This window comes from Haliotis asinina, chromosome 14, assembly GCF_037392515.1.
Source record: "Haliotis asinina isolate JCU_RB_2024 chromosome 14, JCU_Hal_asi_v2, whole genome shotgun sequence".
Classification (NCBI taxonomy): Eukaryota; Metazoa; Mollusca; class Gastropoda; order Lepetellida; family Haliotidae; genus Haliotis; species Haliotis asinina.
Window position 1 is genome coordinate 11,680,790 of NC_090293.1, and position 144,179 is coordinate 11,824,968.

General features: G+C 40.1%; 1 protein-coding gene across 1 annotated transcript; it reads right to left on the reverse strand.

Moving 5' to 3' along the window:
• Nucleotides 1-14,029: 14,029 nt before the first annotated feature.
• LOC137261897 (phospholipase A and acyltransferase 4-like) lies at nucleotides 14,030-74,092 on the reverse strand. Its single transcript, XM_067799704.1, has 5 exons — nucleotides 73,913-74,092; nucleotides 54,710-54,803; nucleotides 15,813-15,927; nucleotides 15,003-15,132; nucleotides 14,030-14,618 (listed from the first exon to the last, which is right to left on the reverse strand). Exons 1-5 carry the CDS (start codon nucleotides 73,922-73,924, stop codon nucleotides 14,478-14,480), a joined length of 492 nt encoding a protein of 163 aa, XP_067655805.1. The 5' UTR covers nucleotides 73,925-74,092; the 3' UTR covers nucleotides 14,030-14,477.
• Between the last annotated feature and the right edge of the window lie 70,087 nt (nucleotides 74,093-144,179).

Here is a 144,179-nt window from a genome sequence, read left to right on the forward strand (position 1 = left end):
ACACACCTACCCGTAATGACCATCATGCACGGCTTGAACAGCTGGAACACGGCTTATTAGTGAACTTTAGGGAACCTGATAGTTTGCCAAGAGATCCTCGTTGGAGCAGGGTGCTGATCACAGCTGAATTCTAAATGTCTCTTGAACAATACCAGTTCCCACATGGCATTTTAAAATAATAAACATTACCATATCATATACTATTACACTATCATATACAGTGAGTATACTAGTATAATATCTATCTGCAAAACATGACATAACAAGTTATACATAACGTATAATATAAAAAACAACATTCATACATGATTTTGCATAAGTGAGAAATACATTATGTATACATTATAATGATATGACATTTGCTGAAAAACTCATACTATTTGCTATGAAACAGGTCTCGTCTTTATGAATATCATATGTTCTTTACTATTAGAACATGTTGGGAAGATTTAATGTAAAGGTGTCACAACTATTGATATTTTATATCTTAAATGGGGCTTCTTTGAAGGGCATTTTGTAGTTGAGTTGACGAAGAATGGTGACAATGGTTATGGATAACTTCTTCTATGTAACTATGTAAGGCGGCATTTTGACGTAGGTTCTAATGTCGTTGTCCCATAAATAAACTGTTGGAAATTGATGGAAGTGTCAGTTGATGACTGCTTCAATGCCAACGAACAATCATCGAAAGAAAATTGGTTAACGACCTTTTTCAGATTTTCCTATTCAGGTTCCTTTTGCAGATAAGTCTAACATATGATGTATATCCATTGAAATTGTCACCATTCTTCCTTAAATGAGTCCCATAGTTAAACACCGTAACATGGATATCTGACATGGCCTGCTGTGTAACTGTGTAACTTACTGTTGGTTTGATTACTTATTTATTCCTACTTCGCTGTGCCATTTCGTTCGTAGGTGAATCTAAGGTCACGTTAATATTCATCGCGAGGTATGAGAGGTGAAGTCTGGAAGATTGGTTGGTTGGTGTTTAACGACGCATTCAGCAATATTCCATTCAGCTGTAAAGCGGTGGTATGTAAATAGTCGCGTCTGGACCACACACTCCAGTGATCAACATCACGAGTATCGAAGTCTACTACACTACATACGATGACATGCGTCAACCAAGTCAGCCGGCCTGACTACCCGATGTCGTAAGTCGCCTTTTACGACAAGCATGGATTACTGAAGATTAATTCTAATCCGGATGTTCACAGATCGGTGTCTGGATCAACTCACACAGTTTGCTTTAGCTTCAGTGGTAGACTTGCACTCTGAGGCAATAATGATTAGTTTGAATATCAATATTCAGGAGCCAGAAGTACCTTTATCCGAACTCGGCAATTATAGAATTAATTAGTGGAATTCATTGTTCACACAACTATTGTTGAATGCATACAAGCGGATATAAAATCATTCTAAATTGGGAGGCCCGTCAGTCCGTACCGTTGCTCTGTATCCATACAAATGCACTTCGACGGCGAAGAATACTGCGTCATTACTTTTATGATATATATTGACATTTCTACTATATATATTTACTAAGCGTTGACGCAGTCACTGTGTCTGAAAGACTCTTCTAACAAATGATATCTTCTCTGGCAAAACTTGTACCTTGACAGGACAGATGCTTCTTGCTGGGGACATCGCAGGCTTTAAGTATCTTGTCAGGCTCAGTCTGACATAGAAGTAACCACGGTGGCTGCATGGATTTAAAAGTGAGTGAGTGAGTTAATGTTTATCGTCACATCGGCAATCTTGCAGCCATATCGTGACGAGAACAAGTAATACTGACATTGTAGAATGAATGAATATAAGAAAATAAAACCCTGTTGACAACGAACAGTAAAAACACTAGTAAATATCACAGATATACATTTAAGACTAGTGATTAGATCTAAAACAGTTTAACTATAGTGAACAAGACAATATAAAAATGGGCTATGGATTGCTAACAACTGAAGGTAGATCACCATACAAGGGACCATGGGGACTTACATTGCTTTTGCTACCTGCATGGACCCCAGCTGGATTTACACCATCCCCTCAGTCGCTAGCAATTTAGGCACATATAGCCATAGATTTAAAAGAACACATATACTACGATTAAAAGAGCGGAGTGTTTGAATTTACTTTGAACGTTTGTGGACTTACGTACCCTCTCAGGAGGACAATGATTTTACGGTACTTTAACCCCCCTCAAGGATACAGCCACGAACAATCTTAGTTACTAATTCAAAATTCCAATAATAAAATATTTATATATTTACAATTCATTTAACAAATCTAATTCTTTTAAAAAAGCAATAATTAAATGACCACTGTTATTGTTAAAAAGATCCTTCATAGTTCGGGATTTAAAATAGTTATCCCTTGTGATGGAATATTCAACACAGTCAAGCAAAACATGCTTGACCGTGATTATTTCATCACAAGGGATGCAGAACGGAGGATCCTCACCTTTCAATAAGTATTCATGAGTATACCTCGTATGGCCAATACGACATCGCCGCATGATGACCTCTTCAAATCTGGACTGACAACCCAAGTAGGTATAACCAACAGAAGGTTTTATTGCATGTAATTTATTTATGCCCACCTGGGTGTCCCACTTCTTCTGCATCAGATCACGGATATACGATCTAATGGTAGCTTTATAATCAGTGTATGGAATAAGAAGTGGTGTCACAGATTTGTTGAGTGCTGCCTTGGCAGCAAGATCGCCCATTGTGTTACCAGAAATGCCAACGTGGCTGGGTAACCAACAAAAGACGATGTCGTATTGGCCAGTAGCAAGTTCATTATGCAATTCAATAATTTCAATTAAAAGTGGATGTTTGCAAGAAGTGTTTTTAATTGCCTGAAGGCAAGAAAGAGAGTCGGAATAGATTATATACTGGTTATGTTTTGGATGTCCTTGAATATATTTGAGAGCCGTTAATATGGCGTTAGCTTCAGCTGTAAAAATAGAACTGTTGTCGGGCAATCTAGAAGATATTGTTCTGGATCCAATGACAGTGGCACAAGCCACTGCGCCACCGTCCTTGGACCCATCTGTAAATAAGGATTTATAACTGCTATATTTATGTTTTAATTGATTATATTCTTGTTTGTATTGTAATTCATTAGTGTCTGATTTTTTAAATGTAGTTAATGTTAGGTCAACTTGTGGCCTAACCAACTGCCAAGGAGGAGAAGAAAGAAGACAGGAAGGAGCTATGTTTTCCAGCTCAATGCCAGCAGCAAAAATAAGTGGTTTTATTCTTAAACCAAGAGGCGGAACAAGAGAAGATTTTTTATTGTATAAATCCTCATACAGAGGATTGAAGACACAGTTATATGCAGGATTTGACTTATTCGAATGCAGTTTTGTTATATACTGTAAAGCTAATTTTATACGTCGCTGTTCAAGAGATGGTTCATCAGCCTCGACATACAGGCTGTCAACAGGTGAAGTTCGAAAGGAGCCAAGACAGAGTCTTAGACCTTGATGATGGACTGAATCTAATATTTTTAGGTTGCTTTTGCAGGCTCCACCATACACAATGGAGCCGTAATCAAGTTTCGAGCGAACCAGTGATCGATACAGGTGTAGGAGGGTAGATTGATCCCCTCCCCACTTGGAACTGGAAACAACTTTTAATAGATCTAGTGCCTTCAAGCATTTATTTTTTAGGTATTTAATGTGTGGAAGAAAAGTTAAATGGGAGTCAAAAAGTATACCCAAGAACTTTGCCTCCTTTACAACTTTGATGGGAGTGTCATTTAAAAATATTTCAGGGTCTTTATGTGGTTTGTATTTGCGGCAAAAATGTATACAATTAGTTTTGGATTTAGAAAATTTAAAGCCGTTTTCGAGACACCATTTATCTATTTTATTTAAACATAATTGCAGTTGTCGTTCAATAGTATGCATATTTTTTCCACGACAAGAAATATTAAAATCATCCACAAAGAGTGATCCATCAATTGAAGCACTTAAAACCTTTGACAGACTGTTAATTTTAATACTAAAGAGTGTGACAGACAAAATACTGCCTTGTGGGACGCCCTGGTCCTGAGTATAATGATCAGACAGGGTAGAACCCACGCGTACTTGAAATTGTCTGTCAGTTAAAAACTCGGATATAAATTGAGGCAAACGACCCCGTAAACCAAAATCATGTAAATCTTTTAAAATGCCATGCTTCCATGTCGTATCATAAGCTTTTTCTAAATCGAAAAAGATTGACACTGCATGCTGTTTGTTAATGATGGCGTTCTTAACGAATGATTCCAGTCGAATTAAATGATCTATGGTACTGCGGTTTTTACGAAAACCACATTGTATATTTGTGATTAAATTATTTGACTCTAAGTACCAAGTTAGTCGGTTATTGACCATACGTTCCATGGTTTTGCAAACGCAGCTAGTCAAGGAAATAGGCCTATAATTAGAGGGATCTGTATGGTCACGGCCAGGTTTAGGTATGGGTACAATAATGGCATTACGCCAGGATGGAGGAAATTTACGAGATGTCCAAATATCATCAAAAATATTCAACAGTGTCTCTAAACAGGATTCAGGTAAGTGTTTCAGGAGTTGATAATGAATGTTATCAGCTCCTGTAGCAGTATCGTGAGATTGTTCAAGAGCAGTATGAAGCTCATGAATAGAAAATATTTCATTATAATCTTCCCCATTATCTGAATGAAAATTGATTTTGTTCTTTTCCTGCTGTTTTTGATATTTTTGAAATTTTGGAACATAATTAGACGAGGAAGAGTGTTGGGCAAGAGTTTCTCCCAGTTTGTTTGCAATATCAGATTTATCTGTTAACAACTGATCCCCAGTTTTGAGATGATGTATGGTTGATTTGGTACCTTTACCTTTTATTCTCTGGATCATGTTCCATACCTTGGACATCGGCGTTCGCGAATTTATTTTCGAAACATATTGTTGCCAAGACTGGCGTTTGTTTTGCTTAAATGTGCGCCTTGCTTTAGCATTTAACACTTTATATTTATTTAAATTATGCACCATTGGGTGGCGGCGGAAATAATGTTCAGCTTTTTTCCGTGCTTTCCTAGCTTGTTTACATTCAGTAGTAAACCATGGTCTACGTATGTGTGGATTTATAGAGGACTTAGGAATACATTCATCGGCTATTTTGTTGAGCTCATCAGAGAATAATTGGACTGAATCAGGAACATCAATAAAACGATCAGGAATTAATTTGTCCTTGCAAAGTAGTTTGAACAAAGGCCAGTTAGCTTTACTGAAGTTCCATCTTGACGATGGAGGGATATCGCCTGGAGCTATTGCCTGAAGAATGGTCGGAAAATGATCACTGCCACACAGATCATTGTGAACTGACCATTCGAATTCATTTAAGAGATCTGCATCAGTGAGTGACAAATCAAGAGAAGAATATGTACCTGTACCAGGATGTAAGTACGTTTTCGAATTATTGTTGAATAGACATAGTTCATTGTTTGAAAGAAAATCTTCTAATATCCTCCCATTTCTGTTTGTATCAGAACTACCCCAAAGTGGATTATGGCCGTTAAAGTCACCCATAATGATACATGGCTTAGGGAGCTGGTCATAAAGAGCCTGAATATCTGTTTGTTGTAGAGTAAAAGACGGTGATACATAAATTGAGCACAAAGTGAAAACAATATTCAAAGTCAGCCTGACAGCAACAGCTTGAAGTGGTGTATTCAGGGGGACAGGGCTATGTATAACACCCTGCCTCACCAAAATTGAAGAACCCCCTGTAGCTCTAGGTCCTGGAGGAGAAAAATAATTATAAGAATCATATTGCCTTATATCCATAAGGTCAGTGTCTCTATAATAGGTTTCTTGCAAGCAAAATGCCGATGGTTTGAAGTCCTGTATCAGTAACTGTAAATCATTTAAATTGTTCCTTAGTCCTCTACAATTCCACTGGATGATGTTAGTTGAGCGGCTCATGGAGGTTCAATTGGAGTTCGTGATTTTGAGTGGGGTCTAACTCCACTAACTGGGAGTGACGGATTGACCTCCATCTCTAAAGGTTCAAATTGGTTGTGAACCGTGATAGGGGAAGACTCTGAGGAAGGCACCTCCAAATACTGGATGGTTCTGGTCCTTTTGGATTGTTTCTTTTCCTTTTTGCCATTTTTTGAAGATTTATTCTGACTCTGTGATCTCTCCTCTGCGATACATTGCGCTGCTGAAGATAAATCTACCGACGGCAGTGATGCTACATCCTCTGTCTGAGAAGTTGATGTAGATACGTCAATCAGAACCTGAGAAGTCTGAGTAGTGTCACTGATTATGACTTGTTGATTGACCCAAGATAAGGATGTTTGACATGATTTTGATGTCATAGAAGGTCTGGAAACAAGAGCTCGAGAAGAGACTGCATTTGAGTATAAAGTTGATGAAGTGGTAGAAAGGGGTACCAACTTTCTTGCAGAAGAATACGAGATATTGTTAGTGTGTTTGATATGTTGAATTTTTGTCTCGCGTTCATAAAAAGGACAGGATTTAGATGAGGCTAAGTGGTCTCCATCACAGTTAGCACACTTAATGCCATTCGCACACTCAGAAAGTTCGTGTGCACTACCACAACGGGAACATACCGAGCTGTTGCGGCAGAACTTTGCCCCATGACCAAATTTTTGACATTTGAAACATCGGAGAGGAGACGGTACATACACCTCCACCCCAATGTTGAAATATCCAGCTTTTACAGATTTTGGAAGGACGGAATGTGAAAACGTGAACAAATACGTATTGAGCTTGATTGTTGTGCCATCGTCTTTCTTTTTGGAAAATCGCTTTACAGCGATGACACCTTGATTGTGAAGCTCAGTAACAATGTCCTCCTCAGTCATGTCAGAAAGACAATGAGCCCTATCTCTGACAATGCCTCTACATGAATTCAAAGTTCTGTGTACAGAGGCAACAACGGGTGTATTCACAAACTGTTTTACTTTCAACAGATTGTCCGATTGTTGCTTACGCGCACATTCCACCAACAGAGAGCCATTTCGAAGTCGCGTTACATCCTTAACTTCTCCACAGACACCGTGAATGCCCTTGGAAATAGCAAAGGGGTTCAATTTGAGAGGGTTTTCATCAGCAGATGAGATGACAATAAATCTCGGCCATGAGTCAACTAAGTCAGATGAGCCTTCATCAGATGACGAAGATTCAACATACCGGCGTTTATTCTTCGATGAACCAGAAGGAATGGAGGTAGCCATTATGTAGGAAAAGTGTTCGACAACCCTGCTCCCCACCCACCATGGAGTGTCAACAAGGACGGTGTTACAGCGGAAACCAGTCTGTTACACCAGGGCTACAGGGATGTTATACTCCAGCCAATAAAAACTTGAAAAGCTGTTGAATCAAACAGAACAAATGCCAGGCTGGTTCGCCCTCGACACATTTCTGAAGAAACACAGAATTCAGAGGTTAATATTGCCAGATTGGCCCATGAGCCACCGCCTTCTGGCATGGGACTCTAGGCACATTAGTACACATAAAATTGTACATTGAAAGCCAAAAAAGCCAAGATCATATAATCAAAGTACTACGTGCAAAAGTATTCACCACGCACAGGGCTTGGCGTGACCAGCCGATTGATTGAATTGGGCCTATTCAACCTCCCGTCTAGGTGAAGTTAGGGCCAAAGTGGCGTGTTGAGCAACAGGAACACGGTTGCAGGCCCCTGTTACCCTCAACCACCAGGATCCCCTCCTCCACCGACACAGGGCCGCAACCCACGGCTAACGGATTGGTGGACCAAATATGCCCCCGGGTCCACAACGGGGGGTTGGCGAGCACTTAGCGTTACCCAGCACCCACCACGAGGAGGTGGCTCGCCACGGGTGCCTGGATTTAAAAGAATGTGCCATGGGGAAGGTGCGCCGGTCACACCGGCCACGAGATCAGACCCGTCCTTAGCCTCGTGTCCATTCAGCAGATCAAAGTAGCTTGGAAGTAAGCAAGAGATACACACGCACAGGTGCTCTCCGATTGTCAGCCAGCATGTTATAAAAGTGTCCCATTTAAAATTGTCATGACGGAAATTACTACGTTCTTCAAAGTACTGTTCAAGTAAACATGAAGTTTTTGTTCAACAGAATCATAGGCAAATCTGGAAAAAAATATTTGCTGAATGTTCATGTTTGAAAAGCACTGGATCGTGCGTCTCATTCTACAATTGTTGACAAACCCTGAAAATGTAGATGACGAGGCGGTGTGGTAGGGTAGTGGTTAAAGCGTTGGCTTGCCACGCCGAAAACCCGGGTTCCATCACCCACACTGTGTGAAGCCTTATGCCCACCATCATGATATTGATGGAATGTTATTAAAAGCAGCTTAAACCATACTCACTCACTCAAATTTTATAAATTCTGGTTTGAATGCATTTCAGTATTAATCACGGTAACAGATAAAATCAGTTGAGAGTAAGTGCTAGTGACTATTTCATTTTTCTGATGATTCAAGTGACCATGAGGGGAATCAAGAACGGGGAATGAAGTCCCAGCGGTTAGAGTTAAATGCAATATACGCATAGCGTATATATATAGCGTCTGAAAGTAAATCCAATTACCTAATTCCAAATCATAGCTTCATAAAAAATACCCGAGAGTAACTTGGCGCAGAGTTGTAGTCATCGTGTTCATGGAGTCAAACTAAAACTGACCTATAAAAAACTTTCGAAAACTTTACAACGTAAATACCGACTGATGTCGGTATATTTATAACTTAATTTCCAAGTAACTTACGTTTAGTTTCCTAGTATGCAAAATAGCATGAAAATGCCGAACCCAAGGCGATGACAACCAGAAAAACCAGAGATGTGTTCAAAGACAGAATAGAACCAAATCAGCTCAACAACAAATTATACATTTGTACAGAGCTACATATCAAAAGTCCTGCTTATGGAGGTAGATAGATATTCTTTATTTCTTCAGTCGAAGATCCAGCCGGTTGAAACAAAGGTCATATTTACAGGTTACAGAGTGTCACAATAGAAGTAAGAACAGACATTTCGGTTGATGCAACCAGGGTTGTGAGAGCTTGCTATTAGTTTTATACATTTAAACCACATTTCTTGTTCAAAATCTTGAGCATATACATTCGGTAGACCACTGAGCATAAATGAGACAAAGAGGTCTTCATGATTCCTTAAGCTGGCAAATGCGATAAAAATTAATAGTCTCCAGTCATTACAGAAAGTGGAGATCTAGATTCCCAACTTAACAAGGAAATTTGTCTTTATATTCGGACAATGGCTTATTTGAAAATGTTAATTTTTGTATACTTTACAACTCTACCTACCAAAATGTAAAATGTGAACTGGCAATATGTACCCATGGGAACAATAAAAATATATTAAACAAATGATGTCCTTTAAGTTCATACTTCACCCAGTGTGGTCTTAATTGTGTTTGAAATTTGGAAGTAGGAATTGCACGTATACTTGCAGAATGTAGACATTCCGTGAGATAACTGTTGTGATAGTCTACGTATTCATCAGTTGATGAAAAAAGGAAGGATTACACTACATTTCTAAAGTACGTTCATGGCGATATAGCATAAAATCAGTACAGTTTGCTTTCCGCGAGTAACCATAACAACGTACATTATCAGCGTCCATATTGAGCTACGGCTGTGATCACACACCGAATTTGGGACTCTTGTCTATACGTAACAGCCCACGACACTACTGCAAAGTTCAAGATCTATGACCACACAGTCAATCATACTTCTAACAGTGCCACAAATACTCCTATATGCGTATGTACAGCTGTTATCGTATGGTACTACAGAAATAAGGTTAGTGTTGTAAAAGCGCGTGCAGAGTCTTTGCCCAACCTTTCAAGGATTCATGTACACATATATTGGCATTAAAATCACCGAGTAAAACAAGTTGCGAGCATTCATCATACACGTCTAGCATATCATTCATGATATTTAAGTACACACTGAGTAGGACGTTTGATGACGGCAGATGGACACCAATAATGTAGAGGAGTGTACCGTTGATGAGTAATTTAGCACTAATGATATGATTGCTTACGGCTGTATCTTCATTACCGGTACTCTGAAACATACCCCATCTCACATATAGAGCAACACCGACTGCATCTCGTTTTGAGATGTGTTCTACATGGAATTTATAATTAATAAACACCTTTAAGTCATTGTGCAGAGTCTCAAGGTCATGACACTGAGATGGGTCTAACCAGTGTTCACTCGCAGCTATGATGTCACTACTATACGAATACTCCAAGTGGCAATGCGAAGCACAGTTGCAATAAGGCATCAGTAAAGAATATGCATGGTTAAAGTCATGAACGGGTACGTTCGTTGTACCAAGCTATTTGAGGAATCCACTCGCGACACATAGGCCGGCAGTCATCATGAAGATTATGAGCAGTGTGTCTCGATTCCTATCGTATATGTGGTGTTACGTCCAGTGTCTTCAACTTTAAACGGTTTATCAGCAGGCGCGACTGAGTCCTTGATACTCCACTGAATAACCTTGACCAATCGTTATCTAAGGTTACCTTCCTATTTTGACATAAGATCGGAAAATGTTGATATTTCCGATCTTTTGACATTTTCAAGTAATCTGTTCTAGAGTTTAGCATGTTCTGTCCCCGTATACTGTGGTTTGGACATGTGGAACTGATTAGCTGACCTGAGTGACTTTCCAGGATTGTGATGACAAGTTCCAGGAGATGGAATGGACCAAGTCCATTAATGAACTTGAATAGTTTGAATACCGCCCTGTCATGCAGGAACCACTGTAAGTAGTTCAGGACTAATGTTATGTGCATATGCATATGTGTGCACGTGATGAGCCAGGAATCTGTGTTTTGAGCACGCATGAATTGTATTTCACAGAACAGACTGTTGTAGTAGTCTAGACGTGATGTCACAAATGCATTTGACTAATAGTGTGTCCATGTGCCTGCTAATCTCGACTCAGGCAATTCTGCTCTGTTGTTCTCCTGGATTTCAGTGCAGCTTTTGACACCATCGATTACCAGAGATTGCTGCATAGACTCAAGGATGATTTTGGTGTCAAAGATTCTGCCCTAAATTGGTTCAGCTCTTATCTGTCTCAGAGATCTCAATGTGTGTACATTGATGAACAGTTCTCAGAGTCAGCAAACCTAAACCGTGGTGTCCCTTAAGGTATTAGGTATTAGGTCCTATATTATTCACCATATACAAAAAGGAATTGTGTCAAGTCATTGACCAGCACAAGTTACCAAGACACCTCTAATAGCATCCATAGCAGAAGCAGCTTCCGCTGATGTTACCACCTGCTGTACACAGACAAAAACCTGGATGAACATTAATAAACTCAAACTTAACGACGACAAGACTGAGTGTATGCTAATAGGCCCACCGGCAAGATGTATCCTGTCAGCTCTCACCGCAGTTCAGATTGGAAACTGAAGCATTGATGTTACTCGATCTGTGAAGAACTTGGAAGATCTTTTGGACTCAGAACTGTCCATGAAGCAACATGTCAGCCATACCTCTAGAGTCAGCTCTTTCCAGCTGAGGAATATCGTATAAGAAAGTACCTCACCAAGGAATCTGTCATCATCCTGGTTCTCTCTCTGGTAGCATCTAGGAATGATTTTTGTAACAGCACCCAAGTCTATTACCAATAAGCTACAGCACATTCAGAATACAGGTGCTCAGATAGTCTCCAGCTGCAGGAAGTACGACCACATCATCCCCAGCTTTCATGGCCTACACTGGATGCCCATCCGACAGAGAATCAGCTATAAGATCTTGTGTCATGTGTATCGATTGGCTCGTTGCTTTTACTATTATCTCCGCCATGCCTGTGGCTTTGACCCAGAGGTCCATCCATGGTACGACCCTTAAAATGTCCAGGGTGTCCTGGAAAATGATGCCTTTAAACGTCTCTTGAAAAGGCCAATATATTCCAACCAACAAACCTGATCTTGTCCTTTTTGATAAAACCAATGACATTATTCATCTCATTGAATTTTCTGTCCCTTTTGGGACCAATGGGATTGGCGGGATTCAGGAAATGCATGATAAATATCCGTACCTTGCCTTTGAAATGTTTCGCTTGCATGGCAATTACACTGTTGCCAGGCTCCCCCATTGTTCTCTGTGCCCTTGCTTTGGTACCTCCTGAACTTTTGGTGCAGACTAGGAGTGTGCCCGGGTTCTCCACCAGCAGCACAGCCCTTCTAACAATCTGGGTAATGCAGAAGGCTGCAGTGTTCGGGAGGTTTCATATTTTCCGGAAAGTTCTTGGTGTGTTCGACTGGGCAGTATTTCTTGGGAAAAATCGCATTCACTGTCTGGGCTGCATGTAGAGGGGGCGAGGGTCCTGAGCTGATAATGAGCTTTACCAGCCTGACTGTGCCAGGATCACCCGAACCCTCTCTGCTGCATTTTCATCTTTAATCTTTAAAATATAATAGTCCACTTATAACGCGCCTTTCCCTGCACAATGCATGCTCAAGGCGCACACAAGAAGGAAAACAGAATAGTATAAATCCCGCAGCCAGTGTCCTGAAGCGGGCTTACGTCAGTGCTGGATGTAAAATGAACACTCGGAGAAATGGGTTTCCCTAATCTGTCTTGGTCAGGACTGGAACCGAATCGGTCTAGATTCTAGATCTGATATGAAAGTATCACTCTTATCTGACATGATCAGGACTGAAAATGAATCTATCGATCCAGCTCAGATTCTAGGACTACTTGACATACAGATTCATCTAACAGACTTGGTTTCTACCAAACAATCTGGTTGGGGAATTTCTTAGTCATATGTACAATTTGAAGTAATCATAAGATACGCGAACTGTCTCGGCTGAGAGCACAACACTGCTGCCAAACCCTGCAGAGATTTTCTCATGTCCTGGTGAGGTCAGCTGTTGGATCCTCCCTAAGCCATACTCACCGGATTCCTAGCAGGGGTGCTACCACATTCTACCACTCTCATTTGCCGATGATTTGTTACTTTTGGGAATCTTTAGTTCGAGTCACTCACTCTTTCGAATAACGCATGGAACTCAACCCAACAGAAGTATTAGAACATGTACTTAACTAAGAAAGTGTATCCCGATTCTATAATGGTTCGGTGTAAGATCAAAGGCCGACAGTACTTTATCTATAATGTGCACGTTTGCACTACGTTACAACGGGTTGGCGTGACTGCACCATTCCAGTCTTCCCCCTTGTAATCGAACATTGTTTATTACGTCACAATGTAACCGACGTCCCGATGCATGTCAGTTGTCATCGCCTCACACAGCTTCCTGCAGTAACATACTCCGTTGCATCCCGTTTCTGGGTTTGCAGTTGCGTCACGCGGCTAACATCACTGGTGGAAACATTATATTCACTGGTGGATAAAATGTCTCATAGTTCGACTCGCAATTTACCAGCAGCATGGTAACGTTAGCGATGTTTACATTCCCACAATGCAATCGTGGAATGCCGCTTGACTAGTCAGCTCATCTGGATGTACACAACTTAGTTTGGTAGTAGAAGGGCGACGTTCATATTGCCCCACGTGGTTTAAGTTAATCACAGATGTAATTAATATGGTTTTGAGAAGATATTAACCCGAACATAAACCGTCACCAAACTGTTAATCACTTTTTTTCTGGAAACGTTCGTCTAACGTAGGGGGCTGACACGTCAAAGAAACAGCGCGTCACTTAGCCCTGTGCGAAGATTCATTATTTAGGTCACCGTCGATTGTTTGCTGGCTTAGATAAATCGAAATTTTCCTTAGAAACTATTCAATTTGGCATCTTAGAAAGAAATGCAGTTCGCTCTACCACATGTATAGTGTAATAAGCACACTGGTAACAGAACTGTAGAGTGTATTGAACAGACAAATGAAAAAAATCGGTGCTGACACAGGTAATTACGAAAAGGGAAGACGTTCACACACTTTGTCCAAAACTGACGTACCCTGCACCCCGATGCTCCAGATATGTGACGGCAATGAATAGAAAAAGGAAATTCCCATCGTAAAATTTGAATTTATATAAAACACTGCTTACAAATGAAGCAAGAAAAACTGTAATAAAGATTACTTTTGTAGTTGACACAGAGCAGTCAAATTCTGCTGAGCCGCCGATGATAAAGCTCGGGACATTCAGTCACCGGAGAAGAGTGGACCCATATGTGCGTGCATTTGTATATACTTGAAATACAGTTCCCAGTGTTGAATTTCATACATTGAACATCTACAAATTTATGTAAGGATTTATTTTGACATTACAAAGTTGCCTGCTTAACTTTGGTATTGAATGTTTTCCCAAAATATTGCACAAACAGGTGTGTATCTGTTTATTTCTAGACACAGGACAAGACACCACATACAGTGACATAAAATAACTATCTTTGTAATACTGATAGTTCTGATGGATTTAACTAAATCAGAAAGTATTATTTTAGTCATATGTACATTTCACTGCTCTTTGGCTTTTGAGAGAGATGTACAGCCCTTGCAAACTATGTTCGCAGCGCTATCCCCGCTTCCTGTGGATGATGAAGAGGAAGAACTGGCGTTGCTGACACTCATTAAACCGCCCTTTATTTTTTCGCCAACCTGTAACAACAAAACATAGAAAAAGAACACTTTGAGACATGGTCTTTGTAACAGTATGTTTAAATACCTGACCACTGAGAATTGAATTATTATGTTTAGATGGTATATGGATGGGAACCATTTAGACATTTGGGCTAGGTGAATGGTTAGGGGAACCTGGGTTGATTGCGACTCATCTGTCGTATTGTTGTATATTCGTCGCTGATAACTTACAGGAAGTGCTGAGAGAGTGAAGGATAATACTCTGAACACGAGCACTAGTTGAACAAAAGAAGCAACTGGAGGTTAATCTATCATACCGACAAATGTTTAAAGCTTGTTAAGTATAAAACTTAAAGACATTGTTGTATATGAAACTGATGTCAACTCATCAACACAACATACCTGTTTGCAGGACGCCGTCCCATTTCTACACCAGGTTGCAAAATGTTCGCAGTTAGAAGAGAAGAGATTATACCCTTGTCTCCCCACTTTGCTGAGTGCATCCTTCACAATCTGAGGAATACTTTTGGGCCTGGAAATAAAGGAATATCAGTATCCGTTTTGCTTTTATTGATTTGATATTTTGTTTATACTGTATAACTGGATTAGGAACCGATGACGTGTCAAAAACGTCAGCGAGCACCCGATTCAGTTAGTCGCCTTTAACGACAAGCAGAGTCACCTTTTATCGCAAGCATGGGTTCCTGAAGGCCTATTCAGCCCTGGACCTTCACGGGCCTAAGAAGTCATAATACCACAATGCAAGGGTAACTGCAGACACAACTACATGTTGGGAATAACAAAAATAATCATAATATCAACCGTTAACTGATTTTGTCAAGGTAAAATAGTTCATGCGATTTATGTATCTGCCTCGAAAGTTTGAGGACCTCTCGGAATATGTGAATTGTTTCGGATCTACTCTATCTTGTGTGTACTGATAGGTGTAGACATGGAAAAGGGAATGGGTTTCCTTCACTGCTGCCAAGTTCCCATGGCATTTCGGGCAATAATTTATACTCTCTCAAACTAGAGGTCTATTTCTTCTTAAGGAGTGCGTTATTGTTGCTGAGGACATTTAGACATTTTAGAAATAGATTCGGCACCAGATTTATGCAATGAACCTGCATTATGACAACACCAGAATCGTTTGAAAAATCACTTAATGCTTTGATTCATTATTAACACGAGGGAAAACTATCAAGTACAAACCTGATGTCTATATCCAGACTGTTATCAATGTAGAAACTGCACTGCTGAATCACATCCCTGAGTCTTTGTTTCAGAACTCCTTCATCCTTTGTCTGGTGTACCACCATTCCATCGCCTGAAATCATCCACAGACTAAAGTAAACAGATGATCTTGGAAAGAGCACTTTTTTACCAATATGTGATAGAACCGTTCCTTTGGGTGTCCCGAAAGTGGAACTATATCTTCCAAATTGTGTTAGGTCATCTATCTCGTCTCGTGTTACGCATCCCCTAGCAACACAGTCATGACGGCTAGAGGGGTCTAGGTTGCTGAAGGTATAAATTGTTTTCAGATTAATTGATTACGATATGCTATCTCGAAAGAAACGTTCATTCAAAACGTTATTGCTTCTTGTTAGGATGGAGAATACATACAAAGAGGAAGGCATTGTCATGCAACAAAATCTGAATATTACTGATGAAAAAGATCAGGAACAGCTTGAGACACTCCGTCTGCCAGCTAAGTGGAGTAAGTGGTTCCTTTCACTTCTGAAAATCAAAATCTTGACACAACTGTATTCGCAGGAAGCCATGTCCTCGTCCCTGTTGTACGTGTCAGTTATTTCTCTCGACGATATAAACATGAATTGATTAAAATAAACCTTCTCCCTAAACACAATTCTTTTTCTTGTTATCATCGCCCTTTTACATACTCCCCCTTATAACTTGACCGATCCATATTTTTATTGTCTTACCATGTTTCAAATGAAGGGTATCCAAATGTCATGCCAAGTTCGAATTATCATAAAGTTTTACAGAATAAAGATAGCATGCAGAGAGTGTTCGAGTGATCTTGGCACAGTCAAGCTGGTAAGGCTCATTATCAGCTCAGGGCGCACTTGCACCTTGAACACGCAGCCAAGACAGTGAATGGGATTTCTCCCAGCAAGCATTGACTAGTTGAAACCACCAAGAACTTTCCAGAGAGTATGGAGGCTCGCAAACATTGCAGACCTCTGCATTACCCAGATTGTCAGAAGGGCTCTCCTGATCTGCGCCAAGAGATGAGGAGGTACCAAACCAAGGGCACAGAGACAAAATGTGTACTTGGGATAAAAAACAGTGTACTTGGGATACAACAAGATATTTCAAATGTGAGGTACGCATATCTTGACAATCACGTTGCTGTCAAAAGGGGCAGAAAATTCAATGATATAAATAATTTCAAAGGTTTTATCAAAAAGGGCAAGATCAGGTTTGTTGGCTGGAATTCGTCTCAGGCTGTATATTGGCCTATTCCAGAGAAATTCAAAAGCGTCATTTTCCAGGACGCCCTGGACATGTTAAGGATGGATGGACCTCGGGATCAAAGCCAATGGCATGGCGGAGAAGATAGTAAAAGCAGCGAGCAATGTCATCAGGTCTTTTAAGATTCCTTGTGCCTAGGAAGGGCATCCACTGAGAAGGTGTTGGGCAATCTCTGTAACCTCGAATCTACCAAGGACGTTTCTAAGAAAATGACTCCCCAACATTAATTACCTTGGCATCTTTCATATAAAGAGTATTACATTTGTCGGGTCATGCAAATATCATTGAAAAGTACTTGACAAGGAGAACCTGTTCTTTCAGATTAGTGTCTCCTTTGGCAAGGAGCTCGATGTCGTCCATGTACAGGAGCTAAATAAGTGGTGTTGGGGACCTGTGCTGAAGAGTTTCATGGATGGTCACCCTTCTCTTTTTTTATAAGTAGGAGGCTCAAAGGATTTAGAGATAAACAAACAAGCAAACGAGTATTATAATCTCAAGTCCGTATTAAATTTTTTAATTTACTCCGGTGACTGAAACGTTGCTTTGTAAGGTTTTTTCTTGGTTGAGAACAGGCAAAACAGGTTGGAGACAGTTGTCAGTTGTTTCACTTGTGTATATCGCGGATTCGGAATATACGATTCTTGAAGAGCTAAATAAAGAGTGCTTATTCCTAATTCAGGATGTATATCATACTACACAGGCACAAGCGTGATAACCTCTTTATCATATCCTTGTCTTTATTCCATTGTATGTACTACACAACCATTAAGGAAACACAATATCGTCTCCTGCAATGTGCTCATTCATTAATGCATGCTCTAAGAGACATTAATACATGCTCTGAAAGACGAAGACGAAGGAAAAGAACTTGTCATGTTGTTTACTGAGTTTGTTTACTGAGTGCATGTACCATTGCTCAATTACAACAAAATCATCACTTAGCATATTTCCAAAACATAATTATTCAGAAAGTATTTAGCTAAACCACAGATGACTATTAAAGTCATATGGTCTGAGTGAAATGTCAGCAGCTGGTGTGAACACCATGAGTATGAACAACAGCTTGGCAACGGGGACCCATAGAAGAAAGGAGATGCAGAATACTGTCTTCAAGAGTGTTTCTATACACTTAACGTGGCAGAGGATTATGCTGGATCACTAAGCCACTGATCGAGAAGGCCATGGAAACACCTGAACATTGTTTTGCTAGAGGACGTCTTGGAAGCGCAGTGCAACGTGAGCATAGTGATGCTGGAAAGAGTGTGTGAGTTATAATTTAACGTCACATCGGCAATATTTCAGCCATATCGTGACGAGAACAAACATAATTATAAAGAATATGTCTTTATTATAGAATATGTCTTCAAAATACGGTAAAACAACTAATTTAGAGTATCACAATTTGAATTTAAAACTAGCATATAAAGTTAAAACTAGCAGTACAATTTGGACAAGACATAATATAAAAATAGGCTAAAGATCACCAACAGCTGAGGGTAGATCACCACACAAGGGACCAAGGGGACTTACATTTCTTTTGCTACCTGCATGGACCCTAGTTGGATTTACACCATCCCCTCAGCCGCTGGCGATGATTGTAGGGAAATGTAGCCAAATTAAAATGACAAAAATACTGCGTTCAAAAAATTGGTAAGCTTAAATTTGACTTTGAAGGTTTGGGGCTTATGTACCCACTCAGGGGGACAATAATTTTACGCTACTTTAACCCCCTTTGAGGGTACAGCCACTGAGCAGTTGCTAATTCACACTACCATGTTCAAAATACGAATTTTCTATTTACAAAACATACTATTCAAAATTTATGGAATAATTCTATTTCCTTTAAAAATTCAATGATTAAATGATAATTAACATTAAAAAGATCCTTCATTGTTTTGACATTAAAATATTTATCCCTTGTGATGGCAAAATCAATACATTCCTTCATCACAAGGGATACAAAATGGAGGATCCTCACCTTTAAGTATTGCATTCGTGAGTGTATCTAGTATGGCCAATGCGACATCGTCGTATAACGACCTCCTCAAATCTGGACTGACAACCCAAGAAGGTGTAACCAATATAGGGTTTTATGGCATGTAATTTATTGATACCTACTTGAGTGTCCCACTTCTTCTGCGTCAGATCCCTGATATAAGATCTTATTGTAGCTTTATAATCTGAGTATGGGATAAGAAGTGGTGTCACAGATTTGTTGAGCGCTGCCTTAGCAGCGAAATTGGCCATTGTGTTACCGACATGGCTTGGTAACCAACAAAAGACAAAAAACAAATGTCGCACTGGCCAGTACCAAGATCATTGTATAATTCGATGATTTCAATTACAAGTGGATGTTGAGAAGGCAAATTTTTAATAGCCTGAAGACAAGAAAGAGAATCCGAAAATATTGTGTAATGGTTATATATGTAGGTTGCTTATTAATATATTTAACAGCCGTGAGTATGGCATTAGCTTCTGCCGTGAAAATAGAGCTATTGTAGGGTAATCGGGAAGATATTATTCTAGATATCAATAACAGTGGCAGAAGCCACTGCATAACCATCCTTGGATCCATCTGTATATAAGAATTTATTGTATGCGTCATATTTACTTTCAACTGATTAAATTCTTGTTTATATTGAAGGTCATTAGTTTCAGATTTTTTAAATGTTGTCAGTGTTAGGTCAACGTGTGGTCTCACCAATTGCCAAGGAGGAGAAGAAAGAAGTCGAGAAGGAGATATACCATCCAGATCAATGCCGGCAGCGGCAATCAATGATTTAGTTCGTACTCCAAGAGGCGGAACTAGAGAAGACGTTTTATTGTACAAATGCTCATAAAGAGGATTAAATACACAGTTATATGCAGGGTTAGACTTGTTAGAATATAGTTTTGTGATATATTGTAAGCATAGTTTTGTACGGCGAGGTCTTAGAGATGGCTCATCAGCTTCTACATAAAGACTTTCAACAGGAGAAGTCCATAAATGATGGAACCATAATCGAGTTTAGAACGGACGAGTGATCTGTATAAGTGGAGAAGGGTCGTTTGGTCCCCTACCCACTTGGAGTTTGAAACAACGTTTAATAAATCAAGTGCCTTCAGACATTTAGCCCTTGGAGATTTAATATGAGGTAAGAAAGTAGGATGTTGATCAAATATCAATCCCAGAAATCTAGCTTCCTTTACAATTTTAATTGTAGTACCTGCAAGATGCAATTCTGGGTCTCTGTGTGGCTTATATTTCAGACAGAAATGGATGCAATTGGTTTTAGTTTTTGAAAATTTAAAACCATTTTGTTCTGACCAATCATTAATTTTATCTAGACACATCTGTAATTGTCTCTCAATCGTGTGCATATTTCTACCTAGACATGATACATTAATAATGATCCATCAATGGATTCATTTAAAACTTTAGATAAGCTATTTATTTTTATGCTGAATAACGTTACCGATAATATACTACCTTGTGGTACACCTTGGTCTTGATGGAACATGTCAGACAAGGTGGAGCCCACACGTACCTGAAATTGCTTATCTGCTAAAAACTCAGATATAAATTGACACAAACGGCCTCTCAAAACCATTCCATGAAGATCTTTTAAAATTCCATACTTCCAGGTCGTATCATAAGCTTTTTCTAAATCGAAAAATATGGATACGGCATGTTGTTTTTTTGATGATAGCATTCTTTACCAATGTTTCCAATCTAACCAAATGGTCTATAGTACTTCTATTTTTTCTGAAACCACACTGAATATTCGTTATAAGATTATTTGTTTCAAGGTACCATATCAGTCGGTTATTGACCATTCTCTCCATGGTCTTACATAAACAGCTGGTAAGAGATATTGGCCTATAACTAGAAGGGTCTGTATGATCCCGGCCAGGTTTAGGTACAGGAATGACGACAGCATTCCGCCACGAAGAAGGAAAAGTCCCTGTAGTCCATATATGGTCAAAGATATATAATAACGCTTCAAGACAAGTGTCAGGTAAATGTTTCAATAACTGACAATGAATATTATCACCCCCTGTTGCTGTATCATGTGCTTGCCCTAAAGCAGTGCGCAATTCATGTAAGGAGAAAAGTTCATTATAGTCCTCACCGTTATCAGAAGTGATATTAATTTTCTTCCTGGTCTTTAAATTTCTGAAATTTTGGTGTGTAGTTTGATGAGGAAGAGTGTTTAGCTAACGATTCTCCAAGTTTGTTTGCGATATCTGCAGTATCTGTTAGTAATGTGTTACCCTTCTTCAGATGGTGAACACGGGATCCGGAACCTTTTCCTTTAAGTTTTTGTATCATATTCCAAACTTTAGACACTGGAGTTCTAAAACTGAGTTTAGATACATACGTCTGCCAAGACTGACGTTTCGATTGTTTGCAGATGCGTCGGGCTTTAGCATTTGATATCTTAAATTTGTTTAAATTGTGGACTGTAGGGTGATTACAGAAATATTTTTCTGCCTTCCTCCTAGCTTTTCTAGTTAGTTTACAGTCGTCAGTATACCATGGTTTACGTATATGTGGATTTGTAAAGGATTTAGGAATAGTTTCATTTGCAATTGCCAGTAGTGCTTCTGAAAAGATTTCAGTAGGATCAGAAGTATTCAAAATTAATTCTTGTGTAATTTTACGTAGGCATAATGTCTCAAATGAAGACCAATTTGCCTTTGTAAAATTATATCTTGTCGAAGGTGGAATATAGGCTGAATGAATGAATGAATGAAAGTATAGTTGGAAAGTAGTCACTTCCACAAAGGTCATGATGAACTGACCATTCGAATTCGGTGAGTAGTCTTGAATCTGTCAGTGACAAATCAAGTGAGGAATATGTGCCTATAGCAGGGTGTAGATATGTATTTGAATCATCATTAAAAATACATGTCATTATTGATAATAAAATCTTCTAGGACCTTAGTGTTTGTGTGTAGACCACCCCAGAGCGGATTGTGGCCATTCAGATCACCCATGATGACACACGGATTAGGTAATTGATCATATAATGACTGAAGATCAGATTGATTAAGACCAGAAGAAGGAGGAGTGTACAACGAACACAGTGTAAACACCACATTTAATGTAATTCGAATGGCAACAGCCTGGAGATTACTGTTCAGTTTGACAGGGCTGTGGATCACTCCCTCTCTCACCAAGATAGAAGATCCTCCAATGGCCCTTTCGCCAGGGGGAGAAAAACAATGATATGAGTTGTACTGACGTAATTTTATTGTATCTGTCTGCTTTAAATATGTTTCCTGCAGACAGAAAGCTGATGGTCTGTAGTCTTGGACCAGCAATTGTAAATCATTAAAATTTGTTTTAAATCCTCTACAATTCCACTGAATTAAAGGTTGTGAACTATTCACCTCTTTGGCGGATTGACTGGAGATCTGGCACGCCCATTTCTTTTAGGCGATAGACTAGTTGTCCTGCGATGGACATCCATCCGTTCCAGTGATCCAAACTTGTAAAGTTTAAGAGGATCATTTGGATATCCTCTCGGTCTGTTTGTTGCGAGAGGAAGAGTCAATTTTATGTCTTGCTAAACCATTCCTTTCTTTCCTAGATTGGGAGTTAGGTGATGAATCATTTTGTGATCCTGATCTCTGCGGAGGTGTCACGGAAGTAGGTTCTGAAGGATCAGAAATCTGTTCAGCTGGGAATGGATCTGCTGTTTGCGTAAAAGACTCAGATGAAGAGTAGGACTCAGGATTTACAGAACTGATCCATGTAAAATCTGTTTGACACTGAACTGTTGCTGAGGAAACTGTTGGATTTTTTAGAACGGAAGCATATGTTCCAGTCTGGTCTGCAGTGGATACCGGTTTCTTTGCTTCAGTGTAAGAAATATTTTTTGTACATTTTATTTTACTTTTTTCCCATTTCTTTTTTATATACTGGGCAGGCTTTGCTCGATGATGAGTGTGCTCCAGAACAATTCTGGCACTTTTTAACATCACTGGTACAATCGTCTCTAACATGGAAAGTTTGGCTACATTGTACGCACGTGATTTTGTTCGTACACGAATTATACCCATGACCAATTTTTTGGCATTTAAAGCATCTGAATGGGTGTGGTAGGTACATTTCAACATGCAAGTTGCAGTACCCTGCTTTAACTGATCTTGGTGCCGTTGGAGATGAAAAAGAAAATAAGTAAGTGTTTGTTTTGAACATTTCAGTGCCTTGTCGCCTGGTAAATCGTTTCACAAACGTAACCCCTTGATCATGCATTTCTGAAACTATATCAAACTCTGACATGTCATCAAAGAGTCGATCACGATCTCTTATGATGCCTTTGCTGGTGTTCAGTGATCTGTGAGGAGAGGCTGACACTGATATACCGACAAGTTCCTCGATTGACATTAGGTTCGTGGCTAGCTGTCGCCTGGCACATTCAACGAGAATAGATCCATTCCTCAGACGTTTGATAGTTTTTACATCACCTGCAATTCCATAAATTCCCTTCGCAACCGCAGGTGTCTTATCAGGTGTTTCCATCACCAAGAATCGGGGCCAATATTCCACTGATTTTGCTCTAGGAATCATATCATCATTCTCTGAAACAACTTCCAGTGTACGTTTTGATTTTTTGATGGGGGTTGGAAAAGCCATGGTTGTATGATTAAGTTTCATCATCTCTACTCCCCACCCGCCACCGAGTGCTAATAAAGGCGATATCCTATTGCCGGTGGATGTCCATCAGACAGATACCAGGGATATAGAGATGATATACACCAGTAGTAAGGCCTACCAGTTTGGCCCATGAGCCATCGCCTTCGGGCACTGGCGTCTAGGCAAACTTTCACAAAATTGAAAATTCATTTATTATCTTATACACAGAATAGAACCAAGCCAAAATATGATAGAGCAATGAAATCTGTCAACGGACAGTAAAGCAACTAGACTATCACAGGAAAATATTTAAAACTAGAAAGAACCAGCAAAACAGAGCAAAGACAAGTTGTTTACGTTAAAATTCTATATTGTTATACGACGAGAGCAAGATATACAGAGTCACAAGTCAAAATAACAATGCAGATTTCAGGTACAATTCAAGAGAGACAAAATCTAAGTCATCGGGTCACAAAATACAATATAGCAAACTCACCAAAGTCTTGGTGTGAGAGGGAACAGCTATGGCAAAATGTAAACACAGCGATCGTGTGACAGCAGATGATGTAGATTCAGGATTTCAAGTGTTGGGTGTAATCCAGCAAATATGAATGAATGTCAGTGAGTGTCGCCCTCCGCACGGCAATCAGCCTTTATATATATTTACAAAGCCATTTCCCGAAAGTTTGGGCACAAACGAATATCGTCAACACTGTAGAATGGTCTCGAAACAGTCGCCCCGAAGTGAACATCGAAAACTAGGAACAGATAAATTCCGGAATGCCAGAATGCTAAAAGTGTTGACCAGATATTAAAACGAAATGTGACCCTTAATATTTACTATTCAAAACACTAAACATTGAGACCCACTACTAATTAATACTGAATTAATAACAAAATATACAGGAAATACATACTCGTAACACTCTTCCCCTTGAGGAAAAAGAAGTTTCGCAGAAACTTTCTGTTACAATCATAACAGTAATAACATAATGACATGTAATAATATGAGTAATATGACAACTTCTTGCAAAATTACAATGACAAGATGCAGATACATACATACAGCATCATCAGGTCATTATACATTCATACCCTGGAAAGTGCATCAGCACAAACATTATCTTTGCCTTTAATGTGTTTGATCACAAGATTGAACCCTTGCAAGGTCACCTCATAAGTCTCTGACTCTTGTTCTTCATTTTGTGAAGAAAAGTCAAGGGATTGTGATCAGTAAATACTTTAATTGGCAAAGTGGTGGTACCAAGGTACTCTTCAAAATGCTGTAAAGCTAACAAAAGACCTAATGTCTCTTTCTCAATGGTAGAATAATTTCTTTGGTGCTTGTCAAATTTCTTTTAAAAATAACAAACTGGATGTTCAATTCCTGAATCATCCTCTTGCATAAGGACAGCACCTGCACCAACATCACTTGCATCTATTTGCAACTTAAAAGTTTTCTCAAAATTTGGTGCCTGCAATACTGGAGAATTCATGAGTATGGCTTTGACTTTTTCAAATGCAGTCTGACAACTGCTATCCCACTGAAATTTTACCTTTTTCCTCAAAAGGGTTGTAAGTGGAAATACAACATCTGAGACGTTTTGACAAAACTTTCTGTAATAGCCAGCCACACCCAAGAATCTCATGAGTTCTCTCTTAGATTGAGGTACTGGAAAATGTACATTGCCTCAACTTAAGCGTGAACTAGTTGTACCTGGCCGTGCCCTACAACTTGCGCTAAAATTCCACTTCTGCCTTTCCGAATTCACACTTGACAAGATTCACAGTTAACGTCGCCTTAGACAGTCTTTCGACGAGTCAGTTCGTGAGAGTGCATTGACAGCTTTCATGTCAGCACAGCAGCGCCAACCACCTCCACTCTTCGGCACAAGAACACATGGTGAACTCCACGGACTGTCACTGAGTTCAATAATGTCATTGTCCAGCATGTATTTCACCTCCTTCTGTAGAATTTCACCCGTCACTGGATTCATCCGATATGGGTGTTGTTTTACAGGCACAACATCACCTACATCTATATCATGGCTAACAACATCAGTTCGACCAGGCACATCAGGAAATAAGTGAGAGAACTCATAAATCAAATCTGACATCTGAACTTCAAATGTGATAGTTTCTCATCAAGGTGAGCTAACACATCAGAATTTCTCAACTTTGGTGAAACATTATCACTAAGATCATCAAACTTCACATTACTAACACAGTCATCAAAGTTGTCAACATTCTCACAATTGTCTTTAGTACAATCAGAAACTGGGGAGAGTGTGACAATACAATTGACATGTTTGGTTTCTAACCTGTCATGATATTTCTCAATCATGTTCACATGACACAATCTCTTTTGTTTACAGTGACCAGGTGTCAAGACGACACAGTCTGTGTCGCTAACCTTTTTGTCAACAACATATGGACCTTGATATCTTGCTCTCAGTGGCTGACCAGCAATGGGAAGCAAAAGTAACACTTTCTCACCACAAGTGAAATTTCTCTCCTTTGACTTTTTGTCATAGTTCAGCTTCATTTTTTCTAGTAAAACTTTCAAGTTTTTTCTAGCCAACTCACTTGCTTTTGATAATCTGTCCCTAAATGTAGACACATAGTCTAAGAGACTGATCTCAGGTCTGTCATTGAGCCATTGTTCTTTCAAGTGTTTTTAGTGGCCCACGCACACTGTGACCAAATACAAGTTCAAAAGGGCTAGACCCTAAACTTTCCTAACCTGACACTCTGACAGCAAACAGCAACAAATGCACTCCCTCATCCCAATCTTTCTCTGTCTCAAAACAATGTCTTGATCATATTTTTCAAAGTTTGATGAAACCTCTCTAACGCTCCCTTTGATTGGAGGATAGGCACTACACTTAACTCGCTTAATATCTAACTTGTACATGGCTTGTTGAAACATCTTAGACATAGAATGTGAGCCCTGATCAGACTGAACAACATCTGGCAAACCAACTAAGGTGAAAAACTTGATCAAAGCTTTGACAATCTCAGGAGCAACAATCCTATGAAGCGGAATTGCTCAGGAAATCTGGTAGAAGCACACATAATTGTGAGTAAATATTGATTACCAGACTTAGTCTTAGGTAGTGGACCAACACAATCAACAATAACTCTACGGAAAGGTTCCTCAAAAGCCGGTATAGGTTTCAAGGAAGCGGAAGGAATTTTTTTGATTTGGTTTCCCAACAATTTGGCATGCATGACAGGTCTTACAAAATTTAGCCACATCATGTCTCAAACTGGGCCAAAAGAAATGTGCCAAAAGTTTCGCACAAGTTTTGTTTACACCCAAATGACCTGCCATGGGACTTTCATGTGCCAATGAAAGTACATGTTTTCGAAATAATTTCGGTACCACAATTTGATGGTACAATTTCCATTCATCCTCTGCAGGAACATCCAGCGACCTATATTTCCTCATCAAAACACCATCCTGGTAGTAATAACAAACTGGAACCTTGCTAACCTCCTCAAAAGAAACAGCCTTACTAGCCAACTTCTGCACTTCAACATCCTCACCCTGTGCACTAATAAGCTGTTCACCACCTGACAAGTCCTGAAGATAAGTCCTCTGTCTCCACCTCACACAAAGAATGATCCACCTCACACAAAGAATGATCCATAAAAGTACCTGAGAAATCATAAATGGTATCATTCTGCAAACAAGTCTTGGAAGAAATGCCTTTCGACATTGAACGAGTCACTGCACAAGAGGGAAAAATACCCGAAAATTCATCCTCCAACGTTTCAGTACTAACTGAACTCTCCGGCAAAACAGTGACAATAGGATCAGCGCCAACTTTGGCCCCCATAAGATCATTACCGATCAACAAATCGACACCCGGAACTGGGAGAGAGTCAGGAACAACAACTTTCACCTCGCCTGAAATCAGATCTGAGGTCAAATTCACAAAATGGAGAGGAGCAGAGGAATTGCCACCTATCAGAAAAAGGCAAAATATCCTTCAAAATCAGAGATTGAAGAGCTCCAGTATCCCTCAAGACAATAACGGGCCGTGGGGTAGGATTATCTCCCATAAGTGACACAGAACCCTTATACACAAAGGGCAAAAACTCCTTCCGAACTACAGAATCTGGAGACTTACTCACACAGACAAAACTCTCTTCAGAACCACCTGGAAATAAAGGCTTAGGTGCGATGGACACAAAAGCATTTGGGGAACCTGTAGCCTGATTTTTAAACTTGAGTTTGTAACATGCAGACACCAAATGAGCTGGCTTCTTACAACAACAACAATACGCACAAACAGGATCAGAACCACTGGTAGTCTTAGGCTTAGACTGAAAAGTATGTGACTGCTTGCCACTACAATTTGAACCTCTTCTTACACCACTGTAACCTGCATGTCCTGAAGTCTTAACCGGGGAAAAGCCCTTTTGTCCAGAAAACTTTGTATTACCCGGAGACTTAAAAGAACTCTTGTGAGTCAAACAATAATCACCTGCCAACATTGCTGCCTTATGTAAGTCATCAACCTTTTGCTTATCCAAATAAGTCTTAAGGTCAGCATGAACACTGCTTGAAATCTTCCATCAACACTAACTGTCTCAAACCATCAAAATCTGTGACCTCCTTAGACCCACACCACCTAACAAACAATGTTTCCTTTTCTCTAGCAAACTCTACAAAAGTCTCATTGTCCCTTTTGTGAGCATTTCTCAATTTCTGACGATAAGCATCAGGCACTAACTCATAAACTTTCAAAATTGTTTTCTTCACAAGATCATAACCTGAGTTTTGCTGCACTGACAAGGCTGAATAAGCATCCTGAACTTTACCCTTCAAAACAGTTTGCAACAGCATAGTCCATGACTCCCTAGGCCATTTGAGATTTTCAGCAACTTTCTCAAAATGTAGAAAATATTTGTCTACTTCTTTTTCATTAAATGGAGGTACAAGCCTGGCATGCCTTGCAATGTCAAAAGTGGAAGAATCGGAGTACTGAGATGGGTTTTCATGTTTTTCCAGCTTAATTTCTCTGTCAATTGCCAATTTTTTCAGTTCTATTTCTCTCGCTATTTCTGTCTCCATCTCAATGAATTAATAACAAAATATACAGGAAATACATACTCGTAACACATGTCAAATGCTTTCCTAAATTTTGAATTCTTACAATGTCAATGGCTTCAAGCACTTCTGAATATTACTTCAAGTCACCCAATTAGTCTAAACATTTTAGACTTAACAACGATCTTTCTACTGGCCAATGTGACATCGTCCTCTGTTGGTTACCAGATCACGCCGGCATAGTAGGTAACACAAAGACCGATGCTGCAGCTAAAGCAGATCTTGACAAGCCCATATCTGCACTGCTCATCCCGTAGAGTGACTTCAAACCCACTATCAAAAGTTACACGCGGGACCTTATGCGAAAAGGTGGGACACCCAGGTAGGAAGAAGTAGACTTCATGAACTGAATCAAGAAGTGGTGAAGTAGCTTTACGACGATGTCGTATTGGCCACAGCTGTTTTACTTATGACTATCTGTTGAACACGGATGGGGGTAGACCTCCCATATGTGTCTCCCATAAGGGCTTATTTTGCTTGTCTGTGCGGACTTGTCGACTGCAAAGATCTCCCATTATGTCGCGAGAAATATTAAAGATCTGTTTTCTCATGTGAGCGGTCATCTGATCTTAATTTCCTGAGGGACGTTGATCTGTATCATAAATTGTAGGTTTGTAAAGTGAGTGAGTTAATTTTTAACGTCACATTGGCAATATTTCAGCCATATCGTGACGAGACCATTTTGGATACTGAATGAAATGTGTATACATTATAAAGACCTGTCGTCAAAGGACAGTAAAACAACTAGAATATCACATTTACAATCAAAACTAGTGTGGAGAGTTAAAACAAATACCACTATTTGGACAATACAACATAAAATACGGACTGTAGATCGCCAACAACTGAAGGTAGATCACCATACTAGGGACCATGAGGACTTACAGTACCTTTGCAACCTGCATGGACCCCAAATGGATTTACACCATCCCCCCAGCCATTGGCGATTATACTGAGAGTTAGCCATTATTAAGAACAACAAATATACTACGATTAAAAGTTTGGTCGTACTAAATTTACATAGAATGCTTTGGACTTACGTACCCTCTCAGGAGAAAAATAATTTTACAATCTCAGTTATTAATCTAGACTACCAATAATAAAATATTTAACTATTTACAATTCTGATAACAAATGTAATTCTTTTAAAAATGCAATCATTAAATGAGAGCTTGTGTTAGTAAAAAGATCCTTTAGAGTTCGTGAATTAAAATACTGATCCCTTCTGATGGAATACTCAACACAGTCAAGCAGGATATGCTTGACTGTGATTCTTTTATCACAAGGGATGCAGAACGGAGGATCCTCACCTTTCAAAAGGTATTCATGAGTATATCGTGTATGATTAATACGACATCGCCGCAAAATGACCTCTTCAAATCTGGACTGACAACCCAACTGGGTATACCCAATATATGTTTTCATAGGATGTAATTTATTTACATGCAATTTGGGTGTCCCATTTCTTCTGCATCAGATCACGGACATAAGATCTAATGGTAGCTTTATAATCAGTGTAGGGAATAAGAAGTGGTGTCACAGATTTGTTGAGTGCTGCCTTAACAACAAGATCGGCCTTTGCGTTACCAGAAATGCCTACATGGCTGGGTAACCAAAAAAAGACGATGTCGTATTGGCCAGTAGCAAGATTATTATACAATTCAATAATTTCAATTGAAAGTGGATGTTTACAAGTAATATTTTTAATAGCCTGAAGGCAAGAAAGATAGTCCGAATAGATGATATACTGTTTATATTTAGGGTGTCTTTGAATATATTTAAGAGTCGTTAATATGGCGTTAGCTTCAGCTGTAAAAAATAGAGCTGTTGTCTGGTAATCTAGAAGATATTGTTCTGGATCCAGTGACAGTGGCACAAGCTACTGCGCCACCGTCCTTGGACCCATCAGTAAATAAGGATTTATAATTGATATATTTATGCTTTAGTTGATTATATTCTTGTTTATATTGTAATTCATTAGTTTCTGATTTTTTTAAATGTGGTCAATGTTAGGTCCATTTGGGGCCTGACCAACTGCCAAGAAGGAGAAGAAAGAAGGCGGGAAGGAGCTATGTTTTCCAGCTCAATACCAACCGAAGAAAGAAATGGTTTAATTCTGTGCCCAAGAGGTGGAGCAAGAGAAGACTTCTTGTCGTACAAATCCTCATAGTCTGGATTGAACACACAGTTATATGCAGGGTTAGATTTATTAGAGTATAATTTAGTGATATATTGTAAAGACAATTTCATACGGCGTTGTGGCACCCGTGGCGAGCCACCTCCTCGTGGTGGGTGCTGGGTAATGCTAAGAGCTCGCCGACACCCCCGTAGTGGACCCGGGGGGATATTTGGTCCACCAACCCGTTTGCCGTGGGTTGCGGCCCTGTGTCGGCGGAGGAAGGGATCCTGGTGGTTGAGGGCAATAGGAGCTTGCAACCCTGTTCCTGTTGCTCAATACACCACTTTGGCCCTGACTTCGCCTAGACGGGTGGTCGAATGGGCCCGGTTCGACCAATCGGCTGGTCATGCCAAGCCCTGTGCATGGATTATACTTGTATTTATCATTGCACAAATATCATTTGGAATTGGTGTACTTTGGTCTTGGCTTTATTGTGTAAAATATTTGTAATTTGAAATATGTTGTTCTGAACTTTGCCTAGAGTCCTATGCCAGAAGGCGGTGGCTCATGGGCCAATCTGGTGGAATTATTAATCTTTTGATTCTTCTGCTGGAGTATATCATTCGAGTATCCTTGGTGCTGCAAGCTGGAGGCCCGCTTGCTTTAGCATTGTCCTTGTGATACTCCGTGGTGGGTGGGGAGCTCGGATGACGAACCAATATACCAGTAATCATGGATTACCAAACCCCTAACAAAAAAACCAAACGTCAATTGGAAAATGACGATCAGCATCGACCCTCTGTACAAATTGATCACTGGCCGCGTTTTTTGATTATTGAAACACTTGACAAGACTCCTTTGAAATTAAATCCCTTTGCAATTTCAAAAGGCATCTCTGGCATTGCAGGTGAGGTGAAAGATATCAAACGTTTGCGATCAGGTTCACTGCTGATTGAATGTAGCAGAAAACAACAAGCTACCAACCTGTTATCAACTGATATGTTTGTCGGAGTCCCTGTATTAGTATCTGCCCACAGAACACTGAATACAAGCAAAGGTATAGTTCGAGACCGTGAGCGTCTTCTAGCAGACATGACTGAGCTCGATATAATGTCCGAGATGAAAGATCAAGGAGTATCTTTCGTCAAACGTTTCACAACACGGAGAAATAATGAGACTGTCCAAACCAATACATATTTGTTTTCATTTTCAGCTCCAACACCTCCAAAGTCAATCAAAGCAGGTTACTGCAATCTCAATGTTGACATATATATTCCAAATCCCCTGCGCTGCTTTAAGTGTCAAAAGTACGGACATGGTGTTAATACTTGCACATTGTCTGTTACATGTGCTCACTGTGCTGAGAATACACATGTAACCGAAGATTGTAACAGTATTCAGAAAAAATGTGCAAACTGTTCAGGAAATCATTCATCCTTTTCGAAAGAATGTCCCATCTGGAAAAAGCAAATGGAAATTAATAAAGTCAAATTCTCCAGGAACGTCAGTTTTGCTGAAGCAAGAAAGATTGTACAATCTACTGAGCACACTGAAACGTACGCCTCTATCACAAAAACATCTGAAACCTTATCAAAAGGAACAACTACGCCAGTACTAACTTCGTCAAGCTCATGTCAGACTGACCTCACATGGGTACATTCAGATATTCCTGAGTCTATCTCACCTGATCTTCCACAGTCTATCTCAGAACAGTCTACTCAGACAGATACAGCTCACTCTACGCAAAAGACTATCATTCCTTCGACTACAACTCCTTCACAGTCTGATAGACATGATAAACAAACTGTAAAATCGAAATTCAAGACAAGGCCAGAAACTTCGAAATCAAATCGAGCACCAAAGGGGTCAGATAATAAAATCAAATTGTTTAACAAGTTTGGATCACTTGAAGAAATGGATGTATCGGATCACATCCATCCCAGGGCACATAGCTTGTCGCCCTCCAAAAGAGTGCGGGGTAGATCCCCAATAAATCCCCCCAAAAGATAGTTTATTCCAATAATATTGTACAGTGGAACTGTAGAGGACTGAGGACTAATTTACATGAATTACAGCTATTAGTCCAGGATTTTACACCTTCAGCGATATGTCTCCAAGAGACATATTTAAAACAAACAGATACATTTGACCTTCGTCATTTTAATGCATATCATTGTTTTTCACCTCCGGGTGATAGAGCCACTGGTGGGTCATCCGTTCTAGTCAGACAAAACGTTATTCAAAGCCCTGTTTCACTAAATACTAATATGCAGGCTGTTGCAGTGAGAATTACTTTACATGTAGCGTTTACACTATGCTCGCTCTATATTTCGCCGTCTTCGACGTTTGCCAAAACTGATCTGCAAGCTCTCTATGACCAACTCCCTGTATTATAATGGGAGATTTAAATGGGCACAACCCACTCTGGGGTAGTGTAAATATAAACACTAAAGGGAAATTCTTGGAGGACTTTTGTTCTGACAATGATTTATGTATTTATAATGATGGTTCCAACACATATTTACACCCTGGTACAGGGACCTATTCTGCTCTTGACTTGTCATTGACAAATTCAGTACTACTTAATGAATTCGAATGGTCAGTCCACGATGACCTCTGTGGAAGTGACCATTTTCCTACTATATTAAAAGCTGTAACTCCATCCGATGTTCCTCCATCATCAAGGCGGAATTTTAAAAAGGCTAACTGGGCTTTATATGAAACACTGTGTGCTGAAAAACTTAAACCCGAACGTTTTATTGACGTTCCTGATGCTATCAAATCTTTTTCTGATGAACTGAATTTCATAGCTGATGAGTGTATACCAAAGTCCTCTACAGTTCCACACATAAGAAAACCATGGTTCAACGATGAGTGCAAACAAGCTAGGAAGGCAAGGAAAAAAGCAGAACATTATTTCCGTCGCCATCCTATGGTACATAATTTAAATAAATTTAAATTTTAAATGCTAAAGCACGGCGTACTTTTAAACAGAACAAACGCCAAACTTGGCAAAATTATGTGTCCAAAATAATTTCTCGGACACCCATGTCCAAGGTATGGAACATGGTCCAGAAAATTAAAGGTAAAGGTACTAAATCTACTGTCCATCATCTTAAACATGGAGATCAATTGCTTACTGATAAATCAGATATTGCTAATAAACTGGGTGAAACCCTTGCTAAACACTCTTCCTCTTCTAATTATGTACCAAAATTCCAGCAATATCAAAAACAAGAAGAAAAGAAAACTATTAATTTTAATTCCGATAATGGGGAAGATTATAATGAAACGTTTTCTATTCATGAACTCCATACTGCTCTTGATCAGGCTCATGACACTGCTACTGGAGCTGATAACATACATTATCAACTCCTGAAGCACTTACCAGAATCCTGCCTAGAAACTCTCCTAAATATTTGTGATGATATTTGGACATCGGGTAACTTTCCTCCGTCATGGCGTGACGCCATAGTAGTACCAATACCTAAACCTGGACGTGATCATACGGATCCATCCAATTATCGTCCGATTTCATTAACAAGCTGTGTTTGCAAGACCATGGAACGCATGATAAATAATCGACTTGTTTGGTACTTGGAAACTAATAACCTTATCACAGATATACAATGTGGTTTCCGCAAAAACAGAAGTACTGTCGATCACTTAGTGCGTTTAGAATCATTTGTAAAAAACGCACTGATTAACAAACAACATGCTGTGTCTATCTTTTTTGATCTTGAAAAAGCATATGACACTACTTGGAAATATGGCATTTTACGAGATTTACATGACTTCGGGTTGCGAGGTCGTTTGCCTGAATTTATTGCCAAGTTTTTAAATAACAGACAATTCCAGGTCCGCGTGGGCTCTACCCTGTCTGATCATTACAATCAGGATCAGGGTGTTCCACAAGGCAGTATTTTGTCAGTCACTCTTTTTAGCATCAAGATCAACAGTTTATCAAAAGTTTTAAACGATTCAATTGATGGATCGTTATTTGTGGATGATTTTAATATTTCTTGTCGTGGTAAAAATATGCATACCATTGAACGGCAATTGCAGTTGTGTTTAAACAGGATTAATAAATGGTGTCTTGAAAACGGCTTTAAATTTTCTAAATCGAAAACTAACTGCATACATTTTTGTCGAAAATACAAACCACATAAAGACCCTGAACTGTCTCTAGATGGGACGCCGATTAAAGTTGTGAAGGAAGCCAAATTCTTGGGTCTAATCTTTGATTCACATTTAACTTTTTTACCACATATTAAATCACTTAAAACTAAATGCCTGAAAGCACTTGACTTGTTGAAAGTTGTTTCAAATTCAAAATGGGGAGGGGATCAAGCTACCCTTCTCCATCTCTATCGATCACTAGTTCGCTCTAAACTTGATTATGGCTCAATCGTTTACGGGGGAGCCTGCAAAAGCAATCTTAAACTTCTTGATCCTGTCCATCATCAAGGTCTGAGGCTTTGTCTTGGATCTTTTAGAACTTCACCTATTGACAGTCTCTATGTTGAGGCTGATGAACCTTCTCTTGAGCAGCGACGTATAAAGTTAGCTTTACAATACATTACTAAATTATACTCTAACCATTCTAACCCTGCATATAACTGTGTTTTCAATCCCCTTTATGAGGATTTATACAACAAAAAGTCTTCTCTTGTCCCGCCTCTGGGACATAGAATTAAACCCTTTCTTTCTGCTGCTGGGATTCAGCTGGAAAAGATAGCTCCCTCCCGTCTTCTTTCTTCTCCTCCCTGGCAGTTGGTCAGGCCTCAAGTAGACCTAACATTGACCACATTTAAAAAATCAGAGACTAATGAATTACAATATAAGCAAGAATATAATCAATTAAAACATAAATATAGCAATTATAAATCCTTATTTACTGATGGATCCAAGGATGGTGGCGCTGTGGCTTGTGCCACTGTCATTGGATCCAGAACAATATCTTCTAGATTACCAGATAGTAGTTCTATTTTTACAGCTGAAGCTAACGCCATATTAACAGCCCTTAAATATATTCAAAGACACCCTAAACGTAAACAATATATAATCTATTCAGACTCTCTTTCTTGTCTCCAGGCGATTAAAAATTTATCATGTAAACATCCACTTTTAATTGACATTATTGAATTGTATAATAATCTTGCTACTGGCCAATACGACATCGTCTTCTGTTGGTTACCCAGCCACGTGGGTATTTCCGGTAACGCAATGGCCGATCTTGCTGCCAAGGCGGCACTCAACAAATCTGTGACGCCACTTCTTATTCCATACACTGATTATAAAGCTAACATTAGATCTTATATCCGTGATCTGATGCAGAAGAAGTGGGACACCCAATTGGGTATAAATAAATTACATGAGATAAAACCTTACATTGGTTATACCCACTTGGGTTGTCAGTCCAGATTTGAAGAGGTTATTTTAAGACGATGTCGTATTGGCCACACTAGATATACCCATTCATACCTGTTGAAAGGTGAGGATCCTCCGTTTTGCATCCCTTGTGATGAGAGAACCACGGTCAAGCATATCCTGCTTGACTGTGTTGAATTCTCCACCACAAGGGATAAGTATTTTACAGTTAAAACAATGAAGGATCTTTTTACTAGCGTTAATTCATATTTAATTATTGGTTTTTTAAAAGAGATTGATTTTTTGGTGGAATTTTGAATGTTATGTTGTGTAAATAGATGTATTTTAATTACTGGAAGTTTGGATTAGTAACTTGAATTGTTGGTGGCTGTACCCTCGAAGGGGGTTGAAGTATTGTAAAATTATTGTCCTCCTGAGAGGGTACGTAAGTCCAAAAGCATTCACAGTAAATTTAAACTTTCCACTGTTCTTAATCGTAGTATATGTGTATTTTTAATTTTTGGCTAGATGTGACTCAATTGCTGACAGCTGAGGGGATGATGTAAATCCAACTAGGGTCCATGCAGGCAGTAAAGGTACTGTAAGTCCCCATGGCCCCTAGTATGGTGATCTACCTTCAGTTGTTGGCAATCTATAGCCTGATTTTATGTTGTATTGTCCGAATAGTGATATTAGTTTTAACATTCCACACTAGTTTTAATCCCAGCTGTGATATTCTAGTTGTTTTACTGTCCGTCGTTGACAGGTTTTTATAGTATCCATATATTTCATTTCAGTATTTAACGTTCTCGTCACGATATGGCTGAGATATTGCCGATGTGACGTTAAATATTAACTCACTCACTCATACGGCGTTGTGTAAGAGAAGGTTCATCAGCCTCAACATAGAGACTGTCAACAGGTGAGGTTCTGAAGGATGCAAGACAAAGTCTTAGACCTTGGTGGTGGATAGAATCAAGAAGTTTCAGGTTGCTTTTACATGCTCCACCATATACGATGGAGCCATAATCAAGTTTAGATCGTACTAATGATCTGTATAAGTGAACGAGGGTAGTTTGATCCCCTCCCCACTTTGAATTTGAAACAACTTTCAGCAAATCTAGTGCCTTCAGGCATTTAGCATTAAGGGATTTAATATGTGGTAAGAATGTTAAATGAGAGTCGAAAATTAAACCCAAGAACTTGACCTCCTTTACAACTTTGATAGGGGTGCCATTTAAAGATAATTCTGGGTCCTTATGAGGCTTATATTGTCTACAAAAATGTATACAATTCGTTTTGGATTTAGAAAATTTAAAGCCGTTTTCAAGACACCATTTATTTATTTTGTTTAAACATAGCTGCAGTTGCCGTTCAATGGTATGCATATTTTTACCACGACAGGAAATATTAAAATCATCCACAAATAATGATCCATCAATGGAATCATTTAAAACATTGGATAAACTATGATCTTGATCCTAAAAAGTGTGACAGACAAAATACTGCCTTGAGGGACACCTTGATCCTGATTGTAATGATCAGACAGGGTTGAACCCACTCGAACTTGAAATTGTCTGTCTTTGAAAATCTCTGATATAAAAAGAGGCAAACGGCCGCTCAAACCAAAGTCATGCAAATCTTTCAAAATGCCATGCTTCCAGGTTGTATCATAAGCTTTCTCAAGATCAAAGAAAATTGATATAGCATGTTGTTTATTTATATAGCATTTTTAACACGTACCAAATGGTCAATGGTACTACGATTTTTCCTGAAACCACACTGAATATTGGTTATTGGTTTCAAGATACCAAGTTAATCTATTATTCACCATACGTTCCATGGTTTACGTTTACAGACACAGCTAGTGAGAGATATTGGTCTGTAGTTTGACGGATCTGTATGATCCCTGCCAGGCTTTGGTATTGGGATTACAATGGCATTACGCCATGAAGGAGGAAATTCCCCAGACGTCCATATTTTATCAAATATATCTAAAAGTGTCATCAAGCATGGTTCAGGTAAGTGTTTCAGAAGCTGGTAATGGATATTATCATCACCAGTTGCAGTGTCATGAGCTTGCTCAAGAGCAGTTTGTAGCTCATGTAATGAAACACTTCATTGTAATCTTCACCGTTATTTGATTCGAAATTAAGTTTTTCTTTTCCTGTTGTTTCTGATATCTCTGAAACACAGGAACATAATTCGTCGATGATGAATTTTTGGCAAGAGTTTCGCCGATTTTATTTGCAATTTTAGACTTATCAGTAATTAAATTATCACCATCTTTGAGATGGTGTACGGCAGATTTGGAACCTTTCCTTTTAATTCTTTGAACCATGTTCCAGACCGTGGACATTAGCGTGAGTGAATTAAGTTTGGAGACATAATTTCTCCAAGATTGTCATTTGTTTTGTTTAAACGAACGACGCGCCTTTGCATTCAGTATTTTGAATTTATTTAAGTTATGGACAGTTGGATGACGGCGAAAATAATTTTCTGCCTCTTCCTCGCTTTTCTGGCCTGTCTACAATTTGCATTGAAGCATGGTTTCGTACATGTGGAGTCATAGAGGACTTTGGTATACACTCATCAGCTATTTTATTTAAAATGTCAGAATAAGTTTGAATGGGATCAGTTATATCAGTGAAACACTCAGGTCGCAGCTTTGATTCACACATAGTTTGATATAAAGACCAGTTAGCCTTCGAAAAGTTCCATCTCGTAAACGATGGAGAATCAGATGGAGTAATTTCTGAGAGGATAGTTGGGAAGTGGTCACTTCCACAAAGGTCATTATGAACAGACCAATCATTGAGTAGGTTAGAATCCGCAAGAGATAAATCTAGAGAAGAATAAGTGCCAGTTGCAGGGTGCAGATAGGTGCTTGAATCATCATTAAATATGCACAGATCATTATTTGAAATGAAATCTTCAAGTATTTTGCCCTTAGCATTAGTGTTAGTACAATGGGTCATAATGGGTTGTGACCGTTTAAGTCACCCATAATAACACATGGCTTCGGGAGTTGGTCATAAAGTGATTGAAGATCAGTCCGTTGTAGTGTTGAAGAAGGCGGAATATACAGAGAGCATAGTGTAAATGCTACTCCCACAGTCATTCGCACAGCAACAGCTTGTAGATTAGTTTTAAGTGTAACAGGGCTGTGAATTACATCCCGTCGTATGAGGATAGTGGAACCTCCAGTGTCCCGATCACCTGGAGGGGAAAAGTAATGATACGCTTCAAACTGACGTAAACTAAAGTTACCTGTCTGTTTCAGATATGTCCCTTGCAGACAGAACACTGATGGTGCTAAATCCTGGATTAACGTTAAACTGTATTTCATTGAAATTTGTTCGTAGTCCTCTACAGTTCCACTGCACGATATGCTGAGATGGACCTATCTTTTAGGTGGATTAATAGGGGATCTACCCCGTACCTTTTTCGAGGGCGACAAGCTATGTGCGCTAGAATGGACGTTTTGAGACACGTCCATGTCCTCAAGCGATCCGTATCTGTTAAATAATCTGATCGTATCATCTGACCCCTTTAGGGCCCTGCCACTTTGCTTTGTGAAAGAATCTGGTTTCGGTTTGCTTTTGCTTTTGACAACTGGTAGAACGTTTCTTTTAGACTGAGTCATTTGAGATGCCGGAGAAGATGTATCACAAGCAGATGATGGTTCTGATTGGGTTTGGGGCGTGTCAGGAAGTGGTTCCACAGTTTGTGTAGATATTACAGGCGGTAACATCATAGGAGATTCAGTTTTAAGCCAAGTCACGTTCGTTTGGCAGCTTGCAGATGACGTGGTTAGTGTAGGGGTTTTATCAGACGGTGTTTTTGCAATGGAAGCATACGTTTCCTTAATCTCAGAAACATCAGAGAAACTAATGTTTTGACTAAATTTGATCTTGTTGATCTCCATATGCTGTTTCCAAACTGGACAATTTTTGGAAAAAGATGAGCAGTTGGTAAATTTCTTAAAAGTACTCACGCAATCTTCTGTTGTATGTGTCTTCCCACCACAGTGAGCACATACAACGGACAATGTACAAGTACTAACACCATGACCAAATTTCTGGAATTTGAAACACCTCAAAGGATTTGGTATGTAGGTGTCAACGGTCATGTTACAATACCCTGCTTTTATTGATCTGGGAGCATTGGGAGAAGAAAATGAGAACAGGTAAGTGTTCGTCTGAACGGTTTCGTGGCTTTTGCGTGTTGTAAAACGCTTGACGTAAATTACTCCTTGTTCTTTCATTTCCGAAACAATATCAAGTTCGGACATGTCAGCGAACAATCGATCTCTGTCTCTAACAACTCCTTTGCTGGTGTTAAGTGTTCTGTGAGGAGAGACTGATACCGGAATGCCGACGAACGTTTCAGTTGACATCAAATTAGTTGCTTTTTACCTTTTCCTGCACTCAATGAGCAATGACCCTGAACGCAAAAGTCTAATGTTTTTCACATCACCAGCTATGCCTTGTATGCCTTTTTGCACTGCAAAAGGATTCAACTTCATTCGTGTGTTATCTTTAGTCTCCATTACTAAAAAACGTGGCCAGTAGTCGTGACCAGGATCAGTGTCGAGAGGACGTTTTGTTTTCTTTAGGGGAGTTTCGTAATCCTTGTTTAGTGTTTTAAGATTCATCATCCGAGCTCCCCACCCGCCACGGAGTATCATGAAGACGATGCTAAACACAAGTGGGTCTCCAACTTGCAGCACCAATGATACCCGGATCATATACTCCAGCAGAAAAACTAAAAGATTAATTCTTCCACCAGACTGGCCCATGAGCCACCGCCTTCTGAGCATAAGACTCTAGGCAAAGTTCATGTATACAAAATTCATGTTAAATAATATTCTAAAATCCAAACGCGCCAGACCGAAATACAGACAATTTCAAATACCATTTTGTGCAATTACATAAAATCCATGCACAGGGCTTGGCATGATCAGCCGATTGGTTGAACCGGGCCCATTCAACCACCCGTCTAGGTGAAGTCAGGGCCAAAGTGGTGTGTTGAGCAATAGGAACACTGGTCCTGCTCCCACTGCCCTCAACCACCAGGATCCCCTCTACCGACACAGGGCCGCAACCCACGGCAAACGGGTTGGTGGACCAAATATCCCCCGGGTCCACTACGGGGGTGTCGGCGAGCTCTTGGCGTTACCCAGCACCCACCACGAGGAGGTGGCTCGCCACGGGTGCCAGGTTTGTAAAGAGATAAGGAACTGCTTGCTTTTGTATTTGGTGCTGTGGCATTTTGTTTCTAAATGGGAGTGAAATATAAATATATGCTTTTGAAGCAAACCTTTCTGGACCATGGACTTATAAAAGTAATAAATGCAAACTTGATCTCGTCACTATATGTCTGGAATCTGGAATAATGCCATTGTGACGTAGAGCCCAACTCAACTCAACTACACCATACAGGCAAACTGACAATTGCATATACATACATACGGATTCTAAATGCCATTCGCGACAATCCATCACTTCACCCTCCAGATTAACTGTCCTACATCAAAGGTAAGCTGTGCAGGTATAAATCATGTTTACTTGCATGCGTGTGCCGTTTTGATTCCAGACTAGAATCTATTAGCTTGTCACCAGAACCGATTTACATGAAACGTATTCAGTAAAAGACCTTTCTTCTTCTGAAATCTCAACCTTATTCCGTCTTTTCTTTCGTAATACTTCTACACATTTTACAGAAGCTTATTAGGGCCACAGTGAAAAGTCTTTTTAGGCTCATTACCTCATTGCATGAGGTACCATTCTTGATTTTTACGTTTGTTTCAAGAAGGTCGAGAAATCACTTCGAACATTGATTTTAACACTCATCTTGCATCACATATTTATTAGTGTTTGTTTCTAGTCGTTTGTTTTAAAGTGAAAATCGTATACATGCTAGTTACATGCCATACACCAATCATCTTTCAAAAGCGACTACATTATAAATAGCTGTGGTTGTAGGAGAGTGCAAATGGTGATGTAATCTCAAAACATTCAATAATATCATTGATTGACTCCGATAAATTTCCTACATGTTTTTTTTTTAATCGTAAATAATAATAATACATGCCTGTGGCTTTGACTCCGAGGTCCATCCATGGTACGACCCTGAACATGTCCAGGGCGTCCTGGAAAATGATGCTTTCAAACTTCTCTGGAATAGGCCACTTTACAGCCTGACACGAATTCCAGCCAACAAACCTGATCTTGTCCTTTTTGATAAAACCAATGAAATTATTTATGTCATTCAATTTTCTGTCCCTTTTGACAGCAATGTGATTGGCAAGATTCAGGAAAAGCATGATAAATATGCGGACCTCGCCTTTGAAATGTCTCGCTTGCATCCCAAGTACACTGTCGTCAGGCTTCCCATTGTTCTCGGTGCCCTTGGTTTGGTACCTCCTGATCTCTTGGCGCAGATGAGGAGAGTGCCCGGGTTCTTCACCGGGAGCACAGCCCTTCTGACAATCTGGGTAATGCAGAAGGCTGCAGTGTTGGGGAGCCTCCATATTCTCCGAAAAGTTCTTGGTGGGTTCGACTAGGCAGTGTTTCCTGGGAGAAGTCCCATTCGCTGTCTGGGCTGCGTGTAGAGGGGGCGAGGGCCCTGAGCTGATGATGAGCTTTAGCAGCCTGACTGTGCCAGGATCACCCGAACCCTCTCTGCTGCATATCAATTTTTAATCTGTAAAACATAATAATGGCATGGCTCGCTGCTTTTATTATCGTCTCCGCCATGGCGTGGCTTTGACTCCGAGGTCCATCCATGGTACGACCCTGAACATGTCCAGGGCGTCCTGGAAAATGATGCTTTTAAGCTTCTCTGGAATAGGCCAATATACAGTCTGAGACGAATTCCAGCCAACAAACCTGATCTTGTCCTTTTTGATAAAACCAATGAAATTATTTATATCATAGAATTTTCTGTCCCTTTTGACAGCAATGTGATTGGCAAGATTCAGGAAAAGCATGATAAATATGCGGACCTCGCCTTTGAAATGTCTCGCTTGTATCCAAAGTACACAGTCGTTAGGCTCCCCATTATTCTCGGTGCCCTTGGTTTGGTACCTCCTGATCTCTTGGCGCAGATGAGGAGAGTGCCCGGGTTCTCCACCGGGAGCACAGCCCTTCTGACATTCTCGGTAATGCAGAAGGCTGCAGTGTTGGGGAGCCTCCATATTCTCCGAAAAGTTCTTGGGGGGGTTCGACTAGTCAGTGTTTCCTGGGCGAAGTCCCATTCGCTGTCTGGGCCGCGTGTAGAGGGGGCGAGGGCCCTTAGCTGATGATGAGCCTCACCGCCCTGACTGTGCCAGGATCACCCGAACCCTCTCTGTTGCATGTCAATCTTAATCTGTAATAATAATAATAATAATAATAAAACCAATGAAATTATTTATGTCATTGAATTTTCTGTCCCTTTTGACAGCAATGTGATTGGCAAGATTCAGGAAAAGCATGATAAATATGCGGACCTCGCCTTCGAAATGTCTCGCTTGCATCCCAAGTACACTGTCGTCAGGCTCCCCATTGTTCTCGGTGCCCTTGGTTTGGTACCTCCTGATCTCTTGGCGCAGATGAGGAGAGTGCCCGGGTTCTTCACCGGGAGCACAGCTCTTCTGACAGTCTGGGTAATGCAGAAGGCTGCAGTGTTGGGAAGCCTCCATATTCTCCGAAAAGTTCTTGGGGGGTTCGACTAGGCAGTGTTTCCTGGGAGAAGTCCCATTCGCTGTCTGGGCTGCGTGTAGAGGGGGCGAGGGCCCTGAGTTGATGATGAGCTTGACCAGCCTGACTGTGCCAGGATCACCCGAACCCTCTCTGCTGCATTTCAATTTTTAATCTGTAAAACATAATAAAAACCAACTTTTGTTAAGAGTATATGTTCACTTGCATTAATCTAAATCCTCAGATATGCAAACAATCTCCTTTTTCACTGTTTCAGTCACTTTTTGAGTCTACAGTTATGTGAGTCTACTGTTTCCTGTTTCACCATTAAACCCATGTGTTCAACAATTACACTGTCATGTTGGGCCGACTGTTGCACTTCACTGCCTCGCGTTCAGTTTCCTCTACTGTTACTCCATGCGTTGCAGTTAGTTTTATGCAGCACTTCGTTACACTTTACAATTATGCGTTGGATATTTAGGATATCATGCATGAGTCATAATATGTGGGCACAGACTATGGGTGGCAAACGATGCGTACTTATTTCCTTATTCTCATGCAAACAACTTATATTGACAATATTTTGCCATTTTGAATTTTGTATTGTTTTACGCCGCACTGAACACTTTTCCACCTAAGACAAGTCAGCTAGTAAACAATCACAAAATCCAACCTACTCCCATCTGAAGACAAGCAACACCTTTGCGGAGGACGTGTTACAGCCCGAGTTTAGATGAGCATCTCCTCCTACCTCAACCCCCCCTCTCTCTCTCTGTGTGTGTGTGTGTGTGAATACCTAAAACTCCATAACCGCAATTAGTACAAGGTCCATGTCAACACACAACAACAGTGTATGGAAACTTGAATATTCACTGACTTGCATTTCTACTACAATCTATTGGCCTGCATAGCTAAACAATTCTCAGCTTGATAACCATACTTCATAATCCGAACCTTGAAGATCACTTATACTCAAAGATACATAACTCATTTATTTACATCGTTATAAATGAAACCCCGTCATTAAAACTACTCATTTCGACATTTAATTACCTTAAATCACGTTTTCACAACAGTGCACACTTATTTTCCCGATAAACGAAATTTCAACCAATCAGAGGGTCGCACCACCGTGACGTAATATGAGGTACACCTACGTGGGGTGCTGTTGTATTCATCTACTTTTCCGAGGGTACATTATCTTGTTTATAGGTCTTTCTAAACCTGCAAACCACTGTTTTGTAAAATGAAAGCTCTATGTTTTCACAATCTACTGACATTTAATAATGTACCCTGATTTGCTTATTTGCCGAGATACAACTTGTTTTCATGAACGATTCTGTCGAAATCGCTTGTCGTCATAATATTTATAAATCGTTCTTGTAGTTCCGTTAAAAACGGTGTCATGCAAAATCTTTTTGCAGTTGGTCATGGTTCAAAAACATATTTAACTACGAATAGAAGTGAGTTTTGATTTTTTGACTCAATGAAAACAAATCTAAACAGCATCCTCTGTCTTGGAAGCGAGGTAGGTGTCCAACCACCCGATTTATTACATACACAACGCTCTTCCACAACGCTCGCTTCGCACTCACAAACAACAAATTTAGCACAAACTGATGAGATGTCCGGTGGTCACGCCAAGCCCTACATATGTACTTTATTAATTTGTCTTTACACTGATTTGATTCGAAAATGTTAACCTTCAGTTTTGACAATTGTTCCCATAGGATTTTGAAATATGATGTTTTGCACCTTGCCTTGAGTCTTGTGCCTGAAGGCGGTGGCTCATGGGCCAATCTGTCGGATTTGCTATTTGTACCTCTTCTCCTGAAGTATATCATCCGAGTATCCATGCTGCTGCTTTTGGCATTGTCCTTGTATTCTTCATCTACTGCTCCAAAATCTCTTAAAGCAGGTTATTGTAACATCGATATCAATGTGTAAACGTACATTCCGAATCCTCTCAGGCGGTATAAATGCCCAAAGTTCGGTCATGGCGTCAGTACTTGCACATTGTCTGTTGTATATGCTCACTGTGGTGTAAAGACATACGACAGATGATTGTGACAGAAATGTCAAAAAATGTACAAATTGTGAAGGTGATCACTCCTCCTACTCTAAAAGCTGTCCTCTTTGGAAACAACAAATGGAGATTAATAAAATCAAAATTCACCCAAAACATTAGTTTTGCAGAAGCAAGAAAAAACTAGTTCAAAGCTCAGAAGAGCCATGCTTCTATCACCAGAATACCGTCAGAAGCAGCAACCACTAGAACGACACGGTCATCTGCATGCTCTCAGGCAAGTCTGACTTCGGTTAAAACTGAATCTCCTCTAACATTCCCACCTGCAATATCTACCCAAACAACAGTTCCTAGTACGTCTCGAAGCCATTGTGAAACATCCTCTGATCGTGATGCATCATCTCGTCTACAGCAAATTCTACACAGCTCCTGAAAGGTACGAAGCCAGATTCTTTGAAAAAAAAAACCCTCTCGCTAAACACTGTTCCTCCTCTAATCATGTATCTAAATTCCAGCAGTATCAAAAACAATAACAATAACATAAGAAAACTATTAATTTCAATTCAAAAATGGGGAAGATTATAATGAAACATGTTCTATTCATGAACTCCATACTGCTCTTTATCAAGCTTATTACACTGCTATAGGAGCTGATAACATACATTATCAACTCCTGAAGCACTTTCCAGAATCCTGTCTAGAAACACTCTTAAATATATATGATGATATTTGGACGTCAGGGAAATTTCCTTCTTCATGGCGTGACGCAATAGTAGTGCCAATACCCAAACCTGGACGTGATTATGTGGATCCGTCCGATTTCACTAGCTGTGCAAAATCATGGAACGCAAGCTAAATAATCGACTTGTTTGGTACTTGGAAACAAATAACCTCATCGCAGATATACAGTGTGGTTTCCGTAATAAAAATTGAAGTACTGTCGATCACCTTGTGCGTTTGGAATCATTTGTTAAAAAACACACGAATTAATAAACTACACGCTGTGTCTATCTTTTTTGATCTTGAAAACGCATATGACACAACCTGGAAATATGGCATTTTAAGAGATTTACATGACTTCTGTTTGCGAGGTCGTTTGCCTGTAATTATAGCTAACTTATTAAATGACAGACAATTCCAAGTCCGCGTGGGTTCTACCCTGTCTGATCATTACAATCAGAATCAGGGTGTTCCAAACGGCAGTTTTTTGTCTGTAACACTTTTCAACAGTTTGTCAAATGTTTTAAACGATTCAATTGATGGATCGCTATTTGTGGATCATTTTTAAAATTTCTTGTTGTGGGACAATATGCATAATATTGAACGGCAACTGCAGTTGTGTTTAAACAAAACCGATAAATGGTACCTTGAAGGCGGCATTTAAGTTTCTAAACAAAAAACAATTCTTCTCCCGTAAATACAAACCCCATAAAGACCCAGAACTATTTTTAAGTGGCACCCCAATCGTAGTGGTCAAGGAGGCCAAGTTCTTGGGACTTTCTTTCGATTCACATTTGACCTTTTTATCGCATATTAGATCCCTTCAAGCAAAATGCCTGAAGGCACTCGTTTTATTAAAGGTTTTTATTTAAGGCTGCATCTAATTCAAAATGGGGTGGGGATCAAGCTACCCTCCTTCACTTATATAGATCACTGGTGCGATTTAAAGTTGATTATGGCTCCATCGTATATAACGGAGCTTGTCAAAGGAACCAAAAAGTACTTGACTCTGTCCACTACCAAGGCCTAAGACTTTGTCTTGGTTCTTTTAGAAATTCTCCTATTGACAATATTTACGTCGAAGCCGATGAGGCTCCTCTCTACCAACGTCGTATAAAACAATGTATCATTACAATACATAACAAAATTAGGTTCTAATGAGTCTAATCCTGCACTTAATTGTGTCTTTAATCTCCTTTAAGAGGATCTGTATGACAAAAGGTCCCTTGTTCCGCCTCTTGGACTCAGAATTAAGCCATGTATTGTTGCTTCCGACACTGAGCTACAACATATAGCTCCTTTCCGACTTCTTTCTTCTCCTCCTTGGCAATTAGTTAGGCCACTCGTTGAGCTAAAATTAACATAAAAAATCAGAAACGAATGAATAACAATATAAACAAAAATATAGCAATTATAAATCCAAATTTACAGATGGGTTAAAGAACGGTGGCGCAGTAGCTTGTGCCACTGTCAGTGGATCTAGAACAATATGTTCTAGATTATAAGAAAGCAGCTGAAGCTAAGGCCATATTAACGGCTCTTTAATATATTCAAAGACAACCTAAACATAAACAGTATATAACCTATTAATATTCTGTTTCTTGCTTTCAGGTTATAAAAATATTTCTTGCAAACATCCATTTTTAATAGAAATCATTGAATTGTGTAATGATCTTGCTACTGGCCATTATGACATCGTCTTTTGTTGGTTACCCAGTCGCATGGGCAATCCTGGTAACACCATGGCCAATCTTGCTGCCAAGGTAGCACTCAGTTCTGTGACACCACTTCTTACTGATTACAACGCTAGCATTAGAACGTACATCCGTGATCTGATGCGGAAGTGGGACACTCAGTAGGTATCAATAAATTATATGCCATAAAACAATATATTGGGTACACCTACGATATCGCACTGGCCATACGCGGTATACACACGGATTCTTGTTTAAAGGTGAGGATCCCCCGTTCTGTATCCCTTGTGATGAATGAATCACGGTCAAGCATGTCTTGCTTGATTGTTCAGTATTCCACCACAAGGGATATCTATTTCATATCACGTACTGCTCTTTTTACTAATATCAGTCCTCATTTAATTGAACTGGATTTGTTAAATGAATTGTAAATATATATATTTTTTTATTATTGGTAGTCTAGATTAGTAACTGAGATTGTTAGTGCCTCGAAGGGTGTTGAAGTATTGCAAAATTATTGTCCTCCGGAGAGGGTACGTAAGTCCAAAACATTCGATGTAAATTTAATTCTACCAGGGTTTTTAATCGTAGTATTCTTGTTATTTTAATTTTGGCTAGTATTTCGTACACTCAGTGGCGGCACCCGTGGCGAGTGCTGGGTAACGCTAAGAGCTCGCCACCCCCGTTGTGGACACGGGCGGATATTTGGTCCACCAACCCGTTTGCCGTGGGTTGCGGCCCTGTGTCGGTGGAGGAGGGGATCCTGGTGGTTGAGGGCATGGGAGCAGGACCAGTGTTCCTATTGCTCAAGACACCACTAACCCTAACTTCACCTGGACGGGTGGTTGAATGGGCCCGGTTCAACCAATCAGCTGGTCATGCCAAGCCCTGTGTATGCATATTTTGATACACAATTTCGGACACTTCAGAAAATGTTTCGTGAGATGACTTGGCTTAAAAATATGTATTTGAATTTGACATTATTTCGCTTTTGTATTTTGCCTAGAGTCCTATACCCAGAAGGCGGTGGCTCATGGGCCAATCTGGTAGAATTATTTATTTTTTCCACTGGAGTATACCATTCGGGTATCCCTGGTGCTACAAGTCGGAGACCCACTTGTGATGAGCACTGTCTGTATGACAGTGGGGGAGCTCGGATGGTGAACCATTCAATCTCAACCATGGAATACCAAATCGCTACCAAAAAAAACCCAAAACGTCCACTTGAAAATGATGACCAGGAACGACCCTCTGTATCTGTTGATTATTGGCCACGGTTTATAGTTATTGAGACTCTTGATAAGACTCCTATGAAACTCAATCCCTTTGCCATTTCTAAAGGAATCTCTGGGATAGCAGAAGTAAAAAACATCAGGCGCTTGAGAAATGGTACACTGTTGATTGAATGTAACAGGAAACAACAAGCGACAAACTTGTTATCAATTGATGTGTTCATTGGAGTACAAGTTCTGGTTTCAGCTCACAGAACATTGAACACGAGCAAGGACATTTTCCGAGACCGTGACCACCTCCTTTCAGATATGACTGAGCTTGATATAGTTTCTGAGTTGAAGGACCAAGGAGTAACATATGTCAAGAGGTTTACAACCCGAAGAAATAATGAAACTGTTCAAACAAGCACTTACCTCTTTTCATTTTCGGCTCCAAATCCTCCTAAGTCAATAAAGGCAGGTTACTGCAATATGAATGTTGATATATACATTCCAAATCCTCTGCGCTGCTTTAAGTGCTAGAAATACGGTCATGGCGTTTCTAATGGCACATTGTCTGTTACATGTGCTCACTGAGGTGAGAATACACATGTAACAGAAGATTGTGATAGTAACTATAAAAGATGTGCCAACTGTCAAGGAAGTCATTCGGCTTTTTTCGAAAGAATGTCCAGTTTGGAAAAAGCATATGGAAATAAACAGGATCAAATTTTCTCAAAACATCAGTTTTGCTGAGGCAAAAAGATTGTACTGTCCTCCGAACAGACGGAAACATATGCCTCTATCACCAAAACACCCGAAACGGCTTCATGAAAGGCACTACTACACCCGTAATCACTTCATCACACTCCTGTCAGACAGACTTGACATAGGTGAATACGGAACATCCAGAACCTCTAGATCTCTCTACTCAGATAGCACCACGTACTATCCAGCAGATCGAGTCGACTACTTCTCGTCAGTCTCGAGCTCAGTCGGAAGGAAGTGAAAAACAAAATGTCAAAACCAAATCCAAAGCAAAAACAGAGGCTACTAAACCAAATCGAGCTCCTAAGGGGTCAGAAAATAAGATAAAATTATATAATAGATATGGTTCAATGGAAGAAATGGAAGTGTGTGATAACACCCATCTCAGGGCACATAGCTTGTCGCCCTCAAAGAAAGTACGAGGTAGATCCCCAATCAACCCACCCAAAAGGTAATGTTCTGCAGAAATACAGTACAGTGGAACTGTAGAGGATTAAAGACAAATTTTAATGAATTACATCTTTTGGTTCAAGACCTGGCATCATCAGTATTCTGTCTGCAAGAAATGTATTTGAAACAGACAGATAATTTTAATCTACATCCTTTCGATACATATCATTCTTTCTCACCTCCGGGTGACAGGGCCACTGGAGGATCTTCAATCCTTGTGAAGCAGAATGTTATTCATAGCCCACTAACACTTAAAACTAATCTTCAAGCCGTTGCAGTGAGACTCACTCTTCATATCGCCTTTACAATATGCTCGCTGTATATTCCACCTTCTTTCACACTCCATTTGTCTGATCTTCAAGCTCTCTATGATCAACTTCCCTGCATTATCATGGGTGACCGTAATGGCCATAATCCACTCTGGGGTGGTACAAATACTAACACTAAAGGAAAAACACTAGAAGATTTTATTTCCAATAATGATTTGTGTATATACAATGATGGTTCGAATACTTACCTGCATCCTGCAACCGGCACATACTCTTCTCTTGATGTGTCTCTTGCAGACTGTACTGTGCTTAATGAATTTGAATGGTCAGTCCACAATGACCTTTGTGGAAGTGATCACTTTCCAACGATACTATCAGAAACTTCTCTTACTGATTTTCTATCTCACACACGCTGGAATTTTTCCAAAGCAGATTGGTCCTTATTTCAAACCTTATGCACATCTAGACTAAGACCCGAATGTTTCAGTGACATTACTGATGCTATTCAGGTGTTTTCCGACGCCTTAACTTTAATTGCTGATGAGTGTATACCAAGGTCTTCTACAGCTCCACATGTACGGAAGCCATGGTTTAATGCAGACTGCAAGAATGCTAGGAAAGCAAGGAAAAGGGCAGAGAAATATTTCCGTCATCACCCAACTGTCCATAACTTAAATAAATTTAAAATACTAAATGCGAAGGCACGTCGTACCTTCAAGCAAAACAAACGGCAGTCTTGGAGGCGCTATATTTCCAAAATCAATTCACGCACGCCTATGTCGAAAGTGTGGAACATGATTCAGAGACTAAAAGGCAAATGCTCAGAATCGGCTATTCACCATCTTAAAGATTTAATTACGGACAAATGTAAACTTGCAAATAAACTTGGCGAAACTCTTGCCAAAAATTCATCAGCAAATTATGTCCCTGAGAAACAACAGGAAAAGACAAAACTTAATTTTGAATCAGATAACGGTGAAGATTATAATGAAGTGTGTTCATTACATGAGCTACATACTGCTCTTGAGCAAGCTCATGACACTGCAACGGGTGATGATAATATACATTGCCAGTTACTGAAACACTTACCTGAGCCATGCCTTGTCACACTTTTAGACATGTTTGATAACATATGGACCTGTCTGGAAAATTTCCTCCTTCATGGCGTAATGCCATTGTAATCCCAATCCCAAAACCTGGCCGGGATCATACAGATCCATCGAATTATAGACCAGTATCTCTAACTAGCTGTGTCTGCAACTGTTTCCAACTCAAAGTGGGGAGGGGATCAAACTACCCTCTTACACCTATATCGATCACTGGTCCGTTCGAAACTCGATTATGGCTCAATCTTATATGGTGGAGCCTGCAAAAGCAACTTGATTCTGTCCACCACCAAGGCTTAAGACTTTGTCTTGGGTCTTTCAGAACTTCTCCCATTGAAAGTCTTTACGTAGAGGCTGATGAACCAACCATCTCTTACACAACGTCGTATAAAATTGTCTTTACAATACATTACTAATTATATTCTAATGAATTCAATCCGCTTTATCAGGATTTGTATCACAAAAAGTCTTCTCTTGTTCCGCCTCTAGGACACAGAATTAAACCATTTATTTCTTCTGCCGGCTTTGAGTTGGAAAGTATATCGCCTTCCCGTCTTCTTTATTCTCCTCCTTGGCAATTGGTTAGGCCACAAGTTGACTAAACATTAACATCATTTACAAAATCAGAAACAAATGACTTACAATATAAACAAGAATATCATCAGTTAAAAAACAAATATAACAATTACAAATCCTTATTCACAGACGGGTCCAAAAACAGTGGCGCAGTATCTTGTGCCACTGTCATTGGATCCAGAACAATATCTTCTAGACTACCGGATAGCAGCTCTATTTTTACAGCAGAAGCTAACGCCATATTAACGGCTCTTAAATATATTCAAAGACACCCTAAATATAAACAATGCATCATCTATTCAGACTCTCTGTCTTGCCTTCAGGCTATTAAAAATCTATCATGCGGCTGGCCAGTACGACATCGTCTTTTGTTGGTTACCAAGCCACGTAGGCATTTCTGGTAACATGATGGCCGATCTTGCTGCCAAGGCAGCACTCAACAAATCTGTGACACCACTTCTTATTCCATACTCTGATTACAAAGGTAGCATTAGAACGTATATCCGTGATCTGATGCAGAAGAAGTGGGACACCCATCAATAAACCATCAGTAGGTATCAATAAACTACATGAAATAAAACCCTACATTGGTTGTACCTACTTGGGTTGTCAGTCCAGATTTGAAGAGGTAATCATGCGGCGATGTCGTGTTGGCCATACAAAATATACCCATACGTACCTGTTGAAAGGTGAAGATCCTCCGTTTTGTATCTCTTGTGATGAGAGAGTTACGGTCAAGCATATTCTGCTTGACTGTGTTGAATTCTCTATCACAAGGGATAAGTATTTCAATGTCAAGACTATCAAGGATCTTTTTACAACTGTTAGTTCTCATTTAATCATTGTTTTTTTAAAAGGAAATCGATTTCATGGTAGAATTTTGAGCACTGCGACTCTGTAAATAGATGTATTTTAATGATTGGTAGTTTAGATTAGTAGGTTTTTAGTCGTGGAATAAGTGTCTTTTTATTGTATGGCTAGATTTTCCAAATTGCTGACGGCTGAGGGGATGATGTAAATCCAGCTAGGATCCATGCAGGTAGCAAAAGTACTGTAAGTCCCCATTGTCCCTAGTATGGTGATCTACCTTCAGTTGTTAGCAATCTGTAGCCCATTTTTATATTGTATTGTCCTCTATAGATAAATTATTTTAGGTATATAGTCACAAGTTTTAATATTTTCTGTGATATTCTAGTTGTTTTGCTGTCCTTTGTTGACAGGTTATGATAATACACATATATTCCATTTTAGTGTTTTGTTCCCGTCACGATATGGCTGAAATACTGCCGATGTGACGTTAAATATCAACTCACTCACTCACTCGCCAGTGGCTGAAGGGATGGTGTAAATCCAACTAGGGTCCATGCAGGTAGCAAAGGTACTGTAAGTCCCTATGGTCCCTAGAATCTACCTTCAGTTGTTGGCGATCTATGGCCCGTGTTTTATATTGTGTTGTCTTCTTTAGTTACAATGTTTTAGTTTTTCATAATAATTTTATATCTATATCTGTGATGTTCTAGTATGTTTACTGTCCATCGTCGACAGGTTTTTATAGGGTACATATATTCCATTTTTAGTGTTAAATGTTCTCGTCACGATATGACTGAAATATTGCCGATGTGACGTTCAATATGAACTCACTCACTCACTCAAGTCCTACGAGATATTAAGTACTACATAAGAGATAGTATCTTCTACGTAGGAGATAATGAGACTAAAAGACTTTTTCATCGTTGCCCTACCGTTGCTTCTATACCTCTGTACATTTTACATCGTGAGGGTCGATCCAGGCATTTGTGATACGATGCATCAAGTAAGTCTCTGTGCCTGATTCATTTCAACTGCTGGTAAATTATTGAAAATGCCTCTTACCTATGTATACAGCAAAATGAAAAAAGCCATCTCTTTGGAACTTTAATAAGTCGCCTGGCTGGATGTCATCTTGGTTGGAATCTCGATAAACAACCTACAAGAGAAAGGATCAGTTAAACATCAGATGGTTCAGGAACAAACTAGCAAACTAACGTCATAATCTGTACTTTGATTGGTCAAGAAAACGCCCATTCACCATCCTAAATGATCACGGTGACAAAACCTTTTCACGGCTACAAGAAAGTATGGAATCCGAGAAGGGACATCGTCGTATTGTCGCATTGTCGTCCTCTTAAATACAAGTAAAATGAGGCAAAATTAACCAAAATGGAACAATCCAACAACATGACATTTCGCCTATTTGTCGCATTGTCATGATGTCACATGTCACATTTTCTATTCCAAACGACGACACATGACACAGCAACGATTCTCAAGGTCAAAATATGTCACGTCGTCGCAATGTCGGACTATCTAATATGTGTACAAAAAAGTACAAAAACGGACTACATCGCGATATGCGACAATGCGACATTTTTATGAAATGTTGTGTTGTTGCATTGTCACGTGCCTCCTTTCATTAACATGATGAGTATTGTATACATTATAACATACTGACTATAACGCGACACACGACAATGTGACAAAAGAAAGTCGCGTTGTCGCCATTTTCTATTACCGGTGCGCATGCATAGAAAATATTACACTCTGTTTCACACTTCAGTGGTCTTTTGTTATAGGTTTTATAAAATTACACGGTGCTTGGGCAACGGGGCTGCTTTTCTTGAACTGAATGTAAAACTCTCTTTGTTGCTCTGTTCTTATATCTACTGAAAATGTATTTAGCCGATCAAGTGTGTTTTAGCAGCAAGACAAATAATTAGCGCTACTATTCATTGTAATCACGGCATACGGTGGCACTGTCATTCAAGGCGGGACAATTTGCTGTGCAGAGTTGTGTTTATGGTCACATCCCATATTTATATTCATAGGTTCGAATCCCAGTACCATAGACATTAATCGCTTTGGACATTTCGCCGATATCAAGCTGATATCAAGGTTGTGAAAAACTGAAATACTGTTTCAGATTCAGGTCACATCGGCAGAAACATTAGGTGATTTCCTCGAATGGGTCACTTTGTTCGATAGTGTGGCTCCTGACAGAGTTTCATGGCACGGTGCTGTCTGACGCTGATGTATTTGTCCGAGATCTGCCTCTGTTCAGCCAGCAGTGGATGGATGACATCCCGACGCGTCACCCCGATAATGAGACATGCAGACAATTTCATTTTGTAAGAAGGGGGCAATACCACACCGCAAGGGACGACTTTTAACTCCTCTCGGACGGATCTTCTACCTGGTCTGTCTTGCAAGTAATACAAATTCGGTTCGCCGTCATTGATGTCCACTCAATCGGCGTGGTACGTTTTTTATGGACCATACGGGGTCTGTGGCTGATGTTTCTCCCCTCCAAATTCACCGGGCTGGTACAGATGCCTCATGATGATATGGTGAGGTTGTTTTTCTCTTTGATACCGTAACGCGATGGCGATTCATTCAATGCCACGGGATACTCAAAATTCCCTACTCTTGGTCCACCCATTCTACCATTCGAACACCCCCCCACCCCCAATACTCAGATTGTAAAGTTACAATTGGATCTTACATCCGTGACCTGGTGCAATTACATGCAATACACCCCTATGTTGGTTACACCTACTTGGGTCCAGATTTGAGGAGGTTATCATACGACGATGTCGCATTGGCCACATAAGATATACACATGGATATTTGCTTGTGTATCCCTTGTGACGAAAAGATCATGGTCAAACAAATCTTGCTGGACTAATCTTGCTTGATTGTGTTGAATATTCCATCACAAACTTCAAATCACGAACTATGAAGGATCTTTTAACTAACAGCAGCTCTCGTTTAATTTTTGCACTTGTAAAAGAATTAGATATATTATCTGAATTGTATATAATTAAATATTGGTAGTTTATAGTAATAACTGAGATTGTTTGTGGCTGTACCCTCAAAGGGGGTTGAAGTATTGAAAAATTATAGTCCAAAAACTTTTGAAGTAAATTTAAACTTACCAGGAGTTATAGAGGGAGTATTCTTGTATATTTATTGAGGCTAACATTTCCCATAATCACCAGCGGCTGAGGGGATGGTGTAAATCCATCCATGCAGGTAGATAAAGTAATATAAGTCCCCTTGGATGGTGATCTACCTTCATTTGCTGGTATAGTTGCTCTATAACCTATTTTCATATTATCTATTGTCCAGATAACGTCCCACGCTAGTTTAATGCTGCTTGTGATGTTCTAGTTGTTTCACTGTTCTTGGTTGACATATATACACACACACACAGACACACACAGACACACACACACACACACACACATACATACATAATGTATATATATATATATATATATATATATATATATATATATATATATATATATATATATATTAACAAACTCACTTGTCAGACAACCCCGTGAAACAGATAAATTAAAAATATATACAGTTTCGGTCGTAACAGGTACTGCGTGACGATCAGCACCACTCATGCGCACCTGTTGGCTTTGCACTGAAAACAGCAAAATACATGTGTTTCGTAATAAAGGGTAAATTGCATGTGTATGCATTGCATAAAACTAACTGACTGTGCAGGGTAGATCGTACTTCAGCAGAATACCACTTTACAGGTTAACTTCAACAGAGCTAGAGAGGGCCATTGGGATGCTGAAAATGGGCGCTCCAGTGGATCACATATATTGCAAGAACCTTGGATTGCTCCAGAGGAACCTTCGTCAGGATTACCAACAGACTGTTCAGGTAGGCAGGCCCCGTCGGACACCTGCACAGAAAGACCGCCATTTGAGGACCTTACAGCGTACAAACCCTGGTGGCAATGTCATCAGCGCCAACAGCACTAAGTCACCCAGGGAATCGAAGGTCAGAGACAAGGTATAGTATGGACCTATTGTGCCTACCAACCATACCCAGAAATGCCATTTACAGTACAGCAAATGACTCAAGCTCGTGAAATTGGGCTTTGTCGACACAGTTTCATGGTCTAATTGACTTTCCCGGCCAAAAACCGATGAAAGAGGTTCTTGTTCCAAGTTACTTGAGGCCGCACGGTTAGCCATAACAGAGGTAAACATCAACTGAAACCTTGTAATAAAATATGGTTTGTGGCATATGGATCCCAAATTTGTACATAATTAAGGCGGTGGTGTCGTCTAGTGATTGAAGCATTCGCCTCACACTGAAGACCCGGATTCAATTCCCCAGTTGGGCACAGTGTGTGAAGAATATTACTGCTGTCCCTCGATATGATATCACTGGAATATTGCTAAACTCACCCCAGTACACATTGTACATACTACATGTAGTTAATTTGCTAGATTTCTGTCGTAATTATAAAGTTCAGTATTTTAAAAACTGCTTAAAACTGGCATGTGCCTCAAAATAACTGATACAGCAAACATTATGAGTCATGTTTGTCTCAGTTTAGATATGAATTAGCCATTTCCGAGAAACTGGCAATCACTCAAGCCTACTTCACGTCAGTCAAATGTTATCAATTGTGACCTGGGTCATAGGCGTTTGATTCATTTCGATTGTGTAAACGGGACTTAAGCTACTATTGCAATGTAAACTACATGAAAATGTTTCATTAGTAGAAATACCGAATTCTTTTGTATCCCCAAATGCACCGAGATCTATCTCTTTTTTCTGTTCTCATACTTCCAGCAAACAATATTTGTACTCCATCTTTATCCTTAATCCCTAACGTTTTGTATAAATGTCAATTAACAATTCTTGCCCCCGGTGAATCTTAAGTTAGTCTGTGTACGTGTGACAATATGACCTTACACCACACAGAGTAATACTTGCATCTCTAAAACCTAACAGACATGGTCGATCAGGAAGATGGACCCACATCATTGACAGATGTGGACAGATCATGTGGCTAACCTTGGCCGAATCAACGAGATCGTGGACAATGAAGAATCAGTCTAACTTCCTGCATTGGTGTTAGTAACACAGTTTGGCTCCGTATCGGCTACTCAGTCCTACGTGCGCGCCTTGTCACGTATTTATCATCATGTACCTTATTTCAGCCCAACTATGATAAACATGGGTGCTCTCGCTTAATATTCTCAACTGGCTTTCGTCTTCCGTTCGCCACCTCTAATAGCTGGCCATGGGTACTCGCCGTGTTGGGTGAAATGCACTCATTGTATATCTTGGATTTCACAACACAATTCACATTCATTTGGTAGGCTCTCCCTTCCTCATAATGGATGAACACCGTGTGTCCTAAGCAGGTGCATATCAGTAATCGGATCAGAAATCATACGCACAAATTATGATCAGTTACAGAAGCACAACGAAACGTTGACGTTGCTCATCATACACTAGATACATTCTTTGGCGGAGTATTGGTTTAGAAGTTTACTTACAGTTTTGTGACATTTCATCTTAATATTTCAATTGAAAGTTATATTTTATCAAACGATAAGAACCTGTAAAGGCAATGGGTTCTACGTCATTCATGCATTCTACATAAGTGTGTTCTCTCTCTGAAAAAGGGGGTCCGCCAGTCTCAAAACTTTTAAGTACATGTATATTCACAAGATTTTCAAACGTGGTATTTCTGCTACTTTAAAGCGTGACTAAAGTTTCCTGCAATCGCCTGCACCTACAGGGATTGTGTTAATCCAGCTATGGACCATGAAGGCAGTAAAGGTACTGCTAAGTCCCATTGATTCCTAGTATGGTCATCTACCTTCTGTTGCAGACGATCTATAGCCCATTCTTGTCATAACGTACCAAAATATATATACGTTACATGCTAACTGTGATATACCCGTTGCTTTCTGTTCTTTCGCGATGTATTTTATCGATTAAAATTATAAAGTGTTTACAGTTTTAGTCACGATGTGGCTGAAATATTCCCAGAGTGACTTTAAATTTTAACTCACTCAATCACTGTTTGAATAAAAACCGTATATCACACCATACATTACAACCAATGTTTTTTCTGGATGCCTCGCTTATATTAAAATACTACCTGGTACTCAGTTAAGCATGGTATTCTTCCCATTAACGTTAGGCTGCATAGTTCATAACAGTGGTACAAAATTACACCTTAAATTATACTTCAACTATGACACAGCCATGGCACTGTGTAAATATTTTACTCACAGCCTCGGCCATGATTGAAGTAGAACCGCCCTTCTGTTCAGACACATGTGTACATATGCATCCACATGTAATCACGCGATACGTAATGGCGAGTAATGGCGAACTGTTGAAACAAATCGAGGTATGAGAACGGATACGAATGACAATTTTACTAACCCATTTGAACCCAATAAATAACATTCTACAAGAGTGCCAGAAAATAGGAAACGAAAATAGAAACTTAAAAACATTTCAACATTAACACGTAAGCAACACGGAAAGCCAAGGTAAAATAAACAATAATGTGGAGAAGACTGCTACGGAAACTATTCCGACCGTTGAATACTGGCCACGATTTCTAGTGATCGAGACAAATCATCTTTCAAATTAAACCCATTTGCGGTATCCAAAGGTATACATGGCATCGCAGGTGAGGTAGGAAATATCAGACGACTGCGTTCAGGTTCCCTACTTGTAGAATGTAGCAGGAAACAGCAATCAACCAACCTGTTGTCAACTGAGCTGTTTGTTGGAGTCCAGGTTTCAGTTACTCCACACAGGACTCTGAACATGACCAAAGGGATTAAACCCATTTGTTGAAACTTACATCCCCAACTCGCTAAGGTGTTATAAATGTCAGAAATATGGACACGGTGTACATACTTGCACATTGTCTGTTGTGTATGCTCATTGTGGTGAGAAAACACACACAACAGAAGATTGTGACAGTGATTTAAAAAAATGCACCAACTGCTCAGGCGACCATTCTTCATTTTCTAAACAGTGTTCTATTTGGAAAGAGCAAATGGTAAAGAAAAAAACTGGTAAAGAGATCTGATCTTCCAGAAAGTTATGCTACAGTAGCAAAAACATCATCTGAGTCTAGCTCTAAAAGAACAAAATCATCCACAGCCTGCCAAACTACCTTGACTTCGGTAAATTGCGATTCTCCACAGCTTTTCACCCTGCTATAATCATCACAGACTGAGGAATCACTTCCTAGTACATCAAAGTTTTCTTCTGATCACAAATCATCATCTCAGTTACACTCGAAGTCTCAATCGACAGCTGATAGTCAGCAAACTGTTAAAAGTAAACCTAAGCCTAAGCCTGATGCTTCAAAACAACAAAGTGGCAGAGGTCCTAAAGGGGCACAAAATAGAATTCAATTGTTCAACAAATATGGGTCTCTTGAAGACATGGACGTTTCTGAAAACGTCCATTCTAGGGCACATAGCTTGTCGCCCTCTAAATGAGTGCAGGGTAATAATAAATCCCCCCAAAAGATAGTTTATTCCAATAATAGTGTACAGTGGAACTGCAGAGGACTGAGGACTAATTTACATGAATTATAGCTATTAGTCCAAGATTTTACACCTTCAGCGTTATGTCTCCAAGAGACATATTTAAAACAAACAGATACATTTTACCTTCGTCATTTTAATGCATATCAATGTTTTTCCCCTCCGGGTGATAGGGCTACTAGCCGATTATTCATTCTAGTCAGACAAAACGTTATTCAAAGCCCTGTTCCACTTATTACTAATATGCAGGCTGTTGCAGTGAGAATTACTTTACATGTTGCGTTTACGCTCTTCTCTTTCTATATTTCGCCGTCTTCGGCGTATGCCAAAACTGATCTTCAAGCTCTATATGACCAAATCCCGAAGCCCTGTATTATAATGGGAGATTTAAATGGACACAACCCACTCTGGGGTAGTGTAACTACAAACACTACAGGTAAATTGTTGGAGGACTTTTGTTCTGACAATGATTTATGTATTTATAATGATGGCTCCAGCACATATTTACACCCTGGTACAGGGACTTATTCTGCTCTCGACTTGTCACTGACAAATTCAGAACTACTAAATGAATTCGAATGGTCAGTCCACGATGACCTCTGTGGAAGTGACCATTTTCTTACTATATTAAAAGCTGTAATTCCATCTGATGTTCCTCCATCAACAATTTTAAAAAGGCTAACTGGGCTTTATATGGAACACTGTGTGCTGAAAAACTTAGACCTGAACGTTTTATTGGCGTTCTTGATGCTATTAAATGTTTTGCTGATGAACTGAATTCCATAGCTGATGAGTGTATACCAAATTTCCTTCTTCATGGCGTGATGCTATAGTAGTACCAATACCTAAACCTGGACGTGATCATACGGATCCATCCAATTATCGTCCGATTTCATTAACAAGCTGTGTTTGCAAGACCATGGAACGCATGATAAGTAATCGACTTGTTTCGTACTTGGAAACAAAAAAACCTTATAACAGATATACAATGTGGTTTCCGTAAAAACAGAAGTACTGTCGATCATCTAGTGCGTTTGGAATCTTTTGTTAAGAATGCCATAATTAATAAGCAACATGCAGTGTCGATCTTTTTTGATTTAGAAAAAGCGTATGACACGACATGGAAACATGGGATTTTGAAAGATTTACATAACTTTAGATTACGAGGCCGTTTGCCTCAATTTATATCCAACTTTTTAAATGACAGGCAATTTCAAGTTAGAGTGGGTTCAACCCTGTCTGATCATTACAATCAGGATCAGGGTGTCCCGCAAGGCAGTATTTTGTCTGTCACATTATTTAGTATTAAAATCAACAGTTTATCAAAGATTTTAAATGATTCAATTGATTCAATTCAATAGATAAATGGTGTCTTGAAAACGGCTTTAAATTTTCAAAATCAAAACCTAGTTGCATACATTTGTGTCGTAAATACAAATCACATAAAGACCCAGAACTGTTCTTAAATGGCACTCCCATCAAAGTAGTCAAGGAGGCCAGGTTCTTAGGTCTGATTTTCGACTCACATTTAACTTTTCTTCCGCATATCAAATCCCTAAAAACTAAATGCCTGAAGGCACTTGATTTATTGAAAGTTGTGTCTAATTCATAGTGGGGAGGTGATCAGACTACCCTCCTACACCTATACAGATCACTTGTCCGTTCGAAGCTTGATTATGGCTCCATAGTCTATGGTGGAGCCTGCAAAAGCAACCTAAAACTTTTACATTCTGTCCACCACCAAGATCGAAGACTTTGTCTTGGGTCTTTCAGAACTGATTAATAAACAACACGCTATGTCTATCTTTTTTGATCTTGAGAAAGCATATGACAACCTGGAAATATGGCATTTTGAGAGATTTACATGACCTCGGTTTGCGAGGTCGTTTGCCTGAATTCATAGCCAAATTTTTAAATGACAGACAATTTCAAGTCCGCGTGGGTTCTACCCTGTCTAATCATTACAATCAGGATCAGGGTGTTTCAGAAGGCAGTATTTTGTCAGTCACACTTTTTTGTATAAAGGTAAATAGTTTATCAAAAGATTTAAACGGTTCAATTGATAGATCGTTATTTGTGCATGATTTTAATATTTCTTGTCGTGGGAAAAATATGCGTACTATTGAACGGCAACTGTAGCTATGTTTAAACAAAATAAATAAATGGTGTCTTGAAAATGGCTTCAAATTTTGTAAATCAAGAACTAATTGTATACACTTCTGCCGTAAATATAAACCTCATAAAGACCCAGAACTCTTTCTAAGTGGCACCCCTATCAAAGTTGTCAAGGAGGCTAAGTTCTTGGGACTTATTCTTGATTCACATTTGACCTTTTTGCCGCATATTAGATCCCTTAAAGCCAAATGCTTGAAGGCACTCGATTTATTAAAGGTTGTTTCTAATTCAAAGTGGGGAGGGGATCAGACTACCGTCCTTCACATATATAGATCACTGATCCGCTCAAAACTTGATTATGGCTCCATCGTTTTAGGAGCCTGCAAAAGCAACCTGAAACTATTAGATTCTTTCCATCAGCAAGGTCTAAGACTTTGTCTTGGTTCTTTTAGAACTTCACCTATTGACAGTCTCTACGCTGTGGCAGACGAACCATCTGTTACACAACGCCGTATAAAATTCACTGTGTCTTTAATTCTCCTTATGAAGATTTGTATAACAAGAGGCTGATGAACCATCTCTTGAGTAGCGCCGTATTAAGTTAGCTTTACAGTACATTACTAAATTATACTCTAATGAATCTAACCCTGCATATAACTGTGTTTTCAATCACCTTTCTGATTTATACAACAAAAAAGCTTCTCTTGTCCCGCCTCTAGGACATAGAATTAAACCCTTTCTTTCTGTTGCCGGCATCGAGCTGGAAAACATAGCTCCCTCCCGTATTCTTTCTTCTCCTCCTTGGCAGTTGGTTAGGCCCCAAGTGAACCTAACATTGACCACAATATAAACAAGAATATAATCAACTAAAGCATAAATATACCAATTATAAATCCTTATTTACTGATGGGTCCAAGGACGGTGGCGCAGTAGCTTGTGCCACTGTCATTGGATCCAGAACAATATCTTCTAGATTACCAGACAACAGTTCTATTTTTACAGCTGAAGCTAACGCAATACTAACGGCTGTTAAATATATTCAAAGACACCCTAAACATAAACAGTATATAATCTATTCCGACTCTCTTTCTTGCCTTCAGGCGATTAAAATATTTCTTGTAAAAATCCACTTTTAATAGAAATTATTGAATTGTATAATAATCTTGCTACTGGCCAATACGACATCGTCTTCTGTTGGTTACCAAGCCACGTAGGCATTTCCGGTAACGCAATGTCCGATCTTGCAGCACTCAACAAATCTGTGGCACCACGTGTACTTCTTATTCCATACTCTGATTATAAAGCTAACATTAGATCTTATATCTGTGATCTGATGCAGAAGAAGTGGGACACCCAGGTAGGCATCAATACATTACATGAAATAAAACCCTATATTGGTTATTCCTACTTGGGTTCTCAGTCCAGATTTGAAGAGGTCATTATGAGACGATGCCGTATTGGCCACATCAGACGTACGCTTAAATACCTTTTGAAATGTGAGGATCCTTCATTTTGTATCCCTTGTGATGAAAGAATCACGGTCAAGCATGTCTTGCTTGATTGCGTTGAATATTCCATCAGGGATAGGGATACCTATTTTAAATCACGTAGTATGAAGGACCTTTTTACTAATATCAGTCCTCATTTAATCATTGCATTTTTAAAAGAATTAGATTTATTAAATGAATTGTAAATAGATACCTTTTTATTATTGGAAGTTTAAATTCGTAACTGTGCTTGTTAGTGGCTGTATCCTCAAAGGTGTTTGAAGTACCGTAAAATTATTGTCCTCCTGAGAGGGTACGTAAGTCCACAAACATTCAAAGTAAATTAAAACTTTCCATGTTTTTAATCCTAGAATAAGTGTCCTTTTACTGAATGGCTAGATTTCCCGAATTGCTGACGGCTGAGGGGATGATGTAAATCCAGCTAGGGTCCATGCAGGTAGCAAAAGTACTGTAAGTCCCCATGGTCCCTAGTATGGTGATCTACCTTCAATTGTTAGCAATCTATAGCCCATTTTTATATTGTATTGTCCTCTATAGATAAATTGTTTTAGGTATAGTTACTAGTTTTATATTCTACTCTGTGATTTCCTAGTTGTTTTACTGTTCTTCGTTGACAGGTTTTATAATAGTCATATATTTCATTTCAGTATTAAATGTTCTCGTCACGATATGCCTGCAATGTTGCCGATGTGACGTTAAATATTAACTCACTCACTCTCACTTCCGGTCTGGTTCCGGACTCAAAGTTCGCTGCGACAACTTGCTACATGTAAAAACAGAACCCAGCGAACGCGTTGCCGTGGTCACCTTCATTGAAAACAAAAGATCATTTACGACGAAAAGCCATTAACTGACGCATGTTTCGCTTTGATTTAGGGGTTTAGAAAGGCATCGTTTGTTGAATTTCCAAGTGCAGTACAAACTGACACATATAGATAAAGAGGGAAAACGCAAAGAAAAATCGTTATATTGTCACCGCATTTCCTATGACAGAACACGAGGCAGTGCAAGTCTTGGGTGTCGTAGCATCAATGACAATTCTTTTTATATGTTATCAACCCCTATGTTATTTCCATCGGTAATTCATTAACAACTGCCGCATTAAAATTCTACAAATAGTTCCCATACAACCACCGATCTCAATGTAAACAATCAGAGATACTTGGAGATACACCTCAACCAACGACTATCCATATCCCCTGGAAAGTCTTACCGCCAATTTGTGATTATTACACATCCCTGACAATTGAAGAAATTTGTCATAGAATGTAACAATTATAAATTAGTTAGAAATATATTTATTACGTTTTGAGCAGCTGTTCCTCACTCATATGAATCCATTTTGGTATTAAATTCTGACACTACTGTATAATTCTATAGTGCGATAGGCCTATTATCCACGCAGTTATTCAGTTGCATCAGAACCACCAGCCATTATATATGGCAATAAAATATTTACCCCATGTGAAATAAGTCCATCAGTCAGTTTTGTGAGTCATATTATATTATATGAATTTATTGATTCATTTCTTACAAAAACATTAACACAACGTGAAGTTCTTAATATAAATATTCATTTACAGAAATTTGTCTCAACAAAGACCAAGTAATTCTGAACTCCCAAGAGGATGTGCATGATATAGAATTGCATATGTTTCTTGTTTTGATAACTATATATTGACAAAGATTTCGCATGACAGACCATACATTATCTAACTTTAACTTTGTTTTCTGAATTTCACTCTACAGTTATTAGAAACACTTTAGTTTATGTAGGTTTGTTAGGAATTAACAAAATCAAATATGTTTTTTATGACATAATTCGAATTTAACCCCATATTATTCCATGAAGATATGTTTATGCATTTATTTATATTTTTACAAATTTAACAGATAATATGTACAATGGCTGAATAATAAAGTCGTGCATCATTCTGTAATTTATTATTAAAGCACACATGCGTCATCATACAAAATCAGATCGAAATACAACGTTGTACAGTGCAGCTACAATGTAAACTGGGAAAAGATTCTGACTTTTTTACGTATTTGTATTAGAATTTGAAAAATCATTTTATTTTAACAAAGTATGATGAGCTAGGTCTAATAAATACAATATCAGCTTTTATCAAAAATTAAGAAAAAAGCAAAACATTTTGACTTATACTCAAAATTCAGGATAATTAAAATGAGGTAGAAAGTTGCAGTGTTTTATGCATTATTTATCCATACTGTATCCATTTTATATTTCATGCATCACAAACCCTTACAGACATAAAAAGTAGATTTTAGTTATGTCCAAGTATATCGTATTTTAAATTACATGGTTACATGTAGGTGATGATTGACATAATTCGTCCGTTACTGTTACCTTACAATTACATGACCGTTGTTTCTCACTTCTCTCTCTACCTGTTAAATATTTGTGTTGTCAAAAATCTCAATCCCATCTTGTATGACCTGATGACATTTACGTAAGATGACTTTCTGTGTTTCTCATTTTGCGCACCCCATCAGCTCCTCGCCGCAGTGAGTTACATGAATGCAGCCACATCGACCGTAATACGAAAGCGATTTGAGTACATATAAGTGAAAATACACCGCAGTTTTAAATGTGTGATATTGAGACATTTAGTGCCAAACTTAAATTACCGATTGCGAAACGTCAACAAACCGACAAAACATGGTGATCAGCTGATTCCACCGCTTCCCTTCGAACTGCTATTTCTCGGTATTCTAGCAATATAAGCAGTCATGACTATCCCAGGTGTTTCAGAGAAAGTCGGAATCAATATTTCAGGACACAACACTTGCTAGATCATGGTAAAAGGGAAAAGATACACTGTCCATGCACCGGCGTGAACGTTACCGGTGAAGGTGAAGGCTATATTGGTTAACTGTCTCTAAGTGTTATAGTAACACGTATGGCTCACATCGCGCATACGACATGCGCTATCAGTTTAAGGTTGGACCGTCCGGATCAGCGCACCTAGCTTACTAGTAACGGGAAGATAAATTCAAAAGATCGCCCATTCACTTGTTCATGATATGTATAATGCATTGGTGATTGTAAAAGAACCAAACAAACAAGATTATAAGCGTATAATCTCAAATTAAAAGTGCAATATTTTGTACTTGGGTTTGCCACCATCGTAAGCAGCCGCGATGCCGAACCCAGTCAGGGCTGGTTGGTGTGCACTCGCCTTGTCACTGGCCACTGGTTCATTTGCCGATACGCTTAGCCGACTATTTGTTGATGGCTTATAAGCCCGATAGGTGTTAATTTCAAATTTGGTCAGTAATTGAAGTTGTGCATTGCATGTTGTCATTTGTAGACAGACAGGCAGACATATAGGTGCCAATGACCAGACATTGAGTTTTCTCTGTGACAGAGTCTGCTAATCACAATCAACATGTTTATATATGTAACGAGTTGATAATTTACTTGTTTATGTACACAATCAAGATTAGACAACTGCTCACGACCTCATTCTCCGGGTAGGCATACTGTTTCAAGCTCCGCGAACCTATTCACTGCACATGCGTAATGGCCGCAGCGCAGCATAGGTGCTGAAACCACCTTTTCCTTCAGCACTGGGGAAAAATTAGTGAAACTTTTTAACTCCGATTTGCGGGCTTATTTTCATCGCGTTTTTTTCAACTTTATAGGTTGAATTGGCATTTTTGATGATTTGTTTCTGTAAGTGCATACCGAAAAGTATCAGAATATGCATAGTTGTGTTTTACGTTGCATGTGACCTTTAACTAGCCATCAAGTGAATGACGACAATTAGACAAGTGTAGGTTTATATTGAGCGAGTTACAATTTAATATCACATCGGCAATATTTCAGCCACATCGTGACGAGAATATATTTGATACTGAAATGAAATATGTGAGTTAAAAAGGTCAAAGGATCGTAAAACAACTAGAATATCACACTTAAAACTAGTGAACAAAGGAAAAACGTATGGTACTATCTGGACATAAAAACAGGCTAGAAATCGCCAACAACAGAAGGTGGATCACCATACCTGGGACTGTAGGTATATATCCCCAAACACGTACTCACCTTATAGCATGCGGTTTTAACTGCCTTTAAATTTGACTTCGACGTTGTTTTATCTTATGGTTTTAAATGTAGCTTCATTGTTGTATAAGTTGAAAACTGTATATACCAATTTTCTTAAAGGGGCACCGGCGCAGGGCAATTTCCGTGGACGGGTTGTTCCATTTGTTTGTGTTTTTGTCTCGCGGATATCATCCAAGAATTCGTGACTGGTTCGTTACCTGTCTTGCGCCACACGTATGCGCAATTGATAGTTTAAGTGTAGGCTGATCAACAAAGTTGAAGTCATTTTTACTTCATTTTTATGAAAATAATTAATACTTTGAAGTTTAATAATCTGACAGTAGTAAAACAAAGACTGTTAGGACTGACAAATTGCGAAGTCAGTGTACGTCTTTATATTTTGTCTTATAACCCTAATGACGCTCGATATCTTCAGGGTATACTTTCTGATAATATAAGTCTGCACGATACCCTGGATGCATCTACGGCTAAGCGCGATAAATCTATTACCTCGACTGATTGGCCTTTTATCCAATCAGGTGTCTACGTGGGAAGTAGAGCGAACCAATCACAACTCACTTTCGCTTATCAAACTATCTAACCGATTAAACTTGGCAACACGAACCATGCAGATGATCTCTTAAAGAGACAGAAGGAGTTCTTGCATATATTTTAGCAAATTTCGGACCTATCAATGTGTCTGTATTATTTCTCCAAGCCTCAGTCGCGCTGTGAACAAACCCTCGCGACCGCTATCTTTGTTGACACTGGTAAGTTTATTTGTAACGGCGGCTTAGTTTTTTGGCTACTGTGAGAAAGCGGAGCCAGCAAAGGGAGGTATAAACTTTTCGGGCCAACCGTAGATGCATCCAGGGTATAGTGGAGACTTATCAGAACGTATACCCTGGAGATATTTAGGGTAAACCGTAATTGATTTATAACCATATTTGTATGCATTTTGAAAGTTAATAAAAATCACACGACCTGCGTACACTTATTTTGAATTTCTAATTTCTTAGTTTGACTAATTTCTAAACATTGTATACATTGCCAACGTGAATCATGTTTCACACAAACGTTTCATAACGTGCACATGGTCTTTTTCATTGTTGAATGTTCTCGTCACAATATGGCTGAATTATTGCTGATGTGACGTTAAATATTAACTCACTCACTCTCTGCATGTCATTGAATTTTGTACAACCGTAGCATTAGTGTCAGATTGTCTCGTTAAGTGGGTCATGTACAGGTTTACATCATATCGTTTTTCCTGCATGTTCAACTGGGCCTGGACAAACTTGCACGACTGAATGATGGCCATTTTGTAAACGTAGCTTCAGCTATCGTGGTTGGGTATTCCTTATATGGTGTAATTGACGCAATAATCCACCCTGACACTTGCACGAATTTTGTCCCTGCTATGGTTGGCCGATGAGTAAACTCGGCATATTGTTGTGAAGCGTGCATTAACTGTGCAAGACTACATACCAGTGCGAAAAGAAAATTGGAAATGTTCACAATTTTGTCACGCATAAACTTCGTGTCACTTGCGCATCTAATTCGCAAACACTTTGGGTGGTCCTTTTCAAAGTATGTCAATTTCCAGTGACAGGCAGTGTCGCGCATTGGCTCGCTATGCATACGAACTGTGTGGGACATGTTCACGCCATCTAACTTCTTGTGCAATGGGCGGGCGGGACTTGTCACGACTAGTTCATGTGATGATGACACGGTGATTTCCTGCACAGTCTTCGCACGCCACGGATAGATTGCACATGTCATGAACTGATACGCAATGGGTACGCCTTCTTGCATTGTTGGCGTACAAATCAGCATTGATCTATCATGTAGATAAAAGCGACCTCATCGCCAGTCACCACATTACTTCACTTACTGAGTCATCACAGGTTCACTTGTGAACAGGTAGCCGAGAGCAGCTTTATGCAATCACGTGATTTCCTCCTGTCTCTCGAGAAACACACGCTATTCCCCAGGAATCCATTGACAAAACTTTCCTCGAGATTTGCTCGGTTGGTATACAATCGGTTTTGACCTTTGTCTTTGTATTCGGCTAGCATCACAGGTATGCGATTCATAAGGAAATAGCTACAGCGTTTGTTGTTGGGCCTTGCCTTATAATTTGAAATTAACGCAGTACACGACTCAGATTTCCAACATTTAGTTTCAATCTGAGCACAGTAAGAAGAGTGGGTGAACTCTCTTCATGCCACAACGCGTAAAATAAAATGAGAATGGTTATATATAAATATATAAATCAATATCAAAATTGAAGGCGTCAACGTAAACAGAGAGGGTTTACGTTCAAAAGTTTGTTTAGAGGACCATCTATTAAAATTAGACAGTAAATATACCTTTTAAGAATTACAACTGAAAAACATTTTAAGTGAGAAAAAGAAGAAACGTTTTATTCATTCAAAACAGTAACACAAAGCATATTATTTCACCACAACATGTGTAAGGCCTAGAGCAGTTGTCAGATGACAATTGACATCAGGAGCAATTATAGGATTTCTTTAGTGAAATCAATTAAAACATCATCAGTGATAAAAAAATGCAGTTTCATCAAAATTCTGCTTCTTTCAATTTGAAAACAACTATGAGTCATTCGTTTGTCACGATATTCAGTACAATCGAGTGTGATTTTATTGATAAGAACTTTGTCATGTTTCACACAAGACTCCTCAAGCACGTTAATTTAACGCAATATTCTTGGAAATCTTCCATGTCCCATAATGACTACGCCACGACAATATTCTGTAAAACGCTCCTGGCAGAAATTCAGAGATTATCACATGGCACTTATCTAAATCATCAAAGATCAAAATCTCAAACAATATTGCATGAATCGTTCCACAAAAGGAATACACTCATGAATATGATGGTAACATGAATATCAAGTTTCCCGACAATGTTTCCGTGTCGTGTGCTATAGTTTTACCATTTAGTAACTGTTTCATGCCTTTCGTGTGAATAAGTGATGCTTGGGTTGTATTTACGAATATTTATTTCGTAAGATATCTGTGACGATATATGGTATTATCTTATTGCAAGAAAAATAGGAGACCTCTTTCAGAAATAACCAGTCCCAGCTGAAGAATCTGAATGTATCTTACTGAATTTACCCTGTTTTCACCGATTTTCCTCTGTGAATGAGCGAGTTAAGGTTTACGCCTCACTCAGCGATATTCCAGCTATATGCCGGTGGTCTGTAAATAATCACGTCTGGACCAGACAATCCACCCGATCCCGTTAGTCCCCTCTCACGACAAACATTGTTGCGTTTTGTGGCAAGCATAACCAATTATACCCCGGATCTTCTGAATGTCACCTTTAATACTGAACTGTTTTCAGATCGAATACACTCCAAATGCTAATTAGTTGTCTATACTTGTAGCATTGTACATCAGCACCCATATATATAACGTAAGCAATATATATATATGGTAACCGTATAGTTCATAGATCTCCAGTTGCCACTTGCACTTACTGATTTTTGTTTACAATTTCCATGATGTAACAATGGAAAAAATACTTATAACGCTAACCACAAATAAAGAATAGTACAGACTGATCTGATGAATGTCTTTCATGAGATGTTCGAAGTAGTGTGCCTGCCACTTTTAGCGGAGAGCAGAAAGAGTGACGTTTCTCAGCATCAGCACCACGAGAGTGAGCGAGTGAGTTAAAATTCATCGTGACAACGGCAGCCATACCGTGTCGAGAACAATTAATTTTATGCATAATATTTTAATAACCATTCGTAACTTGTACAAACCTGTCGGCGAAGGACAGTAAAGAACTAGATTCGAACGTAAAACTAGCAACTAGATCTTAAACAGCTTAACCATAGAGGACGACAATACAAGGTGGAAGCAACAGCACCACGAGAAATAGTTCAAGAGATGCAGCCTACACGTGTTGTAAGAGGCGATTAATAAGATCGAGTGGTGAAATTGATGTTGGTAATGTCGATCACTGGATTATCTGCTTGATAGTCCATTATTTACGGACCCTTGCATATTGCTGGTTCAATGTTAACCAACCAACAATCAATACACCGATCAATCCTAGTAAAAATATATTCTTGTGACCTATCAGATAGCTATCAGAGTACTGTGAGTGAACAATACGTTTCAACAAAACAAAAGCTAAATGGATTGGTATGTTTTCACATATATTTTAAGTTTAAAAAGGACTAAACAAGATGCAGACGAATATGGCATTATGGTTATCTCTGCTTGCGGGAGGGAGTTCCAAAGTCGATGTTTAATTCACGCGTGTTCACTTAACACACATAACATGTAGCTACAGAAATGTAAATATTTATTATCATTGTACAGTCCAGATAAAAGGGGTTCCCAACACACTAGAGTCAGCCTGTAGTCACAGAAGCAAGACGCAAGTTTTTAAATAGTTGAAAGTTATCAACTAACTAAGTTGTTTTGATGGGTGCTGACAAGTGCGTTAATAATAACATCGGTGCATCAGTTGTGGGAAAATTCATGAGTTGGGCGATTCTTCTGTTGGTACTTCCAGTAACAAATCGATGAAAGAGCTCTGAATGTTTTGAACTGTAAATTGATAAAAACACACTTTGTATCTGTAAGTAATTCAGAAAGAGCACACATACATACTTGACATAAAAAGAAAAAAAAAGACAAAAAGAAAAATTAATGAAAAACAACAACCCCCAAACAGTTCATCGAATCAGATCACGAGAGTATAAAGTTACAGGGTGTTAGTCATCTTAATAGTGTTTTGTAGTTACAGATAAATCGCTTGTCTTGTATTTTGTAACGTGGAACACTGTGTGTTCATAGGTTTATATCAGTTGCCGACTGAATATAAGTTTAATTTGTGAGAATTACCCATTTTATGCGTTTGGCCACAACCGATGAAGCATGTTATTATTCCTATTTACATTAGGTTGCGCAAAATCATATGTTTACCTTGCACTAAATACTTTACTTACTGCGTCGGCCATGAGAAATGGAGAAACGCTTCTCTCTTCAGTCGGACTGAGGCAGGTGTACCTGTGAACAAATAGCTGGGTGCAGCTCTATGCAGTCACGAGGAAGTTAACCGACGCAAACCACCGGTGACAGCCGTTGATAGCCGATAAACAGTGACTGTGACTGTCGGTTCTGACATTGGTGCATTCGGCTAACGTCACAATTACATATATGAACCACTTCATTTTTAAAAAAAAGATTAACTACATCTATCGTGTTTGGTCGTGTCCTTTAAGCTGAAATCGACCCACTACATGATCCTGCTGTACCGCGAGCGACAAATCGACGAAAGACCTCTTGAATATTTTTGAACCGGGAATGCATAAATCGGTAATAATACACTTTGTGATTTAACGTAATTCAGAAAAAGGTACACACAGATAAAACGCAGTAAAAACAAACACTAGATCTAATCAGATCACGAGATTATAATTTTACAGGCTGTTAGTCAACTAAAGAGGATTGTGTTTTCACAGATAAATCGCTTGTTTTTGAAACGGTAAACATCAGTAACGTGACACATCGTGTTTACAGGTTCATATCAGTTGCAAGTATCACTTTCAAACTGAATTGTTTAACACGCTTAAATGATAATTGGTCTTAAAACAGCAGATAGACTTCTTAGCCATTTATTAGCAATGTCACAATGGATTCAGAGAGGGTTTCAAACTAGGATGACATTTTGTGAGCATTTCGAAGAAAACACATTTGTTAATCCTCAGTTAACAACGTATCCGGTTAATAATGATCAACATTTGGTGAACCTGTGTTTTGCTTCTGTGACTCTTCAGGAATTGCGTGTACGCTTTCTGATCTGATTTCTGATATAACGTTTCAGAAGACGCTGTGTTCATCGAATGTGTGGAAGGGAAAGTCTTTCAGGTGAAACTGAAATGTTGATTTGAAATCCAGTACGTGCAATGCGTGGTTTAACTTTATCCGGCAAGACCCAACCACAACACCTGAAGCCGCGATTATACAACTGACGTGACTCACATACCTGTGGCGCTAACTAAATACATCCAGGTAGGGCTGATTGTTTACCGCCCTGTACACCGGTGTAGCAGCCCAGATACCCCCTAGCAGATTATACCCCCGGGTAAACTATAGGCTAGCCCGGTTTATACTCCGTCTGTATATTCTGGACCAGGCTGAAGTATAACCTTCCAGCATCGACTATACCCCTAAAATGTTCACAATTCGCTCAATATTAGTGTGTGGCTTTGAGCATTGATATTGGTAGATGCATTTCATATACATGTACACTACTGCACAATACAAAGTTTATGAAATATTTCTTGAGGTTCTATATTTTGTGATATTTTTGGTTTTGAGTAACCCAGCCATTCTGACATATCATCAGTGCTAGTAGTTAGTTATTTGATTTATCATAGAAAACTGTGATCAAACGATACCTCCTAGGAGAGTAAGTGAGTGAGTGAGTAAGTTATATATTTATCGTCACATCGGCAATATCGTAGCCATATCGTGTAACAATACAAAACATCCATGATATATATCAATAATACTTGAAACAATCTAAAAACTGTTGACAAAGAGCAGCAAACCACTATTATATCACACACATTCAATTAAAACTACTAATGCTATCTAAAACTGTTTAAATACTGAGGACAATACAATATAAAAACGGCACCCATGGCGAGACACCTCCTCGTGGTCGATGCTGAGCTCGCCAACACTCCCGTAGTGGACCCGGGAGGATATTTGGTCCACCATCCCGTTTGCCGTGGGTTGCGGCCCTGTATCGGCGGAGGAGGGGATCCTGGTGGTTGAGGGCAATAGGGGCTTGCAACCGTGTTCCTGTTGCTCAATACACCACTTTCGCCTAGACGGGTGGTTGAATGGGCTCTGTTCACCGCAATCGACTGGTCATGCCAAGCCCTGTGCATGAAGTATATATATATATGTCATTGCACAAATGTTTTTGAACTTTTACTTTCGATCTTGGCGTATTTGTTCATTGAGCTTTTCTCATTTTAAAATGCATTTTTGAAGTTCTGAACTTTTGCCTAGAGTCTTATGCCCAGAAGGCGGTGGCTCATGGGCCAATCTGGTAGATTAATTGTTGGTGTCCTTGGTGCTGCAAGCTGGAGGCCCGCTTGCTTTAGCATTGTCCTTGTGATACTCCGTGGTGGGTGGGGAGCTCGGATGATGAACCATATTACACTAACCATGGCTTATGAAACACCAACAAAAAAACAAAACGTCCAATTGATATTGGCCCTGATGATACTGACCATAGACCGTCTGCATCGATTGAGTATTGGCCGCGTTTCATTGTGATTGAGACTCCTGACAAGACACAGATAAAGCTTAACCCCTTTGCTGTATCCAAGGGTATTCAAGGTATTGCAGGGGATGTGAAAAACATTAGACGTTTACGTTCGGGTGAGCTGTTAATTGAATGCGGGAAAAAGCAACAATCTACCAACCTGATGAACATTATATCTTTTGTGGGCATTCCGGTCACGGTCTCTCCGCACAAAACCTTGAACACAAGTAAAGGTAACGTTAGAGATCGGGATCAATTGTTTGCTGATATGTCGGACCTTGATATAGGATCTGAAATGAAGGATCAAGGTGTGCTCTATGTCAAGCGCTTTTCAACTCGGAGAAACAAGGAAACCATCAAAACGAATACGTACCTGTTTACTTTTTCATCTCCAAATGCACCCAAATCAGTGTGAAGGCAGGCTACTGTAACATTCCAGTTGATACCTACATCCCCAACCCGCTCAGGTGTTCTAAATGCCAGAAATATGGACACGGTGTAAATACTTGCACATTGTCTGTTGTGACCAGAAGATTGGGACAGTGATTATAAAAAATGCACCAATTGCTCAGGCGACCATTTTTCATTTTCTAAACAGTGTGCTATTTGGAAAGAGCAAATGGAGATCAATAAAATAAAATTCACTCAAAATATCTCTTTTTCTGAGGTCAAAAAACTGGTCAAGAGATCTGATCTTCCAGAAAGTTATGCTACAGTAGCAAAAACATCATCGGGGTCTGGCTCTAAAACAACATCAACCATAGGCTGCCAAACTACCTTGACTTGGGTAAATTGCGATTCTCCACAGCTTGTGTACCCTGCTATATCATCACAGACTGAGGAATCGCTTCCTAGTACCTCAAAGTCTGCTTCTGATCACAAATCACCATCCCCACCCCAGTCCCCATATCCGCCACGGTCGAGGGAGCAGGTGCTGTCCACTTTAGAGCTTGGTTTCGTAATTAGACCGTTGGCGGGAAACTTATTAATTGCTCCTCTTCGCATCAGTCCCCCTTTGAGTAAAATTTCAGATTTTCAGTCTAGCAGTGACGAGTGGGGTGGATTTAGTTTGCAGATTCAAATTAATAAAATGTGTTTGTTTTCAGAATCGTATGTTAGGTCAGTAAACATTACATTTTCATATAGCATGATTAAATACGGAAATATAAAGCAGGGACATAGGATGATACAGGATCAGTCAACATAGTAGTATATACAATGGGGGTTTTAAAACACTTTCAAGAAAAGTCTCTACAAAGCCTTATTTACTAAATAAGGCTTTGGTTGGGCCCTTAGCTCTTGCTACTATTACCCCTACTACTTAACGTGTGTTGGAGGTAACACTGTGCCGTACGGTACGATCAATAATTCTTCTCTTACAAACCCCCTACCCGGCCCATCCCTCAAGTAGTACAAGTTAGGTTCGTCGGCTTTTATATCCACTTTATCTATGTTGTAAGTTTTGACTGACCATATAGGATCGGTGGCCCGCTTACGGCTATCACCCTCGTGTTCCCCCGGCTGGTATAGATACCTCACTAGGGCCCTATCTGGTATCTGTTTCTCCTTCCCACGCAATGGAGCGGCCGACTCTGCAACTATTGATTTTAGTTTGATAGCGTCTGCCGGTTTCTTACCGGTGAGACGGGTGACTTCATGGTTGATTGCCGACACCACCTTGGGTAACCTCGTGACCCATTCAGCCGATCGTTTTCCAGGGGTGACCATCTCCCTAGCATACTGATGGACAAGCGCTCAGCCAAAGTCCTATCAAATCTCTCAACTATGGCTTGGCTGCGATGGGCTCCGGCCGTGCCACGCCTGACCTTTGTATCGTGTTTGGCTAGCAGTTGTGACACGGCACCCATGAACTCCCATCCGGGGTCAACTTGCAGCTCTGTTGGCCACGTCAGCGGACTGCGTTTGTATATGCGTTCGAATCCTCTGGCTACCTGGGCCGAATCTTTCGTGGTAAGGGTTCGGCTTCTTTGTAACGACTGGCTACGTCCACTACGGTTAAGGCATACTTGTACCTCTTGTCGTGGGGTAGGAACAGTAGGTCTGCCTGGTGAACGCTATTAGGTATGTTAATACCGAACCTCCTTCTAGGCACGTAGCGTGGTGCCGGCAAATAGATCTGCCACAGGGCTTGTTTTTCAAGCCACGCTTTGGCTTCCTCCGGGGGTACTCGCGCTATTTTAGCTAGCTTATCTACTGCGCTAGCTCCTTTCCAGTACCCACGCGGGCTGTAGTAAATAGCCTCAAATTTTTTCATGTCCATACGCGTATGTGTTTATCCCATCAATAGCTATCCAACGTTTAGTGTCCATAGGCGACAGGGACGTCTTGTTTATAGTCAGTCCGTAAATCTTATGTCCATCACTTCTAAGTGTGTTCATTTTATGCCTAAAGGTACGGGTCTTGAACAGGGCTTCCTTGAATCTGGCGTGTTTGATGTGTTGTTTCACCACATACTTCTTAACCCCCTTAGCCTTCCGGATCTCACTATTGTCGGCTTTCAGTATGGAGTACATCTTAGGTCTCAAACCTATGTACTCGGCTATGGGCGTGCCAGCACACTCGTCCTTCATCTTACCTAGGACCTTTTTATTTACCGTACTGTGTATGGCATGGGTCTTAGGGTAGTCGCTGGTGTCGTATAAATCGAGGTGTTTTTTCATGTCCTCGTACACGTCCTCGGTTCGAATCTCCATCAGCAGGGAATCCGTGTCAGTGTACAGCACTTCACACCTGTCACCGTACTGTTTCTTGAGCTCGTTGTAGTAAAAGTCGTACATCAGGTGTTTGGATAAATCGAGGATGCTCATCCCCACGTAAACAGGCCGGTTGAATTTTATGTGGCTTTGCTTCATGTGTAGGGCAACCAGGTTGTCTGTGAATATCTTACTACGGTTGAATGCCGGACTGGCTATCAATCTCCTGAGCTTGTCTTCCTCACTCGACCGAACCAGCTTCACGGTCACGCGTTTCCTCAGGTTCTCCATAGTCTTACCTAACACCGAGTTGTTCATGAGCTTGTAGAGATTTTTCTCAAAATCACTGGTGGCTTTTTTTCGTAGGTCTGTGTTCATTCTGATGTAGGGCTCCATCCATGGGCTCTGGTCGAACATGAGCACCCTGTGTATTTTGGTCAGCCTCATACCCAACAACAGGTACAGCTGTAGGTTGCGATAGTGAACGATGTACTTGGTCTTATTCATTAAGTTAGGAACGAGTTTTTCAACGTCTGTCACACGCCCACCTAACAAGTTATGTTGGTACTCAGACATCCAGTCTGGGTTAACCCTCAAACGTTCGGGGGCCAGGGGGTAGCTGTTGTGTGATGTGTGTAATTCCTTGGTATACTCTAAGTCAACCTCGAGGATATACCCTTTGTTCGAATCTGGTGCAACCCCCATAACATCAACGTGGGGTACCCATTCGAATCCCCCTGTAGGTAGATACTGGCTCATGGCCCAGCCGTACAGGTTGTTTGCGTCGAGGTAGAGAATGTGATTGGTTGGCTTGTTAGGATCGTAACCTTTCACGTATTGATTATTTGCTTTCGCGTATCGTTTGGATGCCATGGAAATCCCACCTCGCAAGCCTTTCTCAATGAATAGGTGCATGTCGTAATCTGTGAGCAATTCCAAATTAACTCCGGTCTTTTTAAGCAAGGCATCCCACGACAGACCTGGGCTGGTGTAATACCATGCGGGGTCGAGTTTATACTGCTTGAAACACGTCCGCCTAAACGTCTCAAACACGTCGGCTAACAGCAGTACATCTGTCCTCAAGTACAGGTCGTGATAATCACCCAGGTTCTTACAACCCAGTTTATTCCATACGTTAGTCGCGTGCGAGTAATCATCTCGTGAGACGGACGCCTCATTCAGCTTGCTATAAAAGCAGTCAATAGGGGGTAGTCTGGTCTCGGTGAACTTAGCCCAACTATCCATGTACTCATAGGGGTACACACCCTTCCTCATAAGCAGGGGTCTAGTCTCGGCGTCTGTGTATCGATCGGTGATAGGGAAGGTATTGTTGGCCTTGACCAGACTGTCGAGTGACGACAGGAGGAACTGAAACGAGTCAATGAACCTAAGTCCGTTTAAGCTGAAGGAGATGTATCTCTCCATGTTGTTGGGGATGCACGTTATATTACCATCGATTTTCGCGATGGCCTGCATGATCAAGTGTGAGTCGTACCCTCTCAAGTTGTGAAAGACAACGGGGATGTTTATTGTCTTAGGGTTGATTTTAAGCTTGAGGTTGCACGCGCTGTGAGCGGCGCCTCTATACTTACCAGTTATGTGGCAGTGATCTCTCACCGAATCACCGTTAAGTGGTGAGTCACACACGTGACAGTTAGTGCTACTAGCGTGAGCTAGCCTGTCGACTCGGGTCATACGCATGGGAGCGATTCTATACAATGCATTCCTAATAATTTTTTCTTCCTCCTGCAAACACTTTAGAAACCTTTCAGCCGCGTCAGGGCCCCTATACACTACCGGAGCTTTCGTTTCCCCGTCACAACGGACGACAATGTATCCAAACCCACAGGCTTTATGCTCGTGTGTTTTGTGGGTAAAGCTACCGGCGGCACCACTGGGGGAATCCCCCACCACCAAGGCTTCGAAGTCGGCGTATATGATATAAGGCACAGACATTTGGTTCTTGTGGTTACCGAATTTTAGGATATTATCACCTTCCTTAGGCATGTCGACTCGTATGGCCGTCTGCCCCACACCTTGACAATCATCCCGGTGGAATTCTAATAAATCAGCTCGTGTGAAGCCATGTAGGCATCGTTCACAGAAGTGGGTCTTTTCTCTGTGTGCCGATTGGTCATACAACAGCCTGCTAAAGTGTTTTATCCATGTGTAGTGATACTTGTCACCTCGCTGGATCATGAATATATTGATAACTTGGCGATCCTTCACTTCGCTGACCCTGTGTACTATTGTTGTGTTACCTTCGTGCCCAAAGACATTTATAGCCAGATTATTTTGTTTTTCTACTTTAGTGATCTGGGATATGGGGGTGGGTTCATCTATACCATCCCAGTTGAGCCCATCATCCTGAGGATAATTAGAAGACCTGTTCGGATTAGTGTCAGCTGGAAATAAGGCTGACCTGATAGCTAACCTCAGGCAATCGTTTCCTCTATTCTTAACGTTTACTATGGCATGTTTGTTCCTATAGTAGGGTGGCAAGGCTAGGTATGATCCGCCTCTGAACGGCACGTAGTTAGCTATGTCTAGATAGACATTATCGATTTTATCTACAGCCCACCCGGACCCCAAGTGTGTGTAGCGTTCTAGGTATTCTCGTATCTGCTGAAAACTGGTATCGATTGATGCGTCAATGGTCTCTGTATGTGTGACGACCTCTTGTTTACCTCGGAAGTAAGGCTGAACATACTCAGTGGCCCCTGTGGGGCCCCCAACCTGCTTATCGAGTGACATTTTCACTGTGATCTGAAACTTGATACTTCCTAGGTTATTTAGTTCCTGGTTGACCTTATCAGCTATCAGAGGCTTGATATCTGTAATGTCTATGTTTCTATCAACGTGCATGCGCCAACCTCTCAAATAGTTGCCTACAGCGCGCTCAGTGCGCACGAACTGTAGGTCAATAGCTCTATTCTGTCGTAATAATTCTACAAGCTGTGGTTTCCTCATACGGGAATATCCGCCTAAACCCAAATCGTGTGCCTCGGCTTTCAGTTGTTTTACAGTGGGACGTGCTACGGGGGTATGTGATAACAATTCGACTAACCCGGCTCTCCCCAGGTTTGAATAACCCGTGTATCCAAGCTGTTTTGCTTGAGCTTTTAATTGTTTTACCGTAGGAGGGGCTTCTAAACCTAGTAATCTCAACAATGCTGACTTCCGCATTCTAGAATACCTGATCACACCTCTCTGTTTTGCGACCCGCTTGAGCTCGCGCACAGTAGTCATGGTGTTTACACCTAACATAACCAATGTCTAATTGGGTCACCGTAAAGGGAGGTAACCCTTGATAAAAAATATGTGGCATTTATTTGGAGTCTATCTTGAGCAGTCGCCTACGTTCTTTTATGTAGTCCTTTTTATTCTCGTAGATGAGTTGATGTCTGACTACGTTCGCTCCGTGAGCTTTACATAGACAGTAGTGTCCTTTAACCCCGATACCACACACAGAACACGTGTAGTTAGGACTTCCCATATGGAAACAACAGAACCCCTGATTCCTGCATTTCCTACCACAGGCCTCGGTCTTCCCCATAAGTATGTATTCGCATCGGTATGGAGCGGGTCTCATGTTTACTTATATAGGTATTTAATTTAATTGCTTCGCAACCAACGCAGTAGCTGCTATACCCAACACTATGAAGCCCAGTTCACGATTCATTTGTCCCTTGGATGGTGTGTAGTACTGAGCGAGTGTGGGTTTATTGAGCGGTTCCAATCGTTTACCAGTTAGTAGGTAGTATTCTTTCATTGCTTCATCGACATCGTTGAATTTTGAACGGCATGGTTTTCACGCTGGAGTTGTTCGTTAATAAAATTGATCCTCTGGAGGCGTTTTTTAGCGTACTCGGCCTGTGCCTTTTGTAAGTTCTCAGTAGCGAGATCGTGCCGCTTCCTTTCTTCCTGTATTTCAGCCGCGTGATCATCTCGTAGTTTCGAGAAGAGGAAATTACTCCCGGAAAATGCCAGGGCATTCACTAACGCCCCACCGACCATCATAGCTATCGTGGCCATCCTATATTTATTTCATTATATTATCAGGTATTATCCCTTGTTTTACTAGGATGTCTTTTGTGGCCATCGCCATACCAAGGTTCATTATGAGCATACCCATATCCTGCAGGTTGAAATCTAGCTTGATAGTTGGTTGTTTAAGCACCATTTTAGTCAACCGAGCGTACCCTACTGCTAGACTGGCGACCACTGTGGCGTGGTATGCGTCGTTGACGAACGTTTTCCCCTCAGACATTATGTATATATAAAAATATTTAAATTATAACATGATATGCGGGTCGACAGTGGGGGTACCCCCCACACCCCCAACAGTGGGGGTTACCACCTCAGGTACCACCTCACGGTGAGGGTTTCCCTCACGTGTATATAACCACGAGATAGCCAAGGCAGCAGTTACGCCTACAGCCAACAACAGTCGGGGGTTGGTCACTGTAATAATTTTATGTTGGTTACACCACCGTTTTTTACCGGCAGCTACTCTCTTAGGATTCTTCTGTCTGGTTACTGTTGGGGTCACTTCCCCCACTGGTTCCCTGGTCTCCTGTGAAGGAGTCACTTCCCTCACTGTTGGGGGTGTGGGGGGTACCACCACTGGGGTTTCCTCCTCCTCCCTGGCATCCATCTATACTATTATTATTATTTTTTCTCTCAAATTGACAATGCTTTGCCGTGATAATCGCCGCCGTCACTGGAGCCAAAAACATACCATATTTGTGGTACAGCCCGCAGCTGATAGAGCTCACGGCGTGTTCGATAAAAGGGTCTTTCTCGAGGTCTTCCCACAGGTAAAGTCGGCGCTCTGGTGGAATGGGAAGGAAGTATGACACAATACCGGTGTATATCTGGGTCATAGCCGATCCTATTGTCTTTGTCATTTCTGCTCCGAGCCGGGACTCGTATCTAGCGTACAGCTTATCGATTTCTTCGGCTGACATTTTGTGAATTTTATCCGGAGTGTAGTCTCCAAAGTAATGTTTGGCTTTGCCGCCAACAGCCAACGCCACCAGTTTCTCTCGCTTATCATCAGTGGGGGTCTCCCCCACACCCCCAGACAATTGTTCGAGCAATTCCTCACACTCCATCTTATAATATAACAAGTAAGATTTAGTTTTAACTATATAATACCCGATGCAGAAAAAACACAGAGAAATGAAGGTTAAGTTGCACACGACAAACACTTCAAATATCATAGCTATAGCTTAGCTTTAGCTTAGCTTTGCTTAGCTTTGCTTAGCTTTAGCTTAGCTTTAGCACACCCTATATGCTACTGGTTGGTCGGTCTTGAGCACGAGCTTAGCGTGTTTAGTTTCAGCGAGCTGTTTCTTCACCCGTTCCCGTTCTAATTTGCTCATCACATCGTTCTCTCTCAAACACTCCTCGAACGAATCCCTGTCCTTGCAGTGAAATAAGGCTACCCATCGCGTCTGCTCCCTGAGGTCTTTCAACACCGAGTTGAACTTCTGCGTTAGCACCCAGACGCTGTGATTTGCATGCCGGCCGGAGAAGGCCAGGTACGATAGCATGTCTCTCTTTTTTGTTATCTCGCGATTAGCGCTGCAGTCGTCCAGTATGAACAGCGTCGGTTCCCCTTTAAATTTCTCGTGAAGAGCTTTCAACCAGTCCTGCAGGCGTGTTCCAGGGTCGATTTTGTGTACGTCGGGGTCCGTCATCACCCAAGGTCGCGCGTAAGTTTTATTCATGCTCAGAGTAGGGCACATGATAACGATGTTATCGAACACATCCTTGTAGTAACCCTCCAACATATCCAACACGAAAACGGTCTTCCCACAGCCAGTCTGCCCACACACTATAGCGCAGTGTGGGTCAGTGGGGAGGTCAATAGATGGCTTGCACGAATCTCCCATTGTCTATATTAAGTTGCGCGTCCATAATAACGTACAGATATAATTTCAACTTACCAGCGGGTTGAGCCTTCTTAGTAATCTGGATGGTTATCCCTTCGCTGCCGTTATCTATACGGCGCCTGCTACCGTGCAGTTTATCATCATCCGTGGATCGCATGTCCAACCATAGGGCGTACTTGGTGGTCAGGTATTCACCGATCTGCACGGAGCCGAGGTCCAGGTCCTTTGTTATATAATGTGGGGCTCCCCCCACTGTCCCTGGTAGCCTTTTTATCTCATCCCACTGCTGGTGTGGTCTCATACCATGACTGAACAGCTGGTTGGGCATGCCCTCGATGGTCACTTCCACCTTTTCAATCTCGGGGTTGAAAAACTTCTCGCTGTCCCTCCGGAATGGCTCGTAATCCTCCACGGGGATGACCAGGATACCTTTCATCGATCGCGCCGGCACGTTCAGGTTGATATTCCACACAGTGTCGCTCTTATCTCGCACGACTGATCTATGCCTCAGTACGCGATCGCACAGGATAGCCATCTTCCCAGAGTACTGGCTTCTAACCTGCCTGGCCAGCTCCGGGCTAGTGACCATGTCGAACTCCAGAGAGATGTTGTCTATGGTATAACTGGCCTCATCACCGTTCGGCGTACGCACTACTTTGCTATAGTCGTTAAACGTGAGCTCGTATTTGAGCCTATCACCCAGCGCGGCCTGGTAAAACGGCGCGTGTCCCGTGAGCAACTCGAAGTCGAGCGGCACGCAGAATCGATTCCCGTATGCTCGAGCGATGGCCTTTTCACCGTCCGATAGCTTGTCTAGCTGGTCTGTCGTGAAGGCATACCCTATGCGTGACCGGGTTGATTTGCTGATACCCTGGTACACATCATTGACTCATTCTCCCTCGCTTTTCCAGAGATCCCCATAGCAGTGAAACACGTCGCTGTCGTCGATACTCAGCACCTCGTTACCGCTGATCTTGACGGTCGTTTTCTTGATGATAGCTCGACCCACGTTCCGCACTAGCTCGCGTTTGTCGTTGTCGGAGGTCAACGTGATATTGAACGCCAGTCGAACAGTGCCTGGTACAATGAGGTCATTCTCACCAAGGTTTGGAAATCTAACCAGCAGAGTTTGATTCTGGTCTATCTTGCTGGGATTGTTGGTGATGGTCACCGACTGGCGCACGGCTCTGGCGCCTAATGGCTCTCTCAATCTTCTGAAAGGATCTAATTTTCTGCCGTACATTGTTATATAAATGAAATATATTTATATTACTAATGGATGAAGACATAGATATGACGGAGATGCCGGGCGATAGTGCCCAGGCATTCGATGATGATCAGGAGACCTCATTCAGTACTTACCTACAGCCGGCTGCCGACGAAGTTGAAGATATAAACATCTCGAAGCAAATGGCCAAACTCATTAAGGGCGCCGTCAACGATTATTACAACGCAGTTGAAAATAGAGACAACATCAAGCAGCCGGGAAGGGAATATTCCAAGTTTACCATCATCAATAAAACGCTGCGTTTGAAGGCTCGCCCGAAGGCCGATCTTGTGAATAAAAGCACGGGAAAACCGCTTGCCTTAAAAACATTGGAAGATAAATATGGGAGGGACTTTATCCGCGATGAACTAGGCTTAGAATATTACGGTGGCGCGCGACCTAAGATTCCTCCGAAGTTAGTTCAAAGTCTGGAAGGCATCAGGGACGCCCCATCGGATCAAAACATGACTTATGATATTAAAAAGGTGTTGACCGACTACGAGAACAAGCCCTTCCCGGGTCTCGAAAATACCTTTCGGGAACTGCGGGGGTTGGACCTGTTGATGCAAAACATTCGTGGTCATCTCTGGAAAAGCACGGCCAAAATGAGTGAGATAGACGACCACATCGCCTATGAAAAGAAAAAACTCGGTGAAATTGAGGACGAGTCTAGGAAAGTAACCATCGAGAAACGAATACGTAATTTGGAAGAGGAAAGGCAGACCTGGCTGGAGACAGCATCCTCCTTCAAAGAAAAGCTTAGATCCCATGTCAGCCGTATACGGGAAACCATCAATCAAGTCCTCCACCGAGACACCACGTTAGCAGACAGGATTCGGATATTGTTCCGGGAGCAAGGGATCACCATCGCCAGCATTCTGACTGCATTGGGTTTCATCATATCAACCTTGGTGGTGTCACTGACAGGGGGTACCCCTGTGGGGCCTGCCGGCAGCGGGGGAACTCCCACACCTACCGGCGGTGGTGTTAAAGACTGGATAAAAAAACTCGGGGAAGGCCTAGCTAAACTGGCTGGTAAAGCCGCCGAAGCCCTTCCCGGCATCCTGGGTAGCATCGTCTCGTGGTTGTTGGGCGCTCTGGCTAAAACTGCCATGTGGCTCAGTCAAAACATGTGGGCAGCCATCGTCGCCGTGGCGGGTCTGGTGTACGTAGCGGCTAAGAAATCTTTAACCAAATAAGTCCCAAAGTTACCCCACCAACCACCAGGGCCGTTTTATTATCGATGTGATTGGAGGTCTGAATATGGGGGTGTGTGGGGGGTACCTCCACATGAACTTTAGACTCCGGGGGTGGCGCCACTATACCCGTTTCACGTGGTGGGATGTGTGGGATATAGGGGGTGTTAATATCGGGGTTGATACCCAACTTTTGATCCGCCGTGGCTATAACTATTTTGTTGTTATAACCCACTACTTTTTTTACTCTCAGTTGCATATCACTCGGAGCCATGTACAGCCCCACGCCGAACACGTAGTTGACTTTCGATCTGGCGTATTCTAACACGTTTTGGTAACGGTCGATGGCCCACGGGAGATCAACTGGAGAATTGATAGCATCCTCAACGTTGGAAACGAACTGTTTCTGAGCATCGTAAGCAGTTCCCTTACCTAGGATGTTGGAACACGTCATCGACTGCGCACCCAACAGCGCCCACACGTACGTTCGAATCGAGTCGTTCAAGCGTATTGTACCAGCACGAGTGAATTCTTTCGATGTTTTTGAGATCATTTTAGTCCAGGCTGTGGCTGCATCAGGATTGATTTGCTTTATACAGCTGACATGGATCTTTTCATTCGTTGTGGGGCCTGTAAATGTATGACGGTTTGGGTTGTATGAACCATCTTTAGAACCGGCCTGATATGTTCCGGACCTGTAGAAGTACACGAGAACTATACCGAGACCATGGTTCACACCAGGAAGGCGAAAGTCTTTATTCGTTGGAATCTCAAACTCCCCACAAACACGTTCATAAGCGCGTTTATCATAGGGGTTATTCGTCATACTCCACGCTTTATCTTGGGGAAGAGGAGCACTTATTTCCTTCAATATTCGTCTCGTTTGATAATAAATATGAAACAAAATAACCGCCTTACTCAGTTCGTCTATACCGTAGTCTGGTGTCACACCCGACCCTGTCGTCGCACACCACACAGCAAAGTTGAGTTGGTTCTGCCAAAACTGCATTGGGTTTTGATTCCAGTTTACCACCGCCTGCGCGTTATTAACGGACACGATATAGTTTTCAAAGATATTAATAAAGGTTGTTTTAAACCCCGTACTACCTACCACCACGATTTTCAAGTGTGCTAAATCCATATTATAATATATAATTTATATATTATAATATGTACATAACACTTCCAGGAATAACGAGCGGTGAGGCCGTTCAGCTGACGCACGCGATCGATAACACGTCAGGTCAACTCGAAGTCGCACTCTGCGATATCACCTACCTACCGCAATGGACTAACATCAACGCCAGCAACAATAAGCTGTTCGTCAGTGGGGCTCGCAGTCAGATAACTGACGGCTACTACAGCGTGTGCTCTCTAAACGACGAGGTCTTCAAACCCCTTGGAGCCGAACTCAAGATGAATGACTCAAACGGCACAGTGGTGTTAATCAACAACGGAAGAACCTCCTTGAGGCTCGGCCGACCATTAGCGAGGATACTCGGTATGTCTCCTGACGAGATAAAACCAACAACAACCGTCACAGGCACGAAGTTACCCGACCTAGTACCGTACCGAGAGCTGTACATTCATCTCGGTCAGGTGAGCACAACGTACAACATTCAAGGAGGTCACCCTTCCACTATACTGAGAGCAGTGCCGGTGAAAACTGAGAAATACAACGACGGTAGAACTGAGTCGTTTTCACCACGGCAGTATAAGAGATTAACCCAGGGTAACATACCTGAGCTGATAATATCGGTGTTAGATATAAATCATAATCCTGTAAATATAGGATACCTCAGCTTAACGCTTCATGTAAAATGACCTGCGCCCAAGGGCCCGGAGTGAAAAAATGCGTCAATATCGGGATCTCCGACCTTGGAGACACGCGCGGTTTCGACGCTCCTGGAGTAGATGGTAAATTGTACGCCTTGCAACTGAAAAACAACATTTACAAACGCGTTGAAGTCTCCGGTGGAACCCTAAGTGATATAGTAGATACCACAAGAGCAACAGTCAACACTAAGTACGCCCTTGTCAACACCGGTGATAACTGGATAATATACCCATCGTTCGGGGGTAAACTGTTCGACTTAGACGATGTTGAGAGCACTACCGTCGCCCGAAACAAGCCATATATGCTCGTCTTCACCGAAGATGACAAGTGGGTGTTGTTACCCGATAACGACTGGTTTCTCAATATTAGGCTCGGCTCCCCTTACGTGTTTACTGATAACAAAGACAACCACCTAAACAAAGTCGTGAACAATGGAACCCTACTCGTGGCTTATGTCCCAACTCAGAGACGTAGCGTAGTCGTCAGCTCACTCAACACTATGGCAGCCCACATGCTATCGAGTAAACTGACCATACAAAACGTGACATTGCAGTTGGTGTCTGAATTCGAAGGCGTGGTCAAGATACTAGAGAGTCTACCGGCAAACTCAACACTGATCATCAAAGTCTACCTAGGGGAACCATCGGGGAATGATGTCGAGATCGTGAAGGGGATCAAACTCGGGTGGGTGAAACGACACCAGTATCAAGTTTGCAACGTTTACGTGCGGGTGGGTGTTGGAGCCGACACCAGTCTGGAGGGGGTCAACGTGATCGTGGAAAACAAGATATCACTAACCAAGATCTTCCTGCCTGACAACATACACTTCATGGGTATGAAGTTAACCCCTGAATTATTATCAAAAAACCAGTTGGAAATTATATCGTAATAGTATAATAATGACCAGTCATCCCAACACGACCTAACGACCTAGGAGATACGGAGGGATTCGATCAGCCTGGTGAGGAAGACACCTTATATATCCTGCACTTCAAAGACAACGTGTACAGACGGGTGTCGTTATCAGATTTAAAAGAGCCCAAATGGCTGATCAACTTAACACTCGCCTCACCTTATATCACAATAGACGCAGATACGTGGTATATCACTAAGATTAGGAACAACGGTATCTGGTTCGGGGATTTCATTCCGGATGAATTAGTACCCACGAAAACTACTGATACCGAAAAAAATAGGTTACAGTCTGGAGCAAAAAATAACTTAACATTTAGCAATAATCCTTATGGCAAAGATCTTGTTGGTAGAATATTCTCCCCTTTCACACTCATCATAGAAGTCTTCTTTTATTTAGACAATGAAAACACCTCAAGAGTACACCAATTTTTACCCGGGGTGTCAATACACTGGTTTGACGAACACCAAGATCAATATTGTCGTATTGTTATACAACGGGATACCCCCACGGGTCCTATAAACCGCTTAATAAGCCTCAGTGGGGTTTTTATTACAACAGGAAAGTCTATTAGCCTCTCACCTATTACCCTGAGTAGTAATCTAGAACTTGTAGACTTCAAATTCATTGATATACTTTTAACTGAAACCCAATTAAAATATCTTTCAAAATATATATTATAGGATGGGTCTGTACCCAGTCGTAGAGGAAGTAGCGAAGACGCTGGAAACCGTAGATGGGTTCCGCTTGAGGCAGTTATGTGATGTGAAACGCCAACTAGAACAAGACCGTGACACGCGGAAAGCACTATGTAAGAAGTACAATAGAGCTTTCAATATCGTGGACGGGGCTGACACTACCCTTATGGCAACCAGCATGGGACTAGGGGCGGCAGGCGTTGGGTTGTTAGCTACCATCGTGGCCGCACCTATAGTGCTAGGTATTGAAATAACAGCTGGGGTGGCAGGGTTGGCAGGGTTGGCGCTTAAGTTAGTATCACGCAGACTGCATCGTAAGGCATTGAAACATGACGAGATCAGGGTTCTGGCCGAAGCAAAGCTGAACACAGTTAGTGAGCGTATTTCCACGGCACTCTCTGACAGTAAGATCTCAGAAGAGGAGTTTCGTTCAATCCTCTCTGAACTCACAAAATATAACGGAATGAAACAAGATATTCGATCCAAGTCTCGTAAGTCTGCTATCAGCGAGGACGAGAAAAAAAAGTACATAGAACAGGGGATACAAAAAGCCCAGCAAGCCTTTATTACGAACACCAAAGTGATCGTAGGAGGTTCACGTTAAACTGTTTCATCGATATAAACGTGACATAGTCCGGGTGATCGTACCGTACGGCACAGTGTTACCTCCAACACACGTTAAGTAGTAGGGGTAATAGTAGCAAGAGCTAAGGGCCCAACCAAAGCCTTATTTAGTAAATAAGGCTTTGTAGAGACTTTTCTTGAAAGTGTTTTAAAACCCCCATTGTATATACTACTCAACATACTATCCTAGAATGAGAAAATCCACTTCATTACAATCTGAACTACCGGGGATGCTTTCAAATAGGCTCATCTAATGGGCATCCACTGTTCTCATTGTCCCGATCACAGCAAAAATAACCTGGTTTCCGCAGTGCGGAAACCTGATGGAAAGTGGACTGAAACTTAAGTTTCCACCAAGAATCCAGTGAGTTTCCGTTCTTTTACACTGAGTTTCCGCAATGACGGAAACTTTCAATTACCCACTTTCTAAGGGTTTCCGCACGGTATCCGTTACCCATGCTCCAACAAGTTTCCGTTGAGTTTCAGTTAAGTTAGAGATCCATCAAGTTTCCGCAGGGTTTCAGTCACCAAGACTCCATCAGGTTTCCGCAGAGTTTCAGTTATCAGGACTCCATCAGGTTTCCACAGAGTTTCAGTTACAAACTGACCTACATAGTTTCCGCAGAGTTTCTGTTGCCAGAAAACTTTCCACAGCATTTCATTTACTCGGGTCACAGGAGTCATTCAATGTGTGTCATTGCATAAAACATTCTTGTTACTCCTGGTTGGCAAAGACAATATAAGGAGTTTATGTACAATCATCGAGTATACAGAAAGAAAAACAAAAGATACAACGGAATGAAACAAGATATTCGATCCAAGTCTCGTAAGTCTGCTATCAGCGAGGACGAGAAAAAAAAGTACATAGAACAGGGGATACAAAAAGCCCAGCAAGCCTTTATTACGAACACCAAAGTGATCGTAGGAGGTTCACGTTAAACTGTTTCATCGATATAAACGTGACATAGTCCGGGTGATCGTACCGTACGGCACAGTGTTACCTCCAACACACGTTAAGTAGTAGGGGTAATAGTAGCAAGAGCTAAGGGCCCAACCAAAGCCTTATTTAGTAAATAAGGCTTTGTAGAGACTTTTCTTGAAAGTGTTTTAAAACCCCCATTGTATATACTACTCAACATACTATCCTAGAATGAGAAAATCCACTTCATTACAATCTGAACTACCGGGGATGCTTTCAAATAGGCTCATCTCATGGGCATCCACTGTTCTCATTGTCCCGATCGATGTTTAGGTTGAAGAAATTCTGTCAAGGTTTCTGACAAGGTCCCCTTGTCGAAGGAACGGTCTGAACACCAATTGTTGGTGCGAAACTTTAATCGCTCTGGATCGGGGTCCCTTTAATAACTCAAGTACCTGCTGCTTAATTAGGATCATTTACCATTAAGCATGATGAACATCTCAACTTAAAGAGATATTTTGTTAATGACATGTACCTGTAAACACAATTGTGTCCATGTTACTGGCTAGGACGAGGTGTCACAAAATAGTCGAAGCTTTACAGTATGTTATTTTCACATTTTTTGAAACAGGCGATCACCTGTAGACTCACAACCTGTAGGTATATACTCTCGCGATGTGTTTGAATTTAATTATTTTTATTTTAAGCATTAATTATATATGGATGCTCTTCCTGAAGAACTTATATATCACAAAGCGATATTCTATCAATGTAGTTCTGTATGCCGTACTAACGTAAATAGCAGGTTCACTGTTAAACTCTTTCAAAGCTATTTTATCGAGTTGGCCCACAGGGTTGTACTGGTGAACATTACATAGGCGAGTACAGTTTACTGCAGTCACGTGATACGCCTTTCCCGAGGAGCACATCCTATTCCCCAGGAACAAACATTTCGCGAGACAGAGAATAATGGACACATTGCAATACACCATACCTGAGTGAACGTATACTTACACAGATAATTGACTACTTGAAGTTTTGGGAAGTGTTTTGCCTCAGTACTCGTTTGTTGTGCGACAATGGGCCTTTTATTCATACAACTACAGCTCATTCTCTGCATACCACCATCACATGGGATAAATATTTCAATGTCAAAACTGTTAAAGATCTTTTTACCAACGTTAGTTCTCATTTAAGTATTGTTTTTTTTTAAAAAAATTGATTTCATGACATAATTTTGATAATTATGTTCTGTAGATGGTTGCATTTTAATTATTGGTAGTTTCGATTAGTAACTTGAATTGTTAGTGGCTGTACCCTCAAAGGGGGTTGAACTATTGTAAAATTATTGTCCTCCTGAAACTTTCAAGTCTATGTGAACTTACCAGGCTTTATAAATAAAGGTAGTATTCTTGTTGTTTTAATTTTGGCTAACATTTCCTACAATCGCCAGCAGCTGAGGGGATGATGTAAATCCAACTAGGGTCCATGTAGGTAGCAAAGGTACTGTAAGTCCCCATGGTCCCTAGTCTGGTGATCTACCTTCAGTTGTTGGAGATCTATAGTCTGTTTTTATACTGTATTGTCTAAATGGTGATATTAGTTTTAACTTTCCATGCTAGCTTTAATTCAAATTGTGATATTCTAGTTGTTTTACTGTCCTTCGTTGACAGGTTTTATAACGCACACATGGTCTTTTTCATTGTTGAATGTTCCTGTCACAATACGGCTGAAATATTGCTGATGTGACGTTAAATATTAACTCACTCACTCTCTGCATATCACTGAATTTTGTACAACCGCAGCATTAGTGTCAGATTGTCTCGTTATCTGGGTCATGTACAGGTTTACATCATATCGTTTTTCCTGCATGTTCAACTGGGCCTGGACAAACTTGCACGGCTGAAAGATGGCCATTTTGTAAACGTAGCTTCAGTTATCGTGGTTGGGTATTCCTTATATGGTGTAATTGACGCAATAATCCACCCTGACACTTGCACGAATTTTGTCCCTGCTATGGTTGGCCGATGAGTAAACTCGGCATATTGTTGTGAAGTGTGCATTAAATGTGCAGGACTGCGTACCAGCGCTAATTCGCAAACACTTTGGTGGTCCTTTTCAAAGCATGTCAATTTCCTGTGACAGGCAGTGTCGCGCATGGGCTCGCTTTGTTCACGACATCTAACTTGTTGTGCAATGGGCGAGCGGGACTTGTCACGACTAGTTCACGTGATGATGACACGGCGATTTCCTGCACAGTTTTCGCACGACACGGATAGGTTGCACATGTGATGAACTGAACAGGTAGCCGAGTGCAGCTTTATGCAATCACGTGATTTCCTCATGTATCTCGAGAAACACGCTATTCCCGAGGAATCCCTTGACAAAACCTTCCTCAAGGTTTGTTCGGTTGGTATACGATCGGTTTTGACCTTTGTATCCGATTCATGCAGAAATAGCTACAGCTTTTGTTGTTGGGCCTTGCATTACACGACTCAGAGCACAGTAAGTAGAGTAGGTGAACTCTTTTCAGGCCACATCGCGTAAAATAAAATGAGAATGGTTGTATATAAATATTTATTTTAACCTCAGAATTGAAGGTGTCAACGTAACAAAGAGGGTTCATGTTTAAATGTTTGTTCAGCGATTTTTTCCAGAGGACCATTTATTAAAATTAGTAAATATACTCTACCTTTTAAGAATTACAACTGAAAACATTTTAAGTCATAAAAAGAAGTCATGTGCAGAAGTTGTATTCATTCAAAACAATAACACAAAGCATATTATTTTACCAAAATATGTGTAAGGCCTAGAGCAGTTGTCAGATGACAATTGACATCAGGAGCAATTATAGGATTTCTTTAGTGAAATCAATTAAAACATCATCAGTGATAAAAAAATGCAGTTTCATCAAAATTCTGCTTCTTTCAATTTGAAAACAACTATGAGTCATTCGTTTGTCACGATATTCAGTACAATCGAGTGTGATTTTATTGATAAGAACTTTGTCATGTTTCACACTGAAGCTGACAAGACTCCTCAAGCACGTTAATTTAACGCAATATTCTTGGAAATCTTCCATGTCCCATAATGACTACGCCACGACAATATTCTGTAAAACGCTCCTGGCAGAAATTCAGAGATTATCACATGGCACTTATCTAAATCATCAAAGATCAAAATCTCAAACAATATTACATGAATCGTTCCACAAAAGGAATACACTCATGAATATGATGGTAACATGAATATCACGTTTCCCACATATGTCATATTTGGGATTTCACTTTCTTAGTAAAGTACAAATTCTAGTACTTTTTTCGTTTGAGTCCCATCCGGGATTCGAACCCGCACCCTCAGAGTCAGGTACCTAATCGCCAGCACACAAAGTCAGCCGCCTAGCCCGCTCAGCCACCGCGATAGGCGGCTGACTTTGTGTGCTGGCGATTAGGTACCTGACTCTGAGGGTGCGGGTTCGAATCCCGGATGGGACTCAAACGAAAAAAGTACTAGAATTTGTACTTTACTAAGAAAGTGTAATCCCAAATATGACATATGTTGCATTTGACCACTTTCTAAATGGCATCGTGTAATCATCAAGTTTCCCGACAATGTTTCCGTGTCGTGTGCTATAGTTTTACCATTTAGTAACTGTTTCATGCCTTTCGTGTGAATAAGTGATGCTTGAGTTGTATTTACGAATATTTATTTCGTAAGATATCTGTGACGATATATGGTATTATCTTATTGCAAGAAAAATAGGAGACCTCTTTCAGAAATAACCAGTCCCAGCTGAAGAATCTGAATGTATCTTACTGAATTTACCCTGTTTTCACCGATTTTCCTCTGTGAATGAGCGAGTTTAGGTTTACACCTCACTCAGCGATATTCCAGCTATATGCCGGTGGTCTGTAAATAATCACGTCTGGACCAGACAATCCACCCGATCCCGTTAGTCCCCTCTCACGACAAACATTGTTGCGTTTTGTGGCAAGCATAACCAATTATACCCCGGATCTTCTGAATGTCACCTTTAATACTGAACTGTTTTCAGATCGAATACACTCCAAATGCTAATTAGTTGTCTATACTTGTAGCATTGTACATCAGCACCCATATATATAACGTAAGCAATATATATATATGGTAACCGTATAGTTCATAGATCTCCAGTTGCCACTTGCACTTACTGATTTTTGTTTACAATTTCCATGATGTAACAATGGAAAAAATACTTATAACGCTAACCACAAATAAAGAATAGTACAGACTGATCTGATGAATGTCTTTCATGAGATGTTCGAAGTAGTGTGCCTGCCACTTTTAGCGGAGAGCAGAAAGAGTGACGTTTCTCAGCATCAGCACCACGAGAGTGAGCGAGTGAGTTAAAATTCATCGTGACAACGGCAGCCATACCGTGTCGAGAACAATTAATTTTATGCATAATATTTTAATAACCATTCGTAACTTGTACAAACCTGTCGGCGAAGGACAGTAAAGAACTAGATTCGAACGTAAAACTAGCAACTAGATCTTAAACAGCTTAACCATAGAGGACGACAATACAAGGTGAAAGCAACAGCACCACGAGAAATAGTTCAAGAGATGCAGCCTACACGTGTTGTAAGAGGCGATTAATAAGATCGAGTGGTGAAATTGATGTTGGTAATGTCGATCACTGGATTATCTGCTTGATAGTCCATTATTTACGGACCCTTGCATATTGCTGGTTCAATGTTAACCAACCAACAATCAATACACCGATCAATCCTAGTAAAAATATATTCTTGTGACCTATCAGAATGAATGAATTAGGAGATAAACATCATGTGTTGGCCAATTTCCGGGTGTTATTGAGTATTTGAAGCACGGGAATATTTCAGCCGGAGGTTTCAAATGAAATATGCCCGTGCTTCAAATACTCAATAACACCCGGAAATTGGCCAACACATGATGTTTATCGACATTGTAAACACAAAAGTAAACCAAAGGGGTTTTACTGTCTGCACTCGTTTACATCGAATACGGACACAGCAGTGAAGTGTCATCAGCTGGCCGTTTCAGCTGGTTCCCATGGTAGCATCTGGAGCTGCTCATTTGTGACGTCATTCTAACTTTACGTCACAATATGATTTGAATGACGTCACCTCTGTTGATGACACAACAAAACAATTGTTTACGTGTCAATACGCGGTGAATAGTCTTTCAGTTTCCGGGAATCTAATACCATTTAATCATGTTTTTCAACCAATCAGATTACAGAACACAGTAACTTTTGGTTTACAATGAAAGAATTGAATGAATTTCTTTATTTTCTCCAGAATATACATCCGAAGATTTACAGTATCTCTGATGTTACTCAGAGCAAACACATAATGTTAATATATACAGGAATAGAAATATGAATTCTAACGTTACAAGCTGTGTACGTAACTATTCAGTGACATACGTACACAAACTGCCGGTTATTGCTGCACAGAAAAGAGAGGACTGTCCAACACATTCTTAAGATTAAATACATATTTACAAAATAATAGTGACCCTTTTTACCAAGTGGTCTGGTTAACAATTCCAGGTAATGTTTGAGCCGCTCCCCAGAATAGTGCAAGCATTTCATTTTCATCCAAAAGTTCAATTTGAACATAACTGTCAACATCCAGTCGGTCAATGAGGGTGGAGAAGAAGTCATTTCGTTCAGCTACATAGTACTCACAGTGCAAAAGTACATGTCTGTCATAATCAAATGCATGTCTACCACATCTGGAACATTCGCGAGATATAATTGGTCTAGAAGCTATCTTTAGAGAGTATTGGATGCAATATCTAAGATGTGGATATGCTAGCGCTAATCTCCATAGTATTAGAAACTTAAGTTTTGAATGTGTTGACCTGTATCTGACCAGATCTTCTCTTAGTAATAATCTGCTTTTCCACCTATTTTCCTCATACATGGATATTGCGTTACATACCATTCTTCTCCATTCGGTTTTGCAGGGGAATGTTCCAGTACATTATGAAGGTTGTACTTAGAGGCAGTTGCTATCATTGTATCACATATACTGGTGTTAGTATTTGTAATTTATTAATATTGGCTGTCGCTAAGTACGAACATACTATATGTTTCATGGTAGAAAACCATGTGTTTCTGCAAAGCCTTCCGAGGAGGAGTAGTCTGCACTTGTCAGTGAATCCTGTTAGTGACCACATTCCTAGTTTAGCTATTGTAGTGTCGGTAAAAGAAGTCATCGTCCTCGACAAGTGCGACCGAGTCTGACACGAATACAGGACACACACCGGCAAGCAAACGCCAAGCAGATATGAACGTCGGTGAAGCTGTGAGAAAGTCTCTGGATACGGTCTATACATCGCCACCTTTCACTCCAATGTATATGCATAATCAAGGTCAGTATCAACACAATTACCCCCACCCACAACAAACCCAGCATAACCCCGACACGGCGGTCATCTTAGCTAAACTGGAACAAATGGATGCCAGACTTGCAAAGTTGGATGCTACTGAACATGATGTTAACACAATCAAAGTAAACATGTCCAAGCTTGAGCTCAAAGTCAAAGAAATTGATGACATAAAAACTAAATTAGCTGAAGTTGAGGCAGGCTCACGATTCATGAGTGATAGCTTCGATCAGTGGAAAGCTGACAAAGTAAACATGGAAGCGGACCTACAATCACTAGGTAGCCAGGTCAATGCATGGTCCTCTGATATTTCACGCTTGAGAGAAGATCACCTTATCCTTAGAGAATACACAGTAGATCTCAGATGCAGATCCATGCGTGATAATCTATTTTTTACCGGAATCCCTGAAACAGAACCCCAGCCAACTTTGGAACATTGTGAGAATGTGTTGAAACAATTCATCAAGGAACATCTTCAACTTGGCTGTGATCACATGAAGTTCAAGCGGGTTCATAGGATCGGCAACAAAAAACAACAAAGTGGTGCCACCAGACCGCGAGCTATGATTGCCAAGTTTATTTACACACGAGAGAGGGACACAGTAAAAACAGCTGCACGACGATTGAAAGGTAAACCGTTCAGTATTATGGAGCAGTTTCCGGATGAATCGGATGTACTTATGCCTCTACTGAGAGACGCGAAGAGGCAAGGCAAACAGACGTATATTGTCATAGATAAACTCTATGTAGACAGAAAGCTCCAACATGTGTCAACCCCGACCCCTTATAGACTCCCAACTTCATCGGGCACTCCTACCCACAGAATACCCTAGGACAGGCACGGTGGTCAATATTCGCATACTGTCCATGGATGTAACTCTAAGTGTTACAAACCATTAACTGACAAAGACACATGCAACAAAAACTGTAACCACAGCTCTGACAATAATACTTCTGATTTATTCTGCAAGACTTCAAATACAAATTACTCCCAACAAAGTGATATATATCTCAGGAAAGTTGTACATGTAGATAAGCACAGTGACAGAAAGGTAATACAACCATCACTCCAATCTTTCTGTAATGAACAACTAGTTAATCCATTTAAAAAGTGTGATAGTCTTAATATGAACAATGGACCAACATCAATAAGTGGTAATAGTATAGCTAACAATGACATTCCATTCAATATATCAATGTTAACTATATACAAACCTTATGTTACAAATTCCTCTTTGAAATCAAATGTATATATTTATGATGTTGATTTTGATGTAGATGACCCAAATACACACACAGTCATTTCTGTTGATATGCAGAACTCTCAGAACAATGGATCAACAATAACGATTGATAACAAAACAACAAACAATCATATTTCTCCAACAAAACCAACTTATACCACATGTAAATCTTTACCTCCAACTCATGCTGTATATCATCCTTTGTCATCAAATGCACATATGCATGATGTAAACACTTGCTCAAACATTTCTGTTGATATGCAGAACACTATGAACAATGAAAAATGGATCAACATAAATAATCATATTCCTTCTACAACAGCAACTTCTCCTACATGCAAATTTTTAACATCACCTCATGATATAAAATCTTTTTTGTCACCCAATGCAAATAATCAGGATGATAGATATCTAGTTGACCTAAACACTTACCCAAATATCCCTTCTGATATGCAACACACTAAGAACAATTGATCAACTTTAACAATTGACAGCAAAGTAATAAGCAATTATTTTCTTTCCACAACACCAGCTCCTACAGCATGCAAACCTTTCACTTTAGCACATGCTACAAATTCCCCAAATAACTTAAACAAACACCCATACCCTCCTAATGATATGCAGAACACTTTGAACAATGGATCACCTAATGCTATAAATTCGCTTTTGCATACAAATGCACACATTCATGGTATTGATAGATATTTAGAGGATCCAATCACATACACAGGTACATCTGATGACATGCAAAACACCATAAACACTGAGCCAACAATAACAACTGATAAGAAAGCAACAATCAATAAAATTCCTTTCATAACATCTGCTTCCACTACATCCAAATCTCCACTTTCACATCATGCTACAAAACCATTTTTGTCATCAAGTGTATATACTCATGTTGAGAAAGACCAGGAGCATCCAAATGTAAATATATCCACCTCTGTAAATATGTACAAATTTAATACTATAAACAACAGCCCTTTCATTAAGACAGATGTGGAAGATGATAATGATGATGATGATGATGATGATGATGATAAAGTTGGTAACTTTGCTGTTGAAAAAGTTGACAATGATGGTGATGTCAACAATATTGCTTCATCTGTTGATGTTAAAATAGTTCTTGAAGATGATGATGATAATGATGATGATGCTCTTGATGATGACGTTGATGATATAGCAGATGATGATGATGATGATGATGGTGCTGCTGCTGCTGCTGATGATGATAAAGTTGGTAATTTTGTTGTTGAAAAAGTTGATGATGGTGATGTCAACAATATTGCTCCATCTGTTGATGTTGAAATAGTTCTTGAAGATGATGATGATGATGATGATGATGATCTTGATGATGTTGATGACATAACAGGTGATGATGATGGTGATGATGATGGCGATGATTGTGATGATGGTGATGATGTGGTCTATAAGACTACTCCAGCTAGTAATAATGCTGAAATGATTATTGTATATGATGATAATGATGTCAACAATAATGTTGCTCTATGTGTCAGTAGTGCTAAAGTAATTGCTGTTGATGCTTATGTTGATGTTGGTGATGCCGTCGATGTTAACAATATTGATGATGATGATGATGATGATGATGATGATGACGACGACGATGATGATGCTCCTGATGAATCTGAAAATTATAACACTATTATGCACTTTTAATGTATGTGGCCTTAGAAAAAGACTTCAGTATGATGAATTTGTTAAGCTCCTAGAAGATCATGACATAATAGGGTTTCAAGAAACTAAAACAGACTGCTTTGATGATATGAAATTAGAAGGATATAGAATATGCTTAAAACACAGACTAAATGCAGCCAGAAAGTCTGGTGGAATAGGAGTTGCTATAAAACATAAATATGAAAAACATGTCACAGTTTTAGAAAATGACTATAAATTCATCTTATGGATAAAACTTGACAGGCAAGTGTTTCACATTGATCAAGATATCTATATTGGCATTGTATATCTTCCATCTGAAGGATCTAAATATGTAAATAATGATGCTTTTAACGAAATAGAACAGTCACTATTATATTACCTTTCAATTAGTGATTATGCCACCCTTATGGGTGATTTTAATGCTCGGACCAGTAATATGAAGGATTATTTGTTGATAGATAAACATATTGTTGATGAATTTGATATGGACTTAGACGAAATGAAAAACGACATGAACCCAGAAAATGTTCTAGATAACTTACACCTCCCATATGATAGAATTACTCAAGACAATGGCACAGCAAATAATTTTGGATATAGATTGATAGAATTGTGTAGAAATTTAAACATGTTTATTTGTAATGGGCGAATAGATAAAGACAAGGAAACAGGCAAGGCAACATGCAAAACAAGTCTGTAATTGATGCCTGTAATTGATTATATTGTTACATCCCCTCCCTGTCTATCATTGTACAAAGATTTCGAATTCTCACCTCTTTACTCAGATGTACATTGTCCTATTCACTTCGCACTTCACAGCTGTAGCAATACACCAACACCTGCCAGTAACCCAGTAACGGAGAAAAGCCCACAAAGAAATAGGCCAAAACATTATGATATTGAAAAGTCGAATACCTTTTGCCACAATGTGAATTCCGAAATAGATATACATAGACGCACTGAGCTGGCGTGTGAGGAAGGGGCTGACCCAGATATTGTAAATGACATCGCCTCTGATTTGGCGCTGGTATTACTTGATGCGGCACGTGAAACATTTGGTATTATGAAGACTTATGCTAACTCCTCTAAGACGAAAACAGGCAGAAAAGACAAACCTTGGTTCAACTCTGAATGTAGGAAGATGCGTAGAAAATTCCATGAAGCTAAAAATGTGTTTAAGAAATTTAGAACTCCATTTAATAAAGAAAGATTTTATGAATCGTCCCGTGCTTATAAAAAATGCATGGATAAATATATTTAATTATTTTCTAAAGAAACAGCTGAACAATTTCGTAGTAAAAGAAAACATTCTCTAAAAGATTACTGGAAGATTCTAAATAGGCGAGAAAATGTAAAAACAGACATATCACCTAGCTTAGAAAATTTTTACGAGTATTTTAAAACAGTTAATGAAACGAAATGTAATGATCATATCCCTCTTGATAATAAGGATACTGATGATCCTATATTTGATACACATATTCTTAATGATGTAAACACAAGTGATGAAACTGCCTCTGCCATTAAAAACTTTAAGCGTAACAAAGCCTCTGGAATAGACTTAGTAGACTTGAAATTCTTAAGTTGTCAAAAAAAAATTGTATTGTGTTTTCATTGATTACACAAAAGCCTTTGACACAGTGTGGCGAGCTGGACTATGGCATAAATTACTAAAATATGGCATAAATCGTAAAATACTAACCCTTGTTTAAAATATGTACCATAACATAAAATCGGCTGTTATGTTTGATAACCATATAATTTCGTACTTCCCATGCAACACAGGGGTGCGACAGGGTGAAAATCTTTCCCCTTTATTATTCTCACTATTCATAAAACACATCGAATCACACCTTTATAACCAAGGATGTACAGGTATTAATTTTGAACAATCTGCTGAAAAGAACATCACTGTATGGATAAAATTTATAATTCTACTATATGCCGATGATGCTGTCTTGGTAAATGACAATCCCAATGATTTGCAGTTGTCTCTGAATTCATTTTACGACTACTGTAGTCAGTGGAGGTTAAAATTAAATCTCTCTAAAACTAAAATCGTTGTATTCGGTAGTGGCCCTTCCCAAAACCTCGAAAAGAAACTACATTTTACCTACGGGGGCGAACCAATCGAAATTGTTAATAGCTATATACTTACCTTGGTATCAAGCTTCACCATATTGGACGATTTCTAAATGCAATCAAAAGTCTTGTAGAAAATGCAACTAAAGCAATGTTTTCTCTTCTAAAAAGAGCACGTAATTTGAATCTACCCTTAGACTGTCTGATGTCAGCTTTCGACACAATGATAGCTCCCATATTAATGTATGGTTCAGAAATATGGGGTTATGAAAGCTTATTGTTAATTGAAAAAACACATTTGAAATTTCTAAAATACGCCAGTGGTCTTACAAACTCAACTCCCAACTATATGATATATGGAGAATTTGGAATATATCCTCTATACATTAAAATATATAAAAGAATTATCTCACTCTGGCATAAAATAGCTATAAACCCACTCAATATGAAACTGTCAACTATGTTATATAACTTTATAACATCATCTTTACCGAACGTTGTAAACCAATTACAATGGTTTAAACGTGTTAAAGATATTTTAGATAATTGTGGACTTTCAGAAATATACAAAAACCCTTTTTCTTTGTTCAACTGAATACTTGGCATCAAAAACAGAATTAACATTAAAAGACCAGTATCTACAATATTGGCATTTTGAACTGTCCTCCAGTTCCAAAGGTAAATTCTATCAAACTGTTAAAGACACAATATTATTTGATAACTATCTGTTTCTTCCTAAAGAAATATATATACCGATTCTTAAATTCAAGCTGTCTAACCATAATCTACCCATCGAAACAGGACGCTGGTCCAATACTCCTAAAGAAAATAGACTTTGCAAACTTTGTGATTCTCCGTCTGTTGGGGACGAATTCCATTATCTTTTTAAATGCGAAGCTCTTCTCCAACAGCGGGTGATGTACATCCCAGAATACTTCTATAAATGGCCAAATGCATTCAAACTAAAAAAACTATTCTCAGTACAGAAAACAAAACACATTAAAAATCTCTCTAAGTTTTTGAATACTCTTTCTGGCATGCTCAAATTGTAGTTATTGCACTTTAATTTATGAGATGTTTTATCCGCCATCTTGATTGAAGATACATTTCCATCCACAATGTTTTCTCATGTACCACCGTAGGTGGGTCTTTTTTGAGAATAAACTGTTCTGTTCTGTTCTGGTAGATGATTTGTGGTCTAAACCTTGAATGACTCTAGCAAAATGCCTTTGAGTATTCTCTAACTGAATGGTATCTCTGGCGCGTATGTCGCTAAGCAACTCACATGCATAGAAACTAGTGGAGAGAATCATTCGGTGCCATTTTTGACACATACAATGGGATGGAGATCATAGCTATTTAATCCTTCAGATTTTAGTGGGCACCCGTGAACGGCCACCTCCTCGTGGTGGGTGCTGGGTAATGCCAAGAGCCGTTCAAAGCCCCGTGTGGACCCGGGTCAACTAGGTCCATAGCACCCCATTGCTGGTTGCAAGGAGCAACCGAATTGGGCAACCTGTTTGCCGTGGGTTGCGTCCCGTGTCGGTGGAGGACGGTAGTCTGGTGGTTGAGGGCAGCAGGAGCCTAAACCGTGTTCCTGTTGCTCAACACACCACTTCGGCCCTTACTTCACCTAGACGGGTCGTAGAATCGGCCCGATTCTATCAATCGGCTGGTCACGCCAAGCCCTGTGTGTATGGACTATACTTATTTGTCATCACACAAACTGGATTTATTAATGTTAACCATTGGGTCTTGGTGAAATAGTTCATAAAAAACTTTTGAACAATGATGTTTTGCACTTTGCCTAGAGTCCTATGCCAGAAGGCGGTGGCTCATGGGCCAATCTGGTGGATTTGTTATTTGTAACTCTTCTGCTGGAGTATATCATCCGAGTATCCTTGGTGCTGCAAGCTGGAGATCCGCTTGCTCTAGCATTGTCCCTGTGATACTCCATGGTGGGTGGGGAGCTCGGATGATGAAATGAAAAAACAATAACCATGGCGTATGAAACCCCCTACAAAAAAACAAAACGTCTCCTTGAAGAAGATCATACTGATACTGACCTTAGACTGTCCAATCCTACTGAATACTGGCCACGTTTTCTAGTTGTTGAGACTGAAGATAGAACACCCTTGAAATTAAACCCTTTTGCTGTGTCGAAGGGTATCCAAGGCATTGCTGGGGACGTGAAAACTATCGGAAGATTACGTTCTGGTGCACTCTTGATTGAGTGTACCAAAAAGCAACAGTCAACAAACCTGTTAAACACTAAGACATTTGTCGGCATTCCCGTCACCATCATGGCACACAAAACGCTCAACACGAGTAAGGGAATTGTACGGGACCGCGATAGATTGCTCGCTGACATGTCAGAATTAGATATTGCCTCTGAAATGAAAGATCAGGGTGTTCTTCATGTGAAACGATTCTCAACTCGTAAAAATAATGAAACTGTCACAACCAACACTTTTCTGTTTTCCTTTTCCCTACCTTCTGCTCCAAGATCACTCAAGGCCGGCTATTGCAATCTAAATGTTGACACGTACATTCCGAATCCTCTCAGATGCTTCAAATGCCAAAAATTCGGACATGGTGTAAATTCTTGTACATTATCCGTTGTGTGTGCTCGCTGTGGTGAAAAGACACACACAACAGAGGATTGTGACAGTTCCGTTACAAAATGCACCAACTGCTCAGGGAATCACCCGTTTTATTCTAAAGAGTGTCCTGTTTGGAAACAGCAAATGGCAATAAATAAACTAAAGTTTACACAAAACATCAGCTTTGCTGATGCAAAGAGACAAGTGTTAAGCTTAGAACAAACAGAAAGCTATGCTTCCATTGTCAGAAGAGCGCCAGAAACAGCATCTAGAGTACCTACAGTATCCACTAGCTGTCAGACAAACTTGACTTGGGTCAAAACGGATTCCCCAAACCTTTTCTCACCCGCTACATCTACTCAAACACGAGAATCACTTACTGGTACGTCCCAAATACAATTAGAAACATCCCCTGATCTACAACCATCTTCTCTGTCATCGACAAAGTCTCAGTAAAATTAAAGGTAAACAGCACGATTCTTCAAAGAAACTGAGTGGGAGAGCCCCGAAAGGGTCACAAAATAAAATTCAGTTATTCAATAAATACGGATCGCTTGAGGATATGGACGTGTGTGAAAACGTCCATTCTAGGGCTCACAGCTTGTCGCCCACCAGAAAAGTGCGTGGTAGATCCCCAATAAACCCCCCAAAAAGATACGTTATCAGAATAATCTTTTACAGTGGAATTGTAGAGGTCTAAGGACTAATTTTAATGAGTTGCAGCTCTTAGTCCAGGATTTAACACCATCAGCTTTCTGTCTGCAGGAGACCTATTTAAAACAGACAGATACTTTTGACCTGCGTCATTACAAGGCATATCATTGTTTTTCACCTCCGGGTGACAGGGCCACGGGAGGGTCTTCCATCCTAGTCAAACAGAATATTATCCATAGCCCTGTTTCACTTACTACTGATCTTCAGGCCGTTGCAGTGCGACTAACTTTGCATGTTGCGTTTACATTATGCTCTCTCTATATTTCTCCGTCATCAACGTTTCACAAAACCGATCTTCAAGTGCTGTATGATCAACTCCCGAAGCCCTGTATTATAATGGGAGATCTGAATGGACACAACCCACTCTGGGGTAGTGTAACTACAAACACTAAAGGTAAATTACTAGAAGAGTTTTGTTCTGATAATGATTTGTGTATTTATAATGATGGTTCCAACACATATTTGCACCCTGCTACAGGGACTTATTCGTCTCTCGACCTGTCAATCACAAATTCAGAATTACTAAATGAATTTGAATGGTCAGTGCACGATGACCTCTGCGGAAGTGACCATTTTCATACTATTCTAAAGCCTGTAACTCCATCTGCTGTTCCTCCATCATCAAGGCGGAATTTTAAAAAGGCTAAGTGGGCTTTGTTTCAAACACTGTGTGATGAAAAACTTAAACCCGAACGTTTTATTGACACTCCCGATGCTATTAAATATTTTTCTGATGAACTGAATTCCATCGCTGATGAGTGTATACGAAAGTCCCCTGCAGTTCCACACATTCGAAAACCATGGTTCAACGATGAATGCAAACAAGCTAGGAAGGCAAGGAAAAAAGCAGAACATTATTTCCGTCGCCATCCTATGGTGCATAATTTAAATAAATTTAAAATTTTGAATGCTAAAGCACGGCGTACTTTTAAGCAGAACAAACGCCAATCTTGGCAAAATTATGTATCCAAAATAAATTCTCGGACACCCATGTCCAAGGTATGGAACATGGTCCAGAAAATCAAAGGTAAAGGTACTAAATCTACTGTCCATCATCTTAAACATGGAGATCAATTACTTACTGATAAATTAGATATTGTGAATAAACTGGGCGAAACTCTCGCTAAACACTCTTCCTCTTCGAATTATACACATACATTTCAGCAATATCAAAAACAACAAGAAAAGAAAACTATTAATTTCAATTCTGATAATGGGGAAGATTATAACGAAACTTTTTCTATTCATGAACTCCATACTGCTCTTGATCAAGCTCATGACACTGCTACAGGAGCTGATAACATCCATTATCAGCTCCTGAAGCACTTACCAGAATCCTGTTTAGAGACGCTCTTGTCAATTTTTGATGATATTTGGACTTCCGGGAAATTTCCTTCTTCATGGTGTGATGCTATAGTAGTACCCATGCCTAAACCTGGACGTGATCATACGGATCCATCCAATTATCGTCCGATTTCATTAACTAGCTGTGTTTGCAAGACCATGGAACGCATGATAAATAATCGACTTGTTTCGTACTTGGAAACAAATAACCCTATCACAGATATACAATGTGGTTTCCGTAAAAACAAAAGTACTGTCGATCATTTAGTGCGTTTAGAATCATTTGTGAAAAACGCGCTGATTAATAAACAACATGCTGTGTCTATCTTTTTTGATCTTGAGAAGGCATATGACACAACCTGGAAATATGGCATTCTGAGAGATTTACATGATTTCGGTTTGCGAGGTCGTTTGCCTGAATTCATAGGCAAATTTTTAAACAACAGACAATTTCAAGTCCGAGTGGGTTCTACCCTGTCTGATCATTACAGTCAGGATCAGGGTGTTCCACAAGGCAGTATTTTGTCAGTCACACTTTTTAGTATTAAGATAAACAGTCTATCAAAAGTTTTAAACGATTCAATTGATGGATCGTTATTTGTGGATGATTTTAATATTTCTTGTCGTGGTAAAAATATGCATACCATTGAACGGCAATTGCAGTTGTGTTTAAACAAAATTAATAAAACGGCTTCAAATTTTCTAAATCAAAAACTAACTGTATACATTTTTGTCGTAAATATAAACCACATAAAGACCCTGAACTATCTCTAGATGGCACACCAATTAAAATTGTGAAGGAAGCTAAGTTCTTGGGTCTCATTTTTGACTCACACTTAACGTTTTTACCGCATATTAAATCACCTAAGACTAAATGCCTGAAAGCACTTGACTTGTTGAAAGTGGTTTCAAATTCTAAATGGGGAGGAGATCAAGCTACCCTTCTCCATCTATATCGATCCCTCGTGCGTTCTAAACTTGATTATGGCTCTATTGTCTATGGTGGAGCCTGCAAAAGCAACTTAAAACTATTAGACTCAGTCCATCATCAAGGTCTAAGACTTTGTCTTGGCTCCTTTAGAACTTCACCTGTTGACAGCCTGTATGTCGAGGCTGATGAACCATCTCTTGAGCAGCGACGTATAAAATTAGCTTTACAGTATGTAACAAAACTATATTCAAATGAGGCAAACCCTGCCTATAACTGTGTTTTCAATCCCCTGTATGAGGATTTATACAATAAGAAGTCTTCTCTTGTTCCGCCTCTTGGTTTAAGAATAAAACCACTTATTTCTGCTGCCAGCATTGAGCTGGAAAATATAGCTCCTTCCTGTCTTCTTTCTTCTCCTCCTTGGCAGATGGTTAGGCCACAAGTTGACCTAACATTAACGACATTTAAAAAATCAGAAACGAATGAATTACAGTATAGACAAGAATATAATCAATTGAAACATAAATATAGCAATTATAAATCCTTATTTACAGATGGGTCCAAGGACGGTGGCGCTGTGACTTGTGCCACTGTCATTGGATCCAGAACAATATCGTCTAGATTACCAGATAAGAGTTCTATTTTTACAGCAGAAGCTAACGCCATACTAACAGCTCTTAAATATATTCAAAGACACCCGAAACGTAAACAGTATATAATATATTCCGACTCTCTTTCTTGTCTTCAGGCTATTAAAAATATCTCTTGCAAACATCCACTTTTAATTGAAATTATTGAATTGTATAATAAGCTTGCCACTGGCCAATACGACATCGTCTTTTGTTGGTTACCCAGTCACGTAGGTATTTCTGGGAATGTGATGGCCGATCTTGCTGCCAAGGCAGCACTTAACAAATCTGTGACACCACTTCTTATTCCACACTCTGATTATAAAGCTAGCATTAGAACCTACGTCCGTGATCTGATGCAGAAGAAGTGGGACACCCAAGTAGGTATAAATAAATTACATGAAATAAAACCGTATATTGGTTACACCTACTTGGGTTGTCAGTCCAGATATGAAGAGGTTATTTTAAGACGATGCCGTATTGGCCATACTAGATATACTCATGTGCACCTGTTAAAAGGTGAGGATCCTCCGTTTTGTATCCCTTGTGATGAGAGAGTCACGGTCAAGCATATTCTGCTTGACTTTGTTGAATTCTCCATCACAAGGGATAAATATTTTACAGTTAAAACAATGAAGGATCTTTTTACCAGCGTTAATTCATTTTTAATTATAGGTTTTTTAAAAGAAATTGATTTTTTGATGGAATTTTTAATGTTATGTTGTGTAAATAGATGTATTTTAATGATTGGTAGTTTGGATTAGTAACTTGAATTGTTGGTGGCTGTACCCTCAAAGGGGGTTGAAGTATTGTAAAATTATTGTCCTCCTGAGAGGGTACGCAAGTCCACAACCATTCACAGTAAATTTAAGTCTACCAGGATTTTAATCGTAGTATTCATGTGTTTTTAATTTCGGCTAACTTTTCATACAATCGCCAGCAGCTGAAGGGATGGTGTAAATCCAACTAGGGACCATGTAGGTAGCAAAGGTACTGTAAGTCCCCATGGTTCCTAGTGTGGTGATCTACCTTCTGTTGTTGGCGATCTATAGTCTGTTTTTATGCTGTATTGTCTAAATAGTGCTATTAGTTTTAACTTTCCATGCTAGTTTTAATTGAAATTGTGATATTCTAGTTGTTTTACTGTCCTTCGTCGAACAGGTTTTTATGATGTATATATGCTCTTTTTCATTGTTGAATGTTCTCGTCACGATATGGCTGAGATATTGCCGATGTGACGTTAAATATGAACTCACTCACTCACTCAGATTTTAGTGAGCTGACTGTGCGTCTTGCGCTTTAGCAGCATCGCGTTATCATGTTTGTACATATTAGTTTTGAGTTCAGAATTACTCCCCCATACGTAACACTATCAGATATCTGTATGGGAACAATACCCAGCTGGAACGTAATGGGGTTTTGTTGGGAAATCAGTCTACTAAATACCAGTGCGTCACTTTTGGTGGCATTGTATGTTAATCTCCAATCAGAAGCATATTGCGTAAAAGTGTTGAGAGCAACTTGTAGTCCTTTCGGTGTGGAGCTGACTAGTGTAGTATCATCAGCGAGCATGATAACTGGAATTTTGAGCCCATATATAACAAGACCACAGTCTTTTCTCCTAAGTTCACGGATCAGATCATTGATGTAAACAAGAAAGAACCATGACGACAGCACTCTACATCTTGTTTGATAGGATAACTATTTGACATGTCACCACTGTATGTGACATACGCATAGCTATTGTTGTAACTTTGATAGAGAAGATTCCACAGCTTCCCCTTTATGCCTAGTTCATATAGTTTTACAAAGAGACCAGCATGCCAGATACGATCGAAGGCTTTTTCATTGTCAAGGAAAGCTGCGTAAACAGATGATTTGTTTGACAGGTAATAATTAATACATTCATGTAATGTAAATACGGACATACCAGCTCCATGTTCTTTTCGGAATCCGAATTGTAGAGGGTCTGGAAAAAATTGACAGCGTGTGTTGCACCATTGTTCCAGTCTTTTTAAAATTACTTTTTCAAGTAATTTTCCCATACACGATGTTAAAGTAATGCCTCTATAGTTTTTTGGATCTGTTTTTTTTCTTTTTTTACCTTTATATATAGAGATTGTTGCGCGCACATTGCGGTGACGACAGTAGTCAAAGATTATCTTCTTAGTTTCATCAAACGTTTATCGGCACGAATGTTTCAAAGAACTATCCGGCTGGTCCTGACACGAAATACACCCTCCAGAGAAGAATATGATTTAGCCAGAGATCTGATATTCTGTGGCTTTTCCTTTGTGTTCTTCGTGACATTGCGTTGTGCATGTGTAGATTCTGCAGTGTGCACCGTGTTTCCAAAAGTAAGCCCATAGTCATTTTCGAAATACAGATTCATAATATGATCTCTGTCGGAAAGATCAATGTACTTACTTGACGGTCCAGGCTGTTGTGACGCACTGTTGCTAGGAATCCGGTTTGTATGTGGTCTACCTTGTCCAGTGGCACGATGGGGAGACTTGACACCTTCACCCTCCTTACATGTATTCCTTGTAGATCTGTTATATACACCGCCGTTACTTGGAGTCAGTGATGGATCATTTTCGTTATCCGCGGATACAGATAGGCCTTCTGTACGTGACGAATGTGAGGAGGTTATTTGGTCACCTGTAACTGTTGTTTCAGTGTCCGGTGACAAGGTACTCTGTGTAGTATTTGTGTGGACATGTCCAGCTGTCTGAGACTTTGTCGTGGATTTTAAGGCCTCAGCATAGGAGGACTTCACTTTGCTGGATAAGTTTTTCAGTTTAGCCATAGTTGCCTTGAGTTTTGAGTCTATAGAGTCTGTAGTTCAATCGCAAAAGCTCATGTTCAAGTTCATTTATCCTATCTTTGTACGTTTTGATTTCTTGGTTTTGAAGCTTTCATTCAGATCTTGCCTCGGCTCGTCTGTTTTCCGATTCCACAAGTTTTTCTTTGAGCGTATCCATTTCCAGTTTTGTGCTTCCATTTCAGACGTCCGCTGTGCCTTGGTTTCCTCAAGTTGCTTTTCCAGTATACAGATTCTGTTTGACATGATGTCAGTGTTTTTAGAAATGCATTGCTTTCGCTGCATTACATGACTGAGAATTAAGTATATGGTACCCGAGTCTGTTACTGCACCGTCTGTATCCTGCAGTATTCTTTTGTTTATTTGACTGCCCTGGTTGTTTTCATTCCGAGTAATAATATTGTCACTACTCTCGGTTGCCACGTCATCTACTAATAATCGGGATGTGGAATTGCTACTTTGGCGCGTCCTTGGTTTGCTAAACACTTTAGTCTGTAGAACATGTCCAGGAATACCTCCCTCAATGAAGTGACACAGGAAGTAAACGTCCTGTGAGTATTATTCCAGGATAGATTTTGTGTTCGCGTTATTTAAACTTCTCCGTACTAATTGGCCAGCTGGGAATGAGCTAGAGTTGTCCTTTGCATAGTCGTAGAGGCTTTCCCGAATATGATTTATCTCTTGTGCATTCTCACTGTAAATATTTAAAAGCTCTTGTTGAAAACTGTGCTGGTCGAGGAGGCCAAGCTTCCTTTTAATTTCGAGGTAGATGTTTTTGTCCAACTCATCAGCGGATTGGGTATTGTAAATTTCATCGCTTTCCGACATTGTTCAACTTCACTGCCCACGTTAACCCACAGTGTCGTGTGGGTTCACCAGTGACGAACGACTCAGCTTGGGTGTTGATTGGACTCGATTCAAATGTGTTGTTTTGGGGGTGAGAGTGGGAGAGTTTTTATGAATAATAACCTTTTAAAAGGCAAAAAACCCAAACAAACCGCATTCTCTGTGCATAAATGTGACGTCTGTAGGCTTAAGAACATCGCTGCAGAAAATCTCAAGTATCTGGCAGGTACGAGGGGAAGTCAATAAGTTCATAGAAGTGGGTGCTGATATATCCTTGGTGATGTTGTCATTGGTGTCATTATTGAGTTGCTTCATCTGTGACTCTGTATACTGATACCCAACCTTCCTCGAGCATTTACTTGAGAGTTAGAGCCTTTAAAAGACGATTACCCTGCACAAATCATGGAAACCTCCAAAACTGAGTTTCGTGCAGTTATCAAGTTTCTCACTAAAGAAGGTGTGAATGCAACCGAAATCCACAAACGCATGATCAATGTGTATGGCGAGGAAGCCCCTCAATATTCCACTGTGGCAAAATGGTCAGCTGAGTTTAAGCGAGGTCGCAGCTCCTTGGAAGATGACCCACGGTCAGGAAGACCTTCTGAAGCCATTACAGAAGATACAATTGCCCGGATCCAACGCTTAATTATGTCTGATCGGAGAATAAAGGTGGACGAGATAGCTTCAGAGTGTGGCATTTCACATGGAAGTGTTTGCACAGTGATCCATGAACACCTGCACATGTCCAAGGTATCCGCAAGATGGGTCCCTCGTAACCTAAATGCACATGATCGTCACCAGAGAGTTGAATCCAGTCGTGAGCTGTTGGACATCTACAACGCTGATCCTGATAACTTTCATGCTCGTCTGGTTACTGGGGATGAAACCTGGATTCATCACTGGGATCCCGAAACCAAACAAGAATCCATGCAGTGGAAGCACAAGCATTCTCCTGCACCCAAGAAGTTCAAAACACAACCTTCTGCTGGCAAGATCATGGCAACCGTTTTCTGGGATTCAAAGGGTGTGATTCTCATAGACTATAAACCACCTAAAACTACGATCACAGGGGCTTACTATGCTGACTTGTTGAAAAGATTGAGAGCGGCCATCAAAGAGAAGAGGCGTGGGAAAATGACAGCTGGAGTCATGCTTCTCCACGACAATGCACCGGTCCACAAGAGCCGTGTTGCACAAGCTTCTCTTCAACAATGTGGCTTCGAACAACTAAACCATCCCCCATACAGTCCAGATCTGGCCCCCAGCGACTACTATCTGTTTCACAATTTGAAATCTCACTTGCGTGGAACAAGATTTGCCAATGATGATGACCTCAAGGCTACAACAGAGGCGTGGCTGAGGGACCAATCTGAAGACTTCTATTTCAAGGGCATAGACAGTCTCAAAGACAAATGGGCAAAATGCATCGAGGTTCAGGGAGACTATATTGAAAAATAAAACCAATATCACAACCATTGTGTTCTGTTTTATATCGAGTTCTATGAACATATTGACTTCCCCTCGTATATCAGATGAAAACTTTCATTTTGAGAGAGCGTCGTGAAACGTGACTGCGCCACCGCGCTTGACCCTTGTCCCTCTGCTTGCAGGGGGAGTTCGAAAGTCGATGTTTAATTCATGCATGTTCACTTAACACACGTAACATGTAGCGACAGAAATGTAAATATGTTTTATCATTGTACAGTCCAGATAAAAGGGGTTCCAAACACACTAGAGTCAGCCTGTAGTCACAGAAGCAAGACGCAAGTTTTTAAATAGTTGAAAGTTATCAACTAACTAAGTTGTTTTGATGGGTGCTGACAAGTGCGTTAATAATAACATCGGTGCATCAGTTGTGGGAAAAGTCATGAGTTGGGCGACTCTGCTGTTGGTGCCTCGAGTAACAAATCGATGAAAGAGCTCTGAACGTTTTGAACTGTAAATTAATAAAAACACATTTTGTGATCTGTAAGTAATTCAGAAAGAGCACACACACACATACTTGACATAAAAAGAAAACAATATAGAAAAAGAAAATAAAAAACAACCCCCAAACAGTTCAGATCACGAGAGTATAAAGTTACAGGCTGTTAGTCGTCTTAATAGGGTTTTGTATTTACAGATATATCGCTTGCTTTTGTGACGTGGAACACTGTGTGTTCATAGGTTCATATCACTTTCCGACTAAATATCAGTTTAATTTGTGAGAATTACCCATTTTATGAGTTTGACCACAACCGATGAAGCATGTTATTATTCCTATTTACATTAGGCTGCGCAAAATCATATGTTTACCTTGCACTAAATACTTTACTTACTTACATGAGTAATGGAGAAAGGCTTCTCTGTTCAGTCGGATTCAGACAGGCGTACAAATAGGTGGATGCAGCTCTATGCAGTCACGAGGAAGTTAACCGATGCAAACCGGTGACAGCCGTTGATAGCCGATAAACAGTCGGTTCTGACATTGGTGCATTCGGCTAACGTCACAATTACATATATGAACCACTTCATTTTTAAAAAAAAGATTAACTACATCTATCGTGTTTGGTCGTGTCCTTTAAGCTGAAATCGACCCACTACATGATCCTGCTGTACCGCGAGCGACAAATCGACGAAAGACCTCTTGAATATTTTTGAACCGGGAATGCATAAATCGGTAATAATACACTTTGTGATTTAACGTAATTCAGAAAAAGGTACACACAGATAAAACGCAGTAAAAACAAATACTAGATCTAATCAGATCACGAGATTATAATTTTACAGGCTGTTAGTCAACTAAAGAGGATTGTGTTTTCACAGATAAATCGCTTGTTTTTGAAACGGTAAACATCAATAACGTGACACATCGTGGTTACAGGTTCATATCAGTTGCAAATATCACTTTCAACTGAATGGTCTTAAAACAGCAGATAGACTTCTCAACCATGCATTTATTAGCAATGTCACCATGGATTCAGAGAGGGTTTCAAGCTAGAATGACATTTTGTGAGCATTTAGAAGAAAACACATTTGTTAATCCTCAATCAAACATCGTATCCGGTTAATAATGATCAACATTTGGTAAACTTGTGTCTTGCTTCTGTGACTCTTCTGAAAATGCGTGTACGATTTCTGATCCGATTGCTGATATAACGTCTCAGAACACGTTGTATTCATCGAGTGTGTGGAAGGGAAAGTCTTTCAGGTGAAACTGACACTACCAAAATAAGCTGGTTTCTTGAACACTGAAACCGATAGGAAACGTCATGGAAACCAACATTTCCAGTTGATTTCCAGGGAGTTTCCTATAGTTTCATTCCATTTCAGGATGGTTTCCAGTTCGTTTCATTACCCACTCCTCCAAGCGGGATCCAGTTGGTTTCCATGTTTTTAATTTCCAGTTGGTTTCCAGTGCGATTCATTACCTACTCCTCCAAGCAGTATTCAGCTGGTTTCCATGTACGAGTTTATTGAAGGTTTCAACCTGGTTTCCATGTATGACTTTATTGAAGGTTTCAACCTGGTTTCCATGTATGACTTTATTGTAGGTTTCAACCTGGTTTCCGTGTTGTAGTTTCCAACCTAGTTTCCAGTCTAGTTGGCACCCGTGGCGAGCCACCTCCTCGTGGTGGGTGCTGGGTAACGCTAAGAGCTCGCCAGCACCCCCGTTGTGTTTTTAATTTCCAGCTGGTTTCCAGTGCGATTCATTACCTACTCCTCCAAGCAGGATCCAGCTGGTTTCCATGTACGAGTTTATTGAAGGTTTCAACCTGGTTTCCATGTATGACTCCATGTCCGTTGTGGACCCGGGGGGATATTTGGTTCACCAACCCGTTTGCCGTGGGTTGCGGCCCTGTGTCAATGGAGGACGGGCGTCTTGGGGTTGAGGGCACTGGGGGTGGCGGTTGAATGGGCCCGGTTCAACCAATCGGCTGGTCATGCCAAGCCCTGTGTATGGACTACATATATGTCAATGCACAAATCTCATTTGGAATTGTTTGATTTTCGGACTTGGCCTTATTATTACAGTGGAATTATTTGGATTTTGAAATATGATAATATGTACTTGAACTTTGCCTAGAGTCTTATGCCCAGAAGGCGGTGGCTCATGGGTCAATCTGGTGGATTAGTTATTTATAATTCTTCCGCTAGAGTATATCATCTGAGTATCCTTGGTGCTGCAAGTCGGAGACCCACATGCGTTTAGCATTGTCCTTGTGATACTCCGTTGTGGGTGGGGAGCTCAGATGATGAAATCTATCTAACTAAACATGGCTTACGAAACCCCTCAAAAAAAGAGCAAACGTCATCTTGATACTGATCCCGTTCCAGTGCCCTTCTGGTTGAGTGTGCCAAAAGGCAGCAAGCCACCAATCTTATGAGCACTAAATCTTTCGTCGGCTTTCCAGTTACAATCTCGGCTCACAAAACACTTAACACGAGCTAAGGAAAATTGTCAGGGACCGTGAACGTTTGTTTGCTGACATGTCAGAACTTGACATCGCCTCAGAGATGAAGGATCAAGGTGTCCTTTATGTCAAACGTTTTACAACCTGTAGAAATGATGCTACTGTAAACAGAAATACATATTTGTTCTCTTTCTCTTCTCCAAATGTTCCAAAATCACTAAAAGCAGGATACTGTAACATCAACGTTGAAATGTACATTCCAAACCCTCTTCGATGCTTCAAATGCCAAACGTTCGGCCATGGGGTTAATAACTGCACATTGTCTGTTATTTGTGCTCACTGTGGTGAAAAGACACATACAACAGAGGATTGTGACAGTAACGATAAGAAACGTAAAAACTGCACTGGTGCCCATTCATCGTTTTCTAAAGAATGTCCTGTCTGGAAGTATCACATGGAGATCAACAAACTAAAATTCACCCGAAACGTTTGTTTTGCAGATGCCAAAAAACTGGTCCAAAGTTCTGACCCAAAAGAAAGCTATGCTTCCATAACTAATACACCGTCGGAAGCAAGTAAAACAAAATCAACCGCAAGCTGTCAAACTGACTTGACTTGGTTTACATCAGAAGCTCCTCTGATTTTTTCACCTACAATATATACTCAAACGCCAGAGTCACATTTTCTCAAATCCCATTAGTAGCATCCTCTGATCATGAGGCATCTTCTCAATCAACTTCAAAATCTTCAGAAACCGTTAAAACTAAACCTAAAAGGCCAGATCCTTTGAAAACACGAAGTGGCAGAGCCCCGAAAGGGTCACAAAACAAAATTCAGTTGTTTAACAACTATGGCCGGGTCTCTCGAAGACATGGACGTTTCTGAAAACGTCCATTCTAGGGCACATATATAACTTTTCGCCCTCCAAAAAAGTGCGGGGTAGATCCCCAATAAATCCCCCCAAAGGATAGTTCATTCCAATAATATTGTACAGTGGAACTGCAGAGGATTGAGGACTAATTTACATGAATTATAGCTATTAGTCCAAGATTTTACACCTTCAGCATTATGTCTCCAAGAGACATATTTAAAAGAAACAGATACATTTGACCTTCGTCATTTTAATGCATGTCATTGTTTTTCCCCTCCGGGTGATAGGGCCACTGGCGGATCATCCATTCTAGTCAGACAAAACGTTATTCAAAGCCCTGTTCCACTTATTACTAATATGCAGACTATATACTATATACTATAATATTTACACTCTTCTCTCTCTATATTTCTCCGTCTTCGACGTTTGCCAAAACTGATCTTCTATATGACCAACTCCCGAAGCCCTGTATTATAATGGGAGATTTAAATGGGCACAACCCACTCTGGGGTAGTGGAAATACAAACACTAAAGGTAATTTGTTGGAGGACTTTTGTTCTGACAATGATTTATGTATTTATAATGATGGTTCCAGCACATATTTGCACCTTGGTACAGGGACTTATTCTGCTCTCGACTTGTCACTGACAAATTCAGAACTACTAAATGAATTCGAATGGTCAGTGCACGATGACCTCTGTGAAAGTGACCATTTTCCTACTATATCAAAATCTGTCACTCCATCTGCTGTTCCTCTATCATCAAGGCACAATGTTAAAAAGGCTAACTGGGCTTTATATGAAACACTGTGTGCTGAGAAACTTAAACCTGTACGTTTTATTGACGTTCCTGACGCTATTAAATATTTTTCTGATGAACTGAATTCCATCGCTGATGAGTGTATACCAAAGTCCTCTGCAGTTCCACATATTCGAAAACCATGGTTCAACGATGAATGCAAACAATCTAGGAAGGCAAGGAAAAAAGCAGAACATTATTTCCGTCGCCATCCTATGGAACATAATTTAAATAAATTCAAAATTTTAAATGCTAAAGCACGGCGTACATTTAAAAGAGAACAAACGCCAATCTTGGCAAAATTATGTATCCAAAATAAATTCTCGGACACCCATGTCCAAGGTATGGAACATGGTCCAGAAAATTAAAGGTGAAGGTACTAAATCTAATGTCCATCATCTTAAACATGGAGATCAATTACTTACCGATAAATCCGATATTGCGAATAAACTGGGCGAAACCCTCGCTAAACATTCTTCCTCTTCTCATTACATACATAAGTTTCAGCAATATCAAAAACAACAAGAAAAGAAAACTGTTAACTTCAATTCTGATAATGGGGAAGATTATAATGAAACGTTTTCTATTCATGAACTCCATACAGCTCTTGATCAAGCTCATCATACTGCTACAGGAGCTGATAACATCCATTATCAACTCCTTACCACTCAACACTTACCAAAATCCTGTTTAGAGACGCTCTTATCAAGTTTTGATGATATGTGGACTTCCGGGAAATTTCCTTCTTCATGGCGTGATGCTATAGTAGTACCAATACCTAAACCTAGACGTGATCATACGGACCCATCCAATTATCGTCCGATTTCATCAACTAGGTGTGTTTGCAAGACCATGGAACGCATGATAAATAATCGACTTGTTTCGTACTTGGAAACAAATAACCTCATAACAAATATACAATGTGGTTTCCGTAAAAATAGAAGTACTGTCGATCACTTAGTGCGTTTAGAATCATTTGCGAAACACGCGCTGATTAATAAACAACACGCTGTGTCCGTCTTTTTTGATCTTGAGAAGGCATATGACACAACCTGGAAATACTGCATTCTGAGAGATTCACATGATTTCGGTTTGCGAGGTCGTTTGCCTGAATCCATAGCCAACTATGGTCACAGTTTTTAAAGGATAGACAATTTCAAGTCCGAGTGGGTTCTATCCTGTCTGATCATTACAATCAGGATCAGGGTGTTCCACAAGGCAGTATTTTGTCAGGGTAGAACCCACTGCTGTTACAGTTCATTAGTATGCATATTTTTCCCTCGACAAGAAATATTAAAATCATCCACAAAAAGTGATCCATCGATTGAATCATTTAGCTCAAACTCCCTGATCCTGATTATATTGGTCAGACAGGGTTGAACCCAATCGGACTTGAAATTGCCTATCCTTTGAAAACTGTGATATAAAAAGAGGTAAACGACCCCTTAAACCGAAGTCATGCAAATCCTTCAAAATGCCATGTTTCCAGGTGGTATCGTATGCTTTCTCGAGATCAAAGAAAATCGATGCTGCAGGTTGTTTTTTTTTTTTTACAAGAGCATTTTTAATAAAGGAATATAGTCTGTGGTACGACGGTTTTTCCTGAAATCACAAATATTTGTTATAAGGTTATTGGTTTCAAGATACCAAGGCACCCGTGAACGGCCACCTCCTCGTGGTGGGTGCTGGGTAACGCCAAGAGCCAATCACCCCCGTCGTGGACCAAGGGGGGATATTTGGTCTACCAACCCGTTTGCCGTGGGTTGCGGCCCTGTATCGGCGGAGAAAGGGATCCTGGTGGTTGAGGGCAATAGGAGCTTGCAACCGTGTTCTTGTTGCTCAATACACCACTTTGGCCCTGACTTCGCTTGGATGATGGGTGGTTGAATGGGCCCTGTTCAACCAATCGGCTGGTAATGCCAAGCCCTGAGCACTAAATTTCATTGTTCGATCATTGTTTGGCTTGGTATTAATTTCAACACAATATTTTAATGTACATATATCTAGATATACTATGACACATGTTTTTTTAAAATTGAGAAAATTTGCCTAGATTCCGGTGTCAGAAGGCGGTGGCTCAGGGGCCAATCTGCTAGAATTATTAATTAGTAACTTTTCTGCTGGAGTATATCAGCCGGGTATCCTTGGTGCTGCAAGAAGGAACCCCACTTGCAATACTCCATGGTGGGTGGGGAGCTCGGATGATGAATTAAAATAATCTGACCATGGACTACCAAACCCCGACAAAAAAACTAAACGTCAGCTCGACAATGATAATGAACAGAGGTCATCCAACTCAACAGACAATTGGTCGCGTTTCCTGGTTCTCAATATTGTAGACAAGACACCACTGAAACTAAACCCTTTTTTAATTTCTAATCTCTATGTATAGCATCGCTGGTGAGGTGAAGAACATAAAACGCTTACGTTCAGGATCTTTTCTGCTTGAAGGCAGTAGGAAACAACAAGCCACTTACCTGATGAATACAGAAACGTTTGCTGGAATCCATGTTTCAGTTACTGTGCACAGAACACTGAACACCAGCAAAGGTATCATAAGAGTCAGAGATCGTTTGTTGGCCGAAATGTAAGAACTGGACATCGTTTCTGAAATGAAGGATCAGGGAGTCACATGTCAAGCGATTCACCACCCGCAAAAATAATGATGTCATTCCAACAAACACGTACCTCTTTTCATTCTCTTCACCAAATCCTCCTAAGTGTGTCAAGGTTGGTTACTGCACTGTCAGTTGATGTTTAATATATTCCAAATCCTTTGCGATGTTTCAGATGCCAAACATATGGTCACGGTGCCAACACGTGCACAAAGCCAATAACATGTGCTCACTGTAGCAAGACTTCACACGTAACTGAAGATTGTGAAAGTACTTTTAAAAAGTGCACAAACTGTTCCGGTAATCATTCATCCTTTTCCAAAGACTGTACAGTATGGAAAAAACAAATGGAAATTAACAAAGTTAAGTTTACTCAAAACATTAGCTTCGCTGATGCCAAAAAGCTTGTTGAATCAACAGTACCAAATGTTTCATACACATCAGTCGTTAAGACACCGTCTGAAAGTTTGTCAAGAGTAAATTCGGCAGTCACCAGTTTTTCCATAGAGTGTCAAACAGATTTGACTTGGGTAAAAACCGACACCCCTCACCATCTTATACCTGAAGAGCAGTTTACTCAGACTTCAGAGCCATGTATAAACAGTCAGATCCAAGTTCAGGATGAAGCACAGTTATTGTTTCAGTCCACTCAGAAGATTCGTCCAGAAACAAGGTCAAAGAAAGCAGTGAAAAATACAGTCAAGACTAGGGCAGAAACTGTGGGAAAGGTTCTCAGAGCTTCTAAGGGTTCAGAGAACCGTCTACAATTATTTAACAAATGTGGTTCATTGGAGGACATGGAAGTGTCAGAAAACATCCATCCCAGGGCACACGCCCTCAAAGAAAGCTATCCATCCACCTAAAACATAGGTCATTTTACTAATATCGAATAGTGGAATGGTAGAATGGTAAAAACTAATTTGAATGAACTACAGTTTTTTAGTCCAGGATCTCACACCATCGGCATTCTGTTTGAATGAAACGCATCTGCAACAGACGGATAATTTTAACTTACGCCAGTTTAACGCCCATCATTCTCTTTCCCCTCCGGGTGATAGGGCCACTGGTAGTTCTACTATTCTTATACGGCAAGATGTTATTCACAGCCCTGTTACACTAAACACTAATCTCCAAGTTGCTGCAGTGCGACTGACTCTGGGAGTAGCATTTACATGTTCTCTGTATATTCCGCCATCTTCAACACTTTAACATACTGATCGTCAATCACTCTATGACCAACTCCCAAAACCATGTGTTATTATGGGTGACCTAAACAGTCACAACCCATTATAGGGCAGTACTAGCACTAATACTAAAGACAAAATACTTGAAGATTTCATTTCAAATAATGACCTGTGCATATTTAATGATGATTCAAGCACCTATCTGCATCATGCAACTGGCACTTATTCTTCTCTGGATTTGTCTCTTGTCGACTCTAACCTCCTCAGTGAATTTGATTGGTTTGTTCACAATGACCTTTGTGAAAGTGACCACTTGCCAACTATCCTCTCAGGAATTACTCCATCTGATTCTCTATCGTTTACAAGATGGAACTTTTCGAAGGCAAACTGGTCTTTGTATCAAACTATGTGTGAATCAAAACTGCGACCTGAATGTTTCAGTGATATAACTGATCCCATTCAAACTTTTGCTGACATTTTAAATAAATAGCTAATGAGTGTATACCAAAGTCCTCTACGAATCCACATGTACAAAAACCATGGTTCAATGCAAATTGTAGACAGGCCAGAAAAGCGAGAAAAAAGGCAGAACATTATTTTCGCCGCCACCCAACTGTCCATAACTTAAATGAATTCAAAATACTGAATGCAAAGGCGCGCCGTACCTTTAAACAAAACAAACGACAATCGTGGAGTTGGTGATCATTTAATTACTGACAATTGTCAAATTGCAAGTAAAATTGGCGAAACACTTGCCCAAAATTCATCAGCAAATTATGCCCCTAAGTTTCAGAGATATCAGAAATAACAGGAGAATATAAAAAGTATTTTTGAATCAGATGATCGTGAAGACTATAATGAAGTGTTTTCATTATATTAGCTATATACTGCTCTTGAACAAGCTCATGAGCTCTTGAACAAGCAGCGGGTGATGACAATATTCATTATCAGCTGCTGAAACACTTGCCTGAACCATGTCTGGTCACGCTTTTAGATATATTTGACAAAATATGGACATCTGGAAATTTTCCTCTTTCATGGCGTAATGCCATTGTAATCCCTGTACCCAAACCTGGTAAGGATCATACTGATCCTTCCAATTACAGACCGATATCTTTAACCAGCTGTGTCTGCAAAACCATGGAGCGAATGGTAAATAACGGATTAATTTGATATCTGGAAACCAATGACCTCATTACAAATATTCAGTGTGGTTTTCGGAAGAATAGAAGTAGTATTGATCATTTGGTAAGTTTAAAATCATTTGTCAAAAATGCTATAGTAAATAAACAATATGCTGTATCGATATTCTTTGAACTCGAGAAAGCGTACGATAAAACCTGGAAGCATGGCATTTTAAAGGACTTTGGTTTGAGAGATCGTTTACCTCAACTTATGTGACAGTCACAGTTTTTAGCCGACAGACAGTTTCAAGTCCGAGTGGGTTCAACCCTGTCTGACCATTATGATCAGGATCAGGGTGTTCCTGAAGGCAGTACTCCCGTGTGGACCCGGGACAGAATGTGTCCACAGCACCCCATTGCTGGTCGTAAGAGGCGACCAAATTGGGCAACCTGTTGGCCGTGGGTTGCGCCCCTGTGTCGGTGGAGGAGGGGATCCTGGTGGTTGAGGACACTGGAACAAGGACTAGGTGATCCTGTTGCCCAACACACCACTTCGGCCCTAACTTCACCTAGACGGGTGGTTGAATAGGCCCAATTCAATCAATCGGCTGGTCACGCCAAGCCCTGTGCTACATATTGTACTGTTGTACCAAAGTTTGAAAATTATCCTTTGATATGTTTTAAAGTCTTGGCGAACTTTTGGACTCCGAATTTCAATACCTAAGTTAATGTCTGATTTTGCCTAGAGTTGTATGCCAGAAGGCGGTGGCTCATGGGCCAATCTGGTGGAATCATTAATCTTTTAATTTTTCTACTGGAGTATATCATCCGGGTATCCTTGGTGCTGCAAGCTGGAGACCCGCTTGTTTTAGCATTGTCCTTGTGATACTCCGTGGTGGGTGGGGAGCTCGGATGATGAAACTTATACACTTACTATGGAATACAAAACCCCCTAAAACGAAACAAGCGTCAACTGGACAGTGATGATGATGATCGACGACCTTCAAACTCAAATGAATATTGGCCACGATTTCTAGTTATCGAGACACTTGACAAATCACCTCTAAAACTCAATCCTTTTGCGGTATCAAAAGGTGTGCATGGTATTGCTGGTGAAGTTTCTAACATAAAAAGGTTACGCACAGGCTCTCTGCTCATAGAATGTAGTAGAAAACAGCAGGCAACACATTTGATGTCCACTGAGTTATTCGTTGGAATACCGGTATCAGTTACTCCGCATAGAACTTTGAACTCAAGTAAAGGCATCGTGCGAGACCGGGACCAACTGTTTGCCGATATGAATGAACTGGACATTGCCTCGGAAATGGACCAAGGAGTAACTTTTGTGAAACGATTCATGACCCGGAAAAATTCTGAAAATAGACCAACAAATACCTTATTATTACCTTATACCTAACTTATTCCATTTTTCTTCGCCAACTGCTCCAGCATCAATTAAAGCAGGATATTGCAATATCAACGTTGACATTTATATTCCAAACCCTCTGAGGTGTTTTAAATGTCAAAAGTATGGACATGGTGTCAATAGCTGCACAAATTCCATAACATGTGCTCACTGCGGTGAAAAAACTCACGTGACTGAAGACTGTGATAGTGACTTTAAAAAATGTACAAACTGCTCTGGCACTCATTCAGCTTTTTCTAAAGACTGTCCATTATGGAAACAACAGATGGAAATAAACAAAATTAAATTCACCAGAAATATTAGTTTTGCTGATGCCAAAAAGCTTGCTGTTCAGACCCCAGAACCAAATCAGTCATATGCCTCAGTTACTCGAGTATCCGCTGGAACGAGTCAAAAAGCAACTGTACCTATGTCCACCTTTTCTGATACACCTGAGGTATACTCACCTCACCAGTCAACACAAACCATCGAATCACAATCAAAAACACCAGTCACAGTTGAAGTTCAATCTCGGTCAGTGTCAAAGGATAAATCATCATCACAGTCTACCCCAACACTCTCTATTGGCAATTATGGGAAACAGGTTTCAAAAACCAAAGTGAAGCCAAACAATGATACTTGTAAGAAAAATCAGAGTGGCAGAGCCTCTAAAGGTGCAGAAGATAAGATCCAGATATACAATAGGTTTGGATCCCTTGAAGCCATGGACGTGTCCGAAAACATCCAGCACAGGGCACATAGTCTGTCACCCTCTCGAAAGTCAAGGGGTAGATCCCCAATAAACCCCCCAAAGAAATAGTTTCTTCGAACATTTTACAGTGGAACTGCAGAGGCCTTAAAATAATTTGCATGAGCTACATCTATTAGACCAAGACCTTCAACTGTCAGCAATCTGCTTACAAGAAACGCATCTGAAGCAGACAGATTCTTTACACGTTCGTCAGTTCAGCGCATATCATTATTATTCTCCTGCTGATAATAGGGCCACTGGAGGATCATCCATTCTTGTCAGAAATGGCGTTATCCACAGTCATGTGAAACTCACAACAAGCCTTCAGGCAGTTGCAGTACGACTTACGTTGAACATTACACTTACTCTGTGTTCATTGTACATTCCGCCATCATCAACTCTTATTCTGGTTGATCTTCAATCTCTCTATGATGAACTTCCCAAACCATGTGTACTCATGGGCGATCTGAATGGCCACAACCCGCTCTGGGGGAGTGCAAACACAAACACTAAAGGCAAAATTATTGAAGATTTTATTTCAAATAATAATTTATGTATATACAATGATGGTGCAGATACATATTTACATCCTGGAACAGGAACATATTCAGCCCTTGACCTGTCAATAACTGACTCCAGCTTACTTAATGAATTTGAATGGTCAGTCCACGATGACCTTTGTGGAAGTGACCATTTTCCTACTATACTTAAACGTGTGACCCCATCTGATACTCCTCCATTATCCAGATGGAATTTTAAAAAAACTGGCCTTTATATACTATACTATGTGCTGACAAACTTAAACCTGAACATTTTATTGACGTTCCTGATGGTATCAAGTGCTTTTCTGATGAACTAAATAACATTGCTGATGAGTGTATTCCAAAGTCCTCTGCGGTTCCACATATCCGAAAACCATGGTTCAACGATGACTGCAAACAAGCTAGGAAGGCAAGGAAAAAAGCAGAACATTATTTCCGTCGCCATCCTATGGTGCATAACTTAAATAAATTGAAAATTTTAAATGCTAAAGCGCGGCGTACTTTTAAACAGAACAAACGCCAATCTTGGCAAAATTATGTATCCAAAATAAATTCTCGGACACCCATGTCCAAGGTATGGAACATGGTCCAGAAAATTAAAGGTAAAGGTACTAAATCTACAGTCCATCATCTTAAACATGGAGATCAATTACTAACGGATAAATCAGATATTGCAAATAAACTGGGCGAAACATTCTTCCTCTTCTAATTATGTACCTAAATTCCAGCAGTATAAAAAACAACAAGAAAAGAAAACTATTAACTTCCATTCAGATAATGGGGAAGATTATAATGAAGCTTTTTCTCTTCATGAGCTCCATACTGCTCTTGATCAGGCCCATGACACTGCTACAGGAGCTGATAACATCCATTATCAACTCCTAAAGCATTTACCAGAATCCTGCCTAGAAACTCTTCTAAATCTTTTTGATGATATTTGGACATCGGGTAACTTTCCTAACTCATGGCGTGACGCCATAGTAGTACCAATACCTAAACCTGGACGTGATCATACTGATCCGTCCAATTATCGACCAATTTCACTAACTAGCTGTGTTTGCAAAATCATGGAACGCATGATAAATAATCGACTTGTTTGGTACTTGGAAACAAATAACCTTATCACAGATATACAATGTGGTTTCCGTAAAAATAGAAGTACTGTCGATCACTTAGTGCGTTTAGAATCATTTGTGAAAAACGCACTAATCAAAAAACAACACGCTGTCTCTATCTTTTTTGACCTTGAGAAGGCATATGACACTACGTGGAAATATGGCATTTTACGAGATTTACATGACTTCGGCTTGCGAGGTCGTTTGCCTGAATTTATTGCCAAGTTTTTAAATGACAGACAATTCCAGGTCCGAGTGGGTTCTACCCTGTCTGATCATTACAATCAGGATCAGGGTGTTCCACAAGGCAGTATTTTGTCTGTCACTCTTTTTAGTATAAAGATAAATAGTTAAGCAAAAGTTTTAAATGATTCAATTGATGGATCGTTATTTGTGGATGATTTTAATATTTCTTGTCGTGGGAAAACTATGCATACTATTGAACGGCAACTGCAGCTGTGTTTAAACAAAATAAATAAATGGTGTCTTGAAAATGGCTTTAAGTTTTCTAAATCCAAAACTAATTGTATCCATTTTTGTAGAAAATATAAGCCACATAAGGACCCAGAACTTTCTCTAGATGGCACTCCCATCAGAGTTGTTAAGGAGGCCAAGTTCTTGGGCCTAATCTTTGACTCCCACTTAACATTTCTGCCTCATATTAAGTTCCTTAAAACTAAATGCCTGAAGGCTCTTGACTTGTTGAAAGTTGTTTCCAACTCAAAGTGGGGAGTGGGATCAAGCGACCCTCTTACACCTATATCGATCACTGGTCCGTTCAAAACTTGATTATGGCTCCATCGTATATGGCGGAGCCTGCAAAAGCAATCTTAAACTTCTTGATTCTGTCCACCACCAAGGCCTAAGACTTTGTCTTGGGTCCTTCAGAACTTCACCTATTGACAGTCTCTATGTTGAGGCTGATGAACCATCTCTTGAGCACCGCCGTATAAAGTTAGCTTTACAGTACATTACTAAGTTATACTCTAATGAATCTAATCCTGCCTATAAGTGCGTTTTCAATCCCCTCCATGAGGATTTATACATCAAGAAATCCTCGCTTGTCCCGCCTCTAGGACACAGAATTAAACCCTTTCTTTCTTCGGCCGGCATTGAGGTGGAAAACATAGCTCCCTCCCGTCTTCTTCCTTCTCCTCCTTGGCAGTTGGTCAGGCCCCAAGTGGACCTAACATTGACCACATATAAAAAATCAGCAACAAATGAATTACAATACAAACAAGAATATCATCAATTAAAACATAAATATAGCAATTATAAATCCTTATTTACAGATGGGTCCAAGGACGGTGGCGCTGTAGTTTGTGCCACTGTGATTGGATCCAGAACAATATCTTCTAGATTACCAGAAAACAGTTCTATTTTTACAGCTGAAGCTAACGCAATACTAACTGCTCTTAAATATGTTCAAAAACACCCTCAACATAAACAGTATATAATCTATTCCGACTCTCCTTCGTGCCTTCAGGCTATTAAAAATATTTCTTGTAAACATCCACTTTTAATTGAAATTATTGAATTGTATAATAATCTTGCTACTGGCCAATACGACATCGTCTTCTGTTGGTTACCAAGCCATGTAGGAATCTCTGGTAACACATTGGCTGACCTTGCTGCTAAAGCAGCACTCAACAAATCTGTGACACCACTTCTTATTCCTTACAGTGATTACAAACCCACCATTAGATCTTATATCCGTGATCTGATGCAAAAGAAGTGGGACACCCAGGTTGGTATCAATAAATTACATGAGATAAAACCCTACATTGGTTATACCCACTTGGCTTGTAAGTCCAGATTTGAAGAGGTCATATTACGAGGATGTCGTATTGGTCATACAAGGTATACACATGCATACCTGTTGAAAGGTGAAGATCCTCCACTTTGCATCCCTTGTGATGAGAGAACCACGGGTCAAGCATATCCTGCTTGACTGTGTTGAATTCTCCATCATAAGGGATAAATATTTTAATGTGAAAACACTTACGCATCTATTTAACACAGTAAATGCTCATTTAATTATTGGATTTTTAAAGGAAATTGATTTCCTTGTTGAATTATAATTGATATGTTTTGTACATAGTTGTAGTTTAAGGGATGGTAGTATAGATTAGGAACATTGATCATTGGTGGCTGTACCCTCAAAGGGGGTTGAAGTATTGTAAAATTATTGTCCTCCTGAGAGGGTACGTAAGTCCAAAAATTTCCAAAGTAAATTTATACTTTCCAGGATTTTTAAGCATAGTATTTGTGTTCTTTTCATTTTGGCTAAAATTTCTTACACTCGCCAGGAGCTGAAGGGATGCTGTAAATCCAGCTAGGGTCCATGTAGGTAGCAAAGTCCCCATGGTCCCTAGTATGGTGATCTACCTTCAGTTGCTGGCGATCTATAGCCCGTATTTTATATTGTATTGTCCAAATAGTGGTATTTGTTTTAACTCTCCACTCTAGTTTTAAGTGTAACTGTGATATTCTAGTTGTGTTACTGTCCTTTGACGACAGCTGTTTATAAAGTATGCATGTTTCATTTTAGTATCAAAATGTTCTCGTCACGATATGGCTGAAATACTGCCGATGTGACGTTAAATATTAACGCACTCACTCACTCACTCACTCACTGAAGGCAGTATTTTGTCTGTCACATTATTTAGTATTAAGATCAACTGTTTATCCAATGTTTTAAACGATTCCATTGACGGATCACTCTTTGTGGATGATTTTAATATTTCTTGTCGCGGAAAAAGATGCATACTACTGAACTGCAACTACAGTTATGTTTAAATAAAATAAATAAATGGTGTCTTGAAAATGGCTTTCAATTTTTAAAACTAATTGTATACACTTTTGTAGAAAATGTAAACCGCATAAGGACCCAGAACTGTCTTTAAATGACAATCCCATCAAAGTTGTAAAGGGGGCCATGTTCTTGGGTTTAATATTCGATTCTCATTTAACCGCACATTAAATCTCTTAAAGTTAAAGGTCTGAAGGCACTGGATTTGTTGAACGTTGTTTCCAACTGAAAGTGGGGAGGGGATCAAATTACCTTACACCTATATCGATCACTGATCCGTTCAAAACTCGATTATGGCTCCATCGTGTACGGTGGAGCCTGCAAAAGCAACATAAAGCTATTAGATTCTGTTCACCATCAAGGGCTAAGACTTTGTCTTGGGTCCTTTAGAACCTCTCCTGTTGACAGTCTCTACGTCGAGGCAGATTAACCTTCTCTTACACAACGCCACATGAAATTAGCTTTACAATATATTGTCTACCGAATCTAACCCTGCATATAATTGTGTCTTCAATCCTCTCTACAAGGATTTGTATAAGAAAACGTCTTCTCTTGTTCCTCCTCTCGGGCTCAGAATTAAGCCATTTATTGCTGCTGCCAGCATTGAACTACAACATATAGCTCCTTCCCGACTTCTTTCTTCTCCTCCTTGGCAATTGGTTAGGCCACAAGTTGACCTAACATTAACTACATTTAAAAGTAAATATAGCAATCAAAAATCTTTACTTACAGATGGGTCCAAGGACGGTGGCACAGTAGCTTGCGCCACTGTCTTTGGATCCAGAGCAATATGTTCTAAATTACAAAATAACATTTTCAGTGAACCAAATGCTTTATTAACAGCTGCTATATTAACAGCTCTTAAATGTATTCAAAGACACCCTAAACGTAAACAGTATATAATCTATTCAGACTCTTCAGACTATTGAAAATTTATCATGTAAACATCCACTTTTAATAGAAATTATTGAATTATATATGATGATTTTGCTACTGGCCAGTGCGACGTCGTCGTTTGTTGGTTACCCAGCCACGTTGGTATTTCTGGGAATATGATGGCCGATCTTGCTGCCAAGTGTGCACTCAACAAAGCTGTGATACCACTTCTTATTCCTTATTCAGAGTACAAAGCAAGCATTAGAACGTATAAGCTTAATCTGGTGCAGAAGAAGTGGGACACCCAAGCAGGTATAAATAAATTACATGAAATAAAACCCTACATTGGTTTGGTTACAACTACTTGGGTTGTCATTCCAGTTTTGAGGAGGTCATCATGCGACGATGCCGTATTGGCCACATAAGATATACACATGAATATTTGCTTAAAGGTGAGGATCCTCCTTCTTGTATCCCTTGTGATAAAATAAGCATGTCTTGCTTGACTGTGTCTTCACAAGGGACAGTTATTTCAAATCAAGAACTATGAAGGACCTTTTTAGTAACGTAAGTTCTCATTTAAATATTAAAAGAATTAGATTTGTTGTCTTACTTGTAAATAAATAAGTATTTTATGATTGGAAGTTTAATTAGTAACTGAGTTGGTTAGTGGCTGTATCCTCGAGGGGGATTGAAGTACCGTAAAATTATTGTCCTCCTGTCTAAGTAAACTTATCCTCAGTACTTTTCGTTACACTCCACTACTGAGTCTTAACAAAACCTAGTAGAAGGTCGCGTCAGATAACCTTTGAGCGACAAATGGCCGTCCAATCAAACGCGAGACGGTTAAATAGATTTAACCAATCTGTTGGTTACTATTGGACAACGGCTACTATTTAGGGATCGGGGGACATATTCAGGTTACTGACACAGATCTCTCCACAAACAAAATACGCATATAACAGTTATTTGACCTGTAGTATATATGCTTTGGGGTTTTTGTTGACATGGTTACCATTAACTAATATTTCCGCAAGATGACAACCTTGAATATTGCCCAAAACACCATTTTCAGCGACTGTTTACTCACCGTTGTCATGGTTGTACGTACGCCGTGCGCTTCGCCCTGAGGCGAGCGTACGCTATATAGCATTCGGAATCGTTCGGGTACGAACCTTTTCGAGATAACAAGTTCAAAAGGTATGTGCGAATGTCCACTTTCGCGATTTGGTAAGCTGTGTTCTGATTGGTCAGTCTGAAAGGTTACCTGACGCGACCTCCCATAAAGTTTTGTTGACTCAGTAGTGGAGTGTAACGAAAAGTACTGAGGATAAATTTACTTAGACTGTTGTCCTCCAGAGAGGGTACGTAAGTCCCAAAACATTTGAAGTCAAATTTAATCTTCCATTTATTGTAGCCGTAGTATATCTGTCATTTTAATTTGTGGCTGGTCTTGCATACAATCGCCAGCAGCTGAGGGGATGATGTAAATCCAGCTAGGGACCATGCAGCTGGCAGAAGTGCTATAAGTCCCCATTGCCTCTAGCATGGTAATCTACCTTAGTTGTTGGCGATCTATCGCCTGTTTTTATATTGTATTGTCTGAATAGTGATATCAATTTTAACTTTTCACGCTAGTTTTATTTCTTACTGTGATATTCTAGTTGTTTTACTGTCCTTTGTTGACAGTTTTTTTACCATATACATCAATTTCTTTTTTCAAGATGTTCTCGTCACGATATGGCTGCAATACTGCCGATGTGACGTTAAAAATAAACTCACTCACTCACTCAAGAAACCAAACTAATCTATTATTCACCATACGTTCCATGGTTTTACTGACACAACTAGTGAGAGATATTGGTCTGTAATTAGACGGATCTGTATGATCCCTGTCAGGCTTTGGTATTGGGACTACAATTGCATTGCGCCACAAAGGAGGAAATTTCCAGACGTCCATAGTTTATCAAATATATCTAAAATTGTCATCAGACATGGTTCAGGTAAGTGTTTCAGGAGCTGATAATGAATATTGTCATCACCCGATGCAGTGTCGTCAACTTGCTCAAGAGCTCTATATAACTCGTGTAATAAAAAGACTTCACTATAATCTTCACTTTTCCTCTTGTTTCTGACACATCTGAAGCTCTGGGACATAATTCGCCGATGATGAATTTTTGGCAAGAGTTTCGCAAATTTTATTTGCAGTTTGAGCTTTGTCAGTTAATAAATTATCTCCATCTTTGAGATGGTGAACAGCTTTTCCCTCGCTTTTCTGTCTTGTCTACAATCTATATTAAACCATGGTTTTCGTACATGTGGAGTCGTAGAGGACTTAGGTATACTCTCTTCAGCAATTTCATTTAAAATGTCAGAAAATGTCTGAATGGAATCAGGTACATTATTGAAACATTCTGGTCGTAGTTTCGAGTTATTCATAGTTTGATACAAGGACCAATTAGGCCTCGAAAAATTATACCTTGTAAATGATGGAGAATCAGATGGAGTTGTTTCTGAAAGTATTGTTGGGAAGTGGTCACTTCCGCAAAGGTCATTGTGAACTTTCCATTCAAATTCATTAAATAGGTTAGAATCTGAAACCGACACATCTAAAGAAGAATATGTGCCAGTGGCTGGATGCAGGTACGTGCTTGAATCGTCATTAAATATGCACAGGTCGTTGTTAGAGGTAAACTCAAGTATTTTACCTTTACCATTGCTGTGTGTACCTCCCCAGAATGGGTTGTGGCTGTTTGAGTCACCCATGGTAACACATGCCTTTCTATAGCTGATCATAGAGCGACTGAAGATAAGTCTGCCGAAGTGGTGACGAAGGTGGAATATACAGAGAGCATAAAGTAAACGTAACACCAAGAGTGAGTCGTATTGCTACTGCTTGAATATTAGTTTTGAGTATATAATATTATGTCGAACAAGGAGAGAAGAACCTCCAGTGGCCAGATCACCTTGGGACAAAAACAATGATAGCCTATGAATTGACGTAATGTAACTGGGATAAACTATCTTTTTGGTGGGTTAATAGGGGATCTACCCCTCACCTTTTTTCGAGGGCGACAAGCTATGTGCCTTGGGATGGAAGTTTTCTGACACTTCCATGGTCTCAAGCGATCCGTGTTTGTTGAATAGTTTTACGGGATTTTCTGAACCCTTCTGGGGTCTGTCACTCTTTTTTGAAGTTTCTGTTCTTGAGTCAGTTTTACTTTGAACAATATTCTTCGAGTTTGTTTTTGATCGGGATTTATGAGTTGACTGAGACAAAGATTGTTCTCCAGATACAGATGAAGTCTGACTACAGGACTGCGACGAGACTAAAGATACCAACTGAGTGTTGTCAGAAGATGCCATGGTTTGAGTAGACTGTTAGGGTGCAACAAACTGAGCATTATTTGTTTTAACCCACGTCAAATCTGACTCCCCACCCATCACGGAGTATCACAAAGGACAATGCTAAACACCAGCGGGTCTCCAGTACCAAGGATACTGGGATGAGATACTCCAGCAGAAAACCTAAAACATTAATTCTTCCACTAGATGGCATATTGGCATATTTTACGCGGTTACAGGCTCCCAGTGCCTCAACCCCAGACTCCCGTCCTCCACCGACACAGGGTCGCGACCCACGGCAAACAGGTTGGTGAACCAAATATGTCCCCGGATCCACACGAGGGTGTTGGCGAGTACTACCCAGCACCCACCACGAGGAGGTGGCTCGCCCCGGGTGTCTAGATTTTAGTGTTATTGGGCTGTGAATGACATTCTGTTTAACAAGGATTAAAAATCCAGCATTGGCCCTATCACCCGGAGGTGAGAAAGTATGATATGCTTCGAAATGACATAGATTAAAAGTATCTGTCTGTGTCAGATAAGTTTCCTGCAGGCAGAAAGCTGATGGAGCCGGATCCTGAACTACAAACTGTAACTCATTAAAATTTGTCCTTAATCCTCTACAATTCCACTGTACTATATTGATGGAAGACATTATCTTTTAGGTGGGTTGATTGAGGATCTACCCCGTACCTTTTTTGAGGGCGACAAGCTGTGGGCCCTAGAATACACGTTTACAGAGACGTCCATGTGCTCGATCCACATTTGTTAAATAGCTGAATTCTATTTTCCGACCGTTTTCGTGGCTGCGCATTTGCTTTCTTGGAGCATCGTACTTCAGTTTAGTTTTGCTTTTAACAACTGGCTGACTATCAAATGGTGACTGAGACTGTGAACGTTATTGAGAAGATTACTTGTGATTAGATGATGGTTGTGACACTTCCTCTGACGTACTAGGTATTGATTCCGTAGTTTGAGATGATGTGGCAGGATATAATTGCAGTGGAGAGTTGTATTATACCCAAGTCAAGTTTGTTTGGCAGCTTGTGGTTGATTTAGATACTTTAGTGCTTGACTCGATTGGTGTTTTGGTTACTGAAGCATAACTTTCTGTCAGTTCAGTTTTTTGGCATCAGAAAAAAACTTGGTTCTTGGTGAAATTGATCTTGTTGATCTGCATTTGTTCTTTCCAAATCGCACCGTGCATTCTTTATAGAAAGATGAATGGTCACTTGAACAGTTGGCGGATTTCTGAAAAGTGCTTGTGCAATCTTCAATTGTGCGTGTCTTCTCACCACACTGAGCACACACAACAGACAATGTGCACGTATTAACACCATCCTTTTGCTGATTTTGTGTTTTACTTAGCATTGTGTGTGTGGATGATGCAGTGTCTATGGAGAGCCGAGGATGGCAACATTGACCAACTGACATGTAGAGCAAAACACCTTGAACATCATCTGTTTGCCAAAATGGACCGATTCAAGCCTTATTTGATCAACATAATTATATACGTGTATCCCCTTTCTCTGTGCGGCAACATAAACGTCTCAGCTCAGGCCCTGCTTCATACGTTCCAGTTGAGAGGATTGCCGCCTGTTCAGTATGCAGTTTGTATTATGTGCCATTGCGCGCGCGTGTGTTGTTAAGACACATTAAGACAGCTTAAATTAACACCGCAAGTACCTTATACTTGGCCTCATTATTGTTCTTATTATTATGTGAGATTTTTGCATATTTTCACATGAGTTGTGTTCTCAAATGATGTACCTACTCGTGCAACCCCCTCAACCACACACACACGCTCATGCGCGCACACACGCACACGCCCGCCCGCATACACAGGCTCATACACACACACTCACACACACATACATACATACATACATGTCATTCAAAGTTTCATAAAGCTGTTGCAGTACTAGTTGACTGGATTTTTCACAAGGTCCATCTGTCAGTGGTTTTGTAATGAACTACGCACGCATCTGAACAGCTTGCAAGCTTTTTTTGGAGGATCAATAGTTCATTGGCCAGATTCTTTTAGCTAGACAAAAACTGTGACTCCTTTGAATGATGTTCAAACATGTTTTGCACGATCTGCATGTTCGTCTTTGTGAATAACTAACTTTTAATGTCTACAAGCTTTCAAAACATGCCTCATTCAGATAACGTTATGCAGTTATCATCCTAAAACCAGTAAGTGTAGGCTATGAAATTATCAACAGAGTGCATTGCCATTGAGATTTTCTGTCAAAGGGGAGAATTCCGGTTCTGGGTTTATCAGCGCAATACCCGTGCTGATTGTTTTTTTCTAAGTGGTCAGTGTCCGATATCTAAATTATTTCGGACCGTTTCCCCCTTTATGCAACTGGAAAACTGTTAAACGTTTCATAGGTCTCAACTCACTACATCCCAAGGATGAACAGAAAGATCGATACACATGAAAGTACTTGATAGTTTATGTGCACATTTTGAAACCATCCCCATTTGTATTACCGTGGTAGCTACAGAAGCAATTTCCTAAAACTTAGATTTCAATGAGAAGGCCGTTTCATCTACGTGGGTGATGGTTTAAGAAATGACCGTGTCCCCATGGTTCTGCCAATCAGTCATTCCAATCAGTCATCCAAGTAATCCTAGTCAAGATTTCTAAATTCAGCTGAGTGATGCATCCAGAAAGAAACATGTCCGATCTTTATGTCATGATAATGAAGTGAATCGGTGTATTCCTCATATTTCAGATTTTACTTGGTGGTAACGTGATACGGTTCTGTACTGTATTTACAAACTCATACCCATCAAAAAGTTTAGACCCACTGAAAATACTCACTGTGTGCGTGCGTGTGTTTGTATATGCGCATATATACATGCATTATATATATGCAAACATATATAGTGAGTGGGTGAGTTAAAATGTATCGTCGTATCGGCAATATTTCAGCTATATCGTGACGAGAACGGTGAGTTACAAAACTAAATATTAATTAATGACACACAGTAAAAACCTGTCAGCGAAGGATGGTAAAACTAACTAGAATATCACAGAGAAGAATGTTAATCTAGTGATTAGATTAAAACAGTTTGACTATAGAGGACAATACAATATCAAAATGGGCTATAGATTACCAACACATGAAGGTAGCAAACATTTATACACAATGTCTATACATGCATATACATGCATACATATATATATATACAATATGACTATACATGCATATATATATATACATATACATGCATATGAAATAGCCTATTGCAACATACTCTTGCGATAGCGATAGTCTATTGCGACCATCTATTGCAATACTGTTGGAATACGTAACTTACAGTTATCGCCCCTTGCAACAAAAGAGATCGCCCATTGTCTTAATTGATGAGTGAGTGAGTGAGTGACTTAATCTTAATTGATGCCATTTCCGAAATGAATGTATAGTTTCTATGAAATGGAAACAAGTTGAAGTGGTTTCAGTCTCTCTTAATAACGTACAAGAAACCTGAAAGCTAGATTAAGTAAACAGTTAAGCCTAGGTTTATTGCTATTCTCTTACCCAAACTCCGAATCGTATATTATAATTATTCTTTATGTATCCTCCAAGTTGGGAGGGTACAAAAAAGGGTAAAAATTGCAAAAATTAAAAAATTATAACACTGTCAGATCGTAATGTAATGTCACTCTGAAGGTTGGAGGCACATCTTAGTGCTGTGTGACTTCTTTGCACAACAGGTGAATGTACCTTACAGCCACAATGGTGAATGTTCTCTGATCTTCCGCGTTCAGTCCATACTGTGGTCTACATGACAGAAGGCACAGCACCATCTCAATGTCTGACAAGTTGTGGAACCATACACTGAAGTCCACAGGGCCAATATTAATCAGTTCACACCACAACTGATCTATTACAGGGAGTAAGTCATCACACTGCACGACAGCATGAACACACGGATCACTATATGTCCGTCCACACTTCTCACACAGATACACAGCATCTTTAATGTCTCTGATGCTGGAACATACTTGCACCAGGAACTTGGACGAGGTTCGGTACAGGTGGTCTTCCCGAGACAATGTCCATGCTGGATGGATACACATATGTCTGTGTATATGTGAGAACCACTGGGGATCTGGATCTGTTATCCTATCAGTCCAGGAGGAGGGGTGGAACTTCCAAACAGCAGCTTTCACACTTTGCTTCCACGATGCCTTATGTGAAAAGATGCCAGTTGACAAGTAGATTTCTAGCACATTTATCAAATCATTCTTCTGGAGGAGTCTCATCAGATCGGGAATGGAACCATTGACTCTTTCCATTGAATTAAACCCGTCAGAGAGTATAATGCCGACATGTTTGACTTGATTAACTGCAGGTAGTGGACGCCCATATAAGGACAGTTCATCAACTTTAGATTTTTTGCTAGCAGGAATTGTAACACCCTCAGTCTTACTGGGCGAGAATGTGAAGCGCCACACTCTACTGTACTGTCATCGGCTTGTGTCGGACACCCAGTATTCAAATCCATGATCAGGGCACCCTTTTCCGATTCAGTTATATCGTCCAAGAGCTGATTGATATACAGCAAAAATAGCCTAGCAGACAATTCTCCACCCTGACGTGCACCATGTTGAAGAGTGAAGCGACCCGACTGCATGTTACCTATCAATACACAGCTCTCCATATCATGGTACAGCTTGTCCATAACCGTCCACAGTTTTCCTTTAACCCTGCCAGCATACAACTTCTTCCATAACCCATCATGCCACACACTGTCGAATGCTTTACAACTGTCAAGGAATAGCACATGAACGTCACTGCCCCGCTCAAGGCAGTGTTGAACTGTCTCCTGCAAGTTGAATGAAGCGTGCGTTGAACAGAGACTTTTCTGGTAGGTCATCTGTTGTTTGTTAGGGAAACTGTTATCCAGTCGCAGAGCTTTTAGGTGTGGCTGTAAGACCATTTCAAAGACTTTCTCTATTACGGGGCTTAATGATATGCCGCGATAACAGGTTGGGTCTTTCTTTGATTTGCCGCGTCCTTTATGTAGTGACAGGATAACGCTACGCTTCCAGACCCGTGGAATGAGACCAGATTGAATAACACGGTTATATAGACAGCTCAGGTGATGTATCAATGTTCTCCCTCCAAACTTCAGATGTTCATATACTAGTCCATCTATTCCACCTTATTTTCCATTTTTTAGCTTCTTGCAACTTCGTGAAGTGTGATATGACAGGGATCAGATGTGTCAGCATTGCACAGTCTCCCTACCTCAGTAACCTGATCGTCGATGATGCTTTTAAAAGTCTCATCAAAATGAGGTTTATCCAATGACTGGAACACAGTTTCGAAGTGAGAAGCCCATTTTTCAAGCACATCATCAGGGTTGCTATATGTGACCCCTTCGACTTGAATCGGCGTGATCACCGTGTCACTGGACCCTTTCAACCTTTGGTTCACAAGGCTCCAGAAAGCTGTTTGATTCAGTTCAGAAGATTTCTCAAGGTCACTCATCCATTGGGATGTCACATTATTTGCAGCATGTCTGATCTTTTTCCTGAATTTGTCTTTGTTCATCTTGTACTCCTTAGTTAAAGTATTTTAGATTTCATTACTAGTTGTAAATATATGCCTGTGACATATGTCTGTGATACTTAGTTTTACTGTCCTTTGTCGACAGATATTTTAAATGGACAACTTTTTCATAGTAATATAGGTGTAATATTGCCGATGCGATATAAACTTTTTACTCACTCACTCACTTGATGCATCGATGTTTGAATGTTTTTTCGTTTCTTCCATCTATCACTTGCTATAAGACAGTCAACAACTGCATCCATCGATAGTCCGAGGCATCGTAACAGCACTGCTAACCATGGTTTAAGAAACCCGACTTAAAATCTAAACGTCCGGTTGAAAATGATCCCGCTGACAACGATCTCAGACTGCGAAATCACTTGATTACTGGCCACGTTTTGTTGCCACTGAGACCAAAGATAATGCACCATTAACGTTAAAAACATTTTGCTGTATCTAGGGATATCCAAGGCATTGCCAGCGATGTGAGGAACATTATAAGATTACGTTCTGGTGCGCTGTTGATTGAGTGCAGCAAGAAACAACAATCAACCAACCTGTTGAACACTGAGATTTTTGTTGGCATTTCTGTTACCGTCACGAGCCACAAACCACTCAAGACAAGCAAAGGAATCATCAGAGACCGTGATCGATTACTGACAGTCATGTCAGCACTTGATATCGTATCAGAGATCAGGGTGTACTCTATGTCAAAGTGTATCGAGTCATTAAAACAATATAAATATCAAAACTAATACCTATCTCATTTCCTTTTCATCACTTACTGCTTCAAAGTCACTTAAGCACGGGTACTGTAATACATGTATCAATGTTGACATGTGCATTCCCAATCCTTTTACGATGATCGGCCAAGGCATAAATACTTTCACATTGTCTGTTCTTTGTGCTCACTGAAAAGAGACATAACTGAAGATTGTAACAGTTGTGTCAAAAAGTGCACCAACTGCAAAGGTGATCCCATCTTTCTCTACAGATTTCCTGCTTGAAGCAAACGGCTATCAATAGAATAATGTTCTCCATAAAGCATCAGTTTTGCAGATGAAAAACGAAAACCATGATCCAAACAAACAGGAATTGAACTATGCTGCAATTGCCACACACATTAATCCAGTTATAAGGCTTCGGTCTGTATATAATCGAGTGTTTACCAGACAATCCATTGGTCAACGACATGAACACCGAACTGCGCTGTTGGGAACCGATGACATGTGTCAGCCAAGTCAGCGAGTCTGACCAACCGATCCCGTTAGTCACATCTTACCATAAGCATAGTCGCCTTTTGTGGCAAGCATGTGTTGCTGAAGACCTATTCTACCCTGGATGTTCAGCACACCTAACACTGGCGCAGAACTTTATGTTCTATTTCTTTTAACATCAATTACATATTGTATCAAAGTTTTTGGATATAATCCGGGATTCGAACCCAAGCCCTCAGTGTCAGGCACCTAATCGCTCTGGCTGAGCAAGTCAGGTGCTGGACTTTGTTAACTTAGGTGCTGGCAATAAGGTGTGACTCTGAAGGTGTGAGTTCGAATCCCGGACTCCTAAATATAGCACATGTTACATTTGACCTAAATGGCATGAAATCAATACTTGACGCGAAAGAACATGTTAAAATGTCTTGAGAATTTTAGAGACCACCACTCATCTATAAATTTGATTTAATTTCTTTTACAAATTGACAGGTTGCAGTATTGTTTTGAATCATGTAAGTGTTATCTTTCACATATATACACATACATACACGACATTCTCATAAAGGAGATCGATATAAATGCATTTTTAAATAACAGTTTCCACGTCTAAGACAGCATAGGACTGAGAACATAAAAGACAAGATATTTGCACAAGCATTTAATACTAAAGATCAGTACTGCTTGACAAGTATTAGATAAGCCACGACCTGACAAATGACCCCAAGCTGCATATATCTGGGAACACAGTTCAGGACATTCCATTTGAAACAAGAGGGAAACAGGTTGTCGTCTAAATATTGAAATTTCCTCGTGGGAATCGTGTCGTGAAGGTGTTTTGCTGAACTGCATTGCTCTACAAGACACGTGTTAAACAGACGCGATATTGATTTCACACCATGGTCAGCATGTAATGTATGTGCATAATCGCCAATCTACCTGTAGAAACCGGGTGTATTCGTCCAGATTACTTGCCCCGCCTGCTTCTCACAAACGCGTTCACTGTGCTGGCTCATCTAATACTTGTCAAGCAGTACATATGATTATATGATATTGACAGCCGTCATAAAGCTGAGTACATGTGTCCTCAACGTTCAACCAAAACCATATGAAAGCTGCTGATCACAGAAAATTCGTCTCTCTTTAAAGTTTTTGTTGAAGGAACATGATGGTTTTTGCAACAAATCCTATGAAATATCTTTTTCACTGGTCTAATAAAGTCCAGCTGGGCTTAATCAACAGAAATCAGGCGACCCCCACCCCCCACATAAAAAACCCTTGCGCAGATGTCCATAGATTTCCGATTGTTAACACAAATCTGAATTTGAAAAACATGACGGAATAACAGCTGCCTTTTAGAACCTTAACCTGAGTCAAACAATCAGATTTTGAGTTGTGCTGTTTGACAGTTGGCGTATGCCATGTATATATTAAGCACTTTATCCTTAAACTACCAGACTGACTTTGACACGTTGACAGCACAATGCAGCTGATGTGGACAATCTCCCTTGTCGTGGCCTTCTGTGCCCCACCCTGTGTGGCTCGTAAGTATTAATCAGTTACACTGTATCATTTACAATTTTCCAATTGTTTGGAAATAGTAATAACAATTACATATTAAAGGCAAATGGTTTGTTAAACTGAATTGAGATAGTTTGCTTTTCGCTTAGTATTTAATATTTCTTTCAAGTACGCACAGTCATGAAACAAAATACACACTGTATTTACGAATACGCAACAAGTATTCAGTATCCTGTTAAAATAGGCAGTGTGTTACTCAAGTCACTGTACAAAGGTGTGAAAACTAATGATACTATGTCACTAACCAGTTATATATACATATAAGCAGTTTTTGATACAGTGCCTGCAGAAGCATTCATGTTGAGGCACTGGGGTTATTATTTTCTCATCTCATGTATCATGCTATCTCAAC

Excerpts from the sequence above, each read along its gene's own strand:
- LOC137261897 (XM_067799704.1), bottom strand. Across the intron at positions 15,928-54,709 it reads TCATTTTGCTGTATACATAG|GCGATGGAATGGTGGTACAC; the intron begins GTAAGAGGCATT and ends GGATGATTTCAG. Across the intron at positions 14,619-15,002 it reads GGACGGCGTCCTGCAAACAG|GTTGGCGAAAAAATAAAGGG; the intron begins GTATGTTGTGTT and ends TTGTTGTTACAG.